This window comes from Polyergus mexicanus, unplaced genomic scaffold (genome assembly GCF_030449975.1).
Source record: "Polyergus mexicanus isolate NDT 795.1 unplaced genomic scaffold, iyPolMexi1.0 SCAF_21, whole genome shotgun sequence".
NCBI classification, from domain to species: Eukaryota; Metazoa; Arthropoda; class Insecta; order Hymenoptera; family Formicidae; genus Polyergus; species Polyergus mexicanus.
In genome coordinates, this window is record NW_027223341.1 from 1,085,326 (window position 1) to 1,229,504 (window position 144,179).

At 40.3% G+C, this 144,179-nt stretch overlaps 3 protein-coding genes across 4 annotated transcripts; 1 reads left to right on the forward strand and 2 right to left on the reverse strand.

Moving 5' to 3' along the window:
• Positions 1 to 35,576: 35,576 nt before the first annotated feature.
• On the reverse strand, positions 35,577 to 36,740 carry LOC138941965 (calaxin). Its single transcript, XM_070311955.1, has 5 exons — positions 36,614 to 36,740; positions 36,345 to 36,505; positions 36,196 to 36,276; positions 35,924 to 36,034; positions 35,577 to 35,765 (listed from the first exon to the last, which is right to left on the reverse strand). Exons 1-5 carry the CDS (start codon positions 36,738 to 36,740, stop codon positions 35,577 to 35,579), a joined length of 669 nt encoding a protein of 222 aa, XP_070168056.1.
• An 18,331-nt stretch (positions 36,741 to 55,071) lies between these two features.
• LOC138941963 (uncharacterized) lies at positions 55,072 to 113,623 on the reverse strand. Of its 2 annotated transcripts, none has more exons than XM_070311952.1 (5): positions 113,510 to 113,623; positions 56,303 to 56,529; positions 56,084 to 56,213; positions 55,720 to 55,926; positions 55,072 to 55,593 (listed from the first exon to the last, which is right to left on the reverse strand). In XM_070311952.1, exons 1-5 carry the CDS (start codon positions 113,603 to 113,605, stop codon positions 55,201 to 55,203), a joined length of 1,053 nt encoding a protein of 350 aa, XP_070168053.1. In that variant the 5' UTR covers positions 113,606 to 113,623; the 3' UTR covers positions 55,072 to 55,200. The 2 variants fall into 2 exon arrangements, with proteins under 2 accessions (XP_070168053.1, XP_070168054.1); XM_070311953.1 differs by lacking the exon at positions 113,510 to 113,623 and adding an exon at positions 56,777 to 56,880.
• Positions 113,624 to 113,701: 78 nt separating this feature from the next.
• Positions 113,702 to 118,159, forward strand: Hasp (Hig-anchoring scaffold protein). Its single transcript, XM_070311946.1, has 5 exons — positions 113,702 to 114,922; positions 115,012 to 115,142; positions 115,227 to 115,467; positions 115,572 to 116,388; positions 116,692 to 118,159. Exons 1-5 carry the CDS (start codon positions 114,133 to 114,135, stop codon positions 117,938 to 117,940), a joined length of 3,228 nt encoding a protein of 1,075 aa, XP_070168047.1. The 5' UTR covers positions 113,702 to 114,132; the 3' UTR covers positions 117,941 to 118,159.
• Positions 118,160 to 144,179: the final 26,020 nt, after the last annotated feature.

The following is a 144,179-nucleotide window of genomic DNA, read 5'->3' on the forward strand; positions in this document are numbered from 1 at the left end:
AGGGGCACTAATCTGTCTGTGAAATTTAAGACGTTCGTAAAATTATCTCGCATTTATTGCTCGAATCGGTTGAATATCAAACGGCAACTTTCTATACTTTTTAGGACGAACTAATTTCAACAACTAAAAACTCTTTTCTTTACACACATCTTTCGCGTAATTTGAGAGCACTATTTACGTTTATGTCTTCAAAGTAATTTGTTTTAATTAATATTGATTCTAATTTGCATGCAAATTTTTAATTACGACGATGGAGCAATTGCTGGTCGCGATGCTAATCCGAATTCGAGGAGAGCGTGTTATCTCAAGTATTTTCAACGCGGTACTAAAATTTCGTGTAGCGTCCTCTCTCCTGCATGAAGATCTCGTGAATCGCGACGGCCTTGCACTCGCAAGATCACGTTCCTTCGTAGTGGGGTCGGGACCTCAGCTTCCCACAGATTACGACGAGGAATGCTCAGCGGGGAATGCCATTACATTCGCGATCGCCAATCTTTATGATTCCATCCAGCCAAAAAGGTTGGGCCAATTTTAAAATCACCCTTCTTTGCGATCTTCACTGATGGCTACGAACAACGCGGAAAGCGAAGATCAATTTAAGATCAAGTTAAAATGCCGTGTAGTTAAACATGAGAGATAAGTTTCAATTCTACTACGAAGTCTTAAAAATTCATTTTAATCTTGCAATAATCATTAATAAAATTGTACATTTATTTTTCATGAAATTGTTGTCTAAATAATTAATTTTTATTTTTTTAAATTAAATTTCTCTCAAAGAAAGATTTCAAATAGACAAATTTTTTTTTTCTTTACCGAGACAGTTCATATCGTTCTCTACCTAGAAGCAAGCAGGGTTACAGGGCACGCGTTATACGACCGACTCTTAATTGGGTTTGCGCCTCGTCGCAGCGTCAAAGTTAATCCGAGGCGCGTTTACGATCACAAAAAACTATTGACTGAAATTGGAGACGCGCCTATTAGTTGGCCGGCATACCTAGTGGCGATAGTCGATAGGATATTGGCGGTAGCCGATCAAAAGCCAGTCAATAGAGTGTATAGTCGAGCTTCTTTATTTTGGTCCCAGTCACCGAACTACTTCGCGGAATGAATTTCCTACTAAAGGATTCGTCTCGGTGATAATCCTTTGGTAGCTACCGGTTATTGCCAAAAATATCAAAGCCCGAACGGTAGACCGATACTTTGGAGCCACCTTGACATAAGATCCTGATCTAATTCCATCAAATTACCTTGCTGTAAAATAATATCTTAAATTTATTTATTAAAGCAAACATATATAAAGAATTGTTATATATTTTTATTTTTGTGCAACCAAAATTTTAAATTTTTATCTATAAACAAAGAATGAAAAAATTTAACAACAATAGAGAGAGAGAGAGAGAGAGAGAGAGAGAGAGAGAGAACTAGAAACTTTTATAAAAATTTCCATCGTTGAAGGAACATATGTTCCATTGGAAAAAAAATACATTAAAAATCGACGATTCCATTTCGACCTCCGATTTGTAAGTTACGATGAAATCTGTGAAGAAAATAAGCGAACCTTTGTGCGTTCTGAAACGCCTTGCTACGCTTTAACGCATCTACCATTTTCCTCGCACATAACTTAGCACGGTGGTAACGCCTATGCCAACTGACTTACGCCGAAAAATTATGATTTCGATTCTTGAAGCAGGTATATGCGTGCGCTTTTTTCCTCTTCTTATTCTATTTTCCTTTTGACCGCGTTTGCGTATAGATCGGCGATTAGTTGTCACATAAAGTACGGGAACGCTTTGTTTGGATCCGCTCTAATTTTCCGAGGGTATCACGCCGTGAAAACACATCGTTTACGTCATATATTTCAGTTCTGGCGGCTGGCGAGAACAATCTGGTGCTTCTACTACTAACTCTTACGAGGTGGAAAATAATCTGCCATAAATAGCGATAACATTTGAAAGAAAAGAAATGGCTCGTTCTAGCGCAATCGGATCGATATTTTTGTGAAAGAACCTTTTATTAATTCTCACGATTTTTTTCGATCTATTTCCTAGCACTATTGTAAATCTCTAATTTTATATCAATATATATTTTAAATCAATTTTCGAAGTGCTAACATCAAAGGCTTTTTATTAATGCAATTTATTTGTAACTACATATGTTGAAAACATTTCGATCATTTTTTGGCGACCATTTCTTAATTAATTAAATGGGCACGCTATTTTCTTTTTCCTATTATGTCCATACACATACTTTTGACATGTCCTTTTTTATCTCGCATTTGGTATATACGTATAATTTATTAATAGATAATGCGATATTTTACCCTCGTTCAAAATTTATTTTGTAAAAAAATTTAGAGAGAAAAATTTATTAGAAATATCGAGGCGATATCTCTAATGCCGTAAAAAAGAATAGCAGGTTGCATCGCGATTCTCTAATTTCGGGCCGATTCATCTCCGGCAGATCTCTCTTTTAGTCTAGGATCGATCGCCGCGAAGATCCTACGGATCCCTTTTATACGGTGAGCCCGCGGATCTCGAGGCGCGGGCATCAAAGGGCTCTCTCTCTCGCAGGGACCTGTCTGTAATTACAGACACAAGGCGTGGCCCCGTGGAAGAACAATAGGGCCGCTCTCCCTTCGTCTCTTTCGGTCTCTTTGCCGACGCGATGGAATCTCCGATCTCCCTGCTTTCGGGCCCTCTGCGATCCCATCTCGCCGTGGAATATCGATCGCGACTATCGATCGTCGATAAAACGATTTTAGGCGCTAAGGAGTTTCCATTTGGACGGCATACATTAAACCAAATGGTACGATCCTTGCACCACCCAGTTCGCCAGGAGATTATTTGTCGGAAACACTGTCTGGGCATTCGCAAAAAGTCTACACGATTTCGCTGTCTTTCGAAACCCAACCCGGCGGCTTTCTCATCTGATAAAAATTATATTGTATTCTCATATAATAAGATAAGAGAATTTTTAAAAGATAACAGATAGAGAAAGAGAAAGATTTTCTAGTATATATATCATAATAAATTATTGGTTATACATAATCTTATTTCTTATTGAGAAAAATTAGAAAATATATTATAATACAAATGAATTTATAAGGAACAATTTTTATATTATTTAAGTAAATTAATTTAAGTAAAGCCGGTGTATAGCGTACGTACCATAATTTAGATACCCATCAAGTGGATCAAAAATTTGAATGAAGGCTGAATGTAATAGACCCCGTCAGGGTGATAATTAATGAACTTGGCCCTTTCTCGACGCCGTCTTCCTTCTTCACCGGTCTGTCCGTTCTGTCTAACACAGCTGCGCTAATCTGTGCAAAAAATTTCATTTAGAGCGAAATGACGTAATGGCATGCCAACATGCCGATAGCCGAATCGGACCGATCTTATTAGGAAGAACGATGCATTGTAAGAATGACAAAAAAATAATTAAATACTCGATATAGCAGTATTAGATTAATAACATAACGACGACCATAAACGGCACACACACGCACACAAAATCACACATTTATAAAATATTAATTTATTAATGTCCTTGAATTTGTTTTTTATTCATCCGGAAAGCGTTTATTAATCTCAACTGTTACAACTACGCTACTATAATCATATTAAATCCACGAAGATAAATTTATTCTCCGAACTCTTCATCTTAACGAATCGTCGAGTCATGTGTAGAAATTGCCGGGTGATGCGAGACGCGAGGTGCGAAAAGATATAATAGTAACAAACAGTACGAGAGAGCCGTTATTCCGACATGAAGACGTTCAGAGTAAAAAAAAAAGAAACATTAAATTGATGCGATGATACGATGCGTGTGCAAGAGAAAAATACCGTCTGTCGTTACCGATTAGATTGGCGGATTAATGAGATTGGATCGATTGACGAAGCATTCAAAGTTTAGGATTATTAATTGAGATAAGTCGAAGAGTCGATTATCTAAATGTTGTACATACAAATAATTAAATAATTAATCTAATTATCTTTATATCTTAAAATGATATTTATCGTAGAAAGAAAAATATATTTATTACAAATTATAACACGTTGTGTTAATGCTCAATTTACTTATTTATAAAAAATAATCTTATAATTATCTTAAAATAATCTTATCTAAATATATTAATTATCTAAAATTATCTTAAAATAAAATAATCTTAAAATAATCTTATATGGAAAGCTCTCGATGTCAGCTACAAGAATACTAAATAAAAAAATGGGGGTTTCCACTTAAGATTTTAAAGTTGACCTTCGCATGATCTTCAAATGATTTTCCAAGGTCAAATCATTGTCACCATCTTATGGCCCCCTTGAAGCCACACAATTTTTGTTTGAAACATTTTTCTCTTCCGGGCTTGGTTTTTGAGATATTCGACTGGATGGATTAAAATGGGCCACCCAGTATATGTATATTATAATTCTTTATACAAAACGGATCAACGGATGATTTACTTACTCAATTAATTTCTTTGCTTCTTGTCTCCATTAACGTCAAATTTACTTGCATATAATTTTAATAAATCGTAAATTTTTCTAAAAAGCTGAAACCTGTTTCTTTAAATATATATATATATATTCACATATCTTCTCTTACTGATATATAGCAAATATAATATATAGCTAACATAATTGAATATACATGCCCAAAGGCATATGATTTTTTTCAAATGCCTTAAATCGATTTTATATACGTCGAATATTACAAGGTTCGAGCAGCGTTCAATCAGTCCTCGTATCTCCGTTAACGTCTAATTTAGTGGCGTCAGGCAAACGACCTGTACGAGCGCGACTTTATGTAGAACGTGAATAGTCGGTCGAATGGTTTGTACAATATTATTTATTCATCTTGTTAACCTCGACGTCACGCGATAGCTCCTGCTTTTCGGTCGTAAAGAGTGCAGCTAGTAGCAGCATCGCCGTTTCCAGACTACGTTCGCCACTAGCAACACCTGCTCCCTCAGATTTTTCGGACAGCCTCCATTAGCTGAGCGAGGGCGAGTCATCGAATGGCGAATTATCGCGATAGTTTTTGCATCGTAAGATCCTCGTGCGCGCAAGCACGTCATACTGTGGATACTCTTATTGATAATACCACCTGTCCCCATTAGCTCAAGTAAATGCTCCGTTAAAGCTTACATAGAGACGCACGCAAATGCGGTCTTTTCTTGCTTGCTGAATCATTCGATCGTTTTCCTCACTTCCACAGCGAATATCGATCATAACTATGTATATTCTCGAGATAGCTCGTTAACTTCGATACACAGATGGATATCGTAAAGGCAGATAGTGCCTCGCATGAAATGCATCAGCTGGTATGTACGCATTGTAATTTTTGCTTTCAAATATTTGTTTATCGAGTTTCTTCCGTGAATGTATTTTTTATTATAAAAAAAAAAAATATATCAAAATTATATGCTTTTAAACATTATCTGCGTTACATATTAATATATTCCATAAAAAACACCTTCGCATACTTCGTCTCCTCTTTTCGATTTTTTAGATTCTTCTCATATTTTTGTATTTCGATAAATAATGTGAAATGCAAATATTTTCGAATCGAATAATGAACATTTTCACAAGATTTTGATTTTTTTGTCGTGCTCCGCGGAGGATCCATCGTCGCTTTTCCTGTGACGTTTACATGTAACGGGATGAAAAAAAAAACAGTGGCACAGAATAATCTGCTTACGTTGGTAGCTTCGTAATAACGGCTAAATAGGATCTTTATATTCTTAGCCGTGAGGCAGAGAGAGAGAGAGAGAGAGAGAGAGTCACTCCTCAAACGAGCGGCATCAGGTAAGAGAAAACAGAATGAACGTGAAAGGTAGAGCTGGTCCATGGTGGAGGAGAGTGGGATACTGCACAGAGGAGAAGGTGAGTAGACGGAGGGGTGGCTAAGGCGTTCGAGGCGAAAAGAAACGAGAGAATGGATTGGCGCGACCAAAGTGAGCCTTATTTTAATTAGTATCAGCTGGTGCGACGTGTACTTAACAACTCGGCGTAGAACAGCTACGAGCGGCTCTCTCTCTCTCTCTCTCTCTCTCTATCTATCTATCTATCTTTCTCCTTCTCCTTTCTATCTCTCTTCTTTTCTCGAGCTGAAATTCCTCGCGAGATGTTTTATTCAGAGACACCGCAGGCTTCTGCCAAGGTAGAAACGAACTGCTGCCCTTCCACGTCATGCTGTTCGAATGCGGCGGCGCTCAAGTAGCCGCTACCGCAATTTGCATACAATCCACACTGATTCGGCTGGACCGCTGAAGGGGGACGGGGGGAGGGCACCCACTTGCCCTCTCATCTCAACGTGCCTGAGCGCCACTACCTCCGGATCTTCCGTCGACCATCTCGACAGATGGATATTTGAGAGATGTGGTATCAGTGTAGTTTTCTCTCTCCCGTAATCAACGTTATCGCAAAATTCTGGATAGTATGTAAAATGTAACGGAGAGAGAGAGAGAGAGAGAGAGAGTTACGTTCCATTGGTAGACCTCAAACTGTCTTCCGTACATTTTTTTTTTTACGTCCGCAAAACATGAGATTGAAAAACAGACGCCGCGCACACAGCTGCAAGTAAGAATGTCAGCTACACGGCGAAAGACGTTTTTGTGCCGCGTGGACATTTTGAAACCCTCTTTCCTGCAACATTATATCCACCAAGCCCACTTAACGAACGCCAAGCGCACTCGAGTGCAACCTGTTGTTTTTACGTTCCGTTCACCATGCGCGCGGCTCTTGTCAACAACCAAAGGACAAAAACGTCAACTATCGCAACAGGTTTCTCTCATGTTTTCGAGGACGTGCCTCCTTGTTTGAGAGACTGTTTCAAGGTTCCACCGTGGTATGAAAAAAAGTTACGATAACGTAGATCTTTAATATTTGATTTATGAATCATGCATGAATGCGAAATGTATATCTTGCAACTTTTTAAAAAATATTTAGATATATTCAATATATCGTATCTGCAGTATATAATTGGTTTTACATCTCTACTACATTTTCTACATCTGTTGTACTACATCTCGATAATTCTTCTACAAAGTGCTTGAGATAACCTCGTGCAAACATATATATAGATCTTATTTTCTCAAATTTTCTCGCGTACTATACTGTGGTCCATAAAAATATTGCCGGCATTCGCAGCGCATATCGGTTTCGAAAGGCACGCTAAAGGCGATTCGCGATACTTGGGCTACTGTTCCGCAATTACGATCACTCACATCTGCTTTATTTCTAAGTCGCGGACCACCGCGCCTCTTCCTCGTCAGTCCCGCGGTAATTCATCGTCCGTCGCCGCATGAAACGGACACTCCATAAGACACGTCCAGCACGATCTAATCAGGCGACGTCAAAACTGACCCGAGCGGCAAGACGGGCGGAAGGGCAGCAGGACGTAAGAGGTGGCGTGCCATTTATGCATTATTCATTTGCGCAGCACCCCGAAGGGGCCACTTGCTCAGAATTGGATTTTGATGAATTTAATCTCGCATTTGCTCAGGGCTCGGAACGGGCGCTGAGTAGGATTAACGAGTCGCTCTGGGTTTCGCTTTTGATAAGGCTTCGCTAGCCGAACGAGCGGCCGACGTTGCGGAGCGCGCGCAACGTTCGGCTCATCTCCTGGCTCTATGGATCCACTTCACGGTGAATGAAGTGGGAAGGATAATGATACGTAATTTGTCTTCCGTTTCTACTACTTTCTACTACCACCGACGGCAGGACGGCTTTCGAGCTTTTCGCGCTCTTTACCGAGATTGGAGAGGTGCGTATCTTGGAAATAATTTTAACCGCTATCCTCATTTCTCATTGCATGTAACGGCTATTATTGGATGATTGCATAAGTTCGTGCCCGATTTTCATAGATGGCATTAAGTTACCGCATGGCGGAGTTCTATTGTTTTCGTGTGGTAATTGTTGCTTACACCGAATAGATGACGTTGTCTTATGTCAATTTAGCGTCAGACATTGTTCGGATAAGTCCATTCGTGCATAAGAGAAATCATTAAAAATGGAGAACGAAAGGTGCATTTGCGGCATGTAATGCTATATGAATTTCGGAAAGGCGTGAGTGTTGGGATTGCACGAAAAAATATTCAAAGCGTTTATTTGGACCGCGCTCCTGCTCTCCGAACGGTCAAAAAGTGCTTTGGCAGATTTCGAAATGGTGATTTCAACATGGAGGATCAACTCCGCTCTGGACGGTCTTCTGGCATCGATGATGACATTGTGCATGCCTTAGTGGAAAGAAACCCAAGGATTACAACTGAGGATATTGCTGAGAGACTGAACATCGATAATTCAACCGCTTTTCGTCATTTAAAAAAGCTTGGATACATTTCCAAGCTTGATACGTGGGTGCCGCATCTCCTGACTGAAAGGAATAAGCTGCAGGAGTTGCAATGGGAAATTCTGCAGCACCCGCCATATTCTCCAGATATTGCGCCTTCAGATTTTTATCTGTTCCGGTCTTTACAGAATAGTTTAAATGGCAAGAATCTCAATTCCGAGGAAGCTGTCGAAAACCACCTTACAAACTTTTTTCAAGAAAAACCAAGTTCTTTCTTCAAAAATGGAATCGACAAGCTTATAGATGGTTGGAAAACCATTGTAGAAAAGAACGGAGACTATATAATTGATTAATAAAAGTGTTATCTCTAAAATATAATCTATTGAAGTTTATATTTAAATCGGGCACGAACTTATGCAATCACCCAATATATACGATAGTAACTTAAAACACACGATAATGCTTACAAATTTTCATATCTGCTCTAATGAAACAGCGATTTTATCAGCCAGTAATATATTAATATCTTTTTCGTAATTTAATTAAAAACGCGTTCCCTCAATATTTCTCTCGTTCCTAAAGTTTACTTATGGCTACAAGTCGAGCGCAGACGTCTCGCTAATTTTCGCCGCAAGAAATAAGATCTTCGCCGTGGTACGGGCGATTCTGCAGGCGAATTCATGAGCACGTGGGTGCGGGTTTTACGATTTATCCGAGCACCATCAGCCGGGCATTTGTTGTCCCATGTAAATGCAACTGTAACGATAGGCCCGCGCGCCGAACGTTATCGAGCGAGCATTTGGCGCAAAAAAAAGGCGCGCCCAACGAATTGTTCGACGGACAAAAAAAGTTGAACGCTTCGACGCGAGGTCGTAATTGGGACAGGTATAAATCTCGTCCGGCGACAATAGTCTTTTTTTTTTTTTTTTTTTTTTTTTAGAGCGCTGTATTTACAATGCATCTCGGTATCTGCAGCTGCCGCGTACGTCTCATTAATTAAGCCTCTCGGTTCCACCTCTCTCGTTCCTCTCCTCGCCTTCTCGTTGTCCTTCGCGGCGCGTGCAAAAGATTCTTTCCCTCTCTTTCTCTCTCTCTCTCTCCACCTACATTGCGACTACTGTTGCGATTTTACCAATACCATCGAAACGCAAGTATAAATTACTTTCGAACGGTCCTTGAATTCCGCTCGCGAATGGGGGTTTTCTAACTCATCCATTTTCGTTTATCTCGAGAAGCAGTCCTTTGAATAAATCTCTTGGAATATATTTAAAATCTATGCGCGCAAAATTACGACACGGTAGACAATTACAATTATAACGGGCTACTATTCGCTTCTTGTCTCGGCGAACAAGTCCGGGTAAGTAGCTCGTGCATATTTCATCTTCCCCATATCTTTTATGAATATTTATCGAAATAACTGTTCGCCGTCTCGCTGACGTCCGATGCGCGCGCTCGTTGAAGAACGCGAAGCCGATTATACTGAAGCGTGCGAATATGAGACCGATCTTTGCGATAATTACTCGTTTCAAATGAAACGCTGTGAATTTTCAAGGGATCGAAGGGATCGGGAGGACGTCGTGAGAAGGAAGGAACAAGAAGAGAAAAACGAGAGAAGGGCAGAGAAGGAGAGGGAAGATTTTATAAAATGGCAATAATTTCATTGCGTTCCACCAGTGGCTCGCTGACAGGGAATAATGATTGGCCTTAAACACCGCAAGTGATAGCCCCGGAGACGCGATAATACCATACTATTAGGGCTCCGTGTACTTTATGTCGACGTTAGCGACATACGCGAAACACTGATTTTATTAGAGAGCATCGTATTTGTCGGTCAGCGAATAAGAAACCGCCATTTCCGTTAATAATAACCGCGAAGAATCCTTCGAAGCTTTTTCACGGGGCTATCTCTTCGTCGATAGTATATCCTCTCCGAATACAAGTTTTCAATATTATCGTTGCTTATTATCCTGCTAAGAATCGCGCCGCATTCTATTTAAGAATGTCGTAAAGCATAATACCCCACAACGGCGATATAAATATAAATATTTGTTAACCGTTGTATTATATTTGCCGACACCGTGGCAAAAGGGCACTTGCCAAGTTCCATATTAGCGGGAAAAAAATTTCTGAGCATTGTGTTCTTTAATTATAAATATTTTTCAAAGAGGATTATAAAATATAATAAGCTTCCACACGATTCTCAAAAATATCCATTCAATAACGAATATTCGCGGCTACAGAATACAAAGTTGCATCCGTATCTATAGCGTGCTGCGAATGCATCGATAACCGATTGGTAAAACGTCTCATATTTTATTCGCGTGTTATGATTATCGATGCGAGAAAATTACGCTACAATTCATCTGGATAATCGCATCTGTCAAAACTAAATCATTTTCGTTCGATCTCGTTTGGCTGGCGTTCTTTGCACAGCTGGACGTGAAGGACCACATGCAAAATCATTGAATATGTTCTCGCATATGTAAAAGATGAATTACACCCGTTATTCATTCCGCGGATGTTTTACGTGATCATCGATTAATATAATTTTATTGAGAGCGCGTAATGTGTGTGTGTGTATTGTTGCTGAACACGACGGCAACTTTCGACGACATCCGATGACCAATTCGTCGAAATTTAGATAAAAATACGACACGAGTGAGCGAAAAGATCAATTTGACCTGAGATTAATGTCTATCGCATTTATTGAATCTAAATTTATTGGAAACGTGTAAGACGATGCGCGCGAGGTACGTAACGCATTACGAATGCACGCGATACGCAAATGTCTAGTATCGCGCGGTTATTTCGCGATATTTAATTCGCTGAAGGATGCGAATATTCCGAAATGTCGAGCTCGGGGTAACCGTGAGGTTAATAAGGAAAAAGCTCGAGCGGTAAGTCGGTATGTCTCGCGAAATGTCAGATAATTGGTGAAAGTGCACGGCGTTTATAGACGTGCAAGCGGAACCTGCGCGAACCCGTGGTTACGTGGCATTATTATTTACGACGTCAATGCGATTTCTTGTAAAGCGAGAGACTCGATAAGCCCATGGCTTTCCTCTCCCTCCCACCTTCCGCGATGGAACGTCAGTTCGAGCCGGCGGTGGTTGGGACGGCAGCTGGCCGATACGCCGCCAAAGTGCTCTCGTTATTGATTTACGTTGATAGCCTCTCTTGAATCTTCACAGTGCAGCTCCTCGCCTTCACCTATATATATATATATTGTATCTCTGCCGCTTCAGTGTAAACAGTGCGTAAAATTTTTGAGCGCGCACACTTGCGACGTATATTTCGCGCAGCTTACAGGTCGGAGCAAATTGCCTGTATATATATGTTAAGGTTTAGGTTTATATTCTTCTCTCCCTTCTCGTATCATCGTAAACCATTATTATTCTTCTATTATATTGTCTTGTATGTTACGCGTGAATCATATATCTGTTGCAAAAATTGTAGGATAAATTTTAAAAATTTATTTTCTCAAATTTGTATACAAATGTATGATAATATATGATGTAAATATTGAGAAAATCTTATAGGAAACGCTTAAAATTAAATTGCAAAATTGTTTGACAAAAAAATAAAGACGCAAAAACTTTCGATCTAATCTTAATAATTGAAAATACAAAACATACGCGAAAAATGTGTTAAGATATTCTAAACTATGTATGTATGCGCAGATATGGGTAAATAATTATGCGCAGCTGCGATTTTAATTGGCAGGCACGTGCTGGAGAAATTAAGAAGTCTGTCGCATTCGTAAGAACGGAATTTAACGTCTTGGGTGTTCGTTGCATAATTTGTATCCCGGTTCACCGATACGTTTTACGCGATGCAATCAGGACGGGAGATGGAGAAGGGGGACGTGACTCTCCTTTTTTTTTTTTCCGTTTTCGGGAAGCAAACACGTCGGCCAAGTTGGTGACGCTCCTCTCGCCGAATTTTTCGAGTTCCAACTAATTACGCGTTGTAAACGCGAGCGTCGGGAAATTTATGTACCTCATTTCGTTTGTATAGGGATGCCTCGCGCGATCTCGGCTTCAGGTGCATCGAGGAGCAATTACGCAACATTTCCGACTGCGAGTTTCAAGGATGAGCGAACGAGAGAGAGAAGGAGCGTCTCGTTACGTCTTCATATCTCATACGCGAATGTCGGACTGGACCCAAATTTCGAAAATTACGCGGCCCGTAGCTGCCAGCTAGCCGATATTTCACGTCCGGGCTTCCCCTTTTTTATAGATTCCGCATAAAAAGAAAAGAAAAATAAAAAACCCGGCTTGTATATCGGGATATTATTTAAATTTATACCCGTTTCGACTTTATTCGCGAGAGGTAATTTTCTACTTGTACTTAATGATGAACGTTAGAAAATTATACCGCGTTTCGAGTCTCGAGCGGCGAGAAATACCATAAGCCGACGACATCTTTAGAGCCGATTCCTCGGGCAGAGTTTAGCGAATCGTAAAATCTCCGCGCTGTTGAATTTATCGAAGGGCGAGGAACGCACCCTCATACATCACGCATCTTTAAATTAGATCACATAATAAATTCTCTTCCCGGAAGGTTGGTAGCAGCATTCTGTATGCATAGGGTAGCCAGTTACCTTGCTGAGTTACTTGTTGTTTGCCGCTGCAGGTTCTCGCTGGAGGCAACGACATACCAATTTTCATTCCAAGCGGTAGGACCCGTCCCTCTCGTATCGCAATGCGCTTAAACCACCACTGTAATCGTTTCGGACAACGATTATTGTACCCTCGAGGATCTATAATTCATCGTCATGTGCACGTAGTGCACCATTAAATTTTTCATCTTTATACGATTAATTATCTTTTTATAAATTAAACATATACATATATATTGTCAGGGAAAAGAAGAAAAGAAGTAAAACTCGCAAAAATACGGAAAAGATTTTTCGTTTGTGCCACACGTGTGTTTACCGATATTATTTCACCTCAAGCACCTTGAATATATACTCGTTCCTACATACAAGCTCATATCGTCTCGAGTTTCACCTGTTCGTACTTCCTCGAGGTAGCCGGCGATTTCCATCTCGTATAAAGCTGCTTCTTCCATTGATTTGTGTTTAATGGCGCCAGCGGGTATACGCGGTGGCACGCCGTTGTTACGAAAGCTGAATACGGCAAGAATAGAAGCCCCGTGATTAGAGACTAAAGTGATAATTTGCGATGCGATTAAGACGTGGAATTACAAACTATGTCGTGCAGTGTATCGCGCGTGACTCATCTGCCATTAAGGTAACGTCCGAATCACGCGAGAGGTGCCGGCTTAATTTGTGAATCGTGTTATCCTTGAAAGCATCTCTGGAATTATTTCTGGAAACATCTGACATCCGTACGCATACTACGCAACATTGTGATTTACGCCATATGGCGTAAATTCATCGCGCAACTTCCGTAGAGAAGTTAGCTTATTATTAGATATTTATAAGCATCATAATACTTTCGTATTGCCATTTTTTTTTTTTTTTATTATTGTTTTCTCTTCGATGGCAATCTATTAATTATCTTTTAAAATAATAAAATTTATATATATATATAAATTTTTATTTATTTATTAAAATTTAAATTATAAAAAATAAAAATTATTAAAGCAACCATTTTTATTATACATTTATAACAATTATTTCCAATAACAACTGCAACTGTTAAACACATAAGTTAGTTTCGATTTTAGACAGAAAAAGAATCCTATATGTTACATCGTAAAATATTTTTCCCTATAAAATGAGACTGACAAATTAGGTGGGATCGTTAGAACTTTGGATCGACCGATGATCGCCCCTAAACGCTGCGAGCAGGCGTTTGGCTTGTTATCTTCGCCGACATTCCACTTATCGTTAGCCCTTAATTCGATCGGTTAGCTACTTTTTATTCCTAGAAGAGAGCGATACTCTCTCTAGACACTAGAGACGAGAAAGGAGCTGCGCTGCACGTGGAAACTTTCACGCGAGCGCGTGCGTGACACGAGACTCTTAGAAGATGGGTCCGCATCAAAGTTTCGCCGCCTCTTTTGCCGGATCGCCACGTATTCTCGTGACATCTGGCACTCGGCAATCTTGTTTGTCCCGTTGAAGTCGGCATAATTGGATGCTGCGCAACGAGCGACAATCGAGCGGCTTTGATTCTATACGTAGGAGATTAAAAAGCGCGCGCTTTAAACATGCCGTCTATCGCAACAATAACGCATAAAGCTATTTTGAATTATGTGCCATATTTTGTGATATACGCTACATTTATGATATGAAAATACACAATTTAATAGCCTTGAAAATGCAATATATTGTTCGCCAAATTTAAAGAAATTCCATGCGCCGATTCTATGCGAAGCATTGTCAATCCTCGAAGAGGATTCGTAGAGGCAATTTACGGTTTATTATGCGGAGTTACACTAACAAGACATCAGGAGAAAAGTAAGGGCACGCGTGTTCGCTGAGGAAACACGTTCACATGAGATTACAGGCGCATTCTGTATTACTCGCATCCGTAAAGTTGCGTCGAGAGGAGCGCTCGTGCATTCCCTTTGGAAGACGCGCAGGAGTACGCGCGCGATTAATTCATCAGGTTATGGGGAACCCTTGTCGTAGGGCTCTCCCGAGGATCCTGTGTAAGTATCTATCGAAAACGAGTTCACGCTGCGCTGCGAATCGTCGACGAACGACTCAGCCGCTCCGAAATTGCTTAACATTTGCTCTCTAGAGAACAGTCAGCGGAAACATTATGGGCACGCAAGCGTCGAAATCTGCCAAAAAGAAATCTTTCCGTTTTGATCCGAGTGGCTGACGCCCTTCGAAGTTTAAGCTTCGTTTACAGGTGCGTCACGCTATCCACCGCGCGATCACGCTATATCACCGCAATATCAGACTCCTCGATGAAACTGAGTCGTCGTCTTGTTTATTGGCTCTGACGCCCGTGACGAGCGTATTTTATTACCGTGTGTAATACTTAAGCAAGGAAGAAGAACGTCGCGTTGGGGTAGCAAGACTTGTGAGAAGAACGTGGACCGGTTAGCCTTCGTCGATTTCTTTATTTTGGTTCTTAGGAAAGATCTGTTACAATTTTCATTATCTCTCCATAAATTATTAATATAATTTACAAAATATCCACATTGTTGTATGTGTATTCTCTAATTTAAAAGAGTAGTCATTTTCTTTCTTCAAGTTCTATTCTTTTTTTTTATTCACATTTTAATTTTCGTCGATGTCTTTATTTTAATTCTTAGGAAAGATCTTCAGTTACATTTTTTATTATCTCTCCATAAATTATTAATATAGTTTACAAAATATGCACATTGTTGTATGTGTATTCTCTAATTTAAAAGAGTAGTCATTTTCTTTCTTTAAGTTCTATTCTTTTTTTTATTCACATTTTAATTTTCGTCGATGTCTTTATTTTAATTCTTAGGAAAGATCTTCAGTTACATTTTTTATTATCTCTCCATAAATTATTAATATAGTTTACAAAATATGCACATTGTTGTATGTGTATTCTCTAATTTAAAAGAGTAGTCATTTTCTTTCTTCAAGTTCTATTCTTTTTTTTATTCACATTTTAATTTTCGTCGATGTCTTTATTTTAATTCTTAGGAAAGATCTTCAGTTGCATTTTTTATTATTTCTTCATAAATTATTAATATAATTTACAAAATATACACATTGTTGTTTTAATTTTCGTCGATTTCTTTATTTTGATTCTTAGGAAAGATCTTCTGTTACATTTTTCATTATCTCTCCATAAATTATTAATATAATTTACAAAATATGCACATTGTTGTATGTGTATTCTCTAATTTAAAAGAGTAGTCATTTTCTTTCTTTAAGTTCTATTTTTTTATATTTTTCATTCACATTTTAATTTTCATCGATTCCTTCATTTTGATTCTTAGGAAAGTTTTTATTATCACTCCATAAATTATTAATATAATTTACAAAATATAAACATTGTTGTGTGTGTATTCTCTTATTTAACAGCGCAATCATTTTCTTTCCTTAAGTTTTATCTTTTTATATACTTTATTCACACTTAAATTTATATTCGCCAATAACATATTTATTCAAAAAATGCATTTTTAACATTTTATAAAATACATATCGTTCTGAGTATGAGTATGAAAAGATCATAAAGCTTCTACAATGTATTCTTTGTCGATTGTGATCGTAATGCAAGAATAGCGTGCAATCGCGCATTCGGTCGAAAGGGATCGAATTGTTAACCGACATAAACTTTTCGCGAATTTAAACTCGGTTCGCTGAACACGAGCGAATACGAGTGGGCAGCAGTCGTTGCTTTGCGGGCGGGTCGGTCGTGGACGTGACTTTACGCAATGCGAGACTCGGCCTACACCGATGATATAACGTGGGAGTGCTCGACCGCAGACGAGTTCCATCGTCTCTTGTCAGTAAAATGAGCAACCGCATTTTACAGTTTCGTCACAATTTTTCTTACATTAGAGAAGTCGCGAAAATTGAAATTGAAAGTATGCTAAGATACAAGATAAAATAGCAGATAAATTTACAAATATAAAAATTACTCGAATCTTAAGTCTACGTTTATCTTTTCTACAAACAATGCAAGTGTGATATATTACTTGATTACGTTTTGATTGAGTAGCGTAACAAGATTATCAAATTTTTTTGAATCTTTTAATAATGAGAAATTAAAGACCCAAGGTTTAATCGATTATTACATTTATTAAAAGGACTCTCTCGTTTAATATATAATATATCACACACGATCAATTCAGCATTTAAATGCAAAAAAATTGCGAATATGAATGCAATAGTGTAATTGTTAGATCTCGGATTGTAAGATCCTTTCTTTGATTTTACGACGATAGTACTGACGAAGTTGGCGGCAATCGGTACTTCTTAATTTTAATTATTTTATATAGTTGCTGCTCCTGCAACTAACGACGATTGATAAGGACGACGAGGCACGTTTGCCAGCATGATTTGTAACGCCGCGACCATGATTTCTCGTTTTCTAATGCCGTCTCCGGGAACGGGAAGATAAATTAACGCCGATACAGGTTACGGATAAACTGAGAACTCGATCGCTGAACAAGAATGGATTGCAGGCGCATGTTCTGCGCGAAAAACGAAGAAACATGGAGTGCGGGTGTAAATGACAGGAATAGGCAAAGCAAAGGAGAGCGCGAAATCGTCTGTAAATCTTTCCGAAACAAAGATTTGCGATCTCTCAGATATGACATAGCGAGAAAGATTTTGAATTGACAATCTAAAAGGGATTGGAAAGCTTTTCGAAAAAAAAAAATAGAGAAAAATAGCAGCTCCACTTGAACAAAATTAAAATTGATGAAGCTACTAATGATTAATGACATAGTTGATAACTCTTTATATACTAACTAGAGAATTACAGCCGAGAGATATTTTTATTTCGGACAACCCTTCATAAGACTGGAAGAGAAATGAGCGAAGCATCGATTAAATGGCCATTTTTCCACCACCGAGTCCATCACGGTGGTCGTCGCCAAGGAACTTGGTACATCCTCGGCGATGCATGACCACCGAGGTCGCGGACCACCAAGGTGCTTCTCTTCCAGCTCGTTGAAATCGATTTGAAGCGATCTGCTAGCAATTGTCACGGATCTCGTGGGAGAACTAATTCGCGCATTACTACGCTTTCGTTGTCGATATCCGTGGTTCCGTTCGACGAGATCGAAGTCAATAAACCTAGCTGATTGTCACGGACCGAGCTTGTGCCACGCCCGTGACAATCGCGATTCTCAGATTAGACTTCTTTAGCATTCTCGTGAATTTTTTTCCCAATTCCGATTGTGCAGATATACTCGGGGAAAATGAATAGAATCATATATTTGTGTATAATTGATTTAAAGAAATGTAGAATAATATTATATATAAATTCGAGGATATCTTTTTAAGCGAAAATTCTTCGATTTGAAAAAAATAACATTTAATCTACGACTATTGTATATTTATATTTGCTTTACGAGATAGTCGGTTACACATTTGAAAATAGAAATATTTGTAATTTAAAAGCCAAAAAAAAAAAAAAAAATACTAAATATACCTACATAGACAGAAACATTTTCCTTAGAACGAGACTGATTCGTTTCGGTCGATGAGATCAGTACCGGTCAACCGAATCGATATTAATGGGTTGCACTCGACTGTGTCCGTGACAATCGCGATTTCCAAGCTTCCTAGCAGCTCCTTCCGCGATATCTAGAGAAGATCCCTCCTTTGCTCGTGAGCTCCACGAGTTAATTGGGGAGTCTAAGAACTACCTTGGCTTCTAAGAACGTCTGACTTGGATACGAATCGTGAACGGAAAGTTCTGGACTCTGATGCTTCGATACAAAAGGTATGATATACTCGTGATAGCGCAATACGAATACAGAATACAATGCAACGGAAGATACACCGTGTAATTTAGCAATTTACACGAATGGCTTATTTCTTTATCTATAATATTTATTGCTATGCGTGGCTTATCCGTTTTTCCGAATGTAAAATAAAAATAAATGTAGAATGTAAATAATAGATTTGACGAATAGTAAATGAAATTGTGGCTCGTCATGAATTTCTAAAATACAGTACTGTCTAAAGTCTGTGTAAAATCAACGCGCGTTCGCGCACAATAACGAAAAACACGAAGCAGCTGTGAAATCTAAAATTATGCAAATTGCAGCCTGTAACCGAGAATTTGGATGGTTCTGTGTGTGCTCCAGATTAATATTAATTTAATTCCTTACTCGCGGCTATAAGAGCAACCGCGTTCATCGTGCGGTCTTTCGGAGAATTCCTCTCTTTTTACGCGAAGACTAATGATTAAGAGAGCATGAGTTGGATGAGTTGTGAATCTTGAGCACGTCTCACGCTCGTTCTATAAGGCACGTTTCGCATGCGCTTGCATGGTCCTTCGTTCTCGAAATCTTTCCTCGGATTTCATTAATCTACTTCAAATGCCGACAATTTTTCTTAAGAATATAATATAATAGTTTTTTTTTTTTTAATAGCAGCAGAGAAGAATTATCGCAAGAATTATTGCAATATAAGAAACTAATCGGTATCAATTAACTTTATGTACGTCAGTTGATTTAAACATATGAAAATTAAATTCACGTTAAGAGTTTTCAATTGTATAAGAAATTGAAAAAAAAAAAGAAGAAACGAAGCTAAACGCAATGTGCGTTCTTTGAAAGATGAAAGATCAAAGTTTCTTGTTCATCGATCGAAAGGAGTGACATTGAGGATTGCTTTTATACATTGACAGCTTCACGAGTCATTGCAAATATTGGGCATGCGAAAGAAAGGCTGCGAGGAACTTGGCTTATGAAATATCGATAAAGCAATTCCTTGAGAGAAAGTAACGAATTATATCATCCTGCACGGAGATTAAATGAACTCGTCACGATTTCCATATACATTCGTAAGCTGCGCCGTGTTGCCTTAGATCCATCGAATCGAATTCATGCGCAATCTCAAACGGCAGGCAATTTTACATTCGTTGAGCAAATTTCTCCCGTGCGGCAAATTATTAGCTATAATTTACCATTATTGAAAAATGATTCAGACGAATGAATGAATTTCACACAATGCCAGATGCACGGAACGAGATCCCCTCTCATATAATCTGCTCAATGTTCCGCCTGTATTCTCGCGAAGCTAGACTCGTCGCTCCTGTATGTAAGCTGCTCGAAATACGTAAGCACTAATCTCAGAAACTTCTTCAAGTTTATAAAAAACAAAATGTACAAGTATATAAAAATTGCAGCGTCCAAATTGATGTACCTAAATTCTCTAACAAGAATAATATCAATGTTTTACGACTTTGCAATCTTCGAGTTTTTTTTTTTTTTTGCTATTAGTCGCCACTAATTGGGCTTGCACATAAAATAGAGCGCGAAGGGCCCTATGATTCTCGCGCGTCTCACAATTTAATCTCATCTGAAATTCGACGCGCATTTTCAACGTTACGTAACTCACACACTCTATTGCATATAACGTTGATATTTTCAAAGTGTTACCCGCGAGCGAAAACTGGAATCGCCCGCGGATAAAGGGGCGCGGACGTGAACGACGGGACGTGAACGTGTATGCGTGCGCGCGGAATCTCATTAGCGAGAAAGTATAAAAGCCCAATGTATACACCGACATGCACGATACACGGCGGCGGCGTGACAGTGCACGTTCGCGGCTCCGACCTCTTGTTGTACGCACCTGCCTGACCCCGGCCTGAACCACGTGCACTCACTCGACACGGAGTCGGTGCAATGTGCAATACGCGCTGCCCACGCGCCTCTACGCAACGCTTATGCAATTCTCGGAATCATCCTCGTACGAGTATGTAAAGGACGTCGTTCTGTGGCTTCGTGTAAAGCGGTCGTAAATGAAATACGTAAAGTCACCTTTCGAGTTGCCCGCGGCTCGAGAATGTCGCTTGTTTGGCTCATATAGACTCACGTGAAAAATAATTAAAATAATTTGTACGTTTTGAACGAAGGAAACTTTGCGTTTAGCTATATATAATAGAATTAAATTTCATTTTTCTAATCAAAGATGGTAGAAAGATTAACATAATATTCTTGAAAAATAAAGAACTTTTATATAAACGTACCATATATATAAAGGTTAAAAGTTAAGTAAAAAGAAAACTATATTCTTTTTACCGTTACCTCTGTTTGTCTTATATAATTATCTCAGAAGCATGTTACGTACGTATAATAAACCATACGAGATAAAAAATTGTCAAATGTATATAAGAATATACATTTGTTTACACACAGGCCATACAGTGACGATTCGCTAGAAATAAATTGCCTCTATGCACATACACAACACAAGCGATGAAACGAGCCGTTCATTCATCACCTCGATGGTTGCTACTCGAGTTACGTCGCCATCTTAATATTTCCGCATTTTTTCTGTAAGCCGATACCGCAAGTCTGCGACGCGTTTCTCTTTTTGCAGTTGTAAAACTGATTTGAATACATAAAGCTGTGTCTGATCATCTCGTGGCAAATGGATTTCAAGACTATAAGCGCGTTTAAGATTACGTAGTATTCGGAACATGTTCCAATTTGAAAAATATATATATTTTTGCACAAATTATTTTTTACGATATCAAATAAAAACAATTTTTATTTAAAATAACGCTCTCGCGAGATTAACCTTTGAAAGATGATAAAAATCTCGAGATGCCGCCAGCACGAAGAAAACGCAACGTTTTATAGTAATTAAAATTTTATGAGAGAAACATGTTTGTCTCGTACAGTGTAAATCTCGATCCTGCCTCATGCATCTCTAGCTATCATCTTTCAGTACGACGAGTAATAATTAAATTTTTCATTGTAATTAAAGGGAGGAACGCATCCACGGATTAGGAAAAGCTTAATTAAAATTTTACGGAGAATAATTCTCACTTGCAGCTACGCGTGACATGCTTGCAAACACGTGGCTGCGAAAATTTCTCTCGAACGATATATGCATAATATTACTTATTAAACTTATTACTTATTAAGTTTCTCATGCAATGGAGAAAGTAGAAAAAATTAATAACATTGTTTTACCATGTATTCACATCGTGAAAAAAATCTGTTTTTGTCATTTATTTAATGAAATAATGATAATGCAATCTTTCGTCTGCTTAACACTTGTATTGACAAGTTTTTACACTTTTCTTTTTCTTCACTTTAATTCCCTGTCCAACATAAAACTTTTAGCCATAATTCGTTATTAGCGGTATTGCGGTACCACAGTATTGTATTTGTACAATAAGCATGGCAACATGAACTATGACTTAGCATAACCAGATTTATCAAAAACGCGATGCATAAATTCAATTTTAAATAGATAACATTGATTAAAAATTTACAATTTGACAAATCTTATCTCAATGCGTTCGAAAATATGTGTGATTGTAGACAAAGATGACTGTCTGATGACGGTCATAAGGAACATACCATGATATCAGAATTTAACTTCAAAATTCTTACTACATTTTTATTTTTTCGCTCCAAAAAGTAACTTATAAGAGATCCTCGCCTATAAGAAATCCTTGAGAGAGATCCTATAAAACCCTAAAATATGCAACCCGACTGACGTGTGAGTATTTCGCAATGCTGTTCTCTTTTCATCTCGTTTTTTCACATACCGGAATTATTAAAGAATATATTACCGCCTAATATAATCTCGTCTATTTATCCGCGATAAAAAGAATTTTATCTTCAAATTTTTATTAAAATTTGTTTTCCATTTTTCAAATTGATTTGAGACAAAAAAAAAAAAAGACAATATGTGCGAAACAATTTACTTTTGATACATGCTTAATACGGCTAAAAATTATTAACAATCATATCGACGACAAATTTTCATCAGATATTATATTTTACTAAACATTATACTTATATATAATGTACCCAAAAAAAAGCTCAAGTATCTTGATTGTTATTTTTTTGCCATATGTGTTATTAATATCATGATATTGAATGTACAATATGTATTCAACGCAACATGGTGCTGTACTTTTGATTTCCGAATCAGGTTTCACCTGGTGCGCCAACCCCCATTGACCCCCCACGTCAACCACGTCGGACGTACCCACGAATAAGCCCGGGATCACGAAAATAAGAGGAAGTATGATTTATAAGTGTAATAAGAGCACGAGATGATACCGTATATTATTGTTGCCAGCAGGTATTATCGCGGGAAGCTAACCTCGACATTGCTCTCAACAAAAACTAAGAAGAGAAGTCAAGACGAAATCGAATTACAAAGAAACACGGAAAGAAAAATACAAAGGATCTTATATTATTTAAATAAAAATATCATATACAAAGACATATATATTAATATGTCCATATTAAACATAAAAAATATCTTTGATTGGCTTCTGCAGCTTAATATCTATTGAAGAAACTTGATTATAAAATCTTATATTTAATAATGATTTACGAATAAGCAGCATCTATTAGGTGTACAACTTTGCTGCCGCCGTTTTTTTTTTCCGAAATTCGAGGCTTTATTGTAAAAAACTGGTTATACATTTTGAAATTGCTCGTTGAATCACTCCCAATGATCGTGCCAATTCTTTTTGACTTTGACTCGAGTCTTCGTTAAGTAATGCCTCCAATTCTGCATCTTCGAAAACCTTCTCTCTTCCACCGCTATGCCGGTCTTGGACGTGAAAATCACCGTTCTTGAAGCGTTGAAACCTCACTCACGACACGTTCTTTCGCTAATAGCGGCTTCACCATAAGTATTTGAGAGCATTCGATGAGCCTCAGCCGCAGATTTCTTCATATTGAAGCAGAAAATTAAAACCTCCCGCAAATGACGAGAATTTGGCTCGTAAACTGACATTTTCAATGGAGAATAACTTTATGACGCGGACACGAATCGACTAATGTTTCTATGGGGTTATGTTGACAGATGCCCAAGTTTATCGCATGAACGTCTATGATTTATTTATTTCGACCACTACTTACCGCTATAAAGCCATCTATAGGAAAACGGCGGAAGCAAAGTTGTACACCTAATATATAAAAAGATATAAAACTCTATTTGCGAACTGTCAGATATGTGACACGAACGGTTACAAATGTTCAACTATAATAAAAGATCTCACGTTTAGACATTTGCCTGATATATATTGTATAATTCATTTTCATCTAGCCACTCGATTGAATGCACTTTATAGCACTTCGTAATAATACTATTCGAGAAAGACGGAAAATTTTCCACTTGATCGAATATATCGAATATATTGATCGATGATAATCGTCAATTGTGAAATAAAGAGAACGCGTTTCTTATTTTCTTTAGATGGCGTAATGTAACGATCCTTGCGAAAGACGAAATAATTTGTCATCATTACGGTAATTATGCGATGTGTGCAATCAAACACACGATCATCATTATCATCAACAGCATCATTTGTATCGGCGCGCATTCCACCGAGAGAAATTGTATTTTAAAGCCAGACACATAAATTGTAATGTACAGAATAACTCACAAAATAATGTGTATGCTTAAAATAATTAAAATGTTTTTACTCATTTCTTTTAATAAATTAATCGCGGATAATAATCATAGGGCTAATATAGATTGAAGCCCCGCTTATGATAAGAAACATCTTATCAAAAATCAGTTTCAAGATGCCAATTAATATTACTGCGTCTCTGATTTTTCAAAATTTATTGAATTGCATTAATATGTTAATCTGTATTAATTACTTTTAATTTAGCGACGTTTAAACAATTTTTTTTTAGAATTAGAATATTATTGTCATCGTTAAAAATGGTTCTGTTTCACAAATATTACTTCGTTTGTATACATCTGGTCGTTTAACGGGACTGCCATGAATTTGTTTCGCGTCCGACAAGCTAATTAGGAGTTCTGTAGCGATATACTACTGAAGGCTAATTAGAGTGGGAGCCTGTCAGAATATATACCTATCAACGTGAAATATGCCCAATACTGAACGCGAGCACGATTCTGCAAGAACTTGATGCACCATGTATTATAACGCTACCCGATTCACGGAAGTCGAGCGCGATCCAATTCAGCTTTAACGATCAGTTTCGCGAAAGATAAGTGGGATCTGACTCGTGCTATTATCGCTCGCTTAATTGACGTATCTGATTGTGTCAATTACACATTCGAGAATGCATTTTCATTCGTGAAAAATATGCGACATTATCGCTAGCTATTTTCAGATATTTTCTCTTGCATTTTATTAAATACAGAAACTAATTATTCCTCTTTTTCTTATTTTAACAGGAACACCCGAGAATTCTCAATTTATTTGCCGATACATCGAAGCAGTAAGATAATTTGTGCGTGTCGAAATTTTTTTAACACCATTACCGGCCATTGAAAGCAGCTGCGTCTCCAGAAGCGTCTCCAGGCAACGATGCATGAAACGTCGAAAGGTTCGCGGGGATCCATAAGTTTGCAATTTTCATTTTTCTTTCGGTACAATCTGTGATCCGGAGTTTTCTTTCGAGATCAGTGTCTCGCGACGACCCGCGTTTCCTTTCCGCTATATTGAGCAATGTTCCGCCTCAAGACAGCCACTTCAATCGCCATTCAACTATTCCATAAATAACCATTATTGTGTCATTTACTATAATAGCCAACTAAATTTTTGGAAGAGTATAGCTAGACGATCATATTTTCGGCATGCTTTTGACCGTTCGAAAATAATGTCCTGTTTGCTTGTCACATGTCATACCTATTTTATTCCAAAGCTTCAGTCTAGCTCTCAAGCCAACGTAACGAATCAGCTTTTTAAAGAATCAAAACGCAGAGGATTTCGGCTAAAGAACGATAGAATGTAGAGGAAAAAAATATTATTTTGACGATTTATAGACTTTATTTTTTATTCAACGTAAAATAAATTCCGTCAAGTTATATATATATATTGTATATATATCTGGGATTTTATCTATAATATCGATATTTTATAGATATTTTATTTTAATTACCGGGCAAATTAAATAAGCGAAAACGCGCAATTGCGATAAGGAACTAACCTTTACGCCACCTTGTGTATCTACAGATGTAAATTTATATACGATAGCAAAAAGCAAAAACTATCTAAACGAGGAAAGGTTCAAAACTTACTAAATCGCACACGGTTATTATTTACACTCTGTTTCAACCGCAACATAAATGTTACACAGTTTTAAACCGGTTTTTACCATGAATTTTTCATCTATTCGTATTAATCATGTATGTGTGTTAATCAATATGACAGTTTTAACAGTCGGCTGTTCGCTAAACGAATCTTTCCCTAGCTCGGTCGATGTATTAGGTCGAATATTAGGTCGGAACGAAATATATCGTTATATCAATATATGCTGATTCGGATCTCCCGTGGAATGCCGTATCAATCCCTCGGCCCCGATTATTTTCGAGCTTGCGAGAAAATTACACGTATTCCTCCCACTCCGTCCGTCGTCGCGGAGGGCACGCACGCCAGGGATCTTCTCTCTCTTCTTGGCGAACCGTACGGTAGGGTACGTGATTACCAGCAGCCTCCATGGCAGCAGACATTGCCCAAGGGTCGGAGGTCGTCCCGCCTCGGCTTACCGAGCAGGCTGCAAGTAATTGCAGCCGACTGCAATCCCGGGAAACCGCATCCTGCTCTCCCGGCTCTCGCAGACGAAAAATTCGACGCTTCGCGTGAATGGGCGCGATGTGTTTCGCGGCAGGATGAGAAAGTCGGGTAGGATCCCCCAGCAGCCGTTGAAACAGGTCTAAAAGCGGATTATCGTGTTCCACGTTTATGCGGATTATACAAGGCGCTCGCATTCGATTTGCGAATACATGCTAAGAAGGGAGATGATTATGCGAGTTACTCTCTATTGGCGTTTTACGTGTTTTAATTATTTTATCGCGACTGATTCGATTAGCGCAAATCGTGTAAGCGCAAAAAAATATTGCACATACAAATTATTAATTTTATATTTTTTTTTTAATTACTCTTAGACATGTAAGTATGCGATGTTTAAGTGAATGTTGCTATTGTGTATATTAATAGGTTTTTTAATGCGCATTATCAACTACTATTATATACATGTTACTTATCTTGTTACACTTAATGAAATGATCATTATTATTATTATTTATATTATTTTTTATTATATTATACATGTAATGAATATTGCATGCATTCCGAAAGTCGACTCCTTCAACTTCTTTTAATCGTATCGTTAAATAAAGCAGACAATCTGGGCAAAGCCTCCAATACTTATCTTTTGAAAATTGATTGGATAATGAAAAATAATGTATGCAAAACGTACATGTATTTTTTAAGAAACTATCCGGAGATAAAGCGCCGGTCAATATATACCAGGCCAGACAAAACATCCGTCGGTTAAGTACGAGACTATCAGCGATTCATCGTTATTCGAGAAATTGAAACGCGCGTAATTTTCAGTAACCACCGGCGGCGCGAACTCGTCACAGCGATGCCCGTTAAATAACGAGCCCTCGATAAGTCCGCTCGATTGATCGGCCGCTGTAATCAAGTAATTCGCGCGATGCGAGGGATCGCTCGGAGGCGAGCCACTCGCTGGCTCGTTGCCGGCGAATACGCGAGTCCCCGGCTCGATTCGACTTAATCGATCCCCTAATGATATCTCCCCTACCGCCGGCCCCGATATCCGGCAACGTGTATACTCTTTGCGTAAGTAATAATAATTATCGGTCATTTCCGTGCCGATGGCTCGGTATGCTCCGAGAAGGTCAGAAGTTAATACAAAACCAACGTCGATCCAAGCACTTTGCCTCATTCAGGACGATTTTCGATAAAACGTTGCTTCATCCTTTCATATACATATCATTCGTTATATCTTCGTCCCTAAATCGCGTATATACGCGATATATTTCTTTAAATCTATTTTAAAATAAATTTTAGTTAATGATGCGCGTGCACCAAATATAAAGGGTGGAGAACATTTGTAAATGTCATCATATTGGATGACTCGTCAAAGAAAATGTTTTCAAAATATATTTTGGGTGTCGATGTACTTACTTAAGCTATTTTCGATTCCAAGAAATTCTGAATTTCGTGCGTCATTTCTCCGAAAGCCGACGATGACGATAGAAATATCTGCGAACGATGTCGCGCATTGTGACATTCGGAGGCTCGTCGAACTTGGAGAATTTGAATTTGGAGACGCGCGACGACACTCGCATAATGCTTTACAAACAACCAGACATCTGCCGCATTAGTCGGCGAAAATACACAACATCCCGGGATGCCTTCCCGTGATGCCAAGATTGAAGCAAACGACGTCGTTACGTTCGTGGAAATTAGAGATTTATCAAAGAAGAAAGGACGTATACGTCATTTTCTAAAAGTAATATTCCAACGATACGAAACGACCGAAGATCTCATAATCTTATAACACGTTATTGGAATAATATCCTTGAATAATATATCTGTCAAGGATATCATTGCGCTTAAATGGTATAATTAAATTTTAATTGATCTGATATATTTCTTACGGACCAAGCTTTCATCGACTTGGAGCGAAATTCGTTTTTTTCAATGTATAGCATTCATCACGCGGCTTATCAGAATTTAAATAAGTCGCGCATGAGAAACTCGTGTAATTTGTATTCCAATTACGAATTATCCTATCGCCAGCGATCTTTAATCGCGGCACTCGTCACAGACCGCATCGTATTCGGAATGATTCTCATCTCGAGCGAATAATAATTAAGCCGCGACGCTCGATTTCGCGAGCAGTAAGCTCAATACATTCCGGAGCGAACGAGAAACAGTTACTTTTGCACAAGCGACGACACCGATAATCCCAACGAGTTATAACGAAGATTGGTCAATCGTGATTGATATGCAAATGGCCCGCATCATTAGCACTCCGAACGTGTGTCGTCAAAGAAAGAGGCATGAAGGAGGTGTGACCAGAAGGGAGAATTCAAAGGGTGCCACGACAACATTCGAACGATGACGAGGAGGAGAAGGAAACCGCGCGACCGGTGGTCATCCGTCATTAAGATGAAAAATTACGCTCTCCTACGATTGTTCCCGTCGTCCACGGTCTCTACGGATCGAAACGGTTGCATCTGCGCGTTTGCGGTCAGCTGTGGGGTCAGTAGGGCCAATTAGACTCCCTCGTGAGAAAGTACCAGGCAAGGAGCGAACGAAATGGAACTCCTTCAGTTCGATGCGACAGTGTTATAAATAGCGCGTGACTGTAAATTCTTGGTACTGGGATTGAGTCGAGGAACTTGGCGTACTCTCACGATTTCCATTTACGCGCCGATCTGGAAGAATGCGTAGAACGAACATTATTTTTCTTTTTAACGATTAAACAAATAACTTTTATCGTTATCTAAAGTATGTGTCTCGGGTGAGTGTGTGTCGAGTATGTTGAGCTAAGAAGAACAAAACCAAAACCAAATTTTAAATGAATCTTGTTTAATCCTTGAATCCTGTCAATTCCTTCAAGCCATGACGCGCAAGGCTACCTTTTTTCTCGCCAAAGCGCTACTTTGAAAATACCTAATTACGGAGTGTCATCGTGATGCGACGTGACTGATTCCGACGTGATGGCCACGTGCGAACGAAGAACGAGATATCGAATAATTTACGTAACTCATTCTAGATCCGAGAACGAAACTCCGGAGCGTAATTATCGCTCCGCTCGTATGCTCCACGGTATGCCATCGCTACGGCTTCATCCCGGATCCGGGAGATAGCCGACGCTCAACGGGAATAATGAACGCACTTCTGGTATTTAGCGTGAAGGATGGAGCATGTCAGCTTGATAAATAAACTCGGTTTCCTGTCGTATTTTATCGCGCGCGTTTTCGATGAAGGGGCAGCGCGTTTGCGGAAGCGAAAACACAGGTGACCGCGATTAAGCGCATTACTCGTGCCGTACCACCATCTCAGCTCCCACGGGAATAATTAGAGACATTCGTTTCCGTGCTACGGACACTGTGGCGAGAGAGTACCGGTATAATTCGGTGATCCGATATTTTTATGTGCCGGGTCGAAAAATAAGGCGAAGTAAGTGTCGGAGCTACGGTATGACGTAAGAGGATTCCTCTCAGCGATCAAGTAACCGTCGTAAAGTCAAAATGTTTCCTATACTCGATCACTTGATTATGCTAATCCTGCACGTTTTAAGCTTTGTGGGCAAACGTTCGACCTACTTCGTGGCGAACCGCGCCGCTTTCCCTGCGCGAGTAACCTGACAGGATAATGGAGCATCCTGCGAGCGTCGGATTACGTCGAAAGAAATGACGGAAAACAAGCCGATACGAGCCGGCAATCGTCCTTCCTCATCTCGTAGCTTGCAGCTGTGAAATAAATTACCACGACGTGACGACGTATCCTCGACTACTTTATAACGACTGATATTACTTTTTTCGTGTCGAGGTATCCCGTTTACTTGGAAAATTTATCCACCGGCCAGCAGACGACGAACCACCGTGTTAGAATCATTTTGAAATTCATTGCGGACAGAGATTGCAAGAGGAAGTTTGAAAAAAGAAAGAAGAGTCTTGCCCCTCCGAAGAAATCAGATCAAAGAAACGATTATTCGGAAGAAGGCCGAACAATAGCCAAAGCCATTGAGCCGTTCGGTTCAATAGACGCCCATAGAATGGATCAATAAACCACTCGATATCTCTCTCGGTGCTTCTATGAAGATGCGAGATCGGCCGAAGAAGCGAAAAAAAAAATTAAGCAGAAATGACCGGATGTGGATAATCCTCGTCGAGTCTGCAGCACGAAGACGCCCCGAGAAAAAGGAGCCCTCCTAGAACGTCATTGAAAAAAAAAAAAAAAAAAGTAGACGATGCACGTTTCGCAGGATCGCGAAGAGAGGAAGAGGGAGCGACGTACACCTTTCTTGAGATCTGGCGGACGCCTAATCCTGTTTTGAAAACTCGGTCTCGCATGACCGTGACAAACTCGACACCTTAAGATAGTTTATGACGATCCCTCGATCTCTCGGCCTGCGAACCGCTATTATCTTACAGCCTGTCCGGGTCTTATGGCCGTTGGGAGAAAGAGAGAGAGAGAGAGAACGATCTCCCTTTCTCCCCTTCTACCTAATATTAATTTCCCATCTCTTTTCAACCATTAATTGGGTCGCTATCTGTTGAAGGTAATCGAGCCCGTCAAGCTGAACTTTGAACGAGTACGCTTTTTGCGCTTTTTACCGCTGAATACCGCTATAAATCTCGTAAGATTTAAGAATATAGTTTACCACACGTTTTTTTGGGGGATTCAGAAAACGTTTCTTTATACCCTTATGTATATTTTTAAAAGTTTCTAAAAGAAATATATTTTCGAAACATTCATCTCTTTAACATTTTGAAGTGAATAGAAGAAGAAATTATTATACATATTAAAAAATATGTATGTAAAGTTAAATGTATCATAAGTAGGTTTATAATTTATTTAATTACATATGAGCGAAAGAATGGATGGCAACCACTGTTCACCTGGGAAGGCGTCGTATTTGTATACATATGAATTTCGGCCACGCGGCTATATCCCTCCGATTTGCGAAGACGTCGCGGAGAAAATTGAATCCGGCTTGAAAGGAGAAACAAACGGCTGGAAGAGCCGGGCCGGTTGATTTAATATCGCCGTCCGTCAAGGCGAGTATGCTTCACGCTCGGTTCACGTAAGACGGACGTCTGCTTTCTTTCCCTCCCCGAAATCTGTCTAGTCGCGTGGCACAACGCGGGCGTTACCCATCGTTTCTCTAAAGAAAAAAGAAAATAAATAAATAAAAAAATAAAAAAAACAAAAAGATCCTATCACACTGCTCGCTGACGTTTCTCCGTTCGGTTCGCTAAGCTGAACTAATTTATGACAGGTGGAAAAAGTTTCGCCAACTTGATCGGTTGAACGGGAATTGGATTAATTACGGCACGATCGCAATGCAGAATTCATATACAGGGTGGCCTCGAACGTTCCAGCTAGACTTTGAGATCTTATAGGAAATTTAATTCTGAATAAAAAGTTTCCTATAAACATGGGTCGAAAAATGCTTCGCTCAAAAATCTCCGATGCAAAGGAAGAGCAAAAGGTGAAAAGAAAATGAAACTTGATAAATTTCTTGAAAAAACGATAAAAATAAAAAATAAAAATCTTTTTCCTTTATGAAAATAAAATAAATTCTTTTAAACTAAAATAGCACGTAATAATAGAAAATGAATAAAGACGTGAAAACACTAACTGTTCTCAAAATGTCTCCCCCCCGAGCTCCAATACACTTTCGGCATCGAGTAATGACCAATTTAGTCGCTTTAATCGATCTAACAATAAGTAACAGAAGCACTTTTTGTACGTTCGAAACTGGTTATATGAAAATCTATGGAACGTACAACAATCATTTTCATCTCTCTTTGAAAGATAATTTAATTTTCTGCAACTTTTGTTTCGGTACTTTTTGTTAAAAGACGCACATTTTCCATGATATTTGGAAAAATGTGTAAAATAATCACGATTTCAGAGGTTTTTCAACGATAACTTCTGAAGAAAGCATTTTTCGATCCATGTTTATAGGAAATTTTTTTGTTTAGAATTAAATTTTTCATAACATCTCAAAGTCTAGGTGGAACGTTCGGGGCCACCCTGTATATCTCCTGGAAGTCACGTTCTCTCGTGATCGAAAAAGTTATTTTTATAGGACGAATGCAGAACATATCTTCAGGATACGATAATGCGAGAAGAAACGCTTATCGAGCCGCAAGTTCTAAAACACGATGTAACGATGTGTTAAAAGTTTGACTCCTTTCACACGCGCGCTTACGAAAACAGATAAATCATCGAATTTGTTAGGGAAATCTTCCTGAATTTATCCGTTGGGTTGGAACGAATCCCGCTGTTTCGACAAGACGCGGTATCGCGTTGGCACGGATGATCTCATGGCGCGATTCTCCGTTTCTCGTAACCACGTCGGATGACACGACGCCGGTACGCTCGCGCATCTGCGCGCTTCATTGAACATTCCGCTCGCGAAACATTGCTCAAGCAAACGGCCCCGGTCTAGAACGTATAACGTATAACGCCGTCGATATTTATGGATGCAATTCGGAAAGCGCACACAATCGGCCACGAGTGCGCGCCCGTCCGTTCCTCGCATTTATCTTTCTCGAACACACGCGCGTATCCCCGGAGTTATCGACACGTGCTTTAATTAAATTTATCGATCTCGCGAAATCGTGCGCCTCCGCGTACAGGCGTGGGATACAGCTAGCTGTAAATCTCAATGTTCGCGGTCGTCGTGCCTCCACAATGTACAACGTTGCTCTATAGGCCCCTTATAGCGCATTGTTTGCAAATAGAACTCGAATGGGAATTAAACTTGCCGTGTAGGTCTGTGTAAATTCGTATCGGCTTGCATCTGCCGCTCTTGAATAAGTGCCTCTTTAAATTCCGACAGAGTCTAATATATTTTGGTTAATACGGACGATTAAATAATTCAATACGTAGGAGGGAGATATAACACCTTTAAGAGTTGAAAAAAAATAAATTTGGTTATATATTTCTTTCTCTTCTCAAGAAAGATCCCCCTCACTTTCCTCTCGTATTAATATTCGGCTGACAAATCCAACCGCTGGGATCTCGGATTAGTCGGCCGGACGTCTCTTCGTGGATTTATCGCTGGAAAAAGACTCGTGAGGCATTTTCATGATCCTGTCGTCGGCTTCTTTGATGCGTGGGCGTGTGCCGCGCAAATCGAATCGTCCAGAATCTCATCGCGTCCCCGTTGTAATCACGGCTATCCCGCGTCTCAGATCCGAGAGCTGATTATAATTTATGTTTCGTTTTCAAGCACGTTACATACATCGCCTCCATCGTTCGCGAATTCGCTTCTGCGGCTTCCATATGCCATCGCTGGCTAGATTACACGGTAATATACTGCCGTCGCAATTTCTGCCTCCGTCAAACACGATAGGCGAAACGAGCCTCGCCTCTTACACGAGACGCGATGAGCCGAGGGACATACGCGAGGAAGATGATACGATTTGTTTGAATTGCCGTATTTTAATATGCAGCCGCGGTTGTTGTAACATTTATGATTAAATTTCGTTGCACGAAGGCTTTCGCTAACAAGAGATATTTTAGCTTTAATAAAATCCCGACTAGCTGCTAATTTAGCAATCGATCACTGTCGTTCTCTGCGCGCCGAAACTCTCTGAATATAATTTATTCGTATCCTATATCCTGAGAATATCGCGGTCTATTAACGAAATCGTTTCTGTACGCCGGATTATTGCGACTATAATTTCCAAAGTAACCAAACATGATAACACCGATTCGATATCCATTCGAGACGACACCGCTTTTGAAATGCGGAATACACATTCCGCGCCCCATTCCATAATACTCCTTTAAAGGAATTTAAGGGACAATCGTTCCCAAAAATCAGATCAGATCGGTGCGCCAGCCCGCCGGCCCCTCTTCGTCGACGAGCGCATACGCGCGCTCGTACGTGAATATTTCGTCGACACGCCGCGAGCGTGTTTTCTCAGCTGGTGCCCCCTAACCATCGACGATTCCCCCCCTCTTCGTTGTCCCCGCCGCCCCCGCGAGCAGATCCTGGAAGATCCTTTCAGGACACGGTCGGCTACCCACAAAGGACCCGGCCTTTCATACGCACGTTATTATACTCTTTACACAATATCGTTTCAGCTCACCTCCCTCCTCCCACATCGCCGAGGAAGAAATACGCGTTGCCATACGCCTCGGTACTGTATATCCTACGCCCACGCATTGTAGCCGGGACCATAGGCAACGAGATACGTCGACCAAGAGCCGACGAAAGCCTCGAGACTTTCTCGTTTAATTTGTTGTTATAGCTGCTTGAGACGCGGATCGGTCCATTCGTCCGTTCGCAGGATCCCTCAAACATTCATTATATATTTTTTTTTTTTTTTTCGTAACACGTACGAGACCGCTCGCGCGATTCGCGGTGATGGTGGGGTTACGGATCGTCTCGCTCTCGCAGGAAAGATCTATATTTGTTTCGTATCCCACAAGCGGTCTCTATTAATCGAGAGATCGCGAAGCAGGTGAACCTCACGCGATCCTTACAAGAGAGGAATACAACTGATTTATCCTTGACAGATCCCCTTTCTCTTTCCCTTCGCACTTTTAGATTCGTATCATCCTCCATCCCGCAATATTTTTACGATATATAACTAATAACGCAGCCGAGATCGTCGATCGATAAGTCATGATAGATAACACGCGGATATATGGATCGATCATCTATTCATGATTATAGTAATAAGATTTATGAGGATCGCGCGAGCTCATCATGGGATCGAGCGATCATGGGAGCGATCGATTCAATTCACCCACCCGCTTGACGATCGTATCAACGGATGCAGACTGATGCGATTAGGATGCGGTATTATCGCGGTCCATTAACGATTGTTTGCGAAGAAAACGAACGAGTCAATTGCCATCGTTCGATGAATCATAAAGGCCGTACGTTACATCGACGATCTAGAAAACTTATTGGAGCGTTGCTCGTTTGGAAGGATCTCTTTCTGTCTGATTTAGCGCGTTTTCCTGTCTATTGCATCAGGATGCACTTTTAGGCTTCTAGCTTGAATAGCTCTTGGCAATATCATTCATACGAACGGTTATTGTATACACGTATTTTTATTATACAATATAAGAGATTACGGATTTGACAAAACGAAGCTCACGATCGATATGTTGTCGAGTATACAATTATACAAACGACACTTGTTTTGTAAAGCGTACGAGTCAAAATTGTCCAAGGCGATCCGTAAATGTGCTCAGAAATGTTCGTCGCGCTTCTCTAGATGGAAACACCGGTCCCATACATTCCAGCAGTAGCGGATTCCTTTCCTTTATAGCCCTGTGAAATTCCTCTTCGGATATTACACCGTCGCGATCAATGTCGACCTTTTTCATGAGCGAATCGATCAAATCCTATGACGTCAATAATTTGTTTATTATTATTTTGTACGTGCGTCATATTTTTATGGAATACGAATCTTTCGTGTCGCTAACAATGTGCTAACAATGTGCACGTTTCCTTGCGACACATTAAAATCCTGCGATATTATCAATATTTTTGATTAATTAACCTTGACACCGTCATCGGCATCTTCGTCTGTTTGTAATTTAATTAGGCAACCGCGCATTGACGGAAATATTTGCTCCTTCTTTAATTTGTTGGTATGCCAAAAATCGTATATCTATGTTTCATAAATATCATAATTAAATAATAATTAAAGTTTGATTCTTACAATTTTTTCCATAATAAATCAACTTCAATTTTATAAAAATATTATGCGGATGCGGACATTAAAATCTAAAGGTTTATATAGAATTATAATTATAGAAAAATGATAGTTACATTAAAAGCAAAGTGTATCCTCTCGTTTAAATTGCCGCGAAGAATTATAGAAAGTCCTTCGATCCATTGCTCCAGATGAATCTATAATCATAATCATTTAATGTAAAATGCAAATTATCAAACATTTACATTACGTTAATTCCTCTAACTTGTAAGACATTTTTCTTGTCAAACATAGCGAAAATTCTATCGATGTACAGGTGTCGAATATTTTCAGTAAAATCCAAACCACAATGCAAAACGTCTCTAAACACCGATCTTGTCATGGGTCCCAAAGTTTGCGTTATTTTCCTGTGTATAACAGCTAACGCTATAATAAGATTTAATTGATAGTAAATTATATAAAGTGTATAAAAATTATATTAAACTAATGAAAAGATTAACACCAAAGTATATAGTATTTGTCTTGCTATATAACCTTCGACTTCTCTCAAATTGAAGTGAGTCTTTCGCGCTAGTTTTTTGAATAGAGCATTATTTCTTCTTCTAAAGACAATTTCCAACGAAGATTTGTTTAACGTGTCAATGGGTAATTCCACCGGCATTTTGCTCTTGTAAATTTATTGTTTAATGAATTTTAATGATCAAAAATGTCAAAACGTATAAAAAAATAAGACTATCAATTTTTAGCTATTTCATTAAATATCAGAGATTTTTAAATTTTTTTATTATTTTATTATAAACATTTTGATTTAATTATATCTATTATTTAAAATTTTATTTTTCATTCAGTGCAATAATATTTAAACGACGAGTGTCTTGTGTAATCTATAATTGAATCACACTAAACTCTATTTTTTTGTCCAATAATTTTATCAATTCAGATTAATTATACGGTATCATATGGTATTAATAACGAGAAGATCGTGGATTCGATTTTCTCATGTGCCAGTTATTTTGCTTTCAATCATTCTGTAATATAAATATCTTAACAAGGGTCTTATTTCTCTTCATAGCAAATCAGTTTACAAATAATTTAAGAGTTTCAGAACGGAGAGATAAATATACTTGTTTTTAGTTTAGATTATTGAAATTTTTCATTAAAAACATAGCATCAAAATAGAAATGCATCTAAACAGAAATAAACATTATCTAAAAATCTTTAACATCTTGTGCTATAAAATACAAAAGCTTTTGCATTTTTTTTTTTATCGTATGTAAAAGGTCTAACTTTTTAGCTTTATTGATTTTGAAGATGATTGATTAAACGACTGTCAGTCCTACGTGTTTAAGATCCATGGCTTACCATCGATGCCAATTTCATCACATTCGAGATGTGTGATGTACAAAGACTTATTGTAAAAAATATGTGTACATAGACATTTTATATGGAATGTTGCCAAAATATTCAACCAATATAAAGGTGATAAAAATGTACAGCTGGTTCTCGCGTAGCCGTGAGAAGAAGAAGAAGAAGAAGAAGAAGAAAAAGCCGTAAGGTCGCCTATCCGAAAAACATAAGCGAATGAATTTCGTCGCGATAACCGACGATGAGTCGTGAATGCTCAGCACGAATTCGTTTCACGGGAGCCGTTCGACCGGCATAAAAGACGGCAATAAAGCCCCGCCTAAGTATATCTAATGACATCATTTGGTTGGCGAACGTAATAAACTGGCACAAAGCTACAGGGATTTCGTCGAGAATGTAAAAACGCGGGAACGGCTTAAAACGACAGAGAAAGGATAAGTCCGTATGGGTTCGCGCATGTTTTGCGAGCCGCGTGAGAGGACATGGGAAGGTTGATGAGAGAGGGAGGAGGGTAGATGTCTGGAATTTCGTGCGAGACCAGAGGTCCCTCGGGGAACAAAAAGGAAGGGAATACCCACCTCCAATCCTTTCTGTTGCCGCACGTGAACGCTCGCGTCGTTTTAAGAGAAATACGAGAGACTCGGGGGCCCTGGTGGCGCGCTTCAGGGTGCATTGTTTGATCGGCCGGGAAAGCAAATCCCCCATTGGCAAACGAAATGCGACTGATCCCCTCGAGATCATCGAGCTTTACCTCGTAAATAATGGCTGGAGATTTTTACGTAAGGTCGCGTAAAACGCTGTGATTTCTTTCTTCAGTGAGAAATCACGAAAGGAATGCAGGCTCTCTCCTTTTCTTTTTACGTGTAAAATTTTTCTAATATTTTTTTATTGTTTCTCGCGAGCGGCTTAAAGACGATCGGTCAGACGGCGAGAACAAAATGTCCTTGTTTCGAAAACATTATCCATAATACGTGTAAATTGGAGAATCTTCTCGAACCCACGTCATTGTGTTAAATCTAATAGAGTCCGATACATCACCACTCGCTCGATTGCCGAGTCAAAAATTTCATCGTAAATCGACTCCATCCGCAAAAAATTGTCCCGATACACTTTCGCGTATTCATCCTGGGCAACGAACTCGAGATATATCACCAGAGCGCACGTCGCGCATTCGAAGAAGAACGCCCTTTTTTACCCCCGGTTCCTATAATCACGAGCTCATTAGTCCCCGCCGGCGGATAATTTACGAGCTGGACGTTGCTCGCGCGGCCGATCGCAGAGGGACCGCGCATTGTTTCGCTTAAGTAGGCAACGAGCCCGCGAGAACGGCGAGGGATCGCTTTCGCGAAAGGCACTGTAATATCGCGATCGAGAGAGAAGGATAGAGTGAGAGAGCAAAAGATGAAAGGCGCGCGAGAAGCGAGAAGAAGCACCTTGCGTTCCTATAGCACAGTCGAGCTTGGAACGACTGTAATCTTGGGCTATCTAACGTTGTAAATGTAGCGAGGTGATGATTTGCGACCTCCCCGCAGCTTCGTGGGGAGGATTCGCGTGTATAGGGGTACGCTCGGATCTTTCGGATTCAATTTCGCGGGGCGTCAGCCACTGACGCGACGTCCGCCCACCTTCCGTGAGGACGTTGATGTACGACACGGCAGACCGCGGTAGACTCCGGGACCCCTCTAGAAATTTTCAGACGCCGAATCGGTCACGGTGTAAAATAGCGACGCGATAGAATACATGCTTTTCGAACAGACGTGTTCGCAAAAACTTTGCAATGTTTATTTTTTAAGAAATAAATCATGTATAAATTGAATCAAAAAATTGTTTTTATAATTAACAACCTTTTCTTTCTTCATTTAATCTTTCTCCTGCTCATGTAAAATAAAAATATTTAATTTTATACAATTATAATTTCAAGTTTATATTATATTGTGATGTTTTTAAAGAAAATAAAAGAATAATGTAGATAAAATGATATGTCTAGTTAAAGTTATGGATTATGATAGTGAGAATCGAGTATACGTTTGACATTCACCATACTTGAAAATACCCGCATGAGTATCATCCATTGTCGAGAGAGAAAAGTTTCTTTGGATTTAATAAATTTTGTTGTAACCAAAGAAATATAATGCTTGAAATAGTCCAATCATACTAATGTTTGAGGTGACAAATATGATTGTATGATTTTCAAACAATATATTTATTTATTTCAAATAAAATATTTTCCGAATGAATTTTATTTTTTCTTCAACTTAAACAATTATATTATTCTTTCAAACAATATTCTTCTTTTATTTAAAAGAGATTCATTATATTGCTTTTAACAATTTAAATAAATCTTAAAACAAATTAGATAAAGTTAAATAGCATGTTACCGCATCTTTCTGAAAAATTTCTCTTTACATTATTACTTTTTTCATTTAAAAGATATTTGAAATAATTGTACTTGATGTGAAAGCTTAATGAAATAATTTATATATTTAAATCAAAATGTTTTTTTTTTTTTTTTTTTTTTTTTTTTAATATGTTATTGCCATACCAACGTCGTTTATGGCAAATTCAACCAGGCCGATATACCACGAACTTACACGCTGGACTTTCGTTCCTCGCACGAGTAGCGAGGATATTCATAGCTCGGCGCGAACAAGCTCTCCTTCTACGTCATTTACAAACGGCAAGCGGTCCATCATAAATTTAGCGCGCTATCGCCTGCTGCGATCGTATTTATCTAACAAATAATTATTCCCGATTATCTCGCGGGTGATGCATGCCTCGGCAAACAGAGATCAAAGATACGGCGCCCGACATCCCGTGGGCCTTTGTTTAACGCTTAACCAGCCGAAAGGTACCGGTCAACAATTTCGTTTTATTTACGACGTAGTGGTGATGGTGGTGCTGGTGGCGGCTAACCTGGTCCGAACTTTAATTCAAGAGCGGGGATGAGCGTGGGTGCGAGGGTTGAGCGCCTATTACCACGGTTGCCTCGGGGGGGTAGCCTATCCCGATGTCCGCTGCAATCAAATTTTAGAGTTATTGCCATGTGACTCCACGTGGGCCAGCTCGGAGCAACATAAACCGTGGAGGCCTCGAGGAATGAACTTTCTTGTAACATTTTGTGTCACGGATTATGAGACTCGTATCGCGACAGTACAAGTTCGCGAAGCTTTAGAAATATTACATGAAATGAGATGCAACGATTGTAACCAATTGTTAAAAAAAAAAAAAAAAAAAAAAGTTCAAATATTTTATGATTCCATTGACATATTCAATCTTCACCGTCGTTTATATTGTCATTTTCATCAAGCACCTTTAAAACTATAATTATGGGCAGGACCGGCCGCGATGGGACATGAGGATGTCCTATAATGGTAGCCTCAATGGACTAGATTGAAGAAGAAAACGAGACGAGCTATCCAGAAAATTTGAACGAATGTGAACGATCGAGCGGAGTGTCTGAGAAAAACCTATACTAGTTTAGCGACGACGGGAGCGGGGTTTAACGTCTCGTGGACACGGAATCGTTATGTAACAACATCGGAGTGAGTTGTACGACAAATGTCGAAGAGGGACTCGAACTAAGTGAACCGTGAATCGATGGGATCAACGGGCAGAGCGAACCGTGGGGATTTCCTATCCATGCCTTGTGCCACTATTGTCGATGGGACACCTTGGACGTCATGCCGCGGCTTTGTGCAACTGTGAGACTCACGAGCAGCGATGGACCAAACATCCGAGCTTTTCGGAAAATTGAATACGTGGGTGGCAGAGTCACTCCCTGGCTGAGACCTGAAATCCATTCTAATCAAGCAGCCAGAATATGACCGGACGGATTTGTATAAGATGATGATTAAGCAAAAACGTGATGGTATTTGTATTCCGCGCGTCACTAAATATTGATAAATCCATTTTTACAAAGTAATGAGAAAATATTGCCATAAAAAAAAATAAGTATATATATATAGAAATAATTATATAAAATTTTTCAAGTGTAATTTTAACAAAGTATTATGTTTTCTTTAAAAATTACATCCTCTTATATTATACAATATGTATAACGAAACCAAATGTGTCAGCAGATTTTCCAAATGTTTTCGAAACGAAAATAAGCCCAACTATATATATACTTGATAAATAGCAAACGATTTCCGGTTTATATTTTTATCCCGCAAGAATTTGTCCAATCCTTTTTATAAATGAGAGGAAGATACCGACAAATAGGGTGTTAGATGCTTGTTATCCGCATCTCGGGGGGGAACGAGATGTTTAATCGTCACTCCAGCGTATGGGTCGTTCGTATCACCCCCTATCGACGCAGCATGGCTGAAAAATAACATCGGCTTTATCACCGCACGCATGACTCGACGTAACGCAAACGTGTTTCTTAAACGGTGGTAGGCGTCGACGTGTTGTGTATCTAGTTGAGGAGCATGTCGGTGAGCGCGTCGGGGGATCTGAGGATCGAATGGATAAATTGCCTAAGTCAAGGAGAAAAATGAGAAAATTATTTTGGATCTTTTAAGCGCATTCGTGTTCGTTCTCGCGTTAACTATCCTGTTGCCACTCTGTTCTGCCTGCGGTTATTTATACATTGAGACTAGGTATCAAAAAAAAAAAAAAAGGAATATTTGATTTTTTCTTATCTTAATTCATATATTTAGCTATGCATATTTATAATATATCTTTTTTATAATATAAAAATGATAAATATAATATAATGAGAAAACTCTCGGGCGTTTTCTCTAGACTAGATATCTTTGATAATCTTGTGAAACTAGCATCCAGCAGATGTTCTTCTTCGAAGGAAATATTTAGCATACAAATGAAAGGAACACGTTTCTAATTTTTAGTCTGGCCTATACCCGATCCGCATATCCGAATGCCACAATGCCGTTCTATTTCCTTGACACGCGTACAATCGCGTCATAGTAATCCTGTTAGAAGACGCTTCGCTGGTCAGAGGACACCCCGCTGAGAGGGTAAAGAGAGGGTGTTTCCTCGATCGTATCCAATCGATATCACGATCTACGCTCGTCCCGATTTTTCGCAAAATAAATTTCGCTTTTCTGCAAACTTAAATCTAACATTGCGGCTATTGCTAATCTATTTTTAAACATTTATTTTTATAAATGAAATTATTTGAAAATTGAATTACATTTTAATTGGAGATATATGATTATTTAATCCGTGTGATTTAACATATTATCCGATATTTTAAGAATGTTATTTATAGAGAGACGTCTCTCTCTCTCAGTATTTATTGTATTTAACATAAAATCACTGATACACTTTCAATGTAATTCACGTATTGTGATTACGTACAGATTTTTTTTTCTTTTTTTTTTTATAAGCGTCTGGCAAGGAATTTCTATCTCTCGGATGAATTCTGTATCGCGTAATCCTTCCGTAATAAATTACACTTTAGAGAAGATTTTCGTGCAGAAATCGATTGAGAGTCGCATTAAGTCCCTTACACTCCGTATCGTGGAATTCGCTTGTAAGCAAGATTTAGGGATTTGTCCCATGGTCAGAAAAATATGATAAGCCTTTCGTTTTTTGGCGTCTCCTCTTCTTCCTCGATCTCCTTGCGATCCCCAGCCTGTCGTCGTGTTTATGAAACGTAAAACCGTGAAAAAGCTCTTAAAGAGAATTTTGAACTTAACCGCGAACATCATGGCAAGGTAGATCGAACGCAATGGGGGGGGGGCAACGCGGAATTTATCCTACGACTCGCGTCCGCCCGAAGGGCATTTAATTTTACGAAACACAATATTTTTAATCCACTTTTTTTTTTTACCGTATATCAAGCACACATTCGAGCCAATTGAGGAAATTCAATATACAATCGATGGTATCGTGTTCCGGCCGTATTTGTATTATTTTCAGCTCGCGAGAAAGGATTACCGTGAATGGCTGAATTTTTTAATCCCAACAGCAGCGGCGGCGAGCTGTGCGCGCGTAACACGATAGGCTCGATAGATCGAGATTTATCGATCTTAAATTACCGATACACCATCGAAACTAGGTCGCACGCTCACATGTGGATCTTCTTCTGCCGCGAGCGAGCGTTCCGGGAGGAATCCGAGAGCGGCCTTATTGAGGATTATCGCCGTTGAACGTCGATTGATGACGAAGGAAGGCCGGTCGCAAAGAATTCTTTTTAAGACCAACGTGAGCTCATCAGAGCAGATCTCCTTTCTCGTTCCCTCTTTCTTTCTCTCGATTAAACTCTTGCTTCGTAAGCTGCAACTCGGGTGTAATCCTTGTCGGATTTTACATTTTATGAAATAATGCTTTTATCGTAGAAACGGGAAGCAAACGAAGATATGTGAAAAATGTTAATATGCGAGTGATCGTAAAACTGGTCAATTCGTCGTAATGATTTTTCACCCAAAACCGCGGCCTTCAGAATTCGATAATTCGTATAATTGCGACTTTGTACCAGAACCTTCAAATTAATGATTATTTCGCGATGGTTACCTGCCAAGAATGAATCGATGTCCGGATCGCCAACCTTCGCCACCGAGACTATTTATCAAACAGATACATGACCGAGTCCTTAATTAAACCTATGCATATGGAATAATTAGAAATACCTCCGCGCCTCTGCTTGCCCATGCTAGACAAACGATTTGTCTTAAACCAGTGTTAACGAGCGTCGACAAATTAAATATTGCAGAAATTCATTTGCATACTTAATCACCGCGATGCTGTTAAGCATCTTTAGCACTCTGTGCACAATAAAACGAACATTATTAAATATTTCGACCATATTATATCTAAATATCCAACTAATTTCTATATAACCTTGCGTGTATTCATCTTCTATATAAAATATTTTCTTCCTTAAGTTTTATATAACAAATATGTGTCACTATAATATCTCTCAAGTAGCCAGAGAAATCGAGCTATAAAATTTCTACCTGAACCACAGTGTAAAATTAGCAGGACGTTATCGAGCGATCGTTTAATTGACGGCTGAAGCAAGTGTTAATTTGATGGTGCTAAGCAGATGTCGGTCGATACGCATCTTTAATTTCGTCCCTACCCATCGGTAATTGCTTCGACGAGATAAGCTCGCTACTCACAGGTCCTATATCTTGAGCTTGCTGTTTGCTTTGTTAATGTGTTGTTAGTCGATGCCGAACATTGTTCCAATATTGCCTTGCAATGTCCAAAGTATATATCATCATAGTATATATCATTATCAAGATAGAATAAAACGGTAAAGAGTGTGCAAAAAGTGAAAGTATAAAACACTGTTATAAACAATATTTATTACTATTAGTAAAACTGCCATTTATTAATGTGTTTTTAAAATCGATCTGTTTAAGTATGAACAATTAATTTTTTTTTTTTTTTTGATTAACAAACCTTCTTCATCGATAGAAAGTGTCAATAGATACAAAAGATAAAGAATTGTCATTTTTCTCCTCGCGATTGCGTATAAATCAAAAACTTTCTTCAAGAAACATTGCGCTTCGTATTAAAAATCGTGGCGTCATTGTATAAAAATTTATTCAACTGTACCTAATAATTTGCGGAGGATGCTACCGCGCGGATTTTAACCGAAGGAAAAAATATATCAAAAGCGAGCGTTCTCGTTTGGTAGCAAAGCCTTTCCTCCGCGAGGTACCAACCTCGTTTCTTTTTTTTTCTTTTTTTTTTATATTTATGTGTACCGGCGATCACTGTCTCTGGCCCAATCTCTCTCACGGTGAGAGCGGTGCCATTGATCGCCTCGATCGCAGCCAGCGCCTTCGGGATCGCAGTATGTTACCCGCCATAGTATGGACCGGTGCCATCTCGATAATTTAAAATTAATGTTTTTGATACGGGACAGACCAATGTGATCTTGATTATTTTGAGGCACGATCGGTCTCGCTGCGAGAGCGCCGCAGGACGGACCGCAGCGGCGCTCACCGTATTTTTTTTGCGCAGATAAATAAAAAATAAAATACATGAGAAATTTCTCTTTTGCTCGAAATAAATTGTATATATGATTTAATTTTTTGCAACAGTCCTGAGTTCAAGCCCTTAATAGAATTAACTATTTCTGTTTATACAAAAAAAAATCGTAGAAACTTTATATATACATGCAGATATTTTTTAAATTTGGATGTAGTACCATAATGCAATTTTATTGACCGTATTAAACAATAATAACCTTCAATCTCGTAGTACATGACCTCTCGACAATGGATTTTATTCTGAAGCGAGTTGTGAATTATCAGCATTGTCTTGCGCACGTCGAAGGAATCTCTCGAACGAGAATTACGCTAATGCAATTGGCAAGAAACGCACGTATCTTACACGTGAGATACGTTCACGCAACGCCGTGAAACTTGATCGATTTCTGATCGATGAGATTAATCTTGAATTACTCTTTCTTGCATTATTTCTTCTTGATCATAGTAATAGCGCAACGAGATAATACCATTTATATTTCTAGTTTTCTTGCTCTCTTTGTTCAAGACGTATCTCCAGTAAATAATAAAATATCGATTGCTATAACATGCATATAATACGTAACGTGATTCGGATTTTTATTAATATTTGCGAAACTTTTATATACTTTGCATAGAATCAGCTGTTCACACAACTGATATTTTTATTTATTTTATTTTTTTTTTTTTTTTAATAAACTAGTATTTAAAATTAAAAAATAAAATACGCAAAGATAACAATAATAGTTTCTTCATTTTCACCTTGCGGGTCGACCGTCGTTTACACAGAGTTGGGATACAAAAATAAAAAAAAATAACCAAAGTGGAGATGTTCTCTCTCCCTATGGAATTATTCAAGAGCAGATATCCTATTGAAGATCTTCGGGCCCATTGTGGGAACTAAGTGACGGAACAATAAGCATCATTCTTACGAAAATTCTCTCGCTAGCCACGCGATGGTCACGATGTTTGTCCCGAAACTTTTTCAATTTCGACAAACTGCGTATTATTTGAAAGGAAATCCGATAATATTTTCAAATCGCATCCGGCTACCTTTGGATAATATTTTCTCGTCGCCATTCAGTTATCTGCGATGAGAAAGATGAAAGTATAAACACTGCTGTTTGATAATAAATGAACGTATAAAACTGCGCGTTTATTTATACAAAAAGTGTCGAAGTTAAATGAAAAGAATTTAAAAAAAATCGTCGCATGCTATACAATGAGAATTGTACAAAGTGTAAATAGGTAAAGAGAAAGGAAGGTCTCTTTTAAATGAAATAATGTTTGCTGCCATGGCAGAATCGCAAAGAGACGTTTATAAATCACAGAGATGTCTTGACTTCGTTGACTTATGCTTGTTCAGTCTCGCCTTCTCGCAATCTGTTCAAGATGAAATCAATAATTACAGATCCGTTATTACAATCCCTCGTTATATGCCAACCAGAGAGGTGGTACATGAATTTTTATTTTTATTTACGATCATAATTCTTGAACTTTTTCAAATGTCACATTTGATCTTAAGTATCATTATAATATTAGCAAATTACATTATATTATATATTTCTTTTACAACTATTACATTTTTCATAGAAAAAATATATTTCTTTTTATTTTAATTAAATTCTAAATACAAAATATTATGAGATTTTACACTTACAGCTTCTTCTCCTTTAGCAATGCTCACCATTTCGAGACGAAACGTTGAAAGTACATTAGAGTCGCTAATATTCTCCCGAGATGTAAACGAAGGAAAGAGAGAAGGTTATTTCTATTCTATGGAGAACTGGTTCTACCATTGGCAAGAGGTAAGCGCGCGCCGCGCGTGCCACTCGCGTGTGTCACGTGTCCCGGAGGTAACAGGTAAGAGGTAACAGGTAAGCGGCGAGGTCTAAAACCGCAGGTATAGAAACGCTCTCCCAAGAGCGATCACACAAACAAAGCTTCAACGGGCATAAATTAGTCGACGCTATCAAATGTTTCTCTATCTAACGCAATCGATTTAATTAATATTGATTAACGAATTATTATCGTTTCGTATCAATAATCTCATACGTTACGCGCATATATGAGATTTGCATTATTAAGGAGCTGTATGAATAATATAAATGCAGAATTCCTCGTTCTTCCTTTCTCCGTGTTATGAGATCCTGCATATTCTACGGTTCGCGGAATCGAGAGGATGCACCTTATTATTCCACGTAGGCCAGCCTCTATATACCTACATGCGTGCCGCACCGTGGAGAGTTACATACCGCGCTAAAGAATGCTAATTTTATGCGAATTCGCGATCTCGTGTCGCGATTATACCTTCATCTATACCAGGGCGCTGTGGTTCGCGTGCCTTGCAATATTGCGCAATAAAATCAGCTGACAAATATAAGAGAATACGTTGCGTGTCGATGAACAACGCTTCAAGTTCCGACAGGATGTGGTGAGCACGTTACAAGCCATCCGAAGATGAGAATGTTCTATCCTGAGATGAACGCCATCATAGCTCTTCATTAAAAGGCCCGCCGAGCAATGCGCGTAACGCGATGTTGGTGAATAGGAACGCGTGTCAAAAGTCACACCAAAGCGTCAATGAATTGAAAAAAAGTATTTATTTCACTTTGTCCAATAGATCTCGAACTCAATCCGACACATATCTGTGTTTCACATTGGCAATAAATTGACTCGCGATATCCGAGAATAATAAAAGACACTTCTTTTTGCATTTTTAATCGAACGTATCGCGAGATGAACGATATTCAGTCAGATTATTGGCTTCTAAGAATGCATCCTTTAATTATGAATATGCATGAGATTTTGAAAGAAAAACAAGTCGAGATGCTTCCTTTATGGTGCATCTCCCGCGGCTTCTACAGCAGTTTTTTTTTGTGTGTTTCTCTTTCTTATAATAATAGTACTCTAAATAGAAGAGGAAAGAGATAAAAAGAGATAGGGGCGCGATGAGGCTTAAATATATATCGGATCATTTATATCTTATGAGGAGCTATATATAAAAAGACTAGCGGGGGGGAATATTTTGCATGGAAAGTGTCCGAAAACACATAGGAATTAATTATTTAGATCGTCATAAATAGTAAACTAACAATTTTTTATGGGCACGCCTTGTCAATTCCTTTGACACCTTGATGACCGCACTTTTATATACGGAAGCATGTAGTCGCGAAAGAAAATAATTTTTGATACTTTTCTGACGCTTTGCGACGAATAGTTTTAAGATGCTATTAGTTTCAAGAGATAACAAAGGTCGATCTCGATCGTTGTTTCTGACGTTGAAGGACTATACTTTACAGAGATCGGTACTCGGTGACTGATGAGCGAGCAAGCCGCGACAAGCGACATAAATTTTATAACGCCTCTTTCCGAAAAATAAAACCAAATCAATAAAATATCGGCTATTCCATCATGGACATATTAGGTATACAACTTTGCTTCCGCCGTTTTTTTTCCGAAATTCGAGGCTTTATTGTAAAAAACTGGTTATACATTTTGAAATTGCTCGTTGAGTCACTCCCAATGATCGTGCCAATTCTTTTTGACTTTGACTCGAGTCTTCGTTAAGTAATGCCTCCAATTCTGCATCTTCGAAAACCTTCTCTCTTCCACCGCTATGCCGGTCTTGGACGTGAAAATCACCGTTCTTGAAGCGTTGAAACCACTCACGACACGTTCTTTCGCTAATAGCGGCTTCACCATAAGTATTTGAGAGCATTCGATGAGCCTCAGCCGCAGATTTCTTCATATTGAAGCAGAAAATTAAAACCTCCCGCAAATGACGAGAATTTGGCTCGTAAATTGACATTTTCAATCGAGAATAACTTTATGACGCGGACACGAATCGACTAATGTTTCTATGGGATTATGTTGACAGATGCCCAAGTTTATCGCATGAACGTCTATGATCTATTTATTTCGACCACTACTTACCGCTAAAGCCATCTATAGGAAAACGGCGGAAGCAAAGTTGTACACCTAATACACGAAGAAGCGCGATGATGGCGACTTCGTGGTCGATGCTCCCTCACGGAAGGAATCAATCTAAAGTACACAATTCGCGTCAGCGTAGCCAGTATAATGTTCTTTACGGACCCGATAATTACATTAGCCGTTGCTAATGTCTTCGTGACGTAGTACTCCACCCTTCGATGACCTCCGATCTTGGAGTTAATGCATATTCTCGACGGCGTCTCGCACATTGCTCGTATCCCTCGAGTCGATCAATTTAATTACAGCTTATCATATACGGTGGCACAAGACCGGCGTAGAATGCATAATGCGGCCGCTCGCTCCTCCCCCACTGCACGATGCAAATTTATCCTTAATATCGTTAATTATAGGCCGCCGTTGAAACATTTTCGTTATCGACACTTTGAATCGGCTATTTTGGACCCAAATCAAAAATGACAGCCGTAACGTCTGCGCCCTCGGACAGATCTTCCCTTGCTCGACCATTTTCTACTTGCGTGTTAAACCGAGTTCATTTGACATACGATCGATCGTACATTTCCATACGTGGAAGCATGCGAGATGAGATCATGCCGGAGCTTTTTAGAAACGTTTCCCAAAATCCGTTCCTATATCGTTAATTATAGATCATCGCGGTGTAAAGACGCTTACCTAATTATCGAAACGTCATATCTTCACGGAGGATCGAATAAAGCAGCAAGGGCTATATAAAAAAAAAATATATATATATATATATATTTTTATATAGCCCTTGCTGCTTTATTCCATTGTCATTGAATTATTCTGCATCGAGGGAAACAAGTTGAGATTCTATTCTGGAAAAGAAATCATCCTAGAGATTTATATATTTAATTCATAATTATTAATTTATATATTATTTTAATGTTAGTGCATACAAAAGGATAAAATCTTGTACGATATATACGCAATACTCTGAAAATAATTTATAAGTCAATTTTAAAATAAAGTAAACTAAACTGTGTTAGATACGGACGGATGCAATAACATTGAAAAATCGTTAAAAATAATACTCTCTTTTTTCTTGGTTCTATAAACCATTAAAAGGAATTAATAAAACATTTTTATTGAAAAATTTTCTCTTCGTCATTAAAAAGAATCTGATACCATTTCTCTCTTGCCTTCTGCTCCCTGCTAAAACTATCGTGTTGCTAAACAAACGCCGCGATTCCTTTCTGTCTCTTTTTCAACGGCATTCTCTGCCGCAGGGGCATGACTGCGAGAAGCGTGTCATTACGAGAGCATAAAAGAAATCGTCGATAAGGAAGGTGTTGAAAACGAGATCGAGATACGCAAACTGTCTTAAACCGTACAGCATCCGAGGTGTTAAAGCGGCTCACATATGAACACCGGATACTAAACGGTAGGCGTACGCAACGCGAGATTTTCTTTATCGGCCTTGCATAAATCATCGGCTAGCTTTACGATTCTTGACCGTACTGTATGATTCTACAAGATCGGATTTCTAACGACGAGATGATATCGCATACAAAATACCGCGATCAAAAAGAAATAATATATCCCATTATATTTAAACGTGATAGCAATTTCTTATGTCAATAATTCAGAGAGATCGTGTTGAATTTTATAAAAAAAAATGTAATGTATAATTATATATATATATATACGGTAGAATACGTATGAAGAAGGAAAATTGAAATTTTCAGCTGACGTTTAGAAGCTTGGATCGATTCCTTCGGATCCTAGATCTCGATCTGCTTCACATTCAAGCCAAGATTCTCACGCAATACGCGCGTCGCCTAATTTTAACAAAGGAACTCGTAGCCGCGGGCGATTTTTTGCGCGGGCCACGAAGCGTGGAATTAACCGGTGCTTCCCCCTTTTCTAAAACCAACACGTAATTATCTCACCGGCGGTTGCGCTCGGCGATTCTTCTTGTGCCCTGGACCTTTTTCCGCCGACAGGTTCGGCAAGCGACGATACCCGATATTTACATGGCAGGTGATATCAATTATCGCCCGTGAGCCGTCGGTGCCCCGGAGCTGAAATTGCAGCCGAATCCAAATCTTGAATGGTTCCTCGCCAATTTGCCCGATTCGCGCCTTGGTCTTTTTTTTTTTTTTTTTTTTTTGCATGCCTCTCTAGTATAGTTTGAGCGATGTATCATAACCAACGGTTGGAAGAACCTAAGATTCGCAAAGTTCTAAGTTACCTGACAAAGTAAACGATAAAAGAAAAATTTTGCATGATTCTCGAAAATATCGAACAACGAGTACAATTCTTGACAATGTAATAAATCTTCAAATGCGTTTGTAGATTAGTAGAAACGTTGTAGAACACAATTGTTATATATATATATATATATATATATAAACTAGAATCATTTTATAAAATATATTATATATGCATTTATTTGTTCGCCTTCTAATTCTCGTGTAAAAAATGTTCAGAAATTATTTCAACGGCAACATATCGATCAAAGCTTCTTCTTCTCTTTCATATATGAACAAAATCGCGACTCCCACGCGAACGCGCCAATGTCAATGCGAGGATAGAGTGAGGACGATTGATTTGTCTCGTTTTCTTCGAGACTGAGGCGTAACGTTCCATTGCGGCTGAAGCAAACGGTGACTCGATAAGTACCGTGATGATCCCCCGGGGCAAAAACAAATAATAACTCGGTCACGAGAGGCCCTCGGTTATCTATAACGTCCGGCTGAGAAACCCGTCTCTCTCTCTCTCTCTCTCTCGTTTTATTTGCAGGCGACTATCGCAATTTTGAAAATGGTTGTCTCATCACGAAGAGAGGGAGAGCCCGGGTCTGGAACGTCGATTACAGGGCGCGCCGCACACGCACCTTCGTACTTCGGTGTTGGTTTTCGAGCCTTTTGTGTTAAAAAGACACGCGTAATCATCCTCTCCCCTGCATTCCCCCCTCCCCACCCTCTCTTTCGAGCCGATGCTTTCGCGAGCACGCAGAATCGGGAGGAGGGAGACGAGGGAGAACGCCTATAATCTGTCCCCCTTTCGCTCGCCCCGTGCCGCTTCCGATCGCCCTTAGGGCCTCCCAGCCCGCAACGAAACGACTGGCCGACTTTTTGCCACGTCCGGAACTTAGCGTACGCAGTGATCGTGCGTATACTTCGACAACAGGTGTCAGGATTTTAGCCGGCTTTCGAGATCGCGCGCGAAATTGCAGACTCGCGCGATCTTCTCGCGCCGCAGCCGACCGGTCCGGTTCGCGTGACTTTGCACGCGCCGCGATTACGCGCTCGTGTTCCCCGCCGCCCCTTATTGCGCGCGGTTTGTTGCGGCAGAGGCGCAATTCATCCGCGACGATATATGACGGCTTCATTCGAGGGACGGCGGTGGTTCCGCGATTCAAAGGGCGCCTAAAGAAAATAATCGTTTGCCGAACAGGAGGCGGTAACCTTAGAGAGATAACGAAGATCTATCAAAATTATTGATGAAGAGTAATTTTTCTGTCGCGCAATTTTTAAATGTACTTTTGTACATTATGCGATATTTTACATTAGAGTATAATAATTCTCATCTATCCTTTCATCATCGCTCTCGATGCAATTTAAGTATCTATGAAAAATATCGTGGATAAAGAATAATTTAGTGTCCTTAGGTGAGAAAAAAATTTTTCGGTCACATTTTACGCAACGACGCAACGCTAAACGCGTGGTTTACCTAATGATTTATAGGATTTGTCATTGCGTGACCGCGCGGTGCGGAAAGGGGCTCGTTATTAACACGATGCACCGACAAAAGAATGCACGCGCGCGCGTGCACCTGTGCACCATCACCGCGGAAATTGCGGGTGCTTCTTCGGCCCCTCAAGTATGTTTTTAAAAGACGCGATCCGTTTTTGCGCCCCAGATCGATTTGTCCCCAGAAAGTTGTCCTCCGCGTGCGGACACGTTGTGTGCGCATCCGCGAATCAAAAATGGGCTCGTTTCGTCTACAGCAGAACGAAAGAGCAAGCGGGAGAGCCGCAGGAAGAGATTCGATGAGACAAAAAGGTTGAAGCGCTCCGACTACAAATTCGTATCTCAGCAAAGTGGCAGCTGTGCCAACGATTCGTGGCCATATCAGCCTTTGAATCACGATAATAAAGATATATTATTGATCGATTCACATTTATTATTCTTTATACACGTTTTTCTATAAAATTCGCTTTTTATAGCTTAGGATTATATTTTCAACACTTCAAATGTAAGTGTAAACTAATCATTAAAATATAATTATATCGTCGTTTATCTATCAAATTAATTTATCTGTCAATACAAGCTCATTTTTTTTTTTTTTTTTTATCATATAAAAGAATTAACGAGCGCTTGTAAATATAATTTTTGCCTCGGATTATTTCTCTGTATTAATGCATCGCGATAAAGCTTCGAGAAATAATATTATAAAAGCGATAAATATATAAAATACACGACTGTACGACTTACGATTATATCGCGACGAAGGACGAGGCAAAGAGAGGCAAACGATGTCCTTCCTGTCCCGTTTCACTTGACATTTTCGCGCCTGCTTAATAAGATCGAAAAGAGAAACGAATGGAAGAAGAGCAGAGCGACGATCGGGCAGTCATTAAGATGAATCGCGGAGCTAATCGCTGTCACTGATGGGACTGTCTCGCGGAGTCAGCCGGCGAATGGCCCGGCTGACACGTCAACAAGTAAAACACATTTTAAGCCGAAGAGTACTCTGCCAAGAGTGCACTTAAGGACAGATGCAGTTTACACGTTGCTACTGTGTGCGCGGATGCGCTCACTGGGAGACGAGTGATGGAGGAATGGATTTCTGACGGAAATGGATTCATTAAAATAAAATAATGTATGAGATTACGCGAATTCTACGTTAACATAGCGAGCGAGTGCCATGAAAGCTAGGAGATATAGTCTTCACCCCGACGGGCGCTAATTACGAGCTTCAAGATTACCTGCTTCCTAGTAACGAAGGTCTGCCTTTCAAGGGCAAGGATCGTATAATCTAGAAGAATCGTTCTCATAAACGGGTGGATTGACGGGTGATTGATGAAGGCTCACGGTGCCAAAGCACCGCCTACACGATTTTTATAATTAAAGACCGGGATACTAATAGTTATTTTACCAGCTCTGTCTCACCAACGTACAAACGAGAACTTATCAACCCTTTTGAGATAAAGGAAAATGGAATATTGAATTAAATTAATTTTATATTTTAATTAAAAATTTTAATTAATTCTCTCCAATGTGACTTTGTCGGGACGATCAAAGGTAACACTTAAATATATTAAAAAATAAACGTTTCTCACTTACAGATAATATTTCTTCTTAAACGAATGTAAAAAAATCGCATTTTCGTATATAAGACAGAAATTAGCGCGTTGAAAAATTATTTCTTTAGAATCGGCAAGAGGAATTTCTCCCCAAGATTCAACAGGATCAAAAATCAGGTTAACAATCTTTATCGCGTTCATTCCCGTATAATCGTTGCGTTTAAACGTTTAGAATATAGGATACTTTTTCGATAAGCGAAAGAAAACGAGATAATATTTCCGAGCGTATAGTCACATCTGATATATCACGTATGAGTCACCGTATATATGCTTAACGACTTTGCTTACAAACTAGTATTATATATTTATGGAAAATTTAAATGTGATAAATTTGTATAATTTATAAGAACATTAATTATATGTAGCAAAAATATTAGCTATATTAATCGGGCAATATGTTCTTTTTTTTTTTTTTTTTTTTTTAATATAAAATAAAATATTTTCAAGTCTACGATAAATCTAACTAGCAGGAGTAATTATCAAAATTTTATACATTATTCTGGCAATTTTACTGTATAACTATATTACGACTGTTTCTTAGTTATGGAGATTGGCTTTGGTATAGTACTTTTCACATGGGCGTATTTCGGATTTTTCGTTAGTTTCGGGATCGAACCTGGTGATACCTTGTTACATAATACATTTAACTTTGAAATCGAATAATCCATTTTTGTGGATCCTAATTTTTTAGGAGTTACATTGTACGCCATTCCACCAGTACTTTTACGTCTGTCCGCTAAAGTATCCTCTTTTTCCACTACATGCAATTTAGAAGGTACCAATGGTCCAGAGAAGGTTGTCAGCGATCTGCGAATTTTGGTGGGTCCTTTCTTCGTTATTGTTGATGTACGATTAAAATTAAGAAGACCGCTTGAAAGCGATTGCTGTGGTTGTTTGGTCAATTGTTGGGATGTTTGCTATATTGAATGATTTAATTATATTATATACAAATAATATTTCTTCATACATATACACATGCGTGTATGTTACAAAATATTATTCTCGCGTACACGCGCGCACGTGGCATATGTAGTAAAAGTTACCTTTTTTATGTCATCGATCTTTAGCGTAATGATTACAGCAGATTCTCGTATTTCTTCCAATGATTGCATAAAATTGTCATTTAATGAGCTAGATAATGAATTCTCGAAAACGTCTTCCTGTATATCATTATTTATTTTTTGATCTTCTTTGCAAAAAGTGTCAGATCTACCAATAGCGCAGATCATGGGATTTGATCGTGAAATAAACTACGGATAAATGACGAGTAAAGCTATAGCGATAGCAAACTAAGTAATTAAATGATCAGTCAATATCAGGTCTATATATTATAATCGGTTTTCGAATAATAATGAGCGATGAAGAAAAATTGAAGAAATAATATAATAATTCAAAATTGCATGTTACCTTCTTTTCGCTCTGCAATATATTCAAAGTATTCTCCTCTTCCTTTTTAATAGCTTTTAATGACATGTCAGAAAGAGGAAAGCCAGAATCCGTTATGGCAAACTGAGATCCATCTTCAGTCGGCTCGGATCTAAATAAATATATTATTAATATACGAAATATATATAATTATAAAACAATATAAAATAATATCTTTTTTACGCCAAGTTCCAAAACAACCTGCATGCATCCTCATTGTTTTCAATGCCGTTGATCTTCGAAGTGATTCGATCAACCGGTGAAACGTTGATTTCCTTATTCGATGTCATAAAATTTGTCACGGAGTCATCGTCATCGTCATTGTCATTCTTACTCTCCTTTACCCCAAGTGCGCGAAGCACGTGATGTACGGTAAACGTTATTTGTTCATTGGTCAAGGGCACGATAACATTTTGCGGTTTATTGTTCTGGAACATGCATATACATATAACGATAATAGATAATATTCTAAAATTTTACCACATGTATGCATTATATTTATGCCTCTCGCGTTACATATGTACGCATATATAAAACTAATTTTACAGCTTTACACATATTAATATTTTTATCTCTCCGCAAGTATCTTTTATTTTCGTTTAAAATAATATAATATATTTTGTATTCTATAATAATATATTTTTTTTCTAATCAAGCCAAATACTTTTTACATACGATTAATGGTAAATGTTTCATGTATCGCATAACTAATTGCGAGAAATCTTCAGCGAAACGTAACACACTCATTCTAGACGACAGTTCTAGATGACACAACAACAACGAAGAATTTCAAACGACTGATCGATCGACCGATTTCGCAGCGACCTTTGTGCTTGGTGTTTACAGTACAGCTGTACAGTGCCGTACCAACAAGTTCCCTTTTGTCCCTTTCGATATTTTCGATGTTAAATGTATAATATTTTAGAAAAAAAAAATCAACGATATAAAAATCTGTACATTCGCTCATATTTTTCCCAAGTTTCGATTAATCTTTCGTTATTTAACAAATAGTTGGAGAAACTTTTATCCGAATTAAAGGAAATCTAATTTTTTCTTTATTCACGATACGCATGTAATAACATTCGCATAGAAATCTAAATCGACAGACGGGCGTTTGTAGCACCATTCGGAAAGATCATAGATTCGTTAGTCCGTTATTGCGAATATATATAATAGTTGCGGAAATAATCGTTTTCTCCATAAGATTGTGTCTGCTCCCACGAGTCATTTTCGAAGAGCAGTTTCTGAATCGGCCACTCCTCCGCTCTGCCAATTATTCCCTGCCACACGTCGGGCACTGATGGAGCAGCCCGCGAGAGAAGAGGCGTAGGGACATGATAAATCTCCCCTCGGGGGAAAAACTAGCCGCCCAAAAATATATGCACGCCGGAGATGGATGGGTGGAGTGCAAGGGCGGTGCCCGGTGCACGCAGGGAGAGAGTTTCGTCTCAGTTTGTTTCTCGAAACTCCTTTTCTCCTCGTACTATCTCGGCTCCTTTTCCCCTTATCGTGGTGTCTTTTTTGTTGTAAATTTTTTGGCGATCGAACGATTAAGGGAAGGCGGCGCTCGTCAGTCAACTCGGTGGACGAATCTTCGGCAGATACGCGCGTCCGTCGCCCCACACGGGGGATCCCCGCTTTAAAAATAAAACTTTATCGCGTACGATAATTCGACAACGCGTTCGAAACTGCGCCAGCTGCTCGCTCAACACCGTGAGCGCGTGCGGCGATTCTCCAGCTGATGAGTGAAAAATGAGGATTAATCAAAGTTGTCACAATTATCGAAAGAATTATTAAGTTTATGCAAAGTATTTATTATTTTCTCTTATAAAGAAATTTCGTAAAAAGTGCAATCTCAGGCTCGTTATAAATTTCAATTAGAAAAAAAGGAATTGCGTGTGATTTTAATTAAGTAGAAATATATATGCGAGTATATGTCCCAATTTTGATGTTAAAAATAAACTTTTTAGAAAATATAATATAGATAAATAATGTGTTATACGTGTTAGAGTTGAAAACGCAGCTTGTATAAAGACGATGTTTGAATATAACCGCGCTACGGCGGCTCGGTCCTAGCAAAATATATATTCCCCTTTCTCCGTATTTCATCGTTGCCCCTGGTAACACTAATTTCGACGTGTCCTTACAAATGAAAGGCTTCGCTGCGTCTGCATCGTACCGCGCGTAGCACCTTCCCAAATATTTATCATTTCCTACCGACGCCGGATGTCCTTAAACGCCCGAGAGAATACGACACCCTGAAGGTGCAGAGCGATCTCTCCTTCGCTATCGCGGACCGCTAATGCATGTGCAGTCATTGCACAGAGTACGAGATACGCCGGCGGTCGTTTGAAGTCCGAACATGTTTGAACAGCGGTCATTGTCTTGTCTTCAGTTTCTTCGTTTTCTGCTGTTCGTCAGTGCCGCTACTGCGGCTGTGAAAGCAGCTCGTTTCAGATAAGAGAAGAGAGTTGAGAACGTCTCGCGAAAAGCATTTTTTACGACTTTAACGATAAAAGACTTCGTACATTATATGCGTATACTATATAAATCGAATCACTATACATTTAATATGCAGATTTTTCGATAGTAAATAAATAAATGGATATCTTTTATGCTACGGCAATTTTACTAATCTTATGATCAAGGGAAGAAAAAATTTCTGTTATATTATTATATTAACAAATACAATGTGAAATATCATAATCGTGTAAAAAAATGTCAAAAATTATTGAAAATAGCTTAGACGCACCACCGTAAAATCGCTTAATTCGACCGAACACAAAGCACGCCTTATTTAGTGACCTAATATTTGACTTTCGCCACATTGGACCACGAGTTCTCCACAGTTCGACTGCCGCCGTTTGTTTGCAGTCTGTCTTCGTTTCGGCTCGCGCCAGGTTGATTTAGGATTTAAGGATTTCCGCGTTTGTTATTCCAAGATCACGTGGATAAATATACTTGAGATGATTCCTCTATTTAGGCAACCGCGGGTGGGCTTGCTTCAGTTGCTCCGGTTACTGCTAGTTGCGAATTCGCGCAATTATGAATTCACCAAGCAAAATGGATGAATGAAATATAATTTTTATCCGACACGCATATACATTAAAAATAAGAATGCAAACAATATTTGTATAGCGAAGAAAAGGTCGAGTTTAATTTATCTCAGAAATAAAAAGATAGAAAATTATTTTTGTAATAGGTCTGATAATATTATTATGTTTATTATGTTTAAGAAAAAAATTAAAATCTATATTATAAACTAGATCTGAGATTAGGCTCAATTCCGACGATATAAATAGCTTGATGCGCGAACAAAGAATTCGATCCTTCTAGCTTGATGGTTTCGAGTTAGAGATACGCGGTCATGAGAAAAAAAGAGGACTCGCGGAAGTTCATCGAGAGAACCGGTGGTATCCTCTGTTTGGATAGTCTTTAACTGACCATTACACCTGAATGGGCCGCCTCAAAATGGAAAAGGGCAGCCTGGTCCTTGATCCGACCGGCCTACTTCCTGTGAAACCCGAATGAGTAGATCCTGGGGACCAACGGTCAATGGTAATAATGACGAATGTTCTCTCCCGTGATCCTCCCGACGAGACGTGCGCCGTTTCTGCGCTTCTCTCTCTCTCTGATTGGTCTTACCTGATCTCCTTTTAAGCCTATTCGTTTTGTCTGTGATTCTCCGAGAACACTCGAAGAATCAACAAGCGGAGCGAGAATCTCGGATCGCGTGCTTGTAAGAAATCGCGGTCTAGATTCTGACCGCGAGACGCGATCGACTTTTTGATCTTCCAGGAACAAACCTATGTTGTTCCTGTGTTACGAAGGATAGTCGCGTCACAGAAACCTGGCTATGACGTATAATAGCATTACATATGGCTGATGCATTCGGCCACACGCATTTATCTATTATTTTTATATGATACCGAGAGGGTCTTTCTATTGAAAACTCCACAATGGGAATATCGCTGACCCGAAAAAAGGACGCAAAACAGGACACTTAAGCGCTTTTTGTACATACAACCGGTCACGTTTTCGAACGAGAACTGCAATTTCGAATGATGAGCATCCGTTATGGCGTGTAGATTGTCGTTATTATCGCTTACGACCGAAGATGCAATGTATCGAGAGCAAGTGATCTTTGAAACCACAAACCACACTCGGCTTGTAAATATTAGAGTGTCCAACATCAGCTGCAGTTCTAAATGTGCAAAGGGATAAAAAATATTAACGTCAATTTTGCTTAAATTGTATAAGCATACATTTTTTTTTTATTTATATCTAAAAAAATTTTTAAAGGCATACATGTAGAGAGTAAATATACATATGTTTTTATACAGGGTGAATTACATTTATATCGAGACACCTAAAAAATAAAGCAAGATAGAAAGAAATGTTTTACAACAAAAGTTGTTCGGTTCTAAGGGAGTCATAAGATGATGTCGTTGGTTTGGGTGGAGGCGCTTGGGAGATTTCAATATCAATCTTCTTTTTCTAAACGAAAACACCCCAATTTTTTTACACAAATCGATCCCTTGAAATATTCCGCATAAAAAGTTACAGGGATATGATGGCCAAAAGTTTAATAATTTACGAGATATTTTCTACTTTATTTTATTACTTTACTTCGACATAATTTTACATAAACTATAAAATGTCTCGTAAAATTATTTATTTTGCAATAATGTTACCTTAATATTTTAAGATCAAAGAATGAGAGACATCAATTGGTATGAAGAAAATAAAACAAGATTGACATTGAAATCTTCGAAGCGCCTCCCATCCAAGATCAAACTAATGGCACCATCTTACGACCCCCTTAGAACCGAACAACTTTTGTCCGAAACATTTCCTTCTATCTTGCTTTATTTTTTAGATATTTAGGTGTCTCAATATAAATGCCCCACCCTGTATATACCAAGGGTAACATTGTTAGTATGACGAAAGTTTTTTGCACTCATTATATCAGACAAAATAATAATGCCGGATTAAATTCAAGGGGAACGATAGTTTTCGCAAATCTGCTCGCAGGTACGAAACATTGCTACGTATCCCTCGTCGCGATCGATTTCTATCAATTGCCATCCATCACTTTCGGCAGCAAGCTGCAATCCGATGTATCGCCTCTGCTCTGCTTTCGTCGTCCGGGAAGTTGGTCGGTGAGCCTTAAAGGAGACAGTTCGTGACATAACACGTTTCGTGAAGGGCGCGCATTCAGGGCGCGACGAAAACGCGAAGGCTGCATTCGGATAAAAGTAGCACCTTTACCGTCCTCGTATACGAATCCCCGTCCCTTTTTCCGCGAATACGTCGGCGAATACTGACCTGCTCCTCTTGTACAACACCGCCCGGGCATTGTCACCCCCCCCCCTCCCACCCTTCCCTTTTCATTCGCTCGAGGGTTGCTACCAAGGAATTGTGCTAACACGAAGAAACTCGCAACGTGGTGGGGATGGGAGTCGTGTGGCCGCACGCGTGTTTACTTAGGATCATCCTCAATGGCCACTGGGATAATTCCCGGATTCCCAAATCCCCGCGGCGGGCCCGATACGGATTAGAGGCTGTGCGTAAATCGCCGGGAAAAACGTGCACAGGACAAGGAAAGCGTGGCTTTGAATACAACGAGAATTTTTCCAGATCCGTTGTCTGTAAAGTGCAACAATATTCGCAAACGCGACATACATACGCATACATACATACAGAGGACATGACATCGAGCGGATCGTTTGTCGTCACGCGTCACGATTTTCGTAATTAAGTGTAAGATTTGAGCTAATCGACTTCCGCCAATAAATCAGCTGTATCGAGCCAAGCCAAGCCGGTAACCCGATAACCGTACCGCCCTGCGCAGTTCCTGTTTGTTGTCGATCCCGTTGGCTCGGTGTCCTCTTACAATCTCCACTTGCCGTCCAGAAGTTTGCCGGTTAGTTGGAAACGAGTCTCTTCCACCGCTGTGGAAAGTCCCGCTTGTGTAGTTTCTCCCGTTTCGCTCGGAAAGTGCGCCAACTGTCGCCAGAAAAGAAACACTGTCCAGACTCATCATCACCGGCGGTGGTTCATTAAAAATGTTGGAGCAGCACTTGCGGCTTGGTCCACCTGATTTCCTGTCGCACTCCGATCGATGGGTCAACATCGCACGACGAACGCGTCGTCGAGACGATTACGAGACTTACGTTCGCGCTGAAAGATATTGACTTGGCAATAATACTTACCGTCCGCAATTTGCATATCTCGACAACGTTTCTATATATTAAAAAATAGATTTATCACGGAATTTATTAAGAAAATATAGTATATAAGATTTTCCGTTGCAGTATAAATTGCCATTAGATCATAGTCACAATTGCCTAATTGAACGTATTGTAATTAAAATGCCTCATTTGGCGTGTACACAGCCAATTTCGAAGTAAATCGTGATACGATAAAATCCTTTTCATTCCGAATGATTTGCTCGAATACGGGCGCATGCCATCTCTACATAAATGCGCAATGCTCGTATCTTTTACGAGACATTGCGCGCCGTTCCCGTTTATAGCAAATCGAGCAATAAAATGGAATCGCCCTTGTATCTCGGTATATCGCACGAATATGTGCGTGGAAATTGCCATTGTCTAAATTGAATCGTAATTATATACATTTTAACATAATCAGAAATTTTACATTGATATTTCATATGCTCGAAATTATTTTTAGAAAATGTACAAATTACGCTGAGGCTGAAAAAAAGGATAATGATGAATTGAAAAATTTAATCGCATTAAATTTAAAAAATGTCGATCACGCAAAAGTACGATATAATTTAATAATATATTTAAAAGCCTATATAAAAGATTATTTAATTGATTATATTATTATCTCGATGTCATTAGAATATTAAATTACATCTGACGTAGAAGATATTTATCGTTAAAAAAATTACACGCATGCTTTCAGCGAGCGATAAGAAAACAATATAATAATATAAAAATTTATATATATATAATTTAAATTTACAAGGAAACGCGACCTTTAAACCAAACGATTTTGTCGTCTCGTTCGCATTGTAAGCTCGATTGTGCTTGAGGCAGTGTCGCAATTATCGTCCGTTCGCACTCTGTTATCGCGCGCATAATTTTGGAAAACAATGTCGTAGACTGCACTGCACGCGCTCGTTTCGTTCCATTCTCGCCGCACGTGTTCGCCACGACCAAAGTCTCGTGTGTCTTCCTTCCAGAAAATAATATGTCCATTTAACTTCTTACGGTCCACGGTGTCCCGTATCCAAGCTGGAAGGGAAGTGGGTGTCAGGGGGTGTGCCCGACTCTCTGGGAGAGCGCGATCTTGGAGAAAAGCGTAATAAAAACTCTCTCAATGGAGAAGAAGGGAGAGAGAGAGAGAGAGAGAGAGAGAGAGAGAGAAAGAGGGGAGAGCACAAACCACGCGCGAAGGGTAGAAAAACGTTTCGCTTATTTTCGAATCGCCCGCGACGATTCGTGGGCGTGAATGGGCGTGAAATTCTTCGGCGAAATACGTGCTATACATTCTATGAAGCGCCGAGTTTATTTACGTAAATACCATAGAAATTCGCAGAAAGCAGAGCAGAAACGTGTTGCGAGAGTAAAAATTTATCCTCCAGTTCGACTTAAAACAAAGCGATTTACATAACGATCTTAGAGATATTTATCGTCTTTTGTATACGGTCGGCGCGATATACAATATTTTCCGAAATTTTTGACACGTTCGCGTTACACGAAAATACACGGCTTCGAGTATCTGGTAATCGTACACTCTACGCATGATGTACACTTTTACGCATCGGACTGAAAGAGAGAAGAAAAAAAAAAAAATCGTACCGGGCAAAAGGACACGGTCTCCGCGTTTCACGTGGCTTAACTGCTAAGGGTAGTTAGACGAGTCGAGAATGCATTCAAGGTCCGGAAGTGGGCGGAACTGCAGCCTGCGCTTCGGCATTGTACACAAGGACTCGATTTTTCCTCGCTCATCGGTCGTTCCATATTATACAGAGGACAGAAAGGAGAAAGCGAGAGAGAAGGAGAGAGCTCGACGAAGCGCCGAAAGCAGCAAAAGGACATCCGATATCTATAATGCCGCAATAACAAGCGCCGCGTTATCCTCGAAAAATTCGACAGCTCCTTCTGCGAATCGGACAGATGGAAGAAAATCTCTCTGCGGAATATCTTATGCGAGGAACGTTATCACGATAATAATATCAACGTCATCTCGTGCAATCTTTCAGTTTAATAGTAATTTAATTTTCTTTGAATCGATAAAAATTAATTGCATTTTTGTATATAAATTGATTCGGGAAGACGACGGTCCGTTAAATCAAAATTTTCTACTCAAAGTGGTGCCTGTTAATCGGGTTTCCTTGCTTATTACGACAAAATGCATAACTTAGTTTATCGAATAGTCAATGAAAGGCGTCGGGGTAATTGCGATACGCGAAAACCAATTTCTCCTTCGGGTACGGGTAAGCTACCGTGTTACCGAGTGGTAGAAAAAAATATTGCAAACAACCTTGATGTTATATTCAACCTCCGTAAAAAGCCAATTTGGGATACAATAGACGTCTGCCGAGGGAAGGCAGATCATCTGCCGTTCGATATACGCGCGGAGGAGGTTCTCTATCTGCAAGGAGCGCGATCGGGGCTTGATTAAAAATGAAATTGCGCCAGCGCGATTTCAAGGTGGAAGATTAGACCGTGCTTCTTATTTGATTTGCAATTCGATATTTTTTTTTAGCTTCTTTTTAAGATTCAAACACGACGGATGCGGCCTCGAACCGATGATTTCGTAGAACTATGACGATCTTGTGGTTTGACTGCGCGGCATCTCGAAATGGCTTCGGCAATAATGATTTCGAATCTCCAATATAATATAATAGGCAGTCGACACTTTGCGTTTTTATCCTGCAATTAAATATAATTTGAAAAATTTAATTATATTGTATATAATGAAGGAAATGTCGCGTTATAAAAATAAATTAATATTTTGCAGGAAGAAAAAAGAGATAGTTAATATCTGTAATGTAGAAAAATGTATGTAAAGAGAGAATGTGTCCTTTGACAAACGCGTATATTGTGACACAAGTATTGTCGCGATGACAAAATAAGGCCGGCCACACTCATTTTTGATGCCCGATTGGCAACGAGCCAGATAATCTACGAAGCTCATTTCGAACCCGTTTCTTTACGCCGTTGCTCTAGTGAATTGGTTTCCCGCTGGGTGCCCCATCGCCGGAATCCTCGCGGCGATTTAGAACCGACATTCGCAGAAAGGATTTGCTCTAATTCGCGCACGGAGTCTTCCCGAGTGCGTCGTTGTCGGTTGCCGGGATAATGCCAGAGAAGTCCGGTTGGAGATAAGTCTATCGTTTTAACAACGGCTCGAATTCTTTCATGTGCCTTTCACCTTGTAGCCGGATTCGCCGGAACCAGATCATTCTCATCCGATCCTCGACTGAATAAGATTTGGCGCAAACTGATATCTCGAGAAACCTCCAAAAAATATATTATTTTAAGATGTATAAATTTTTTTATATTCGACGATTAAAAAGAATATACATATATATATATATATATTTAATTTTGATAAATATACATTTTTAAGAAAAAAAAATGCTATCGCAATTTTTGTATATTAATTAGCCAGCTAACGAATAAAAAAAATGTTATTCTCGATAAATATCGAAAAAAATTATTTTTTGCTTGTCGCGGATATCAAAAATCAGCGAGATCGTTCGGTTCTGCGGTAACACAAATTCGGAAAACTATAATTACTGCAGCGCCTTCAAAGACTAATTACTCAGAGCACACACGCCTTCCCGAAGGCGTTCGCGGTCGTCACCTACGGTGCCAGCTTGCCATTAGACATGATGATTAGAAGGCGCTTTTCTCCAATTAGTTTATTTCCAGTTGACCAGTTGGCCTGTCATTAAGAACTCTAGCAGAATTAGCGGCTGCAACGCGTGTCGAATCCATCGAAGGCATCGGTGCACCGATTCCGCGTCCCTTTTTCGGCAAAGGGGTGGAGTTGTGGCAAAGTTTCGACGAGATTAGCCGGAATGACTGGACTGCGTGACTCGGACGCCATATGTCCCCTATGAAATCTTAACGGCAAGGTGTTTGCAGGCCGAAAATAATTAACGGAATCAGGCGTGAAGTCGTCATAGAGTAAGGATAGCAAGGGGTGCGGTCCCAATTTGCGAAATGGACTTTCAATCTCGCCGACTTAGGTTGCTGCAGGAGATTTTCGGATTCTTTCTCTCGTTGTCCAGATGTCGCGGTCGAAACCGAAAGTATAACCAATACGGCGGCTTTTCTTCTTCTACTAACAAGCTAGCGATGAAAAAATTTTAATTACAATTAATTGTAAAAATATAATAACAATGAGAAAAGTTTATTAAAAAATTGGAAATCAAAATAAATGAAAAGAAATAGAAATGTCTGATAAATACGAAATAAAATTTATATAAGATTTTAGAGAAGTAGAAAAGACTCGGAAATCAATCTCTGCTTCCGCCAATTCTGATTATCTATAATAGAATTTTGAATCTTACAACATCTGGACGCGAGAGTCGAAAGGAAATAATAGTTCGAGAAATACAAAGAAACTGGAAAAGAAACCGTTGAACGGCGAATTGATTGCGAACCATTCTTTCGATGCCACCAACAGCGCTAATCTGCTCATTACACCTTTGACATCACACAATCCAACGTAACATCCTTATCTTCTGCTTCCGCCATTGCCGAGCAATCCCATTCATTTAGCCAAGTCCTTGGAAGTCATCGCGACGATCGTGAAATCTCGATGCCCGCCGCCGGGCTCGCCCCTTCGGCAGCGCGGGCTTCCGGTTCGCGCCAGATAATGATAGGTCTCGAATCTGAAAACCGTGGTTCCGAACGGAGAAAAGACCCTCCGAACTTCTATTATGCCACTATTTCACCGCGAAAAATTTGACCTGCGAACATGAAGTAGATCGGGGGCAAATTACGTGCCCCCGCAGGGATACATGCACCTGCTTCTCCCACAAGAAAAGAGGATGCTCCCGTGGATTCCACGTTTCTTTATTCGTGAGAGGGAGATTACTCGAGTGTTCATCAATGGCTCGATGCATCTAGCAAAGTAGGACACACGCACATTTCCTCTTAAATATATACATATATATATGTATATATTAGAAAATATATAATATTTTTCTAGCCATTTTTTTTCTAGTATATTATTAATAATTTGCAAAACAAAATATGAATTAAAGTAATATTTTATTAATTTATGGAAAAATTATTATGATTACTTATAATACACACACACACACACACACACATATCATATTTTTTTTTAAATAGCATCATCTTTGCCAGAACATTTATGTACAATTGACCGATGCGCCTAAAAATCGTTTCGCTCGTTTTTATTAGATCCTTTGAAAAAGCCAGGTTTTATTGCCGAAAATCGATGATTTGTTCCCGACGAGCACAGCGGGGCGGCAAACGGTCTCGAGGCGAGCGAATCTCATGTCGGTCGACGATTTACACACGCCCACGTAACGAATCTATTAATTATTTATGGACTTGCAAAATTTATTTGCAGCACGCCGCGGGGAACCGCGCTGCCCTATGCCCTCGAGGCCCTCCTTTCAGTATACGCGCTTAACATAATGGCGATTTCTACGTGCTCTTATAAGCTCCAGAAGGCATTTTTCGCCTCCATCGTGCGTTATACTCTTCTTAAAGCAGGATACGCGTCACGTTAAAATGGCAAGTCGGTTTCATAAATAATTTTTCGTCGCGTATCTTATCCTCGTGTTATACGGAGACGATATGAATTTAAACGTATAATTCTAATTCTCGATATTTTTATTATAAAAGAAAAATGCGTCTTCTTTTTTAAACGTAATTTTTAAGCATACGAAGAAAAATGTAGTCGTTGAGAATACGAAGAATAAAGCAATTAAGTCGGTAACGAAAGAACGATGAAAGGAGATAGTATTTAAAAGTAATTCTTACTCGGGAAGCCAACACCGCAAACAGCAGCGAATTCTTCAAGAGAGATTTCGGCACGACAAACGATCACACGCCCATTTGACGAAAAAGTCCGCTCGTCGAGTGCAGCGGCAGCGAAACATAAGATGCACTTTTTCTTGCCAGCGCGATGCTCCACCTTGGCATTTATGGTGCGACACGCCAATTGCCGCGGCAGATGTCTGACGTGGCGGCGACATTCCGTCTCAGTATGTGACAATTTGACGTCTACGGAATTTCGAAATTACTTAGTTAGAGAGCAGCACCGTTACAGGAATTTATCGCAACGCATACCATTATCAATGTCATAATGTGCACAGTTCAGAAATCCAAGTAATATGGAGGATGTTGCGCATCTTCAATTTTGCAGATAAAACGCTAGCAAAAATATATTTAATGTATAGTAAAGTCGGATAAAACTTTGGATATAGAAAATTATAAATCCTTCGCTTCGCTTGACAGCATAAGAATATACCAGGTATATAAATATGAAACCGGAATTTTTATATAGAAAATACACGTTTATTGTATGAAAATGATACAAAATATTTTATTCAAAGTATTGCCCATTGCTAGCTATACATTTTTCCCATCTCTCTGACAATTTGTGGATGCCACGCCAAAAAAACTGTTGCTCCTTTCAGGCAAACCAGTCATCGAGCCATTTTCGTACATTTTCGTAAGAAGTGAAGCGCTGCTCGGCAAGTACGTGTCCCATCGATGCAAATAAGTAGTAATCGGATGGAGCCAAGTCTGGTGAGTAAGCCGCATGCGAAAGTATTTCCCAACTAAACGCCTCAATCGTTTCCTTGATCGGTTTTGCTGTGCGCGATGGTGCATTATCATGAAGCAAAATCACTTTGTGTTGCCTTTTTTGATATTCTGGTCGTTTTTCACGCAAAGCTTGATTCAAATCGAGTTGTTGTTGCGTTTGAGCGTCATCCTCATCCAACAATGTTTGCAATTCGCTGTCTTCAAACTTTTTCGGTGGTCTTGCACGTTCTTCGTTTCTCACGTCAAAATCGCCACTTTTGAATTTTTTAAACCACTCGAAGCACTGTGATTTTCCAAGAGCATGCTCACCGTAAGCTTCGACAAGCATTCGATGCGATTCTGCAGCAGTTTTCTTCAAATGGTAACAGAAAATCAAGGCTGTCCGCAAATCGTAGTTTCCAGGCACAAAATTCGACATGTTCAACGCTATTAAAAACTATGCTGTTGTATGAAACTTGTATCGTTGCGAGTTGAAAATCTTTATCAGATGTCAAAAGAAGAAAATGGCGCCAATGACGCGGTTTGACGGTAACTACATTGACAGCTAGGGCCAGCTATGGGCAAATTCCGGTTTTATATTTATATACCTGATATTCCCGGCTGGATCTAAAGAATCGCATATTAATATTCTTTCGAGGAAATCCTTCCGCAAGCTATAATTAATTAAACATTAACGAATACGCAATAATTTATCTCTGACGTCTTCCATAAAAATGTCGGCGTAACCTCGCAACAGCGAAATTTCTTGGAAAACGTGGTTGACCGTCGACGCTAAGATCACCATGCTTCTTCCCGCCACGACAAAAAATCACTTCTAATCTTTTTATAAACCCTCATTCGATGGCTTGTCATTACATGTATATCAATCGATTATATTAATGTTCAAAAAAATTTTTCATCATCCACTTGACTATATAAAAATAACCAAATAATTAAAAAAAATCATCAAACAAGAGTATCATTAAACAAAAGATATAGGTTTGCAAGATTAGCCGTATGACTTGTCACGCAAAACCACGAATCGGTTCCAGAAACGGCTATGCATTTGCATAATAACTAAATGGCGCGTCGTACCTTGTTTGTCGGCACGCGTACATCTACGTGTTTCAATTACGGAATAATTGTATCTGTCCAGCGCTGCGAGGAGCGTTAGTTAGTTCTCGAACGACGTCCCAAAGTGTTGCCCTTGATGAGTCTCCAGCCGAACGGAGTGAAGGCAAACAGTTCAGACCCGTCGAAAGGCAACCGGTCAGACTTCGAGGTACTTCGGGCCTTTTCCGACTATCCGACAAGGCTCGCGCGATCGAATCGCATTTTTAAAATACATCATACCGTTCGAATTCGATATTAGTACTTTAAAGGAAGAAGGAACTTATTAATCTTCCATAAATATTCGCAAATTGTAGTTCTAACAAATCATTACATAACAGATCCCGGAAAAATATTATTCTAGTTTTTCTAATAATGATAAAACTGTCGTATAATCAATGTCTGATAGATACTCTTATCACTCGAGGCTGTTATCGAAAAATATTCGTTTTTACACCATTTCATTTCTTACTAAAATACTTTCCGTATCGTGGCTGCACGAGGTATCGAATATGGTCAGACTTGAGCGTTCGTTAGAGATACGATGGTCATGATAGAAAAAAAAGTTTCTATCTTACGCTCTTATCTCCCGCCTCGGGACAACGCGACTCGAGGAAACGTAAAACGAACCAACTAAGGGAGGATGAGGGGAAAAGTTGGAATTAGGTTGGATCGCGCGCGCAGGTGCCGTCATGCAGGTCAGGATCAGATTAACCCCGACTAGCTTACCCCTCAGCGTGGGAGTGCTGGCAGCTCCGGGTAATAATAGGATAACCGCGACTAGTAAAATATACGAGGGGCGAGGTGCGTTACTCCAGATAGATCTCACTTTGTTACAAACATGGTTTCATCGAGCTGTTGAATTATCTTCATGTACCTAACGAGATCCTTCGTACCTCTTAACCGATCCGTTTACACCCTCTTCGAATTCGGTTTCGTTGGAAAAGCGATGATTCCAGTATCTAATTGGTATTTATATTTTTCCATCGAACCTCTACAAATCTTCTTCAAACGCTACTAAAGCGTAATTTCAAATTCGCTTAACTCCACCGATAATGTTATATTTAGTACATATTGTTTGCTCAAACCCCTTGTTGCAGTAACGCCATAATAACCTGCGTATGTAACGTTATAATAAGAGCTTCGCCGAGGAGTGATCGGCCTGCACTTTCATAGATCGATCTCTTAATTTTATCTTTTCATCATTGCGTATATCTAGTGTGATCGCTCTCTCCTTTCTTATCTCGACTTACCTCGTTCTTTTAATGACACCCATCAGCCAGATCTTCCACAAGACGCGCGTAAGACGGCTTTAATCTCATCTCCGTTAAAAAACGCTGATAAACCGTATCAATCTACGACGTAGCAATATACCAGATAACAAAAGTCGGATCTTACAATTGTACCATTTTCGTCTCACGAGTCCCGCGAGTTAACGTCAATCCGGTCCAATCTCGATTTCGTCTCCAAATGCCGATCGTATACAATCGAATCTACGGGCGTGTAAAACGAATGATCACCGAGAAGGCATCGAGAGCGCCTACCGTGCTCTCAACCTCGGGCGACATCGTAACGATTACGCGTGTAATTTCAAGGATATTTATCCTACATCAACATTCCACGCGATCGTACGCGCGTGTTGCGTAGCCCGCGGCCCGAGACAATTCCGCGCGCACACCTGCGCGCTTTAACTCGGATTTCTAAATAAGTTACGTCTCTAGATGCGCTAGGTGATCCGTCTTCATTCTCGAACTCGTAGACGGGACAAGATAAACGGTACAGGATTTGCGAAAATTGACATTTTATCGAGAAATAAGAAAAATGTACAACTAGATTTCTCGTCTAGATACATGTGCGCGGGGGAAATATACAGGGTGTTAAAAAAAAAAACATTCGATATTTATATGGTAGATAGGACACACCATACCGGGTAAAAAAATCTTAGTAAACGTAGGTGGAAAACTCAACCGTTTTCGAGATACGTATGATACCTGTATAATACGCGTGTACTGTGTAAAGTTATTATCGGTTATTATAGCGAGCGACAAAATACAGCTGGCATACGTGTATCACCTCGGCAACAATTCCCAGTTCAGATAGGGATTAATTTTTATTTACATGCTTCGCGCGTAACTTTTTCAGAGCGGACGAGAAATCAGCGACTGGAAGTTAAATTGACTCCGCCGTACCACCGACCCACCGGTCGATAAGGGTCCCCTCGTCGTTACACGCGTAATTTGAAAGTTATTTATCCACAACCCGGTGTGTGCTCCCGAGACTCGCTGCAACGGACTAACGGCGAGCCTTCCGCGGCTCAATTAAATTCGTCGAAGCGGGGGACGCGCACGACGAATGATAATGTACTCGCGGGACCGTGACCAAAGTCGATATCACAAAGAGCGTTATCCCGAGGATGGGCCGCGCGTTACAATAAGATCGAATTAATTGGGACGCGGCCAGGGGGCCAAGGGGTCCGTGGATTTATTTATTATGAGCTAGGACCGCGGAGGAGCCGCCGCCGCCGCCGAGACCCCCGCCGGGTCGTACGATTAATTTCATTTTATTCGGCACGAAAAAAACCATCGTTCTCGACTGGTCCTAGAACACGCCTCGGTCCTAAAGTGTTCATTTGCTCCTGCCCCCACCCCCATCCCCCTCCCGCGCCGCTTTTCGACGTATAAACTACATCAATGAATGATGATATTAATCATATTGGTGCTTGGATAATGACGTGAATAATGTAGTTTAGGTCCTTTACGAGAGAGAATTTTCACTTGCTACGAAATATATTCTTAGAAATGCAAATATATGCGATACGTCAAAATCAAGATTTCTCTTAGAGCGGTGACAGAATATCCCGATTACTTTTCACACGCTGAATCGAAAGAAAAATGGTTATATTCTCCGATAGGGACATTACTCTCGGCGATGCGAGCGATGTATTTGGTAATTCAAGGTAGCTATATATATGCAGACGAGTTCACAGGCGGATATCCAACATGCTGGACGCGAGAACTTGAATCGTGAGGCAATCTGTACACCTGTTGCCTAGATCCGTGATTTATTTCGAAGATCTCCTCTCTCCTTGTATCTCGCACCACACGCGCTTCTCTACGCATTGTGCGTGGGCTTGCGACCGGAATATTTTTCTCATACGTGGGACAAAACACGCGACGTGAAATATTCTCGTACACGACGATGCATCAATTCGAGAGGACGCTGCACTCTGAGGGGGGGGGGGGGAGCCTCGGGAGCAGGTACACAAGAGGAAAATAAAAGATCCCAGCTTCGTGGATGGTCTCCCCTTCGATTCGATACGATCATAGATCTTCGTTAGTCCAATGCATAAGATGGCACGCGTATTGTATTGTTATTTACATTTTGCGTAATCAAAAAGATTACAGCTTCGATAAAAATTAAATAATAATAATGACAATAATGCTGAAACATTCTATACAGCTCATTCGATTTGACAGATAATTATTATTATTTTTTTTTCTTTTTTTTTTTACAACGCGCTTTGTTTTTATCCCTTTAATTTTTATCATAAATATATCTACGTTACCGTGAACTCAATACGAAGGCGCGTCACGACGACAATTTGGTCGTTAAAATATGTAAGAGTACTGATCGAGCAGGCAACCAGCCCCCATGCCTCGCTTTCGCAACAATCACGCCAAGCTATACCGCCGTTTAAGAGCGGACGAGCAGATAATCTGTTTAAAATTCGAGCTTACAACGAGAGAGCACAACCGCCTTCGATCGGGGGCTCCGATCGCGGGAGCGTTTTCTCGCCGTATCGAGTACCCGCGGCGGCTCAAACACCCATCCAAGTGCTCTTAATCGACCGTAAATAATTGCATTTATCACACCTATCATTGCGAGCGTCGTGCGCGAACAAGCGGGCCCTTCTCGAAATCTGCTTTCACTCCCGGAGAAAATTGGCACGTTGCCAATCTCGGACATCGATCCGGAGTCCGCGCCGCTTCTCGAAGTTTGATTTATCGCGAGATGCGCGTTGCATCACTCGCGCGAGGGGCACTCCTCGCACCTGCCTGTGATACATACGAGGTTGCGTATATCACGCCTGGTAATTATGATCGATGCAGGGAATAAAATTAAGGGCACGTGTGGGGGCGCGTGGTACGTCGGCTCGTTAGATCCCTGAAAATCGTTGGCTTAATATCGGATATAGAGAAACGTAATTATAAAAATATGTATGCGGTCAAGAGTATCATTAAAGAGGAGAGAATAGTGATGAAAGCGCGTCTCTGACTTTTAATCAAGTCAGGAACAATGAAAAGTCTCTATTTATCGAGATACATCTTAAAGATCACTTAAAAATCGCAATAATTTTCTAACAAAAATAAATTCCAAAAAAAAAAATGAAAAAATCTTTGCGAATTCTAAATCTCGATCGAGTCGCTGAAAAAAATGTGTGAATGTTCGCGCGATATTATGTACCGCAGTCAACGACGCCGAATCATCGTAAACAACGGGAAGAGAGACTTTTGAGCGAGGATGAGGGCAGTAGAAACGAGAGCCCGAATCTTCCGCGGCTTCGTGATTGTCCTGCGGGACGTAAAGTATAAACCACCCGCAACATAAAGCCGAAGGAGTTATTGTAGAGCGTCACCTCCGCACCTGGATACCTCTTGCGCGCCGAAGACCAACGACCACAAGCCGGGAATTTGCCAGCTGTCTTCTCTCTTTCTCTCCCCCATTCCCTAGCACTCTCCTCCTCCTCTCGCGCATTTTTATTCCATCATTCGGTTCCATCTTCCTCCGGCTTACTCCGGTATCGGTTATCTCCGATCCTTTATACTTCTTATCCTCCTACTCTTCATATGTCCTTCCCTTTTTTTATCGTACGCTTTGCTCTTTCCTCCCACGGCTATTTACTGTTCGATTCGTTCGGTCTCTCTTTAGCTCCTTATTAAAATCGTTATCGATCCTCGTTTTTCTTACCGGTTCTTGTAGGTTATGGGAAACACCACAAGCCAGACGTTTATGGCGGTGGAACTCGCGATGCACAAGGTACTCAATCGCGGATTTCATACAACTTAATCGTCAACACCCTCGCATTCCTTCCACCGGATTCTCTCTTTTCCGTTGTACCATAAACACGATCGCTCTTCGTGGAATTTCAAAGGACACGCTTCTGGTTACGGGATACTGAACAGCGGCTCTTACATATTGAAAACGCCGAATCTTGACGTCGTTGCATGATATCGCCCGGGATTAATTAATTATTGTCACCTCATCAGGATTACTTTTCTCTTAACGCAACACGATCCTCGCTTAATTTCCCCGAGGAAGCACGAACCCGATAATTACGTAGATTTTTGCTCGAGCCTGCTCGGTTGGGGTATAAGTAAGATGCTCGAAGGAAGATATACCCGGACGTTATTCAACCGGCTAGCGTTGCTCTTATCTATATGACCGTGCGATACATATTGTGGTGGTCCCATATTCGCTGTTCAGCGTGGCGGAGGGCCAGCGCGATGCAGATATGGTTTATATACCGGGCTTCATTGTGGCACGCCTTTGCGCCCCCTCTCGCAACATGTAGATCCACAGATACCCTCTCATGGAGTTGCTCCGCGCCTTACTAATGCTCCAGTTTATAAGGGTTATCTCTCGTCGGGATCCTTGATGGGGGCGTAGAGGGAGAAGGAGAAGGAAGTCGCTCGAAGAGATCGTCGGAAATCACCGGGTTGGCGTAGTAGGAGAAAGAAATTGCGAGAGTAGAACGAGATGACGGAGAAACTACGAGAAAGAAATAGATTCGCGAAGAAACTGAGAAGATTGGGAAGCCGCAGAGGAATAGAAAGAAAAGAGGATATATAGAGGTAAGAGAAGATCGCGGACGAAAGAGGAAAATAAGAGATACTACGAAGAGAAGTGAAGAGGAGAAAAGAACCCGGTAGACAGTTTCGTAGAAAGACGATAAAAGAATACGACGGAGAACTATAAGGAAGAAGAATCTCATCGGGATCCTCGAGGAGATTTTAGAAAAGATGAGCGGGAAACGTTGGAGGACAGAAATTGCTAAAAATTCCAGAGAGACCGCGAAATGAGAAGGGAAGGTCACGGAGGGTCCATGAGAACGGGAGGATGAACTAATGTAAGAAGAGAGACGAAGTATGGCGGCCTTCCTCCCGAGGCGCCTTCAGATTTGCGGTCACGACTCTACAACGCTGAATAAAGCGGAAGCGGATTCGCGTTGCAGCGATGCTAACTTGGAAAAAAACGTATCGACAGGTGTACGATCGTACAATAAATCGCGATTTATAAGAGACTATTCGCGATTTCTACTTCTTGTCACGAACAAGAAGTTAACCCGCAAAACGCTTCAATGGACATATTTCTTTCTATCACGATTACGGCTATTACAAGATGCTATTCTTCGATTATCGCGAATGCGACACGTGTCCACGAGTGTATGTGAGCAAGATTCTAACGTCTTCGCATTTTATTTTTATTTCTATTCCGATCATGTCGGATTCTCGCAGAAGAAATCATCATAACTCATACACAGCTCTTGCTCTTATCCAAAGATATTTGCATAATTGCATCGATAAGATTTACCTAGAGAGATACAGATGTTTAAAAGCAATAATTAAAGACGTAATAACAATCATCCCAAATTATGACATCTCGCTGTCAAGATGCACGAATATTCGAGGATTAATGACACTCGTGAAAACGTGATATGAGGATGGATCGGAAAGTCGGGAGAAAGTCAGGATACACCGTTCAGCATCATCTTTACCAATGTACGTCGAATCTCACTCATCGTTGCCTTTCAAAAATTTACATCGTGCCGCGATAATAATTCAGCAGTTGCACGGAGAGAACCAGCGCGGCGCGTCATGGGAGCAACAACGTGTAATTTCAATTTGCCGAACGGACAAATCAGTCGTCGCTGGTGAACGTATTGCTGATTACGACGCGCCGGTAACTCATCGGATCCCCGAATTACACGTCCCGGATGAATGATATCGCGTACGCTGCACGAGATGGATTCTCGATCCACTTAATGGTAATTAGACTTTAAAGATTGAGCCGTGCCGCTTTTGGTTTATTAACTCCATGTTTCTGCATTCGCTTCTTCTTCATTTTTAATGTTCTTTACTAATTTCGGTTGTTTCGTATTAAAGTAGAAAGAAAGCTTCAATCTATCTTGCGATGAGAACTTTTTATGAAATCTTATTGAGAAAAAAAGAAAGAGAGAAACAAAATACAATACATTCCGCGTGTGAAAAACAAATTCAATTTGTTTCAAAGTAATGCAACTTCATTTCTTCTCAATCAACAATAATATAATCGTACGCTCTCGCCGTATCCGTTTAAACATCCGTAATTCTTGCGCAATTACCAACAGATATTTTTTCGTGGCTCCGTGTCCCCCCGGCCATCGAAAGCAACCCGTAGAGATTTCCAAGGACAAGGATCCTCCTCTCATTCGGTAGGACTACACGACGGTCGCGACGGAACGACGGCAACTGGTGCCCTTTTAATTACACCTCGATCTAATTTATTGCGAAATCCGCACCGGTGGCAATGCGATCAGATAAAACCCACGGCCATAAACCACGGCGTCATATAAAACTCTTTTTATTCCTAACCGGCTGTGGATCGAGCTCTTGTGCCCGGTACTTTCCGTCTATCCTCCTTCTCGCCCTTCCTCTGTCTCTCTCTCCTCCACGATATCCTTTGCCATACGTGGGATACGTAGGAGCTACGTGATCGACCTTCCTTATTCCACGTTCGTTCCCTCTACTTCCCTTTCCTTCACTCTCCTTCTTGTCTTTCTTTTCGTTTTCTTCCCTCCGCGAGTTCCCCTCTCGAGCATCGGTCTCGTGGCATACCATCGGAGAGAGATACACCGGACTATCTCTCTTCGGCTTTCAGACGTGCGTCCTGCCTGCGGCCGCCCACGCGCCGACCCGACGCCCTCTCATACCATTCCATAAGGTTCTCCCACTGCCACGTGGAGCATGGGTTCTCCCGCGCATGGGAGACGTATGGTACATTCACGCACGGTCTCTCGTCGATGGTTACGAGCACAGTAGCCAACGGGTGTGCGAGAAACGCTTAACGAATCGACATGCGATAAACAAAGCGGCTCTCCGGATGTATCCGCTTGTTTGAGAAGATGTAGGACGGGATAAACAATGGGGAATAAAATCGATGCGGTAAAACGAGGGATTGTCGCGCGAGCGAGAGGATTTTTTTTTTTTCCGGGGAACTTTATGCCCCTTAGTCATTCATAGATATCTTCTCGTGGACATCCCTTTAACATCGCAAAACAAAATCGCGCATCGCTCGCCGCGCGGCGCGTCCTCTCGTACACACTCGGTACCACACGTAGAGAGAGTGATGGATTACCCCGAAGCTCTTTCTTCCGTCTGAGAATGAAGCTCTCGTCGGCGCGCTTTGAATTTTTTCCTTTTATCTCTTCGCCGGCTTTTTAAGAGACGCCGAAGAGCTTATAATCGCGTCGAGGATCATGCGGGCAGCGCGCTTTCATATATGGCGGATCGCTAAAAGAACATCGGCTAAGAATTGACCAGGTGGCCAGGTGGGAGGACTTGATTGGACCAGTAAGCAAGCTCGTATTAATAATTCAAAGACTCTATAGGCTCTGCCTCACTAGCGAAGCGCTCATGGTTGCGCGCGTGTCTTGATTTACAAGTGCGTTTATGGGGTAGGCGGCAGATGTACTTTCGGTCTCGATCTTCCTCCTTTCTCTCTCTCTCTTTTTTTCTTTTTTTTTTTTTTTGCGATACGGCAGTGTTACGGCTCGTACATCGCGTATTTTAAGGAAGCTTCGTTAGGCCGTCTGCCGTTTATGGAGATCCTAATGATTCGAGAGCCCTTCCCGCCTAGTGGCACAACTGAAATTTAAATCAGCGCCTGAAACACGACGCACGAATGGCTCTCTTAGATGTTACGAAACGATCGCCGATCCTTTAACAACTTGGAATTTTATTGAAATCCGATCGAGACCAAACAATTTTGTTTTGTATCGTTTCAACTCGCAGAATAGGGGACGCCTTGCTCGTGGACACCGTACGAATATTTAAATTTCAGTTTTTTTTATCTCGAACAGATCTCTGAAATCTATATGCAATGCATAGTATATTTTTTTTATTACGAGCAAAAAGTAAATATAACATTTAATGAACTCGAGATTAAAATAACAAGAGCTCGTGAAATTTTTAACAATAATACAAAATCTTTGCTATATTTGAATAAGATATTTTTCGAGTGTATTGACATAACTTATCCGCTCTGCCGTCAGCGCGGACCCCCACGATAATGCTGGAGGGTTAATATCCGCGCTGTCCATCCGGTCTAAAACATCCGGGTGAGTAATCGGTGCGCTTTATTAAAGTGGATCGCAGCGAGCATGGATGTGGGCCCGTATAAGCGCGCAGCTGTATTCTGGACAAACGAACGATCCGTATTTGTCAGACTAAATTAGCCGCGGATACCGAGATAACGAATTGAACGATGCTCGACTTGTGCATAATAAAGCAACAGCGGGATCTTAATCGTTCCAGTTTAATCAATCGGCTATGGAACCTATATACTTGGACAAATAAGTTAACGTGCACATTTTAGCGAAAAAGTAAACAACGTAAAAATAATATAATCTCCAAGTGAAAATATATCCGTTATATTGAAAAATTTTTCACATCTTTTAGATATTATTAAAAGACAAGCCACGCACACATTTTCTTCACAAAATCAAAGCGGATGACTTCTTGCTATTTTCTGGCTATTTTCGAGATTGATTTTCGCGTATGCTAGAAGAGCCTCTACCGAGGAGCTATTAGAGTCCATTGAAACGGGCCACTTCACGATAATCAACGTCGCGAGTATCTTGAGTTCGTTTACTTGTGCCCGAACCGTAGTCGAGCAAAAAACATAGCCAGCAATTAAATTCATTTGTCAATTATTTGACGAATCTCCGTCCCATCCCGTCCCAGCCCGTTTCGTGCCAAGCCGCTTCGCTTTACGACACTCACATATTTTTGTATGCGATCTGTCTAATTGCCGGCCGACGAAGAAGCCCCCTCGTGATCCATGTGTGGCCCCGTCATCGCAAAAACTTTAGATATGTCATCGCGCAATTATCCCACCAGCTGGACGAAGGTGGTTCCAGGTGGTAGCAACCACGTTTTATCCGTCTCGATGGCATCCTTCGTTGAAACCATTGCGTGAGATTCGACTTTTTCGGTCATGGATCGGGGCTCAATTAAACTTGTGTTATGGCGGAATGCTCTTTCCCAGCCGATACCATTATATTGCTTTCTCGATATCTGCGTTCCTCTCGATGACTAAGAACCGCTGATAGCAAATGATCGCGTGGAAATTAGCAATTCGATATTTATGCGTTCCATTCTCGATACGCAAAATCTTGCTTTAAGAAAATTTCTTAAATTTTTTTTTTCTTAATCATTTTCTTCAATTTGCGCGTATATAATAAAATTTTATTAACGTTATTTTCTGCGAACAATTTTACAGAGGAAAAGGTTTCTTTAAATTTAATATATCTATTTATTTGACTTATATCTGTTTCGTTACAAAAACATAATTTTATATGAAATATTATCATGTTGAATGAAAATTTAATAGTCTCGTCGCATTAAACACTTCACTATACTTGTATTCAAGTTTCCGTCATAAGCGTATGGTATATGAATAAGGGCTGCGAATTATGGCTAATAATATTTAATAACTATTCATTTGTGATCTCCGTAGAGGAGAATTCTGATAATGAACTAATTTTTGAAAAATCGAACACATAAATGTCCGATATTCACTGATTCGGACAGAAATTTCGAATAAGTGAAGTTAAGTTTTTCTACATCCTATGACCCTAAGATGCAAAGATTTGATTAGACAGATGCAATAATATGCAATTTAACTTTATTTAACTTGTTCTAAGCTTAATTTATTATAAAATTGTTTAAAGCAACATAATAAATCTTTTAAATAAAACAAGAATGTTATTTAACATAAAACAATAATATTGTTTGAAAGAATAATATAATTTTTTAAATTGAAGAAAAAGCAAAATTCATTTAAAAAATATTTTATTCCTTTATATTTCCATTATATTTCTTTAGTTTCAATAAAGTTTATTACATCCAAAGAAACTCTTATCTCTCTCTCTCTCTCTCTCTCTCTCTCTCTGTTATCATACCAAACATTTTAATTCAGATCGATCTCTATAATAATTGAATTAGTGACGTATAGACATTTTATCAATATATGTATATATATATATAAAAAAATGCATGACTCGTAACCTTTTTTTCTCGATAATAATTTGCATTACTCTGCGCTTACAAGCGCGTTCTCGATCATCAATTTACAAGACGGGGTAACGAGAACATGATTTTTTTTAAATCTTTTAGCGTAATCCAATGCCGTCGATTTCTTCTGGTACAATCGTAACTCTCAATATCACGTTTCTCTGCCATCGAGGAGGGCGTGTTACCGGTTTTAAAACCCTATAAAAGCTGTTCTCTCTCGCCGTCAGACAAGAAACGCCATGAATCTTAAAGAGACCTAGTTCGAGGCCTGAACCAGACGATCGAGCATGCCCGATCGCACTCGCGATTAATCGCGCTTAACAGACGATGACGCATCGATCGTGCTAAGCCGCGGATGCCGCTCGGCTTATTAACTCATCGAGAGGAACAAGAAGGAAGTCGGCTAGTAAGCTTTAACGACGATAAGCTTATGAGCGATTAAAGCAGTCAATTTGACGCCATGCGGAAGGATGAATATTTTTATAATTCTCTTAGGATTTAATATAAGATTGCCTGTTATATAATTCTCACTTTATTTCACGCTCACTCTCCAGAAAAAAACTTCAAAAATATTATACTATTAAACATTTTATTCTATTATTTATTCATCTGATCGCAATTTTATTATAATAAAATCTAAAGATAAGAAAAGGATGAATTTTATTTTCAATTTACAAAATGCTTGATATACTTCGTGTCTATTATTTATTCGTCTGATTGCAATTTTATTATCTCGTTATCCTTTTTATAATAATAATAAAAAAAAAGATTAAAAAAAAATGGATTTTATCTTTAATTCACAAAACGCTTATCAGGATGACATTCCGCTAATACAGCATATACCAGATATATAAATATGAAACCGGAATTTTTGTATAGAAAATACACGTTTATTGTATGAAAATGATAAAAAATATTTTATTCCAAGTATTGCCCATTGCTAGCTATACATTTTTCCCATCTCTCTGACAATTTGTGGATGCCACGCCAAAAAAACTGTTGCTCCCTTGAGGCACACCAGTCATCGAGCCATTTTTGTACATTTTCGTAAGCAGTGAAGCTCGGCAAGTGCGTGTCCCATCGATGCAAATAAGTAGTAATCGGATGGAGCCAAGTCTGGTGAGTAAGCCGCATGCGAAAGTATTTCCCAACTAAACGCCTCAATCGTTTCCTTGACCGGTTTTGCTGTGCGCGATGGTGCATTATCACGAAGCAAAATCACTTTGCGTTGCCTTTTTTGATATTCTGATCGTTTTTCACGCAAAGCCTGATTCAAATCGAGTTGTTGTTGCGTTTGAGCGTCATCCTCATCCAACAATGTTTGCGATTCGCTGTCTTCAAACTTTTTCGGTGGTCTTGCACGTTCTTCGTTTCTCCCGTCAAAATCGCCACTTTTGAATTTTTTAAACCACTCGAAGCACTGTGATTTACCAAGAGCATGCTCACCGTAAGCTTCGACAAGCATTCGATGCGATTCTGCAGCAGTTTTCTTCAAATGGTAACAGAAAATCAAGGCTGTCCGCAAATCGTAGTTTCCAGGCACAAAATTCGGCATGTTCAACGCTATTAAAAACTATGCTGTTGTATGAAACTTGTATCGTTGCGAGTTGAAAATCTTTATCAGATGTCAAAAGAAGAAAATGGCGCCAATGACGCGGTTTAACGGTAACTACATTGACAGCTAGGGCCAGCTATGGGCAAATTCCGGTTTCATATTTATATACCTGGTGTCTCTACTCAGCTACACGTTATCGTATTCTTCGTTCTCGCGGGAATCGTTGCGCGACGCCGCGCATCAATTGCAACGAGGAATGCCGCTCCAAAGTCTACACCTGGTTTTGCGGAGAGCATCGATGTATCGCGCATCAGGATACACTACCACGTTCGTCCGTATAGTCATGGGAACGTTAACCGATCCGGTAAAGGGACTCCGCGCGGAAACGAGAGTCACGCTCGTGATCTCGTCGTTATCGCTCGCTAAAAGTGGTCCCTCGGATCCATCCAATCGACGACCTGAAACCGTGAGCGGTAGTTATTAACTCGTTTCACGAGACTTTTAAAAGTTGTTGAGCGCCGCAAGTTACGGCCAACCGGGAGCGCTAAATTCGCGCAGATTTATGTTATCGTCTCGCGATAGGTTTAATTAAGAATTGAATTTCTGCAGAGCGACAACGGCTCGCGGCCGTCCGACGCACCGAATTTATAGATCCATGAAACAAAGTCCTAAATCGTGCGCCCATATATAAACGCAAGTTTCTACCGTAATATTATTTTTACGATGCATTAAGCTTCGACGTGGAGCCCTGTTCTCTTTCTCTCCTTCTCTCTAGCGCCATGGACATGGCTAAAAATAAATCTTCGAGTATCCAGTAAACAACGCGTATGTCACCTAAAAGACCACTTTGACGCGAAACGGATCGTGCGCGGTGAATCGTTCGGTCGCGAGGATCGAATCGCGCACAATCCTCTATATACTCTGTACGGTTTATTTTCATTTCAGGTACATGTCAGGGAATAGCGATCGATGCTCGCAACAAAGTAACGAGGAATCTATCGTGAGAAACGATACGATATCATTCCTCGCCATAGGACTCGCGGCTACGCGAGACTCCCACGGTTCGCTGAGCTTGGGGAAAAAAAAAAAAAAAAAAAAAAAACGCTGGTGTAACCCAGTCCCCTGATCTCATCGCGAACGAATTTTTGCCGCAGCGAGAACCAATAATTGCATACGGGATTGTGCCAGTAGCCGCCGCGAAGTACCGGGGCGTACGTGTCGGAGATGCGATTCCACCGGCGCAAGGGAGAAGAGAGAAGAACTAACGGAAGAAAAAGCTAACTGCGGGGTGGATGGGACGAGGGATAGATCGAGGGGGAGAGAGAGAGAGAGAGAGCGGGAGGGGGGGGGGGGAGAGGGAGAAGAAGGAGAGATACATAAGCGAACGGTTGAAAGCACTTGAGTTCTTGCACGGTGAGGTGCGAGGGGCAATTTGCGGTGCGCTGCGAATGTTTCATTACTGAGGGAAGAGCTCACCGCTCCAGCTACCGAATTTCGAATGAGCTACCGGCTACAGGCCGAGAGAAACTCCCTCTCGCTCGCGCGCGCGCGCGCGCGCGTCTGTCAGTCGCTGAAGACTCGTAATTGAAATCCGCTGCCTCGGGAGCCGCGTCGACCGCAAATCGCGCAAGCAAACACTTTTGTCTCGGACCGTCCGCAATTTGCATCGTTACATTGTGCGTGTCCGCGTAACACGCGCATGCGCGAGACGCGTCCGTTACGCGCGGTTTCGAAAGAAGAACATTTACGATTTCATAGTGTGAAAGAATATCCCGTTAAAATTTGCGCGTAATACGCGTCTGGCGTGTTTCCGAGATACTTTAGGATATTGCATGTGTAACAATTTTGTATATAATTGCGAAAGTTGAAATTTATGAGAGAGAAAACAGATGTCATTTTGTCCCATCGAATAAATTATTTATTGCGTTGCAATAAATATGGAGGATTTGATTGGGGGCATAGATTGCGGCTTAAGAACACCGCCAATAATTTTCAGGTTGATCCCAAGATCATTCCCCCCAACATTGCCCCGTTCTTGAGAAATATTGAACACTTTTTTATGAGGAGATTAGGCTGCGAGTTCATGGAACCAAAAGTCTTTGTTAATCTCCGGGTGCCGTGATAAACCGCTCCGGGAGAAGAGCTGAAATTTGGTTGAATCTCGATGGCATCGTCCTCACGCAGTCACACGCGAGGATTTCGAGGCGTAAATTTCATCTATCTAATCTGTAAAATCCAAGCTCCCTGCGTCTTTTCTCAACATCTTGTCGACACTCGCGTGCGTGTTTACGTGTACAAGGAAAAGAATTGTCGCTCGACGATGTCATATTTTTCTGTCAACTTTAGGACGAAATATTTCCCACGATGGGATTTACTCATTTATCTGCTTTATGCAACAAGGGATGTTTCATATCGAGTATCATATAATGTATCATGCTATCGTATCTCTGATACGAGCCTCGGAGAACACATTTTAAATTTCGAAAGCTTTGATGTGTCTCTTCGTATTAAATTACTTAAGGATTAATTATAAATTATTATTAGAGAGCTTTTGTTTATTTTTGTAAAATGGGTTATTAGATAAATATTACATTCAAATTAAAATAATAATTTAATACTATTGCCTTATTAATCGATAATTTATATTCAATGGGACAAAATAAAATTTGTTTCTCTCTCATATGTTTCAACTTTGGCAATCTTTAATATTAACTTTCCGTTTCTGTAATTAATTTTGCTTCAACTTATTAAGTGTTACATATTAAGTTATTAAAATATTTTTTATATAAGGAGCATTTATATAAAATTACATAAAATAAGTATACATTTCAGGTTGTGCGTAAAAATATATCATTTTCCTGCGCGTGCTTAATCGAGATTTAAAAAAAATTAATGTTACACTGTAGTATTATTGTATATAAATATGTTTTTATACAATTACAGGGAGATGTTTATTATCTTTGAAGAAAAAGAATTCGAGCGCGAGAGCTTTAATCACGCGAGATATCATTTCTGCGGGCGACTACGGGCTGTCGGAAAGAATCGAGAGAATTAAAGTTGATGAAAGATCTCCCCAACGGCGATTTATTCACATAGGGTGATGCGATGATACCCTAGAGCCCGACATCTTCTCTGTTGAAATATCGTGACTTATGAGACGGAGCGGTTCCGCGCTCTTCGCGTTGAATTCGTAATTCGTAAATTATTGCATCGTCGACTTTTTCTAAAGAGACCATTACTTAACGACGTCCGGTTAAATATCGCCGCGATTACGAGAGGCGGTTGCGCATCGAGGATTTAAGCGACTTCGCTTCCGTCATTAGAAAGCATCTATTCCGCCGACCACGTGCTTAATCTTCGCAGATGTTGACGCACAAGTTCGGAATAATGGAGAATCGAAAGTGCAATTGCCAAGCGTGTGAATAATGGATCTCTCTCGCATGGTAAATGGCATTAAACAAAGCTAAAAGGATAAGAAAGAGACAAGATAAATTTATTCTTAGAGAGTTGAGAATTTTATCAAACGCAAATTTCTTCAATCGGCCATGACACTTAATATGCACATGCGAGGCTTTCATTTATTATATACCAACTTATTGTGAAGATATAAGGAGCCGTATAAAGAGCGCCGGTTGGTTTGCCTCTCGTACTGTCAGCGAGAAGGCTATTGTCAACGACAGATGGACATCCAATGGGCAACACGTGTTGCATACAGCGACGCATACGATATACCTACGTGCTTCCCGCACGAGAAAAAGAAGACTCGGCGATGCGCACCGTGGTCCTTTTGTCTTAAGAAGGACCGGGCGGAGCGCGTCATTGAAGAATGCGTGTGCAACATCTGCACTTCTTTTGACGTCTCCAAGAGACGCTCGAAATGGATATTTGCCGGAAGGTTCGAGCCACGAGCCTCATCTTCTTTCAACCCACTAGAATCTCGCACAAAATGCATCTAAAGAATACGTAAAGCGAAATGTAAAGCGTAAACTTTTGTGTTTCCTTAATACTTTCCCTCCCCACCCCCCACCCCCCCCTCGCCAAGTCTTTTCGAATAGCGAAAGACTTTCGTGATGCTCTTAACTCATCGTGACCTAAATAGACTTAAATAGATTCCCTTTCTTTAAAAGATATTTTTCTCGCATACGAAAATATAAAAGGAATATGAGATTCTTAGCGCCTTAATATGCGCCACAAGTGCGGTTTTTCTCAACGGCGCACACAAAAGGCCATATGCTAAAATCCCCAATCCATTTTCTTATACGAAAACAGTTCGCCTCTAAGCGCGTCTTGTTTCCAGCGAAAAGCCGACACCCTTTTACAGCGATCTCCGCCATTTTCATTCAAAATACGTCTCTTTGAGGAGCCTTCTAAGCCGACGCTCTCCGTGCGCCGTGACTGATGCGTCTCGCAACGTTGTTCTCTTGCCCCTTTAACGACACGCAACCGTCCAAATCCAGGCGTATACGAGAAAAGGGATTCCTCTCGAACGTGACCTGTCTCCCCGATACACGCCGGGCTGGCGCATTTAAATTTGAGATGGACGCGCATTCGTGAGCAGCATAAACGCGGATAGTATCCGTTACACAGCTCGATCCACGATATTCCCCAAATATCCCTCGGTCGGTTCCCCGAAGCTGAGAGTGGACCCGCCTTGCGAGAGTAAGGGCCCGTGCGCGCGCCGCTTCGTCACCGCTATCAGTCTCTCCCAGGACAGTGTTAAGTTACAGACATTACAGACGAGACCTACGAGATAAACGCCACTTAGGGGACGAATGCTCGCCCAGGGGACGCGATAAAAATGTATCTTTACAGTCTCGAGATTTTTTTCCTGGACCATGGATTTCGACTCCACCTGCCCGCGGTCGGTCCTGCGTGCAGAAGAACGGTACTAAGTGCTACGATTATCCCTGCGTTCCTCACTCCTCGCACCAGGACCTAATCTCAGCACGTCTCAAGCTCGGAGCCTGATCGCTTAGAGCTCGGGTCCGGCGAAATGGGATCCATCGGCGTCGCGCTCGTTAAGCTCGATAATCCTGATAATGGTATTGGTCCCGCGTATAAGATACTTCATACGCTTGACGCGATACGTCCGTTTTACAAATCGCCCGCTACAACTCGCGGATATGTCCCAATTTATTAGTCGGCGAGTCGATATGAATTATAGCGGTCCACCGGGATTTTAATTGGAAGCAGATGGAGGAGAAGAGTGCCCACGCGTGTTGACACTACGCGTAACGTAATCGAAAATAATTGTGTCCACTTGTTCTTGTAATTAAAAAACCGCGGAGATTTATTCTATGCTCTTTTCACTTTATTTCATACCATTCGGTATTCTTGTAATACAAATTGCAAAAACAATCATCTCTAGCTCGCTCAAACCTTTTTTATTAATAAATTTAAAAACGGAAATGTATAATATACAATAACGAAATTAATATTCTATAGATATTTTTTTAACATAAATATATGCAAAATAAATAAACAAAACAATACGCGACAATGACATTATTGAAAAATATCGCGTATTAACTGTTTTCATCCCTTTAAAAATCCTCATTACAATGAATCGATTAAAGACAATAAATAGTCGATTTGTTTTTTTTTTTTTTTTTTCATAACACGATTTATATAAAATTTAACTATAATGCGAACTATGTAAACAAGATAAAATTAATCATTAAATATTGCAAAGTGAATGTATTGGAACGCACACACACACATACAGAATTCTGCAGAGCTTCCTTTAATATCTTCCATTATAAGCTAACCTCGTTACTTATTTGGCTTACAGAAAGATTGGCGACTTCCACGACAATTCTCGTAGAAAAGCATTTTAACCTTCTTTAACGACTTTTGCACAGAATGATGGAACTGCTTTTCATCAATCAAGCCATTCGTATCCACTTATAGTCCTACTTTATTTCCTCTTTTGCTACTTAACTTATTTTCCGCTGGCAACGTCATAAAGAGCGGTACAACGACCTTTCAAAGAAACATGTTGTCATTTTCATCAGGCACTTGACACTCGGAGAGATCTCGCGCCACATCCCGAATAAGATCACTTCCAATAATGCAGAGAAATATATTTAGAGATATAAAATAAATCCTTAATAAAATTGTCTTTTGATAATATATATATATATATATATATATATATATGCGAAAAAGCTTATTATCTTAATTTTGTAATCATCTCTAAATATACAAAAAAACACCAGCTGTTCTTTATAGCAAACACGTGTCTCACGATGTTGATGACAGATCACAGTCGAGTCTTGCAGAGCGCGTCAAGTCGATAATGGCTTCGCAGTCCTCGAGTGTCCGGAAACTTTCGAGCATTAACAACTTGAAAAGTTCTCGAAGCACTTGAGATAATTTTGCGAGTCTTTTCTTTGTTCCTGCCAAGACCTCCTCTTTCCCGAGAAGCGAGGAAAGATACCGACGGTATCTGCGAAATGTCTCATTCAAGTGCTTCGTTGTTCCGCATGCTTCAAGATTGCCTCGACACGCTTGGAATACGAACTTACCCTCGAGAGCCGTGAACGTGATGAAGAACGCGAGAGTAAGAAAGGACGTAGAAATATCGATATCCCAAGATTCCACCCACGTAGAGGAACTTCCTGTTTTTCACGAGGGATGGTTATCGGTTTCTCAAAATCCTTCCCTAAACTAACACCTAGCGTACGAAAAGGGACATCTTTGGCGACGCTCTATCTCATCCTACGCATCTACCCTAACTCGCAACGCACTTTTCGTTCTGGTCGTTCTCGCGATCTGCCACGATCTACCTGATGTACATGCTATTTTGTAACGAAGGAATTACCTTATCTCACGACATCCCCTCTGTCGAGAGAGGCCTCGCTTCATCACGGACACCTTCACCGAGGATTATCGATTCTTTCACCCGAGGCGAATGATGGAATCTCAGTTATGTTCCCGCATCCTCAATTTTACATCGAATCTCTCGCTTCGTCGGAACGTCCGTACATACAAAATTAAACAACGCGAGCGTTCTTGTTAATATAACTATAAAAAATTATAAGATCCTTTTGCAAAACTTTATTGTTCATAGATATTTTCCTAGCGTGTGAGATGCATAATCTTGAAACTGATATTAGTCTCCATTTAGAAGATAAAGACAAATTTCTCACAGAGCATTCTATTAATATAAATCACCTCTTTGCGATATGGCTGACACAATAGAAAGATCAACGAGACGCGTGAACTTTAATACCGCAATTATTCAGTCACCCACGTGGGAGAACGGCGTTATTTTCCCTTCTACATTCTCTACTTTACACATCAGAAATTTCCTATTTTCTAATAAATATCTGATGAGATTATCTAAATTATTTATGTTCTCACGTTTGTATTAAAATATTGTATATAAAAAATTCGCATCCGTGCTCTACGCGCTAAAATATTTTAACTGATCAATCGGTTACATTTATCTGGTAAGAAAAATGTCTTTCCATCCTTCCGATATAAAGTTTGTTACGATTGCAATAAACGTCTTCGAAGCTATCGTCCAGCGCGCCTGGCGCTAGTTTCTCTTCCCCCATTTTCGTACATAGGAGACGGATATCGGATCGGAGACGAAGTGAGATCCTCGTGAGATCCATGTCCGTGTCGGTATCTCGACACGGTGGACTAATGCCGATAGGCCCGAAGACGACCGAGATACATCCCCAGTCGGGGGGAGGCAGCCGCGCGAGACGAGAGAGAGAAAGGTAGAAGGAGAGACACCCACGCAGGTGGGACCACACACGACGGTCCCGTCATTTGTTGGACGCTGCATGGGCATGTCGTGTTCCACGGACACGCGGTACATAGCATTGTACACTTCTTGGCTATGTCCCGCGGCGTGTCGTATCGCCAGCGGGCCGGTGCAACTTTATGACCCAAGTCGATTGCGTGCGATTCGAATAGACCGACTCGTAAAATCTCGTGGCCACGCGGCCACAAAGCGACCGATGGTCCATCCGATTGAAGGCGCTAATCACGATCGAGTACCGAAAGATACGCTTACGATTTCTGACCCTTTTAACGCGGCATTATCGTTAAATGCGATTTAACAATGATGCTACTAAAGTAGCATCTACCGAGGCAATGAAAGGTAATGAAAGAGTATAAAATAAATATCGGTAAATAATATGCATGATTAAATATTAATTGCATGAAAAGCGCAAATGTTTGAAATACAATACTTTATTTTTTCTTATATATATATTTCAATCTATATAATATTCATACAAAAGAGACTATTCAAAGTAAGACAAACTCGGCTCAACTTTTCAAAGCATGTTAACAAAACTTATTTAACTTATTAATTTGTTACTCGCGTGCATGTGCGTATATAAAAAGAGATATAGAGAGTAGTTTTAAAACATCTAGATGACTTTAGAAAATAACGATATCTATTTAATTATTTTTAAGAATCACGGAAAGATAATTTTCGCCTATTCTCGCTTCTTTCTCTTCCGATGAAGGACATCGAGTCGATGGAATGTTTCTCGCATCAGCAGCTCGTGTTGTCCTTCCTCATGGTCCGACAGTCGTTCAAATTATAATTCCTCGCTCCGGAGGAGAGAGGGAGAGAGAGAGAGCGATGGGCCGCGGGGATAGGTAGTGAGAACTCTCTTCTGCGGTTCCAGGAGAGGAGGACAAAATAGTCGCTACTTGATGGCGACTTAAAGGTGATTTTGAATGGTGCCTAACGACTTCGAGCCGCGTCATGGGGCCCCGTATGCGACTGCCGCGCCAAATAATACGGAGTCACGCTGGGCAACGTGTCCCGATGTCACGATGGTGAACGGCTACGGTGAAGATAATGTCCTCCCACACGGCCGTCAGTTCGCTATTCCGTGCTTCTTAACCTCTCACCCCACCCGGGAGGGGGGGGGGAGGGGGTGGTGGTGTCGTCTTTTTTCTTAAATCTCGCGGCATCTCGCATAATGAAGCCCGCCGGACCCCCGCGCGCGGGATGCGCGGCGGAGAACTTTATTGCGAATTAATGTTTCTTTTTTTTTTCCGGTTTCTTTCGACGGTATGCGATCTACCTGGGTCGCGATTCAAATGTCACATAGAGCCGGACTCGATTAATCGTACACCGATGCGCGTGTCCACGCCTTCGCGTGATAAATCGATTGTTATCTACCTGCGAACGGTGGGAGGACGTGTTTCATTAATTAAATTCACCGATAAGCGCTAACATTACTTAACTCGCCGGCTCGCGTACTCCATTAAAATTTGTGTGGCAAACGTTCTTTCAGTGGGAATTAAATATCGAAAGACATAGAGCGGAGCCGGTTTCCAGATGCTACTACAAGGCAACGCGTTACTTTATTATGTGCAATAAATCATGCTTCGGTCGTACAGCTTGTTTCGCCACCCACTTAATAAACGAGTTAATCAATTCTGTTTCGACAGCTAAGTTATCTTAACGGTTTATCGTTAACATTGATCAGCAATAATACAATCAACTTATAATTTAAACCAAAAAAAAAATATTAATATTAAGCATAATAAATATGTTTACAATAAATCTTTACAAGAGTTGCAGCGATCATCAACATATTCTCATCATACATATGGGATATGTCTCGCGGTAAACCGACTCGGCGATTCAGTTGTTTTAGGATCGCGGGATTCGGAGATGGTTGACTGACAAGAAAAGGGCCCGAAGGTAGGCTCGGCAAAGATGACTACGGATGAAAGTTTGTTTTTATTCGAGAGAAGAATCTTTTCATCCGCGTGCGATTCTTCTTTGACGGATAGTCGCCTCGCGCTCTTTCCCTCTATCTCTCTTTCCCTTTCCCATCCCGTGGTAGAAAATAATGATGTCTCCGGACATGACGACAAAGTCAAGGACTGCTTTAATGTCTCGGCACGTCCAATCGGACGCACAACGGACTCTGAGAAAATAATCGCGCTTTCCAGTATTTACGAGTATCCCGCGGAATATCGTGCGCCATCTCCCAAAGTAAAGCCCGCGCAGCTCTGTCGAGCACGAAAGTTTATTTTTCGACGTGAAGTCAAGAGGGCTTACGCGACGTGATCCCTCCGCACCGACGTGACATTTTGATCCCTGAAGACCGATGATATAGCCATATCCTTTAAGAATACACGTCGCAATTTTTTCTCAAACGTTATAAAATTACTTACAAGAACTATACAATTATTTTTGTTCACCTTTTATAAATTATTCCGTAAACAATATTAGATCTACACAACAATTGTTATATTTAAAATAAAATAAAATTATCTAATTAAAAGATACAAAAATTTGTAAATAATATTTGCCGCCAAATGTTAGCCGAAAAAAATTTTTTTTCTTAACTCCTTATTTTTCACGGTAAATTATTCAAAAACGGTTTCTGTTTGACATCTATTGTAGTTTAAGCCCGCTACGAGAGATGGACACATATATATATATATATATTTTTTTTTTATAGTAACTTGATTCTATTGAGCGTTCAAAAACCTAGAGTCGGTGGTTTCGTACAAATTATGATAAAATAATTCGGTGAGTCGTCTGCGGATCACTATGCCAAAGAAATATAAAGAAGGAATCTTTCCCAAATCACTGCAAGGATAGGGCTGCCCCAATATTGGTCCAACTTATGGACAACTGTGTGAATCTAATTATCTACGGTTTGGATACAGCAATATCTTTATTAACGTAATGTCTTTTTTAAGCGATGAATTACAATAGAGAAGAAAGAAAATTTTTAAGATGACCGTAGAAGCGATTTGCAACGCGTATCTCGCAACTGACTTCGTCGTGATTTCCAAAAAGTGTCGTGTTTAATTGCGAGAAAGACTATTGGTAAAATAAAATCCACTAGAAAGGAGTATAAATAAGGCGAAACTTTCTAAAAAGTTTGTACACCAATGAAAGTTTTTTTACAGTCACTTCTTCGATAAATATCCATCGCATAAAATTCATACTTATTCATTTATTGCTTGATTAGTTATATTTCGCAAAATTTCCCTCATTTTAATAGCAAAATATATATATATATGTATGTGTATGTGTGTATATTTTAATTTATAAAACGATATTATCACGTCGAATTCCGTAACTATAGAAGAAAAAGCGAGAGTGTAACGAGAAGAAATAAACGATATATGGTGCACAAAGAGAGGTGCATACGCGGCTCTGCCACCTGTCCCATAGTAGTCTAAGAATAGAGCAATGCAGTATAGAGGAGTAATGCAGCAGAGGAGCAACATCGTCGGCAAGATGCTGCGTGCTTACCGGTTCATACGCCGCTTCTCTTCCTTCTTTTCTTATTCTTACGCTCCATTCCCGGAGGCGAGAGAGCCGGCTCTTCCAGCGTTCGCCCGCGTGTCGGATGGCTTTCTTCAGGGCGCGCGCGGTTAATGAGAGAAAACGTCAGAAAATAATCGCTACCATCTCGCGCCAACTCGCCCAACACCGGCCTTCGAACAGGGCGCCTTCGAACGTCGCAGCAGCCATCATTCCGCTGTCATCGGTATAAATGATTGAAATGTACCATGTGCCTCGCGCAAACTTTCCAGATATCTCCGCACGATGGGGATGGGTGGATTTTATAAAAATATATATAAGAAGGGATTTAAAAGAGAGAGAGAGAGTTATCAATAATAATATAAATATCTCTTTCTTAAATTATCTTCTTTCTTTATCGAAGAAATTTATTATAGTTTCATTTATTTTCATCTTTCGTTCTTTAGGCATAAACGCGACTCCGCGATATGAAAAGACACGCGCTCATGATCGATCCTGATCCGCTGGTATACCGACAATCTTTTAAATCCCTTCGGCTTTGAGGATTTGCTATTTTTACGAGCTATAATTTTAACGAATCGCTAATCCCACGGAATGACGACTATTTTTCAAAAGTGTCCTCTTTTTTCTCGCTCGCCGCGAATCCTTCCACTGCCACGAGCACGGGATCCTGGTCGCGAATTTCGGCGTCGTATATTTCTTATGGCCCTATATATTCGGCGGACGACCGGTATTTAAGTCTTTGTAATCCAGCGAAGTTTTGCGGGGGAGCCAAGCGGTGAGTCATGGCAGGTGCTGCTGTCTGAAGAACCAAGGGAAGACGAAGCGAGGACCGCGTTCCTCTCGCTTCCAACGAGCGCAACTTTCCCCTTCTTTCAAACTTTTCATCCGTTTAATGATCCAGTATGAGCACCGCGACAACGAAGAATTTTGCGTCGTTTATCGTCAATATTAGAGAGTCGCGGCTCTTTTTGTTTCGAACGCGATTACTATTGTACATCGCAAACAATAATGACAATATAATTATAAATTTTTAAATTGTTGAGGATTCCTTTTTTTATTTTCTTTCGTATCATAAATATTCTTTTTCTATATAAAAAAAAATAAAAAAATATATATATATATATATATTAAAAAATTAAGTTGGTGGTCTTTATCTCCAAAAAACAAATATTGTAATATACTTTTCTCATATTATACACGTTTCGAGAATCACGAAAAAAAAAAAAAAAAAAAAAAGATTTCCATCATCTTGAAATCGACTATACATATCGAATAAATTTTTACAGCTGATTCGGATTATGCGGGCGTTCAAACGAGAGAAACAATAAAACGCAAAACGTCAAGTGATAGCGGATGACCGATTTCGCGCGATCCTGCGATTCATGATGACTCGGATGTCGCATTTGAAATTTTTCATGCTCTTTGCACGCCTACGTCGCGATGCCCGTCTAAGGGCGAGCATATAAATTACGCTCTCGTGAGTGGAGCCATACCGTGACAGCAGACAAAATACTCCGGTCCCCGCGTGGTTCCTAGATCTACCGGTGATATCTTCACTAAACGAGTTGCCACCCAAGGTGTTAGTCACCTCGAGATGGCACAACTAGATAAACGACACATTATCTCCGTCGCATTAGATATTTTATAGTCGAGAAATGCATCTTGAAAAATATAAAGAGAGAGATAGGAAATGTGAGATTCTAGCAAATGGGTGATAATGATGTTACGAGTGTCATCGAGAGGAAGGACGAGACGTCGAAATATAGAAATCAAAAATTTCTCCGGGGAAATTCAAAACATACATAATAGAACTCTGGCAAAACATAAATCTGTGGTTAATATTCGTAATAATTGTTTATGGTTTGTAATAACAGGATAAAATTTATCGTCAATTCGATAATAATCGCGGCAGCGAATGGACTCCTCGCTCCGAATATGCGTATGGATTTACACATTACCGGTTACCGTCATACTAAAATAACTGTCGTCGAAATATGCATACGGGTACATTTAGGATTCTACTTATGTACGATGATGGTCGTTGTAAATATATAATTTTTTATATCAGCTAAAATTATACGATCGATCGCGAACATACAATCAGTTCCTCGTGCAATCAGTTTCGACAATAGCCGGTAACATCGCACGAAGAAAAGCGCTTTTAAAAACGAGCGTATCGCACAATAGTGTCTGGTAGCCGTGAAGACAGAGAGATGGGGAACGCACTTTCAGAAGCAACGGGGAACACAGGTGCGTTCCCCGACGTGCTGCTCGTGCCACAATCGTATGCACACATCCCACTGTGATTGTTTCGAGAACGGGAGAACGAGGGATATAAAGTACGTGCAGAGCGGGAAAAGAAAAATGAAAGATATGACGAGCGCGTTTGTGATCAAATATACAATGTCGTATGCGCATGATAAAATTATTTTCATTTTCTTGCATAGAATTTTTTATTTTCTTCGCAATTTGTTATATCTATATATATATTGTATATTGACGTCGTACAGATATAAATATAAAAGATGCAATCGCAATCGCTCGTTTCTGCACTCGTGCAGAAATTGCAATTGCAATTGCACGCTCGTGCCGCGACTCTTCCGAGAAGAGGGAGTGGAATAAAAGGTAAACGACTGGCAAAAGTAGGAAACGAAGATCGACGAGAAGGTAGAGAATTGGAGAAGTTACGGAGATCTGTAAGCGGCGTGTTCCATCGGGAGAGACTCTCTGTCTGCTCACCTTCGGCGAAGGTAGAGGTACAGATGTAGCCTTGGATGCCAGCATCTCGCGGCGGGAGCGAGAGAAAGAGAGAAAATCTCGGAGAGCACCTTACGAGAACTTACGAGCACGCGGTGAATGCCGTGCTCGAGAAGGATTCCGTAACCTTTAGCACAGCGGGCGCGCCTTGCGCTCCTCGATTACGATCGATCGAGACGCATCACGAATATCGTGTACGCGAAGAAGTGGGAAGGTCTTGTTGCAAGATCGAGGTAACGTTGTTTCTTATCGCGCTTCAAGAACGCCGACGGAACCTTATTCTACAATTATCACTCTGTATTTTTGTCTTATCTTCCAATTGTTTTTTAATAATATCAAGAAACATTATCGCAATCAATTCTTTGATATTTTTAATTTCTCGCACGTACGTGAATGAAGGGAAGCTACGTTCTCTCTACCGGATCGACGTTATTAATCTCACCGCGAATAAAATGCCGCATAGAGAAGAACGTGGCCGTCGGTCTGATAAAAAGAATGCGCTTTGAGAATTCCTCGAGCGCTAACGCGCGCGCGCGCACCCCCGCGCGCACAGAAGGGCTGCAAAAAATCGCTGAATCCACGAAGGAGGGCGGAAGAAACGGAGCGAAAACGAGCGAGAGGAGATGGCCTCGGGTGACCGTAAGCGGGGAACAATGAGGGAACCATTCGTGACAGCCTCCGGAGGAACGCGCGCGCGTGATGTATGCCCGGTCAGAACCCCGCAACCAGATGAAGTCTGATTGCACTCCCGCGCACTCTGCATGCCCATTACAACTACTGTTAAGCGGCAGCTGTTTCACGATGCGCGTCTTAACTCGAGGTGACCGCACCGCGGCGCGCACGGATGATGAACAGATAGAGAAGATATTTAAGAAGATTTACGAGCTCCCGGTAATATCTCGTGGCCACGAACCATGGCAATATCATCCTCGTATCGCACGGAGGCTCGAGCAGTATGTGTATACCGTCGCTCGAAACGCGATGTCAAACTAAACGGAGAGACTAGGATAAACGTATTTTTCCCGCGATTTTTCAAGCGGTCCGTATCGAGTTTCGGATGCATCGTTACGTCGGATTTATCGCGGAATATTTACAACCTCTCTGGCGTTACCTCGGCGAGTTAAAAGCTTGCCGCGATTGCGCTCTATCATCGTCCCACGAGATTCCAACCACGAGAATCTCGGGCGCGTTCATCCATCCTCGGTAAAGGGCGTCGGCTCGCGCGCTGCAAAGCATAGACGAGACGTAATCTAAGCCACGCGAGAGCTCCCCGTTGCCCCCCCGCAACCGGGGCTCGTCTCTCATTATCTCGAAGAGAGAGACCGGCCGAGTGGGGCCTTAAATCAACGTTCCTCGCGACAATTAACTCGGCCGTATGAGTGAACAGGAATGGCATCTCGAGAGCGAGTCACGCGCCCCATCACCTGCCAGAGCGTGATCTCTCTCATACAGGCGAGGACCGCTGTTGTCCTAGCGACTGTGCATATCGAGTCGCTACATCCGCAAGACTTATGCGATCTTACTTCACCGAATGAACATCGAGAATGCTTCGAGCCGCGATTGGCCGGCATAAACTCGCTTACCGTCTTTGTCGCGCGCGTCCGTCAGACTTCAGGACGAGGACAAAAAGCGCCTGGAGAGGCCGGTGTTGCGTTTTCAGCTCGTCAAGATGCACGCTGCATTTAACATTAATCAACGCGCAGAGTAAATGATTACGCCGATGGCACTCACGGAACCGTCAGCGCTGGCCAGATGATTGGCAGACCTACGACCGGTGACGGATGAGGGTTTAGCGATCTTTCTCGTCTACTTAAAGCTCGTCCTCTGAGAGATGGTCACGTGGATGTTGTCGGTCCAAGGTGGCCCAGATTTCTCAACCGGCTACGCGATGGCTGGACATTTACATAAAATGAATGAACGTTGCTCGAACATTGAGTATTTTCTCGAAATAGCACGCACAAATGTCCGTGGACAGCAAGTTGGAAGGAATTTAACAACGTTGCGCATCACGCGAGAAAATAATTTTTGACTCGCATAATGAGGCGAATTACGATTCAACGGGTTTTCCTCTCTCTCTCTCTTTTTTATTACATGTACCATAACACGATAGAGCGTAGCTCGCTACCTTCACATGCACCTGTAATAACATCGATGGGTTTATAGCGACGACCTATGACCGCGCCCGCGTTTCAGATACAGACGAGGGATGCATCGAAGGCAGCCGTCGTGGTGGTACGTCGATTATCCAGTCATTTTCCCAGGCAACCTTCGCAGGCGTCCAGCCTCGTTCGAGCGTTACATTGAGAGCATGCACGTGTGCTAGTGGGTGTATGCCGGAGCTATTACATTCGGAGACTCGGGTAGACGGCGAGTGCCATGGGGAATGGAGGGAAGCCCTTAGAGTGGACTATAAAAGAAAGGGGTGGGTAGAGTATATTTACTCTCCTTTCTTCTCCCTCCATTATCTCACTCCCCCCCCCCATCTTCTTCACAGTATTGAGCGAGAGACGACGGACAGAGAGAGAGAGAGAGAATGAGAGAGAATCTGGAGACAGGAGAAAGAGCCGGGGCATCCCATTGGCGTAAACCAAACGTTACTCAAGTTCTCGATATTACGTTTGTAAATAAATTGTTAAATACATTATATTTTTTTTTCTTACGTGAAATATAAACGATTGCTGTAATCAATGTAATGTTTAAAAATATGTATAAGAAATTCAGCGGTATAATCTGAAGAGATATGACTTACAGCGGAGAAAAAAAATGTTGAAGCTAATCCGGCACGTAATTTAATTAAGCACTGCGAAATAAATTAAAATGATTTACCGTTTATCTGATGCATCTGCTGATGCAACGAGAGGAGGCCTCTTTTTTTTTTTTTAGGAGCCACTCGCCAGTGTTGAGAAGAGGCCTGAGGTCTTCCGCGATAAATCGCTTATTATTGTTCCCGACTTAGCAGAGACAAGTCAATTATTAGAATAATTAATATTCTTCCTTGTCGCGCGAATCTCGAAATACTCGAGATAAATATAAAAAGTTGGAAAACATTATAATAAACAAACCAACACTGAAGACTCGGTGATTTTCAGGGGAAGCGCATTTCTAATGAGAACAATTAATTAGAAAGATTTCAGTTTTATATAATAAGCGATAAACGAGAAAGAAATACGAAAAGATATACGTTTATACATGAAAAAGATATCTCTTTGTTTGACAAATCCTTCGGGATGCGTCATTCGTTTGTAGCCCGCGGAAAGAATGTGATGCGATTAATAACGCGAGGCATAAGCAAGTAAGTCTTGTGATTTATATGCAAACGAAAGCCATTTTTTACGATATGATCGTAGTTTTCGACGTGATCGCCGTCATCGCGACACATAGCGACAACACATGGCCTCTCACGGTGACGAGGTATCGAATTTCGCATGCGACGAGGGACGGGACGGGAAGCGGGGAAAGGGAAGAAACGGGCATCCATCGCGAAAGAAGATTTACGTAACGGCGCATGACCGAATGCGCGTTGTCAGTCTTCGTGCATCCGGACGTTCACGTGTGGAGCCGCGGTTTTGGGCACCTGCTCGTGGGCCGTGACCCCTTATGCGCGCACGAAGAAAGAGGGAATGAACGCGCCGAGAGAAAAAGAGTTTCGCGGGGCACGGGGAGAGAGAGAGAGAGAGAGAGAAGACAGGCCCAGCATCCTTCGCTGATTGACGAGCACCGGAGTCACTGAGATGTGCCCGAGAGACGGAGCAATAAAGCACGTGCGCGCATAAACGCGAGAGAACGATCTCGGTGATGGAGAAGGGGGGAGAAGAAGGGGGGCAGAGAGAGAGAGAGAGAGAGAAGCGAAACACCTGCCTGTGTTCCGTTCGTGGACACGCTCGAAGGGAGCGGTCTTCGTGCGGGGCATCTCTCGCCCGTTGATACATATTCATTCTCTCGAGCGGAACAGATCGGCGGAGCTCTTCTATTGATGACGATTTGTATTATAGATTAATAAAGATGGTACTCATCCCACCGTAGTCTCAGCGCACCGATGTACCAAATATCGACACGTTACGTAAGATTCTCTTTCGCAAATTTCTATTATATTTTCATACTCTTCTTCCGTACTCTTCTCACGCTGACTGCTTGACGTGTCCCACAAAATTAAATACGTATGCATTTCGATGCATTATCGCGGAGCGAATAAAATAAATTAACTACTCCGATCGAGTTGTCTTCGCGCCATTTGTTGGTCGCATTAAAAATTCATCGCTTCAAAGTAGTTTTCGCGTTCCTGTTTAATAAAAAATCCATAACCGCGCGATATTCCGTGCTTGTACAGTTAATAAGTAAATAAATAAAGTAATGTGACTTCTACGTGCGATTACTCGCACAAATTCAAATGTAACGAGTGGAAGCGCAGTGCGTCGTACATTATAAATAAATACCCCTCAATCTCTTGACATAAACGAGTTCGCCGTATATGGGATATATTAAAATTCATGGCTGTTATAAAAAAGAAATCGTCCATGCGAATTGATTCTTTCTATATACGCGTGTGAAATTGTTTATAAAAGGAGTAAATTGCACTAACTTTAGATTCGGAGATGACATACGAAAAAACGAGTTTTTTTTTTCGGCTAATTGTTTTATAATCGTTTCTCCTTGACGAGGACTTTATATTAGATACGCGTTGACAATCGCGCGTGAAGCCTGGAGGTTACCAATCGCGGTCGTGTCGTGATTGCGAGGGGGAAAAAAAAAAAAAAAAAAAAAAAAAAAAATGGAATAAGACAAGAAAGTCACGCAACGCGATGCAGGTGTTCGCGATGATTCGGAAGAGAGAGGCACGCGCAACGAGATTCATAGCGCGTGCGCGTGAAAGTTGCTCGCTCGGCTTCTGGATCAGGTCGATTGCCCTCTCGAATCCCTCCACCCCCCCCCCGCCTCCCTCATACTCCCCACGGCAATCGGAGCACCGAGCGACGCCGTTTAATTAGAATTAATGCGGTTGCCCATCATACTTTTGCGGGTATCACCCGGTGTGTCGGGCAAAAACTGGCGTTTAACTGACGAGATTTGGCCAGCGATCGGTTTTTTTTTCACGATCGAGAAGTTTCGTGTAAATAAAAAGTGGCCGCATGCAAAGAGGTCAATATTAAAGGCAATCGAGATAAGAGAATTTTATTTCACGAATTTTCATCTCCTATAAATATCCCATTTATGCAAGGCTTAATTTATTATCGTTTGCATATCAAGCGTCGTCACCACCTGAACCCGCTCGAAACACTTGCCGAAACATCTGTAACCCTACGTCGCGTTAATCGATATATACCAGAAGGGAAGGTATCCCTACCACGGCTGTTTTGCCAGACGGATCGTTAGAAGTCCGCGTATCCGGCGACGTCCGGCGAAAAGCAAACGAATAAAAGCAACGCGAGTAAAGTGTAATAAAAGACCTGAAAAAGCGAAATCTCGTTATATCGGAGGGTTAATTCGAAACGATGTATTATATTAATCTCGGCGTTAGTCAGCTTATTTGCTCGCCCTCGTCTGGCGGAACAGTCGTAGATTAAACAAAAGGGCTGACGATCTCTCCCGCGGCAAAACCGAGACAAATACGAGAACTACGCGCTCTCCCTACACGTAGGTGAGATAACGAAGGAAAATTTTTCGCTTTCTCCTTTTCATGGGAAGGGTGGAGAGGAAGGGAGAAGGGGGAAGAGAGGGGAATGTGAATTCGATTCTTTCCTACTCGTTACAATGGCGATTCGCTATAATTCCTCCGCGCGAGGTCGGATGAATAATGATCTGCCAGTGATACAAATCGTTGCGATTCACCTGCAGCCGATTCGGCGATTCGGTTCTGGTTCCAATTAAAAGAACACAGGTACAGATCAGCGGGTGGACCCGTCCTTCGACGGCACCCTGTGCGAGGGATCGACCGCTACGTGTATTCCGAATGGACCTGTTCGATTTTTCGATCTTGCATTATTGGTCACGGTCCTCTCGCGAAAAAAAAAAAAAGAATGAGATCGGTCTACGTGCGACTGCGACGTAGCATAATTACCAGGCGCATTGACGTGTACATCGTAATTAGCGCCGACCGGCCACTTAACCGGCAGCCATAGCTAATTTGTAGCCATTTGCAACGCGCGAGTCTCTCTCATTTGCGGCTAATAATGTCACTCGGGAGAAAATTAAATGCCGAAACGCGTTTATTGATGCCATGTAACGCATCGCGACGTCTCGAGTCGATAATGAGTTGTTAATTACAGCGAACAATAAATTTCCGATTAATCGTATCGTAATCATGTAAATAATAACAGAGACAATGCAGTTATAGGATATGCGAGAATCTTATTGAAATGTAATCAAATATTAAAAATACAAGATAAGGAAGATGCAAAAATATTTCATTTCGTTGCGAACAATTTTACATATAGTTTTTATCGAAATTCTGTTATTTCAGTACAGAGTATCAGGATGACAAATCACACATTTTTAGGAAAAAAAGCCTCTCCTTCCTATCGTTTTATAAAACAAATGTCGCGAGAGCGTAGATTATTTTACAATCGAGAACAGAGTTTGGCCTATACTAGAAACGAGAAGTAAGCGCTTTTCCACGTGGGCAGATAAAGAAGAAAAAGACTCGTTACAATTCCTCGCACCTCGCAACTCGCTACGATCGCCCTCCTATACGAGAACAAACCTTTGCCGACACTCATCGTACCGGTTCACCTACAATTCTCACCGCGGGCAAAAAATCCTTAATCAACGTTCATCTTATATTCAGAGAACTATCGAACAACAAAAGGCAGAGTATCTCTAAAATTTACGTATATGATATTTGCACGAATACCGTCTTTTTATTAAGAGGAAATTTCATATTAGCTTAAATAGACTTCGCGTCATATGACAGGGCTTCCGTAGAAGGAGAAAAGAAGGAGAAAAAGAAAGAATCGAGAAAGAGGATTCGAGCCTATTTCGGGCTGATGTGACGGCAGGTACGTGTTCGACGGCCGCGATCATAAATCCTCGACGCTGTCGATGGGTAGAGGTAGTTTCGCAGTTTCATAAGGGTGTATATACACGTATATAAAGAAACACGTTTACGGGAAATGTCCTATCGTACGACGACGGCGGGCAGGTGCACCGGCCATATAAGGTTAAAAGGCTATACAGAGGTGACTCTCCGCTTCGAAGCACGCGGACGCGTGCGATTCGCTCGTGCGTGCCTCTCGCCCAACTTCTACGCGAGGAGTTATTACGTACGCCTACGCGTCCGGGTCCGGCCGCGGGAAACATTGCGACGAGGGCACGACGAGGGCACGACGACGGCGAGAAAGAGGAGAGGAGAATGTTGTTTTTTTAACGCGTATCTACGGAAATTGAAGAATCGAGAGAGCCCCGGCGACTAGCCGTTAAGCTGTAAATCTTGAGCGGGCGACATAAATCGCTGGCGAATTTTTTCAATAGAGAATCGCGCGCGCGCGCACATTCGTCAGGTCTACTCAAATTCATCAGCCTGATGAGGCTGAATTAGGCTCAATTCGGTTTTTCTCCGCGATATTAACGTCGTATCGGCGACGACGGTAAGAGCAGCGAGCGCGACAAAAAGTTAAATTACCGTACTTACAAACGAAACGCGCCGAAACAAGCGACAAGGGGCACCTACCTTCTTCTCCTAAAAAACACACTTCGGCCACATGATCAAAGGATCCTTTTCGATTCTCATGCGAGAACGTAATTTGCTGTAGTTTCCCTCTCCGCCCAATACAATCGAAATATCCCAAAGTTTCTTTCATCGAATCATTTGTTCGAGATATCAATCTTAACACATCAGATACGGTTAAAAAAGTTGTACGATTATAGTATATATTGTATATATGAGTATTCTGATAATTTGTCAATAATAAACATATATTTCTTTTCTCGACATATTTAGGTCTAATCGAATCATATGTATATGTATGCGTCGTATGTGAATAATTATTTATTATTAATTATTTCTATCGAACGTTTTCAATCACTTGTAGCGGATTAAGCGTCGATATCGACATAATGCTCTTGTTTAATCACAATATTTTAACATAATTACACGTAAATTCGCAGTGGATTCGCCGGACACGTTATATGACGGCGACAAGCGAACCGGTTTCAATGAGGTGACGTTAATTAACGGCCGGTTATTTCAAATTGTTCGACGCAGCGACGCGTAGCTTGAAAACATCGCGGAACATGGACCGACAAAATTTCAATTTAACGGAGCGTAATCGTCCACGATCGCATACGTTAACTGCGTGCCTGACAAGCGAGGATCGTTAACACGGCGACGTTTAATAACCGCTGCCATTAATTATCATCTCGCCGCACGGAATATCATCGACGAGCTGAATCCATCTTTCTTTTATAAATGATTTCGAAAATCCGGCTTCGCTACAATTAATTATTCTTATAAAATAAATTGATATTTCGTTTTTTAAAGGAGTTCACGAAGAAGGTTGCGAAACTTCGTGCTAGCTAGCATTAGATAAGGTTTTGAACCGCACGTGTTGGCCGGAAGCGGAAACGCGTTATGGGAAAGACGAAAGCCACAAGTGGCATGGGACGTTGTAAGTCTAATGATGCGCATATAAATGCGGGATGTGTGCAAAGTCGGAGATGACACATGTAGATAACCGGGAAGTGGGAGAGATGTGACCGGTGTCTAATATTAGTATCGTAAGCCTTATTAGCATCATAAAAGAATTATTGGACGACGCTTTTCGTTAAACTTCATTATTGACGATCGTATCGTAAAGAATTCTCGATGTGATCGAGATGCCTCTGATCTTTCGCATTTTTCATTTACGAAACTTCTAATCAATTTACGTTCAATAGACTCGCGCAACATTTAACGCTATTTTACAATGTTTCAGCGATATACACGGTGTGTGATCCATCCTTGTAGAAAATTCTTCGCGCGGATATAAAATATATGACTTTGCGCACAAACTTCGATGAAGAATCGCCGCTATTAATCTCTAGCGATATAAATCTCTATCTACGATTCTTTCGCGGGAGCAATAAAAAGAACATGTTTTATTATCGCGCTTCTTCTTTGTACGATGCGCTTGCTACCGAGCGCGTTTATTTGACGGATGCACCTACGCTCCTGACAGCGCAGCTTCCTTTCAACAGCTCGGTACGTGCCTTAAGCTGCATTCGACGGACCCGGACCTCTTACGAAGCGCACCGACTTCGTCCAATTCAGAAGCAATTGAATTTACAATTCCGGCTATTACGAGAGTGTCGGGAAAAAGATTACGGACGATACTGCGGCGGGGCTATGCGTGCCGCATCTGCATCCATGCATAGAGAGATCGTAAACGCATGCATAAATGCATATATGCGTCTCCGTACGTTGCATCGCGCGTACGCGATGCTGTAACCTGTCTGTAACGCGATGGCTTCTGCGATTAAGGCCTCTAGCTCGAAGTATAGAAAAATAGCAGTCCGCCGTGTTCGGAAACCGCCATTTGATGCAACGACTCGACAAGAACGGGCCTTAGCAGGCATATGAATACATATTTGCGGCCCCTTTAATGATTTATTATTACGGTGACAGTTGAGATGAAACATAACACGCTGCTTAGGGAGTCAAGTAGATTCGCACGTGCTATGCTTTCGAAATGCCTCTTCTATCTTCTATCGATACTTTAGGAGAGTGCATCTTAACTAGAGCGTGAATAAATCTATAAACCTATATATATACATTTATTCTAACATTTTTATTATTTCTCATCATCACATTTTTCGCTATTTCTTCTTTATTATATATATTCTTAACTTACAAATCGTAAATTTAATGATGCATCAAATGAAAATATGCTCAACAATATTACAAAAATTAATCTCGTTCCGACACATAATATATTATAACTTCCTCATTAACAATTCGATAACTTCTCCGAAAGAGAGAGAAAGAGAGAAAAATGAGAATCAATATTTCTCGTTGGACTGGCCGAAATTTATAAAGCCTATATACGGTTGAACGCAACGAGATCGTTGCGAGCGATAACAACATGTAACGGCGGGTGAAAGTTTTGCCTTTTGACACGCTGATTGCAGGTTTTCTTTCACGTCACGTGCTTTTTGACGTTCCCGGCCACAAAATTCGCGAGAATACGGGCCGCCCGTCCGGCCTCCCACCTTCGCCGCCCGAAGAATTGGAGCACCGTGAAGTGCACGATGATAGTAATTATGCACACCGCCGCATAAAATACGGATTTGCACAGAGCCACCTGAAACCAGGCTGTATGTTGCGCGTACAATTATTAAGCCGTCACACAACGCGGGTGGACGGTTTTTACTGCGCGTCTTAGGCTTTCGCTGCTACTTTTTCTTGGCATCCCCTTTAGGGCAAGTCCCCCCGGGACTTGCAGGGAGGTAACGCGTGTTCTTAAATCGAAAGATATAATCCTCCCCGTTTCGTCCTGCGTACCGATAATCTACCAAGAATATATCATTCCTTTACAATCAAAGGAAAAAGAAATCCATCTGACAACTAATCGTGCGATTAATCGTGAGCTTGTAGAAAATGCCATTTTCCTAAGCTGTCGAAGAAAAACGATTTTAATCGAGCAGAAAAGTAGACGCCAATCTTTGTTTATTATTATTATTATTATTATTACACGCAGCGGTATTCGGTCGCGAATGATCCGCTCGATAGTAATCGCGATGCGGAAGAGAGTCTCACGCGTGGCATCGAAAAGAGTTTCCCGTCTCCTTCCGGTCTTCATCGAGTTCCGCATCATTGTCTCCATAATTAGCCATTCAGATTTACTTTCTTGCGCGAACGCGTGCACGGATGTGACGTCGTCAATGGCACGTGAACGACGAACGTCGACTGGCAAGAGGCAGGCTGTCACGCAAAGGAAGCCTACCAGTATAATAGATATATAGTCGCTGCGAATGATGAACACTTGCGAGAGATTAAGACCTGATAACGACATGATCGCATCTGAAAAAAACCTTTTTCTCAATCTGCAGGCAAGCTTTTATATCTATAAATGATAGATAAGAAAAGTGTCGTAACTTTATTACTAATTAATATAATTAAATAATATAACTTGAAAAATTTTACACCTATACATATAGTCGCAATAAAAAGATATCGATCGTGATATTTTTTATTTAATTTTTAAACTTAAGTCCCTTCGTAATAATAAAATTTAATGAATGCGCATACACTTTGTGTTTCTTATAAAGAGACGATAAAATTCCTAGGCCATAAAATTTTCATCTTGTATGTAACAAGTTGCGTTTGTGCATTACTCTCGCATCCGAATCGTAAAATGAGCATAATATCTCCAGCATCCGCGACGCGGCGAGCTATTAACAGAGCGCGAAAATATCGTTGATATGTTCGTGGAAAAAAAAATCTCAATTATTTATTTACTGCCCGTAATAAAGGTACAAAGCCGACTTCTCGATTCGGACCAGAATTTCGGTGCCCTTTTTGGATTATATATACCGGATCCTCGACTCGTACGTGAGATAAGACGGCGACGAACGACGCCCGTCTCGCGAGGTTTACGCGAGCACGCGATAGCGATTGATAAATCGCCAATTATGAACTTGTTAATGGAAATCGGCATCATTAAAGATACACGTAAAACTCACGCGTTATCCGGCGGTCCGCGAAAGACCACGGCGTATTCGCGAGCGTATTCCATCGGTTTACAGCCGGATGTAAAGCGACTTGGGGATACGATTTCCTCGAGCGATCGTAAAGACCGGAATTTCATTAAATGCGCGCCAGTGTATATAAGTAATAATAGTAGTAATGTTGGAAGGGGGACCGACGCGGCCTCGATACCTCGATCTAAGATAATGCGACGATTTTGACGCCATCTGAGAAAGTTAAACGGCGCGTAATATCAAGAGGCTAAAACAGAATTACAGCTTTTTATGGCACTTACGAGATAACTTCATGAACCCAGAATTCTCTGATATGGACGACGTTTCGCCGTTATTTGCAAATTTTTAATGATATTATATATATTTACGTAAATTATTAATTATTAATATCATTCGTAACATTGAAAGTCAGTTAATTAGTGAAAAATAACGTGAAGATTAAAATTGACATTAATACGCAAAAAAGTTGCTCTGATCAATAAAATCGATCTCTCCAGGTTGCAGCAAGCTGGGAGAGCGCTGAAGCGCCCGTAAATAGGCGCCAAATGGAGAAACGATCATCAAATATTTATGAATACGCTGGCTAACAGCTCCGGGTCATGCAATCGTGCAGATAACATTCTGGGAACATTCGAGGGAAGCACCTGTATCGATTTAAGTGCCTAAAACTCTCGGGAGAGTCTTCTGCGTAGTGGATCCGAATCCGGGCAGCAATGTGCATCCGGCGAAAAGCATTTCATTGATTCTCTTCTCCTTTTTTCACTTGGAACGAATTTTACGACGCCGATACCAACGGGACGATACGTAAAGGAGAGAACCTTTCGTACTGTTTAAATATTTAATGAACGGCTTTTAATTCCAAGATATGTGTTATATATTCAAAACCTTTATCGAGACAATTTTTAGCTTGAAATAAAATATTTCGCATTATAAATGTTTTTATACGGGACATAAAAAATTAATCTATTACAATCAGCGAGTTCAAGCTTTATTAAGAATGAAGCGAAATTAGAGAGCGTGATATCTGCACCTCTGTAACGCAGGCTTTTAAATGTTCTTAATAACGTGTACTCTTTCCCTCGACTTGAATATCCTGCGATATTTCTTTCTGAAAAATACACGAGTTTGATTATTATTTCCTGACATGTTACAATACATTAATTAGGATTAGCGATAAGAAGAGAGAGAAAAATTTCAACATTTAATTTTAAATTGTCAATCATTAAAGAGGTAATAGCATACTAAACGAAACGTGATGAGCTAATGCGACTTGCGAATAAAGATGCCGAATATGCGGTGGAATTAACGAGCGCAAAAAGCAAACGCAATTTTATTGCAGTTTTACCATTGTACCGTTAAAATGCCCGTATATTTCGCACACGCGATCAGTATTCGAAAAAAAAAAAGAAAAAAAAAGAACAATTCACATCTTGCGGAGAATTGTTATCTTGACATTCAGAATTCTTGAATCGCAGAATTATGTATATTGCACGACGATAAAACATATTAATCCTTTTTATTGCTCGTGCGAAAGAGACGTAGATAGAAACTTATCGCTGGGATTAACAGTGACGATTCTGCTGTAGAAGTTTGCGATAAAGTCGTACATTTTACATTCATTTCAAAAATATTATATTATATAATCGGGTATCGAAATATTTCAAATTGTGTCAAGCTTTACGTATTAAACATAATAAATTGAGCAAAGATTCTGTAAAAGAAGAATTCGAAATATGCGCTTCTTGATTATATTGAAAATTCTTTACGATACTTCATCAATGAATAAAACTTGAAGACGTGTTGTCCAATAATTGTTAATGCTTGCGATCCGTCAAATGCAGCTTAAAACATGTACCGAGCTATCGAGAGTGAAACTTTGCCGAGCGTAGGTGCATCTGTCAAACGAACGCGCTCAGCTGACCAGCGTATTCGCTCATAAAAGAAGCGTCAGCGGCGAACGCTGCGCAGCGGCGCATAAAGATCCAATGAGTAAGTGACGACGTGGATGCCTCCACATTGCTCGAGAGTGCTCGAGATCGTTCATCCGAAGTGGATGCTGGCAGTTAAAAGAAAGTTTAAGTGCCAATCGGCGACGGAAGATTGCACCGGGACATTTATCGGGCGATAAGAAGTAATCTTTCGACAGGATAAAAACGTACATAATCTCGTTGACTAGTTTATACGTTTATGTCTACGATTTTGATGGAATAATTTAAAATATGTTATACTTTAATCAATAGTAACATAGATAAATATATACATCTAAAAAAAAATCAGCTTTTATAAATAATTTCAATAATTAATAAAAGCATAAAGCAAAGGAAAAATCTAAAAGTGACGGAGTAATCAATTATTGAAACAGTAGTTGCTTGTTTGAAATTTTACTTTGTCGTATGATGAATGTGTAGAAACTCCCTAGGACGGGCAATCATCGGCTATAAGCCGAAACGTCCGGTCGCAAAACTCTCCGCATACCGCTGGAGGCGTCTGCTTCTTAAATCAATTTCATTCTGTAATTTCGCCTCTTCTAGACCAACGCCAACTGGCGTCATTTGCTTCGTGATTGAGTGCAAAAGATTGCAACCGGATTATGCGCGAGCCGACGAGTATGTATGCGCGCGATCAGAGTCCGGAGGTTCTCGTCGGTCCCGGGGAACGACCGTAAACCATTATTCCGCAGCGTCATGTGGACGGTGCGCAAATCGCAAAGGAACCTTCGAGAGGCTGAAGAGAGAATAATGGATTCGCGAGACTGGGGATAATGGTCGCGTAACGAGCTGTAGAATGAGCAGAAACGCGTATCTTTTGCCGAGAGTTGAGAGTTTTCTTTTTCTGTTTTTTCTGTTTTTTTTTTCCCCGTACTTTTCCACATCCGGCGGGAATAAAGTTAATTGAAAAAAAGTGAAACATTCTGCGAATTTACGGCTGTACTTCTTGGAGCTTCTTAAACTCTCCGAAGAAGAGAAACTTTGCCAGTCATGTTTTCTCGTATTCTCGACTCTTGCTCAATCCTTAAAAAAAAAAAATTAATAGAATAAAAAAAGATTGTGTAAAGAATCGAATGCTTTTCGGAGAGAAAGTAAAGTGAAAAAAACCATGCAATGTCATGTAACGTAGTCACGCAACTGTAAACCGACACTTTAATAGTCAGTCGGTTCTTGTTTCTAAAGCTGGCGAGGCGTGTGCCGCCCACCGAGGACGAAAAGAGACATCCTTCGAAGAAACTCAACAACAGGATCTCTCGAGTGATATGTATATGTTGCACCGTTAAAAAAAATCCTTCCGGTATTACTCTGATTTATGTACCTTTGACTAAAAATCTCTTCTACAAGAAAGATAATATATTACGAGAGTTTTGATGACGTTAGAAAGTAAAGCGGTATTTTTTTATCAATTAGTCGCACGACGATTGAGACTCACTGCTTTCCTTCATTCCTTACAGCCGCGAAGAGGCGCCACGAGGATGTCTTTAAGCGAGCTGTCCTCTTGTCTTCCAGCCACTCCTATTTTCAGCTACCGAGTTACTGCCACTCTGTCAATCCGGTCTGATGCCGCAGAAATGGCCCTGACACTGAATGACTCCAGAACCAGTCTTATTAAAAACCCAGTTGACATTTTATCGCAACGACATAAGTACACACAAAAAAAAAAAAAAAAAAAAATATTCTAGTCAATTCAAAAAAATTGTAATGGTTTCATGGCTTCATGGTACAAATATATGTTTTATACATTAATTAAGTAACTGCAATACACACGCATATCACACTTTTAATATTCAAATCTTCTCTGAACGGACTGTTTTTTTTTTTTTTTTTTTTCCCCACTCAAATGGAAGCTACCCGAAAACGTCTTATTTGAATATGAAGATATTCTACAGACACGATGCAAGAACGATGAAGCGCGATTGATTATGAGATTGAATCAAGGATCACCTATAGTGTCGTCGAGGCATTGAACCATACCGATTGATCGCTATCATTATGAAAACAATGGTAGACATAGGCTTACCCTAACGATGATGCTTGACTTAGAGATCGAGGATTATCTTGGTAGCGTGACGACTAACAAGTACAGGCCGGAGATAGGCTCGACGTTGTCCGATGAAAACCGATCCCCCCGGCTACTACCCACGCTCATACGTGACGCGCGCGCATTTTTCACTCGTTCGCTACTCGACACTAAGATAGGCAAACAGCAATCTTTTGTCATGCAGATCGTTGTGGCGCCAAACGTTAAATTGAAAATTGCAAATTTTTTCCGTGGCACGTCTCGTCCTCGTAACCTCGTGAACCTCGTGAAATCATGAGGTCATCGCGGTCAACGATCTCAGACAACATTTAAGCAGGCAAAGTGCATTTGTTGCGTGTTACACGAAAAAATAGAAGCGATGTCAAGCCGAATGCTTTTAGAGAGACAATTCGTATCCGCTGCTTGTATCGTGTTCGAGGAACTTAGGATTGGCTCGCAAGTACACTCGCTTGCTCGCGTGTACAGTTGTACACCTCGGTAAGTGCTATGATTCGTTTTAACACCTATCCCTCCTGTAATTTTTACGACACCGTGTCATTTTTGCGACGCTGCGATTTTGCACAGTCCAGCCTCTCTTTCGAATATCGTCTTTCTTGCCTCTTATGCACGCTTTTCGAGGAATTTTTTAGCAATCTATATCGAAACGAGAATGAAGAACATGCGATTTTTTTTAAATAGTCGTTGGTTACGATAATCGAAACTTTACTGTTAGAGGTTAACGGTAGAAGCTTTGAAAATGATTAACGATTTCTTTGACTGTAACGATTGAGAATCGAATAAAATCAATTTTATAATATAACATTTCAAAGAGTAATTTGCTGCATAGCGTCATAAATATAACTCCACATTCATTTTTAAAATTAAAATTTGATGAAAAAAATAAGGCAAATGTTCGCTTACAACTGCCCTTATCTTGAAAACCATCACGAAGAAACGAGTGCCCAGGGTGGCTGCGCAGCTTTTCATCGTTTTTATCACCCCGTTTCTCTTCGCCATCTGCTGGAAGCTGGGAGAATCAAGAGATGTATTGAACAGGCAGGATGCGCGCGGCGAGATGCGCGAATATTCGCGAATTCCCGTCAACGGGGGACCGCAGTTCGTACGATAAAGAAAAAAGCTTCCAGGATAGAACGAGAGAAAGCGAGGTGGAGCCAGTAGGAGCGGAAGAGCACTCCGGCAAGAGAGACCGACGAAGATAGTCCTTAATCCACCCGGACGTCGAAGAGCCGAGCTCGATTAATAATCGCGCTCGTTAGAGAAACAACATCGAGCCCGGTCGTAACGCGAGATGACTTCTGCGGTGCTCTGAGCGGGACTTGTGGTGCACTTCGATGGGTGATCGTGCGCACCTGAGGGATCACGGCATTGGCTCTTCGCAGATCTCCGTGTGAGATGGTCAGTTAGGATAGTTGAGCGGTCATGTAAACGTCCCACTGTGTCCAGGTATCGTCGTGTTGTCTGACTGTTAGCGTATCCTCCAGTGAATCTTCCAGTGGAATCTAGAAGTCTTTTCCTCAATCAGAATGAGACCAAGCGCGATTGTTCTGTTACTTTTACTGTGCGCTCAGTTTCTCACATCGGAATCGAAGCTTCGACAACAGGCAGCTGTAGACGATGACGACGATGACGACGATGATGACTGGGATGATGACGACGATGATGATGACGACGACGAAGGCTATCAGTCGAGACCCGAAGTGGACGATGACGGCCGGATCTATAAGAATCCGCGAAACTCACCCTCTGCCATGTGCCCGAGGGACGAGGAGCAGGCGGAGTTGATAAATCAAAAGTGTCTGCGAAAATGCTCGACCGACGAGGATTGCAAGAGCAAGAAGAAGAAATGCAGATGCGACGGAGCCTGCGGAATGTCGTGCATCAAGCCCGAGCGTGAATGCCCGGTGTTGACCGAAATTGATCACGGCGTAATGACTGTCTCCGGAAGATTCTTCGGGGATAGAGTCCATTACGCCTGCGATACTGTTTACTTTATGGTCGGTCTATCCGAGAGAACTTGTCGCGCCGACGGTCACTGGACCGGGACCACTCCGTCCTGCAAGAGGGACCCCAACTCCTTCTGCTCGCAGCCGCCGAAAATTCAGAACGCACACCACAACGCTCTATCGGAACAGACGACCTTCGACCTTGATAATACGGTGCAATATTTCTGCAATCACGGATACATGGCAACGGGAGTGAAGCGAGCAAAATGTCTAATGATAGAGAAGATTGCTAATTGGTTCGGGCCGGATATCACTTGCAAGCCTCAAAGCTGTGGAACACCCCCAGACGTTCCTAATGGATGGTACTCTGGTAAGTTCAAATAATTACGATTAATTATTATATTCAATGTTACGATCCGCGGTAGAGACTTATATTTATCAGCTGATATTGCTTTTAAGGGGAATGTTACACGTATGATTGTCGCGTGTCGTATCATTGCTCGGAGGGTTATGAATTAGTTGGCAAAGCGGAAAAATTGTGTCTGGCGGATGGTACATGGATCCCGAAGGAATTGCCGCAATGCGTTCAAGTAAGAAATTAAGAATCAAGCGTTAAAATCGAAATATATCTCTCGAAAACGTGCCTGAACGTGCTCAATACATATTTCGTATAGGTCACGTCCGTACAATGTCCAAAGCCGGATAATCCAGTCAACGGCAAGGCTGTCTACACCTCCTACGCGTATAATTCCATCGTATCGTACGAATGCAAGTACGGTTATACCGTTGTAGGCGCAGCGACTAGACGTTGCGGTGCTGACAGAAAATGGACTGGAAAGACGCCTACTTGCCAGGAAATCAATTGTGGCTTACCTGGCGTGCTCTATAACGGTTGGATCGAAAACATTGAAGCCGGTGTGTTTTATATAAAATTAAACGGATAATATAAACTAAAATGTAAGTAGGTAGTATTACAAATATTTTCTTTTTTTTTTTTTGTGAAATTATCACCATCATAGGCACAGGTATGGGCGCCAGCATAATTTTCCGCTGTAAGGATCACATGAAACTTGAGGGCAATACTTCTTCCGTCTGTCAAAAAGACGGCAAGTGGCGTTATCCTCTACCGCAATGCTTAGCGCCGTGCGTCGTCCCACAGATTGAATACGGTCATGTCACTGTAGCCAGCCGCGACAGAAATCACATTAACAATGTTACGGTGGTGGAACACGGCGAGAGACTTTTGGTTAGCTGCATTCAGAATTACGAATTCGCCGCCAACAGCACGCCGGTGTTATGCAACAACGGTACTTGGTCGATAGTGCCCAATTGCTCGCCGGCCCGTTGCAAGCAGATGCCGAAGATTCCGAAGAACGGGATGGTGATAGCGCCGAAGACGGACCATGGCATGAAAGCGGTCTTCAGATGCAAGGATGGCTTCGAGTTGATTGGCGGCGGTCCATCGAACGCTTCCAAGTCTGTGGAGTGTCGCTACGGCAATTGGATCGGCGATATACCGTATTGCAATCAAGTCTTTTGCCCATTTCCCGGCTTCATCGAGAATGGCAAGGTTTTCTTGGTGGGCAATATGGGAGTTTACGATTATAGACCATATGTCAGGAAGATTGTCAACAACAAGCAAATTATGTACGACTGCGACAAAGGTTACGTTCTCGACGAAGGACCAGCCGGCGCGACTTGCATAGGCGGTTCATGGAGTCCCAAGGAGTTACCTAAGTGCATTCTTGGACAACATCCTAGACTCAGATGGAGCAGACGACGTAGATCAGTGGACGACGATGCTTCTCCGAATTACAACGTTACTTTGAAGTTACAGTGAGTTAGAGTAAATTATATAATAATAAAAACTTATACAAATTTGTTAAATGTTAATACGCGTAAAGTAAACGAGGAAATTTATTTATACTTATAAAAATTGATTAATTAATTTAAAAAATTATTTCATTTATTTTCAAAGGTCTTTTTACATTATTTCTCTGAAATGATTTCCCTAAATATAATTTTCATTTTAATTGTTGATACAATTATTTTAAAAATTAACACATCAAAAAAATTATATATAAAGAAATAATGTAAGAACATCGTTAAATTAATAAAAATTGAATATTAATGTTTCAGAAAATTCATTGATTTCTTCCGTAAAGTGGGCAAGAAGCTTCTACATATGGAGATGAATCGAAGTCGCGAACACGCCAAGCATAAGTCGGAAATGAAGCCAGCATCCGATGTCAACTATCGAAACAATACCAATACATCCGATCCATCGGCTTGGAAAACGCATGCAAATCACGGTAATAGATCCCGTCTGCGAGAGGAGAGAATGATCGAGTTTCTCAAGATGGTATATAGAAAACTGCAGCGCATGGACGCCAGACAACCAAATAACTCCAGCAACAATACCATGCACGATTTGCTGAACGCAATGAGCAAAAATTTCTTTCACGTGGATCTCGCGGAATCGCGACGAAACAACAGCAGGGCTCGTTCGGACTTCGAAATACGCAATCAGAGAGAGTTTATTAAATTGAAGCGGGAATTCGAACGAATTATGCGATTCTACAACAAGTCCATACGCTGGAACGAGAAGCAGATCCGAAAGGATGCGAAGAGAAAAGGTTTGTCACACGCGGAGAAGCGAAGGGACAAGAAGAAGCACAGGAAGAATTATTACAAGGGCTTCTACGAGTTCGTCAACAGTTATGTAACCGAGAAGTTGTCGATGTTGGAGGCGCGAAACGCAACCGAAGAGCTAATCAAGAAGATGAATATCGACAAGTTCACCGTGAGAAACGGCACGACTTTCACGGTCGGCGAGATGTACGCGTTTTTCAAACATATCATACAGAATCGATTGAACTCGACGGAAGAGAGCGTAGTCGTAGAAACCAGCACGACACCGGTGCCGAAAGAGGTCGAGTCATACGATAATCAATCATCGACAATTCCGAGTAATGACACCGCTGTGCTGGACAACGAGATTCCGGCCAAAGAAGGGACGCCGAAGCACCGTAGTAAGCGGATACGAAATGCCTCGGAAGATGCTGGCTCGCCGCGACAAAAGAGGAAGCTTCTGTCCATAAAGCTGGCCAGCAGCGATCAAAAGAATTCAAGAAAGTCTGCCGATGATGCCAAATCGAAACAATTCACTTTCGACGAGCTGCAGGCGCAACAGCAGAGCCGCTCGAAACGATTCCTGCCGCTTTCCGAGCTGGATAATCAAATTTTTCTCAAGAACTTGTATCTCAACGCTTACGAAGACGAGTATCGAGCAAACGTGAAGCGATCCCTCGATCGGATGAACTACACAACGGGCTGGCTCTCTTCGAAGAGGCGTAAGGGGAACCTCGGCGAGTACGAGATCAAGTGAGGAAATAATGTGTTGTGATATTAACGGAATTTACTAAGTTATTTACAGATATCAATCGATTTTAGGCGAGTGTACACTATATATACGATAGTTATAATCGTTGTCCCTCGTCGATACGCATTGTAACGTGTATCGCGCTTTTTTGAAAAATAAATCTTTTCCATGCAAGCGTCCGTAATCCACACATTTGACCGCAAAAATCCTATAAATCGTCAATAAACGTGATAAAAGATTCAGGTTTTATTGTACATTTTTTATTATATAATCGCGCGTGCGTAGAACTGTGCACGCAAATTATTTAAACGAAAGAATAAAGTTAATAAAAATCAGATCGAATACACTCCGCGTTGCGCAAGCTTTAAGTAGTGCGAACACCAGTTTCGATTCTCGCAACACTTGGATATAATGAGACATTACGTCACAGCGATATCATTAAATTCTTTCCAAAAATTATTTATCTTACGTGCACCGGTTCTTCATAAAATTACTCGGCAATCCGATCTCAAAGGCGCGGGCACGATCATAAACATTGGCAATTGCCGCGCGATATCTCACGATCAGGTTCGTACCGTGACGGTGATTATGCCGTAACACGTTGGGGCAATTAAGCCTAAAAATAAGCGGAGCCCGAAATGGGATCAAGGGGCGCGGCCGAGGCGAGTAACTCGCCGCGTTAGCGCGCGGCGACGCGCGCACAGCTTCCAGCTGTCAATAACGATGGTATCATTAATTACGGGCCAATTATAATTCGTGAATGCTCGCGAAACCGTGTTCGATGCTATCGACGACGCGTCGCTCGTTAACATGTCCCACCGTGTGTACGTATCGCTCTTCTCAGAATCCCCATTAAATAAATTAATCGCTACCTCCCAGCACATTTGTCACCAGGAAAATCGCGCACCGGGAACGATATTTATGATAATACGTTGTCCGGAATACGTTGTGCGGTTGTCAAAACGAAGAGATTATATTCAAATTCCGTCTCGCGCGATTTCAAACCGGATCATCGTAGATTTTTAACAAAATTATTGGCGTTGACTAATGACAGACTTTAAAATATCGTCGAGATAATATTCTTCCAGTTGGCAATGTAAAAATTATTTCGCCCTAAAGACACCCCTCCCGCGCGTACGTAACAGGACATGGGATAATAACCCGTGAGAATTTTTATAGGTGGGCTTTGATGAATATTTGTGAACAACGAATGCATTTGAATTTTAAATGTATCGCGTCAACTCGCTGAGAAGATACGCCTAATAAGGTACTGTCGGAACCGGCGAAAATCGATACATCGGAGGGGGCATTGTTCCCGGCGTCCGTAAATGGCCAACCACTAAAGCGCCTGCGCTCAACGAAAAGAGCGAGAGAGAAATAAAAGTATCGGGCAACACGCACGACTAATTCACTTAGGCTTTCCTGGCATTATTCCAGCTCATACGGCGATGATTACGCGGTCAGTTGACGCGGTACTAAACGTGCTAAACGCAAGAGAGCTCATGGTAAACGGCTGCCAGCTAGTTCGACTTGGCAGTCTTCATTAGAACCTTCTCACGTGCAATCTTTGGTATATAGAAACAGCTCGTCGTTAGAGCTCTTGAAAGTACGTTAATGACGAATAATGGAAAAGCACGTGCGTGGCAACAGATCGCGAAAATCTCTACGCGAAGCGCCGTAATGAGATCGTTACAAAAAAAAAAAAAAAAAAAAAAAAAATACGAAGAGGACCCGGGTAACAATTACGGGATACATTCGATTATTCGACGCCATCGGGTAGTACTCGCTGCTAATTAACTCTTTTAGTGGAATACAACGGACACGAAACGCGCTAATTGCAATCAATGACAATAATTCAGGACGAAGTAGCACGATCTGAACAAAAGCCTCGCTCTCATAGTTCCGGCAACCGCTATCGATCATCCACTTCGGACACTCAGCTCCTTTCGACTTGAACTTTTTGATAGTCTCGCGTTCCGCCCCCGCCGAATGGCTCGTGAATTGTCGTGTCGTAGCCGGTAGACCGCGACAATGCGAATGAAGTCGGGCTCAGTGGCAGAGGAGGCCCCGAGTAACCGGCGATAATCTCATTGAAAGAAGAGTTAAGCGGCGTCGGGCTTCCTGCCAATTCAACTTGCCAAGTGTCGCCTTAGACGCAGTCAATGCCGCTGCGAAATTGCTCTCTGGCTAAGGCTCAATGAAACCTACCGGTATTTCGCTCGAGGATTTGCCTAGATAACCGCGCTCGGATAGGCGTAGCAAAAACCCTATTGTTCACCACCACGAGTTTATGAATGAAGCTAGCCCGTGCCTGACCGCGTTGCTCGAATAGATTAGAGAAACTTGGGAAAAGGGTTTGCCGCGCGCCTTTCAATTGTATACCGGATGGACAATTGACCGGTAGGTCGGTCAGTTGGCTTCCTACAAGTAGCGTTCCTCGAACTTCCTGTATTATAAAGCTGCTATTTTATGAGAAGTTCCCTCTGTCCAGTTCTGGGCAAAATATAAAAAAAAAAAAAAAAAACCGTTCTCGTTATTTCGAAATTTGTTACGGAATCTATATTCACTTCTGTCAATAAAGTACAATGCTCTCTCTATAAAAGTTATAAATATTATATAACATGAATAACTTTGAAAGTAATTTCATGAAAAAATAATTTTATAATTTCATATATAATTTTTTAGGAGAATTATATTATATCTTATCATAATTAGTATCTTTATTGTTTTTCCATACAATAGATTACTGCCACATATTTTGATTTCATCAACATTTATTTTCTTAAGCTAACACTTGCTGTTATCAGCAACAAGTTTCACCGACGCTTCTTGTATACATTTTAAATTTCACGAAAAATTTCATAAATTTATGATAAACGAATGCATTTTAGCTCGAGCACATTTTATCTGCAATGTTCTTTGAGGCGTTCCCTCCTTAATGCGATTTAATTTCCAACTCTGCGAAATATAAAATGTTATAAATGTAATAATAAATATTCCGGCAAATCTCTACCGTGATCAATTATTAAATCCATCATTCTCACACAAAGAATGCCTCTCTCGCCAGTTTTTTCGTCTCTCAATGTTGCGTTCAATTTAATTTTATCGGTGCGATCTTACTTGAAGTATATAATCGTACTCGATTATAACCGCAAAAGATCGACACCATATCCTCGATCCGACGATAATTACAAATGCGAGTCGCGTGGACCATGCTCGCACTGACATTGATTAGAGCGACAGAGAAAACAAGCCGCTAAGTAGTCTTCAGGAATTTGTCACTTGACCGGTGTATGAATCGCATTATTATAATTAAACGTCGGGGGCCGGCAAAGGCCTTAAAGCGGCCCTGGTCTAAGGTTCTCGCAGCCTTTATCGTTGCCGGTTATCCGCATTACACGTTCCGCCGAGCGTCATTTGCGCCATGCTCCCGACGGCATAGGAAATTAGCCAGCTGACACGAGGAAAGCTCGAGATTACGACATCTTCCTGGCGGTCGTCGTGCATCGATGAGGACGTCCGTGTCCCATGAGACGTCCGTCGATCTCCTATTCGACTCGGCTCTCGCCTTCCAGAGGAAAGGATTTGCCTGCTCACCTCGCTCGCTAGGTGGCCACTTCTTTGCCACTTAGCTTCTTTCTAGCGGAAATCTCGTTTCCCGTGCCGCTCTATAATCAACCGTGCGTCTTGCTCATTAGCACGTCTTTTTGGCGGCTCGCGGATTTCAATGAAGCTGGACGCGCGAGTGCCGTGCACGCGAATCGCATTCGTAATCACCGTCGGGTCGAGCTTAAGAAACTTTTTGCCACGAGCGGTGTGGAAACGGCTTAAGCAGGTGCCGCAGCCATAATCGAGCGCGATCACACGCTTCGGGTGAGATCGCGCCGACGAAATTAAATCGGATGCGAGACGGCTTGGTCGAGAAAGGAAAAAACACGCGCGTGTTGCGAGCAGTGTGAGAATGATGGATTAATAATTGGCCCGCGGTAGAAATTTCGCGGAAATTAAAAATTAAAGAGCACCACAAATGAGGCGCTTGTATCCAAAGATATTTCTGATTTGGTAAAATTTAAAATGTAGAGAAATTTCTTGTTAATAAGTTTTTAGCAAGTTTTGACTTAAACAAATAACTTGATCAAAATCGAATTGTACAATATATTCCAATGCATGTAAATTTATTAATTTTGTGCAGCAAGAAATAGATATTGATTATGTTAAATTATATATATATATCTCAATTAATCCTTTTGTAAAAATATCTGTGTACCATACGTGTGTTTGGAGGAATTTAATAAAATGAAACTTGTTGCATTATCTGTCGATCCGTTAAGTTCGCCACGGCATATACGGACTGACTTTTATGGTAAACCAATTAAAACAGCCGTCCGAAAAGCGCATACAGCCGAACTGAATCTAAATTGTGCAATAAACGGGAAGAAAGTGGCAGATAATAATAAAAAATGGACATCTCGAAGTTTCGTTTCTGTCTTGGCGCAGATTTATCGAAGCATCGCCAAATATGGATTTCGCATCTTGCTACGCCGGCTCTGTATGCGGAGAGTAATACGGCTGTGCCACAGACTGCAGATTTCGCGCCTTATACCCACCCATCCGTTTAAGGTATCGTGCTTACGGTTCGATTACACGCTGATTAATCTCAATAACGAGAATTTCGATTCGACAAAATGCCACGAAGAAAGAAGAAACAAACGCTTCCCGCATTACTTCCACGTTACGAGGTCACCGTTAATGACAAAATGAAATTAACGCAGAAAGGCTTCGTATTCGTTATACTACGAGTAATTAAACATTTTCTCTCAGCGTATCTTTTCATTAACGCGTCTCGAAAATACATGGACGATAGTCGTTCGTAATAATTTCATAAACAACGAATATGCATCTTATGATTGGCTTTATTTCACGGTTTATATCAATTTGTTTATTTAATTTTGTCGAAAACGTTTATATTGAATATAAACCGTCAAATTTTTCGTTGCCAAAGGAACTTGAAGAGTTCGGTTTACAAAAGCGAGATGCTCGTTAAAAAGATTCACCAATAATTGACACTATTTCGGGCGACGGGATGACCGTGTGCGCACGCACGATGTCACCGAATAATCGATCAAGATACGATCCGTGTATACTCGTTTAACCAAATAATGACTGCCTGTCGCGTTGTATAAAAGCACAGGATCGGAGGTCTGGCATCATTGGGGGAAAAGATACTCTCGAGTGACGAGCGAAAACGGAGTTAATCAAATGCACGCTGCGTGACGCACGAAAGCGAACGAGCGATCCGCTTTAAATTGACATATACGTGCCCGCTTTCCCGTCACACATCACGGCCGAAATTGAATCTCTTTGGCCGCTGTGAAAATTTTTCCTCTGGTCTTTTATTTGAACTTAATACGTGTTTGCCATCTTCTGTTATTTTAAATAAATGTATTGTTTGTATTTATTTCTCTTTTTTTTTCCTTGTCTTTCATAATAAAGAAATTTACCTAGATTCCGGTTTCGTTCACACACACACATACACACAGTGACTTATTCAACCGTATTACACGGCAGGATTACATGCAAAAGTTACGTTGTAATTCCCGGTCTTCTAAAATAATAAAATAGATCTGGATCTTTTCTCTTCGGCTTAATCCGTCCACTCGGCGAGCGGATAAATCTCTTCTCTCGGCTGGATGAATTTCTCATGGTTCCTCGCATGGATGACGGGATTTGAAGATGAATTAAAGCCTATCGCACGAGGCGCGATTTCAATTCGAGACGCGTTTTACTCGTCGAAAACGAGCCTGGCCGGTGGTCTCCGCTCGCATCTCGCGCGCAGTGAGCACCGCTTATTGTGAACTGCTTCTCGAATCCACTTTCGCTCTTTCTCGCTCGCACTCTCACCACGTCGGTCCATCTAAGCGTGTTGGATCTTTTTATAACCGGATTTATAGGTGATATACAGGTGGTACGACTAAACGTATACGTAGGGGTGAAAAGATCGGGACGTTGTAAGTTTCGAGATACGAATTGCCTCGAAATATTGTGCTCTACGAATGAACTCTACGACATGAACGAACGGTGATGGTGCCCAGATGAGATTCGCATTCGAATCAAACCTATCAGTATTCGCACACGCAGAAAGTACGACGTTCTATTTGAACGACATTTAACGTCAAAAATGTAATGATATATCGTTTGCATAATTTATCGTTTGAATGCATCGATATTACATTTCATTCATTTATAGATGATTACAAATAGCATTTTCTATTAATGATAAGTTGGATTTAAATCCAACTATAATCACCCCCAAATCAGTTGGAGTTTATAACGTAAAAATGAAAGTTTCATCGTCAAATTTTTCGAATGAAAAGATAATCGTACAGATAAATGTGTGAATCTCGTTTCTAAGAAAGGTTCTCCTAGGTGCTAGTGAGGAAAAAAACGCACATGTCTGCGGCGGATCCTGCGGCCTTAATTCGAATTAGATTGGATCCAATTTATACTCAATTAACTGAGAAAGACGGTATCTCTTCTCCAGACAGAAAGAGAGAGAGATTATTCCGCTCCGAGCTCTCGATTATTTAATTCGGATTCGAAGAGATTCCATAAAAATTGGTCACGCTAGATTCAAAATCGATCCACCTTCGTCATTTTGATAAGTACCACCCACCTTTCAAAGAGATAGGTACCATTTGGAATGGAAAACGTCTCGATTTCATTTCCACGAAGATCGGAGATGGGGGCGCATTTTGACTGATATTACGAGCGTGCAAAAGGCGGCTAAAACGACCGCGGACGAGTTTCTAATTCAGAAATGAGCCGGCCGATTCTTTTTAATTGAAGGATATAACGATGTCCTTGTGTTGGGCTGTGCTTGATGGTGAAGTCGCGATGAACTCTAAGCCATCGACCGACAACGCGATCCCCTGTCCTCCTCTCGTCGGTCTATTGCGCGAGGGAGGCTGAAAGGACGCGTTGTTTTAGACAGAGCGAATGCGGCTCGTCATCGTTCTCGACGCTCTTCATCAACGAATAATGATGAGTCTTATACGTTGAGACAGCGCGGCGATGAATAGCTCGCTTGTGAGATTTTATGATCGTTGAAGATTTTTGTTACGGGCTCTCGTCGGTTGCTATAAATATCGCGCGATTTTGGACACGGCGCGAGGGCGATGGCTGGATCCCGACCGGAAATGCTCGTAATCGATCGTAAAGATGACCGCAAGCTCTGTGCAGTCACAATATTTTCATAATAAAAATGATAATGAGATGAAAAGGATATTATTTAAGAGAATTTTCATCCATTTTATATATCGTTTATAGAAGATTGCAAAAACTTAATTAATAGTATAATTTTTATTTACGTGAGAAAAAAATCTTTTCTTCTCATTAATGTCACAGTACACACATTGGCATAAACGATGACATATCTGGTTTTCATTTTAACCATATTATGTGAAATTTCAGCTGTCGGCAAGATGTTCACGAATAGAGTAGAAGAAATATTTCTGATAAAAATTCTGCCAAGAACATGGTAGCGTAAAATATACATATTTCCCGCAAAGATGGGCGTAGCAAAAGGAATAAGAGAAAAGGGGACGCAAGAAAGAAAAAGGACTTTGGCATTTAAACGCGCGAGATAAATGCGACGTTAAGAGGATTAAACATTTAATTTATTATTTAAATATACTGGATTTCGAAGAAGAAAAAGAAACGCTCGTATGGCGAAGATTTCGTTCTCGACTTTCGTTGCGATATCTTAGCAAATGCGAAGTTCGATTATTCTCACTACGTATCAGATCTTTGAATCTGCGGCACGATACGTTATCATTGTTAAGCAAAATACAAAACGTTAGGTTGAACTCTCACGAGGAATAATGAATTCTAGTGAAAGGGAGAGAAAGAGAAGCGCGTTCTACATGAAAAAATGATCTCCGTCTCGCGGAGAAAACACGTAAATGCTAGCCGTTCGTTCTCTTGTGAGTGCGAGGGAATAAATTTTCTAAAGAAATACACACTGGTATACATATATAGATAACAGAAAGGGGAGAACGTTGCGCGGAGGAGAATGCGAGATAGATGCGTACCGACAACGAAGACGGTCGAGCACCGGCTCGACTTCGGGGATACATTATTGATGGTGGCGCACGCCAAGAATGGTGACTAGATGGTAATTTTCCACGGGACGAAAAAGGGCTACGGTATTCCATGCGCTCGGTTCCTGCAGGATTAACGTCGTGGAGGACGTCGTGACGCGATAGGAATGTCGGTTTAGCTCGCGGCACCGAAGCTGTAACTCCACGTTAAATCGATGGGACGGGGGGGGGGGGGGGGGCAGTTTGACAGCTCGATGACAAGCGTCGTTGTGAAATATTGTAAGAATACGATTTTAATATCAATCGTTCGTTTCTACGCGATGAAAAGTAAAACAATTTGTAAAGCAATTTGGAGATAAAAAAAAAAAAAAAAAAAAAAAAAAAGTGGAAAGAGCGTTTTTACATCTCTAGCAAAGAGAACCTATTCAGATTTATGAGCGATCCTTGGAAAGAGTAATCCAACCAGCTACCGAACAACGCGTATTAAAATAAAATTCCTCGTTTAAGCGGTAGATTACATTCGAAGAATCCAATGATCCAATCGATCACCGTATCTGGGAATGCTGTAATACGTGATTAACACTAGATACCTACCTTTAAAAAGGAGTGCCTTTATGTAAAGCCACGAAAGAGTTTCCTCGGAGAGTCGCACGATCGCTCGGCTAGTTCGATCAAAGTCGAAGCAAGACCGGGAGCAATCCTTCGGCGACGCACGAGAGATATCCATCTACAATGATGCTAAGGACCGAAGGACCGGGCATTTGTAATCCCGCGAGTGAGACCGGGGATCGTGGAAGGGACCGAGCAACCCAATTTATATATTGCATCCCAGGGACGTCGCCGATTAATCCTGAAGGAGTCGCGGGACCACCCAAGTGAAACTAACACTCCTTCTCGCCCTGTGCTGCCTTGACACCGGTCGCGCGTCGTAAACGTCGTTTCGTTCTGCTTTAACACTGTGGCTTAACTAAACGTAGTAGGACGCAGCTGCCCGCTTCTCTTCTCCATTCTAGATCGATGCTAATTGTCCGGAGAACGACGTCGCGTCATAAAGCGATGAAGGTCGGGAGACCGACGCTTTCTGATCCAAGAAATTTCGTAGATGGTAGAAATCGAGCTATAAAGCCGTTTCTCACTTTATTTCCATTTTTAGAGAAAAAAGAAATGAACGATTAAAATAACGCAGAATATACAATGACAATTTTCGCGTGAAATTAATATAGATAAAAGATAATGACTTATATATTGAATTGATTGGCTACAAGTAATCAGGAAAGATATTCATTTACCATATAAAAATTTAAGGAAAAAAAATTCTGCTGTAACATACAATATGTACTTTATTAGCCCGATTCCTACCATCGAATGTGAAATTTTTGCGGATCAAGAAGTGAAGTGTCAAACGTATATTTGCTACAAAAACAAAAATTAGAAGAGAATTAAAATATATAATTCTTTTCGAAAAGATACGTCTACGAAAAAATTACTCGTTTCCTTAATTACGCGTTCTCTAACGAGGTAATGAAAAAACGCGACAGACAATGGCGAGCGATTCTTCCACCTCCTCGTGCTAGTAGTAGATCCCAGCAGCCTCGAATACGAGCGAGGTACCTAAATCACACCCAATGTCAACGGGTCAACAATGCCCGTCACGCGCATCCATCTTATTAACGAATGTTAATCATGTCCTCGGCAACGCGTCGTCCGGGTATTACCTTCGCGACCACCTCGGTTGAGCATTGTTCGGTCGAGCTTAACCGAACGAAATGCAACCCACCCCCTCGGTTGTCTCGTAATAAGATACTCGCCATCTTCGTATGTAAATGCCGGCCATTCATTACGTTTCTGGCTGAATGATTGGACCTTTTGTGGGAATCCTTTCACGACAAAGCCGTATCATCGCTTAGGACGCCCGTGGACAAGACGGGAAATAATATTTGCGAAGTTCTAACTGGGGATCCCGCAAGGAAAAAAAAGGATCGAAGGACGATGTATGGACAATGTAGGACAAGGTATGTCAATCGCGCGAATTAAGGTCAGATTCATCGAAGCGATTACGCTCGCTTGAAAATTTTCATTCAATTTTCATTAGCCTGTGACAACAAACGAGTTTTATAATCTTAACGAACTGCACCGTCTTTGTTGTCCGTTATGAAAACAATATTTATACGCATCGAGCTAAATCTAACAAAGGCTCCGAGTATTTTTTTTTTTTTTTTTATGTATATATAAAAATAATATAGATTATGTTAAAGGTAAAAATAATTCTTCGAGCGACGTTGCGCAAGTAAAACGCAAGCGATCGATTTATGCTGTCGAGTGGCTGATGATGTGAACACTATGGTAAAGTAGCAAATGTATAAAAAAAAGTGTACTCAAAGTGTTTCTAAGCTATTTCGTATTAAAATATTAGGTGTACAAATAAGTTTCCGCCGTTTGACAAAAGTTGGCGCCACCAGTAAGTTATGGTTAAAATTGTCAGATGTAAAACGTCCTTATCGTAAGATTGGACATCAGTCAATAACATAACCTTAAAATATTAGTGATATTTTATCAGTATAATATATTCTTTTGTGTGCGAAAATGTCGAGTTTTGAGCCGAATAAGCGTCATTTGCGGCAACTTTTGATTTACTTCTTCAATTTGAAGAAATCTGCAGCCGAGGCGTATCGATTGCTCGTAGAAGCATATGGTGAGGCTGCCTTAAGTGAGAGAAGTTGTCGTGAGTGGTTTCAAAAGTTTAAGAACGGTGAATTTGACATCGAAGACAAAGAACGTAGCGGAAGGCCGAAAGTGTACGAAGACGCGGAATTGGAAGCATTATTGGATCAAGATTCGTGCCAAACGCAAGAAGAACTTGCACTTACATTGGGAGTGACTCAAAACATTAAGTTCCGTTCTTTCACAATAAATGCCCAATTTTTGATAAAAAACGGCGGAAACTTATTTCTACACCTAATACAAGCCGTTTTAACTGTCACGAAAGTGTGTTATTATGTAAATATTCTCGTACTCTAAAAGAGCAAATGGAAAAATGCAGGGACATATGACGGAAGTAGAAAAACGCATTACGATTGAAATCTAATAAAATTTTTTTATAAATTCGCATTTGCATCTACGTTTATATGCCAAAATCCCGCAATATTTGAACAGGTTTGATGGAAAGTTGAAAGGGTGAAATTTTTTCCAATCGATTCAATATATTTTACTATAATTTAATAATCGATAAATTGTTGATAAATCATCGATAAAATACACGATGACCGCTTGCTTTCTCGCATTCTTGAAATTATTATATTACAAGATGCGTGATGTGACTTTTTCCTAATTGTAAAGTATGATTGCGCGTGGGAGGACGTAGAAATATCGTTTATAAATTATCGAAACTTATACACGATATAAGGATAAATATTTACTAAATTAATGACCATTTTCTCACATCCTTCAAATCGTTCCCGTCATTATAAGATGCGTTACTTTCTTCCAATTGTAAGATATGATTGCGTAGGATGGCAGAATGGGAGGAACTATTGTTTATAAATCATTGAAAAACACACACACACACTTTCTTTTCTACACAATATAAAGATAAGTACTTATTACAATAATAAAAAAATTTCGTTTTTTCTCACGTACGAATATAAATTCGCGCGTCAGCGAGCGAAAAAGTGCAAACGAGTTTCGTGAGAGTTCGAGAAGAATTTGTTCGGGACACGCGAGCGTTTGTCTTCGGGGCGTCGTTCGCGCGAGATCTTTCGGTACTCAAGGGAGTAGGTAGATATTTGGCTTGACTCGAACGCACCCACGTTCCTCCGTCTGGAGGAGCAAATGGTTCTAGAGACGTTTTATGTTTTATGCGAGTTGTGCAGCTGCCCGTTACCGACACCCCCGCAACTCAATATTCAAATTAGCAGACGGGACTCTCTCCCTCTCTCATCCGCCCCCCCCCCCACGTGCGTCTGCGTAATGAGAAAAAAGACATGGGTCCCGCGAAATATTATTACAATATAATAATTATAACGTTATCCATACAATTTAACTCGAAATAAATCATGCCGATTGCAATCTTTCCATATTCTGATTAGACTGTATTTTGAAATCGTTCATCGTTATCTCATTCCGTACCAACGGTATCTTATTAGTAGAGCAGATGGGCAATCTTCGAACTACTCTGAGCGCATTATATTCATACGTTCGTTCGCTCGTGACGGAATTTTCTCGTGTGCGTAGGTAACGAGAGTCCCCGTACGTAAAAGAAGGAGTAGCGCAAGTGGTGTCCTTTACTCGGATAGATGCTTTCGCATAATTATCTTCAAGGAAAAATCATTGTGCGCCATATGCCGTACGTGAAGAGAGTAAACAGCAACGCGGATAGGCAAGTATGCGCTCACGTCGGCTTCGAGGTACATTAAACCGTACCTTACGCTATCATACGCAAGCGACAGCTGCTATGCGAAGCTCGCTATCACCGCATCTCCACGCTTCTTCTCGAGAGTCTGGAAGAAAGTCATCCGTCCATAGAAAATTGCGTTCACACGAGCGCATTGAAAATCTGCAACAAAAATATAACGGAATTTATTCGTCTTCGATTCACGATTAGATTCTTCGCGAACTTCATGAAATCTGCTTTAAAGTAAAATCTGGAAAATAAAGAAATAAATAAAGATTTAAATATCTTCGGTCGATCTCTTCATTAAAGTAGCCTATTTATTGACTAAAAATACTAGTAATTTTTGTAATATTCAGTGAAGAGAGATCGACCGACGATATTTAAATCTTTCACACGCGACTACCAGCTGATGGAACGTATACCAGATTTAACTAATATGAACGGATCGTCTCCGATATGAATGCACCCGCATGAGAGAGAGAGAGGACTATTATAAAAATCTCACGCGAGTACACAACGCCCCCATAACGCGACCTATGAAACACCTGGCGGAGATCAAAGTTCACTCGCGATATATCCGATATTGTTAACGTTACGTATTTGTACTTATGTGAGAGATTTATAAATAAATGTTAAATTAAATTAAAAAATTAAATGACTTTATAAAAAAACAACAAGTTGAGATCAAGCACAAGTTGAAACAACCTGACCGCGTCAGCTAAGGCGGAGAAGGTACGATCGATCTACTCAATCGTTTGGATCAAAATTTTTTAAATTAAAATTTAAATTAACTATTGAATTAAAATTTAATAAGGAGTAATAAATTTTTTATTCTAGACGACTGTAATAAAACAGAATCTTTCTAGAATTTTTCATCGTATAATTAAAAACCATTTCCCCCTTCTCTTATTTCTAATTCATCGAAAGCAATTTAATGTATTTATATATTTACATTCCAGATTTATTTCATGTTGAATTGTTACGATATATATTAAGAATCTCAGTCTAACGGAAAAAAAAAAATATCTTATTAACTCGTCGATCTTTGAGGATCTCTCTTTGAATCGATCTCGAACGTAGTGCGCACTGAGTGATTGAGAATGAGATAGCAAAAAATGAACGGCGCGAAGAAGCCTTCGGCGCCGCATTCCGACTCATACCAAAGTGTATATCGTAAGAAAATAAGATATACGAAGCAGATAGCCGTGGTTTCAAAGTTGTTAAACTTACCCTAACTTTGACACAGCAGATAACGATTATCGCGTACGGTAATAGCAAAATAATCGCGGCGTCGTCGCTCTGACGAAAAGGGTAGCGCGAGTTGCTTTCCTTCCCCTAAGTGCGCGTTGGTCAAAAAAAATTTCTAATAATAATGAGACGAATATCAACGACATACAAGTGTGAATGCGGTAAGATTTCATATCGAATATCGTTAATCTATTTGTTCCAGAAAATTATTTTGTATTTCAACGCGGCTGATTTAATTAGCGTTTTATTTCTTGTAACATCGCGAAGGAAGCACTCGAGGAGATGCGGAGACTTTTTTTTTTTTTTTTTTTCAAATACGAGAAGCGTTTAGCGTTTAATAAAGCAAAAGATGTTCCTTTTATCTGAAATTTTATGCGTGCGCGTATATAGCTGATTATCGGCGTCGTTCCCGAATCGGCAATTTTAATAGCCTTTTGACGCTGATGAAATCTGACACCGGCAGGAAGATCACTTGGAACTGATTGAGCAAAGGAGGGACGCGCGCGCCGGTACGATGTCGATAAACTCCCGACAAATGCACTTAATCACCTGCGTCTGCGTCACGGCTGGCTTTCGTTGCATGCATGCGAAAGACGGGTACATCTTCTGCATCGTGTCGCAATTACCGGCTGGCGCGTGCATCGAGTCGATAAGTGTATAATTTTGCTCTCACATTGTTGGATCCCTTAAGACACCTTCGATTCATCTTTTCATGCTGACGAGGATCGTATATACAAGTGACGCACGCACACACACACACATATATATATATATATATATATATATATTATTTTTTATATGCATATATAACATTTTTAATATAATTTATTTTAAATCAAAAACAAATATATCATCGTCTTTGATTATTATTTTTAATGACTATTGGATTGTTAGTAATTGCGAGTAAAAATGACTCGTCGTTTCGCCGTACATTGCACACCGGGAACAACCTTCTGAGCATTCGTCGAGATCGAGAATGCACGGCAGCACCGCGATCTTCGATCCGCCGTGCGGTTGCGTGAGCGTCAGAGAACGCCGCCCCGACGCAATATTCTTGCTCACGAGAGCCATTAAAGAGATTAAGTCCGGCAGCCGGATTACACGCGACACAGCGGCCTTAATAGAGACGTAAAAGTGTGCCTCGGTAAAAGGTGGCTGCGCACGCAGCGGTGCCGCGAAAAAAACCTACTCCCAATCCCACCTGAATGGGAAATTGATTGCAGACTGGGTGGCTGGCGTGAAGACCGGACGCAGGGAATTTTGTGCATATACATGTCGGTAATGATTCGGGCGAATTCGTAATTAGCGCCTTAATTGACCGTAATCCGGCGTGTAATGATCGCGCGCTCTCTCGTCACGGAATTTCCGGCCAAATTTTTTCCAGGATGATGAAGTAATTTTACGTCGCGTTATGTCGCCGAAAACATTCGTCGAACGGCGATCTTCCGTAAACAAATTTTCTGATGCGAGAGAAATTAAAAAAGAAATTAAATCCTACGTAATTATAACTGTTGTCGTAAATATTTTCCGTTTAATAATATATTAAGACGATTTATACGCTAAAACTATGCGCTATAATAATCATCGTCGAGGGCCGTGACATAATGACGGACTTTTAGTCGCCGGTCTGTCAACCCTTGTTAATCCCGGTAACACGGAACAACGGAAGAAGCAGAAGCGACAGAGAAAGTCTGCGACGAGCAGAAGCAACTTCTCGATAGTGATAGGGTTCCTTACCCTTTTTGCGTTATTAAAAATAATGATGACATATATTAGTTTTAACGAAGAAAACTAGCGATTTTTTGCCATCGTCTTTACGCGCCCGATCATTTGTTTCCGGCCAAGTAAACGCTGCGCCGAAACAATGGATGCTCGCCTTTTACCGGCGAACGTGAGGAAAGAAAAAGGGTGGCGTCGACGAGAGGCGCGGGAACGCACACGAGAGAGCGGCAATAAAAAGGAAATGAAAGCAGACGAGAGGGCAAACCGGGAGGTGGTGGTACTTGGTCCTCTTCTTTGCGCAGGCAAAACCGTCGTCGAGATTCCGCGCATGTCGTAATTTCAATTTCAAATTATCCAATTCCAAAGTCCACTCTCTACACCCGCTTGGCGAACGTTTGCCTTGCCGATAAAAGGAGAACGCGAACACGTAAACGTTATGCTAACTATATTTTATTCTAGGTAGTTGTATTAGATTATTTTCACGACATTCTTCCTTTATATATCGAGTTATCTCTCTGATAAATTGTTTTCCATCTTTAAAGATATTTTTGAAATTATTAACTGTAATAAAAACTACCCAAAATATTTGTCATTAAAATATTTGTAATATAATTTTTTCTTAAATTACATCTAGCTTTTAGAATTAAATTCTAATGTCTCGCATTCTCGATCAAATGAAGGAACATCAATAACTATTGATATATAATCTTCAACACTATATGAGCTTATCATCAGACATCGGGAGCTTTCCAAAACACTAGAATAAAGTATTTTTTCATTAAGTACTTTTTGAGTTATTTTATATTTTAATCTGACATATTTTGATATAAAAAATAAAATATTTCGTAAAATATTGGTTTTTCAGATATTTGCCTGAGGAGATTAAAATGAGACACCCTGTATATATATACATATATATTGATAAAAGAATTTTTCCGCATTGTTATACAAGTCAAGCACACGTGCACGTATTTTCATTATCATCAGACATCGGGAGCTTTCCAAAACACTAGAATAAAGTATTTTTTCATTAAGTATTTTTTGAGTTATTTTATATTTTAATCTGACATATTTTGATATAAAAAATAAAATATTTCGTAAAATATTGGTTTTTCAGATATTTGCCTGAGGAGATTAAAATGAGACACCCTGTATATATATACATATATATTGATAAAAGAATTTTTCCGCATTGTTATACAAGTCAAGCACACGTGCACGTATTTTCATTATCATCAGACATCGGGAGCTTTCCAAAACACTAGAATAAAGTATTTTTTCATTAAGTATTTTTTGAGTTATTTTATATTTTAATCTGACATATTTTGATATAAAAAATAAAATATTTCGTAAAATATTGGTTTTTCAGATATTTGCCTGAGGAGATTAAAATGAGACACCCTGTATATATATACATATATATTGATAAAAGAATTTTTCCGCATTGTTATACAAGTCAAGCACACGTGCACGTATTTTATTGGCGTTAATAAATTTCGCGGCGGCGAAGGCGGTTGGGAAATTGTGCGGGCCGCTCGTTAACACGTGAAAATTTACCGCGATAATCCGTAAGCCGTCGGGATGATAACGACGATGCGTCAGTAAAAAAAAATGACAAATTGTTCCCGCGTATCGTCAATCAAAGTCATTCTCATTCGAACGTTATACGAGCATCTGATTGGCATTAATAAATATCACCGCGCGCACCGAAAACTGCAGCATGAAAATTTATGACGGTGATTTCGCGCATTATTCATAGTAATCCTCGTGAAAAACGGTTATCGCGAGAGAAATATTCGCATTTTCCCGTCTCGTCGATATCATTCCGTTTGTGGTTTCGCGGATTTTTCGACGCGAAATCAAATTCTCGGATGTTATTAAAGGGTCTTTCCAGCTTGACGCTCTGAAAATAAGACGATTCTTGGCAAATTTTTTTAAAGAAAAGTATAAAACATATTAATTCTAAACCTTGCACATTTATTAAATAACAATTCAAATATATTCTGAATTTTTTTCAAACAAAAATATTTGTTCGTTTCGGAGTTCTAGTAATCCAACCAAGGTGTCTGGGGGGAAAAAAAAAAAAAAAATGTTCACGGTGAACATGATTCTAGCCGTTATAGTCATCTGAAATTTAAAAAACCAAAAAGATTCTTAATCTAATTAAATCGATATTTGCGAAATTCGAATTTTGCGACTTACAAAACTAACCAATTTTTTAGTGAAATATAATTTTTCAATATTTATTAAATTCTATTTCACGCCATAGCCATACTCATACAGATTAAGAATGTTTTTAATTTTTTTATTTCAGGTGACTAGAACGGCTGGAATCATGTTTGCCACGAACATTTTTTTTTTTTCCACCCTGGTTGGGCAACTATAACTCCGAAACAAATAAATATTTTTGTTTGAAAAAAAAAAAATTCAAGATATACTCGAAATGTTATTTAATAAACGTGCAAAATTTAGAATTGATATGTTTTACACTTTTCTTAAAAAGAAATTCCCCAAAATCGCCTTATTTTCAAAGTGTCAAACTAAGAAGATCCTTTAAATCATATGAAGCAAATAAAAAAATCTATCACATTTTGCCTTAATTGTTCAAGTTGTGTCGGGATATATATATTTTTGCGTAAACATTTAAAACCAGAGTGTAAATTTTCATGTCACAGAGATTTTTCTCAAATACTCTCACGAATAGACGTCCCTCGTTCAATCGATTTCGCGAAATGCAATAAAATGAAATATTCGTTCGCGTGATTTAGGAGATAACCGAAGGACGTTAAGATAATTCAGCAATTGCCGCGTATCGAAGGATAGGAAAGAGAAAGAGGAGGATTCGCGTCGTTCGCAAATCAACGAAGTATATAATTAATAGCGTATGATCTTTTATAGAAAGTCTTCGTGTCGTACTTTAGCTGGACTATTCATAAAATTGAAAAACATTATTTAGCCTACAAGACAGTATTGACCTATGATACGATGATTATTAATCACGCTTTAAACGCAGATTAAATTGCGATATATATATCGCTGCGAATGTATGGAATTGCCTCGTTAATTTAAACTCAAGGAAACTTAGCGACATTCGAAAGGGAATTGACGCGCAGTGGGTGTCTCGCAAAAGTAATGAGCGTACGAGTATCTTATTGCAATTTTGTATCTTTACAAAATTATATATGAAAGATCAGCAACGAAATAAAAGCGTAAAAAGGATTTAAAGATAAAAATCTTAATTCGCAATCGAGGGAAAAAAAACGAGTAGAGTCGCACTGCGAATATTTCGGCGATTAGCGATTACTCCGCCCACGCTACGTAAATGACTTTAAACCCGGCAATATCTTGTCGTCCCAAGACAAGGTGTTTGAAATTACTGGAGAAATAGAAGGTAAAACTGCATATTTAAATATTTTTCTCGGATATTATAAAGTAACATCAGGAGATATGAAGTCTGTGTACGTTGTATTTGTTGTAGAGCAGACGTGGAAAAAGTATTTGTTTACATTTACGGGTACACGGTCGTGGATATTTCATCAATAATATGTTTCGCAGGGCTCCGCCCGTCCCCTTGCCCTCCTACCCCGAAAAAAAATCTAACCCAACCCAACCCAATTTTATATTTAAAATTGGAAATAGGTTTGGATCAGGTTAGAATTTTTTTAGGGTGAGGGCGCAGAAAAAGGGACGAAGGCCCTCCCTTGATCACGCGTAAATGTCATAAACAGTTTTCTTCAATGAAAAAATAACAAATTATATAGCATACACTTTAATGTCAAACTTCAATTTGTTATATCTTCTAAATCAACGCCGTCTCTTATTTATTTCTTAGAAATTACTCAGAAGAACTTCCCCTACAACGTATTTAAATGGCGATAAAATCGAAGGTGTGTTACCTTTTATGCAGTTTTACCAAATAGAAAAAAAGAGTGTAAAAATTCCAGTAATATATTTTTCCTGAAATTCAACGGCAAATTTTGTAATTTTCAAAGACTTAAATTAAGATGATTTACGGTCAATTTACGGTGCTGTATGATATGTCATCAGAAGTACTGGGACAAAATAAACTATAAATACATTGTTCTACGCCCGACATCGTACACAATCATATATCACATATATGTTTCCCTTATAATAAATTCTGTTCGCTCGCAAATTCATTTTCTGCGAATAATGGACCGTCTATAATATAGGTAAACCGAAAAGGTTATGGGATGGATAATACCGTTACGGTAGTAGTTCTTTGAAAAAGTTCGAAACACTCGTCGTCGACCCTTTAAGCGGCCCTTAACTTTCTCGAATTTACGCGTCAATTTCTAAATTCCCTAATGACTCTTAAAATATCGGGGAAATGAAAAGAATGGTAATCAAGAGTAACCAAACGCCATAAGTTTTCATCCTTTCCGTGTAGAATTAAAATAAAAATGCATATTCTGCGCAGGAATTGAAATTAAAAAACGACTCTTTTATCACTTTCTTATAGTACAATTCTCAATAATATATTCGTGAAGAAATTCTGTCAGAAAGTTAGCTTCAACCTGGAGAAAAGCTTATATACACACTAAATAAATAAAGATAAACATTACATTACTCTTTTGAAATTATGAAAAAATTATCTTTATATTGTTACTTCAAAATGTATTGCAATTTTAATTATATATTAATTTTATTAATGGTTTTTCGTTTAATATAAAAATTGCGAAATGTTAAGATTTAATTCTCAAAAACACTCTAGATGAATAAATATTTTCAACATTATTCTGGATCTTAGCAAGTTTATTCAGATTCTTACTTTTTATATTTCGATTAACGATGAAAAAATTCCACGAAGAAAATAGCCTCATAAAATAAATGAATACGCGCGATTTTCCAAGACAGCCGCACTCGCACACTCTAACAAGTAGATCCTGTCGCGATCTTCCAAAAGATTGTCTTGTCTCATATACTGATCACGATCTGCTGCATTTATAACCAGAAATATGGCCAAAAAGACATTAAAAGGTTCGCAAACATCTAATATTTTCTGCGTAATAAAGAGAGAAAAAGGGAAACAGAGACGTTTTTTTTTCTTGAAATGGTGGGATATGATTGGTTCAAGTTACGTGAAAAAAAGTAAAAAGCCAAAAAAAACCTCGTTTAAAAGATGCTGTTTTTTAAATAGATCTGTCCTATCGAAATAGCGCAAAGCTTGACGGAAAGAGATACTCGCTTACGAATATATATTCGTATTTTATTAGAAATGTTAGCAAACAATTCGTAGTGTATATATATTTATATATTATCGTATCGAAAGCTTATCGTGTCGAATAACGTAGAGAATTGTAAGATACTTCTTTGAAAAGGAGAAATTTACCTTAAAGAGTTCGCAAGAGAATCGTATCCGGAAAGAAAGCTTCGCATAAAACCAAACTACTGACCGCTCCCACACCGATGTTTGAATGAGATCACGTGTGCACCAGTCAGGATACAAAGACATTTCTCTTGCCTGCGGAAACCGTAGAAAATCACGAAACCCGGCCGAATCACGAGCGGATCGCATCTGTTAACGACCAAAGTGGTGAATTCACCGAAAAAAAAAAAGTTGAGCTTGAAAGAAATTTAAACCGACTCTCTTCGCGATCTATCTTAAGGCAGTACTCCTGTTTATATGTGGTAAAATCACCGTTTCCAAGGTGCGCGGAAATCGGCTGAATGTCGATACAAAGCCCGTGACGGTCCCGGGCATCTTCTCCCCCTTTCAAGCAGCACCGAGCCTAATCAGATCGGTCGTCATCTGCCATTTTGAGCATTTCCTACCGATGCCGTGAAAATAAAAAGAAGGATTTTCGAAATCGTGTTGTACTAAACTGACGAAAAAAATTCGTTCTTCGAAGATCCGAAGCGAAAGTCGATGTGACAAAAATCGAGAAATTCCGTCGTTTTCAATCGCTGTATTAAATTCATCCTCGCGATCTCCCATATACGTGTGTATAAATAAAATTTTATTTTATGAAATGATGCATCACCCACATATGCACACGTACGTAAAAATATTCATACGAATAAATGTCCATTCGCGCATTCGCATCAGTCGCTTCTCTTTGGAAATTTTAATGAAATTCAACAGGCGGTTATTTTTAACTGTACGCGCCGGCCGTGCAGCTGGTCCTTCTTAACGAAGGCACATTGTAAAACGCGAGACAGTGCGCAGCTTCGTAGGCGGAGAAATCCGCAAAAGCCGCATCGGTCTCCGTGAAATCTTCGATTCGTTGCGGCGACGTACATCTATGCGGTCCTTTGCGCGCGCGACACGAGGATATGCCTTAAGTAGCCCGACAAGTATTGACTCGCGGCTGGGTATCTCGACACAGAGGACCGACGTGCGAAAATTATGGATCACTGGTCGAAACTTATGCCGTCGACTCGTCGACGATTTGACTCGCTCAACCCGCGACTCTTTACCTGCATCGAGCGCACTTTTGCGCAACCGTTTCTCAGAGTAGAATATTCAGCAGAACAGTAGCGGGTTTTCCTACCGCTGACAGTGAATGACGCACGTAGATACGTGAAATTTTATGATAATTGGGATAAACCTACGATATATCTTCTCGCTCTAGAAACTAACACGTGCTAAATTAAACCAAGTAAGTCGACTACATGAGAAAGTGTAATTTTTTTACGGAAATAAGCTCAGAATAATAACGATATAAAGTAAGGAAATTGACAAATAAGAGGCGCAAACTTTTTCATTATTTAATCTCATTAACAAATTATGACATCAAATATGGACATTTTGTGTTAATTTGACATATTGCTGTTGTGTTAATACAACTCAAATTTCACATTATTAAAACAACTGAAAAAAAAGTGTAAAAATAACACAATGTGCAAATATATTTAATTTTACACAATAGGATATGTTTCGTATTGGTATTAGTAACAGAATTTATCTGTTAAAATTTACAGAAAAAGATGTTGATTTTGTTCTAGAATAGGACTGAGAGTGACTACAGACTGTCGATAATATTTTTCCAAGTCAATTTTATCATTAAAAATATGTTGATTTTACACAAAATTGATCTCAAATTATTTTGAGATTTCTGTATTTATTTTGTGTCGAAATATTAACATATAGTATTAGTGTCACCATTTAGTATGCCTATATTATATTAAATTAACACAAAAATTTGTGTCAATCATTTGAGACGTGTGATATCTGTTAAATGTAAAACAAATTTTTCAACTGTATATATATATTCAGTTTTAATACTTGCAACATTTCTGTATATATACAATTTTAATGTAACTAACATAAGTTTCATTAATCCCTCCCCCCGTTAAATTTTCCTAATATTTGTGTAAAATGGAGAGAAAATGCGTATTCAACAGAATTATTGTAATATATTTGATAAGCCCTCTTTCAGCTGTAACCGCGAATTATTCACTGCACGCCCCTCGATTTCATGCCATCGCTCGAATGAATATTCTTGAGGCATCTCGATGCCTCAAGATCCTCAAGAACTCTGTCACGGTGGTGAGTGCCCGGTCGCAGGCCTCACTAGCAGGCCCATAATAAAACACCCCGTATGGGCATGCCGACATACGGACAATCGGCTATTGTACAACGTGGCAGTGAAAAGCAGCCGCTTCAATTAACTTTTCGTGTACTTTGCAACGTGCGAATCCAACGAGCGCTCCGCCCATCGAGGCACCGGGATTGTGCTGCGAAAAAAGTTTTTTCCCAAACCTTTTTCAGAAATTGAAGATTTAGAGATCGTGAAAGTATAGCAGAATTTTGAAAAATGTTATATCTCTTTCGATTCTGATGTTTTTGACATCATATTCTACAATTTAAAAAAAAAAAAGGGAAAAAAAAAGAATATACAATCATTTTTTGCATTCTTTTAAAAACAATGCTCATAGTTTTAACCTACTTTTGTTAAGAAAAAAGAGAAAGTTGTTTTCCAAAGAAATTTGCAACTGTTAGCCATTAGTCATTCGAGAAATTCTGCGCGGCGAATCTTTCTTGTAATCTTCGGTCGCATTTTTCACTCACAAAGGTCAAAATTTTAACGGTAAGAGCGGAGGGGATGCCACACTCTCTCTCTCTTTCTCTCTCTTCATAGGCCACGCGGCGCCTCCTATGTCGAGATTTGCCGACACAAAGATGCACACAAAAGATAGTTACACAGGACTACTCCTTTCACAGAAAACCTCTTTGAACTCCCCGCTTTTAACCGCCTTTCCAAAAGCATTCACTTTTCACGACAGTGAAAATGACAGTGATGCCACAAGTTTCTGCGACTCTCTCTCTCTCTCTCTCTCTGCTCTAGAAACGCTCTAGAGACCGGTTTGCGCGCACGATTGTTTTAACAAATATCTGTGTTTTCGATGGAAAATCAATTAAACCGCGTTTTCATGGAAAGTTCGTCGGCGCAGCTCCGGCATTCTCCGATGTTGATTTTCGCATATATACGTCAAATCCATTGCGCCTGCTACTGAAACTCACTTAATTCGCGTCAGAACAGATGAGATCGATGTTTGCTTTTCGAAAACCTGAACAGCCGTGGTAAGCTTTTCATATAAAAATAATGTGGAAATGAAACATTTTTGTTGGGCACTCGACTTTTGGAAAGAAAGTCTCTCGCTTCCCGTCATTAAATATCTAAAGGCGCGATAATTCGCACGTGTTTGATATAAATTTCGGTGTAGAGTAAAAAGGAACGGAAGTGGACTATGTGTCACAGTGCGAACGATAATCGTGAAATTATAATGAGAAAGTTGACATTTCATTTAGAAAAGCGAACGAGTAATTGGTGCATTTCTGTTGCCGATAAATAAGTTCGAGCGTCTATTAAGCGCCTCGCGTAAGAGGACGAGAGATGAAAGCTCCAAGTTATGATCCATCGGTTCTGGAAAGCCATCTGCTAACGTTAACACGTACCAGAAGCTGGCGGTGCGACGTAAGAACTCGTCTCATCGTTACCACTTTGGATGCATCTGGATCGCATAAAAGGAGCAAAGGCACCGTGCCGAAAATTGCTGTAGGAAGGTTTCTATCATCGAAAGGGTGTCGACGTTAACGCTACGCGCAGGAACCAGCGATCGCGTTTGTTTAGTCTAGCCCTTTTATTTAATGAAAACTCGTGGAACGTTCAGTCAACGTTATTACACCTCTGATAAAACCTTTAAAGTAAAAAGATTCTCACAATTTAATTTAAAAAGTTTTATAAGATACGCGTATGTTACTAACAAGAATGATGTATATCAACTCTTTTAGTTTCAAATAATTTTTCCTCATTTTTCTTTCAAGCCCAATCTACAGACGTTTGCCGACAGACAAAAAGCAAAAACCCGTTTATTTTCCTTATTTTTCATGAGAAATATTTTCATAGTCACGCTATTGAAACGAAGAAAGGCAAAGTCTCGAGCAGCAACTCTTTGCGTGAGAAATCGCAAATGCAGAAACAAATCGAATAGAAAAACGTAGTATGCAAACATGTATTAGAAATTATATACATATTGTATGTTTAAAATATTCAATGTTCTTCGAAAAAAATTAATACGCACGTACGTTGGTACGCAGAAATGCTAATAACGCTACTTGCTTTCTTCGGAGGATTCAACTCTTAACTGTTATTTCGACAGGAAAATCTCTCCCGGCATAAATATATTTTTCATTTGAAATCGGCCTTTCGTGATCATGAAATGATTTCAGATATGCGTGAGTCACGTAAGAATCTTTTCCTCTATCGATCAGTAAACGCGAGGTCGTGCTCGGCCGAGGAAAGTACACAATGGAGTGCGAAATGCGTGCCGATCGCACAAACGGATGAGGAAAGGCTCTTGGGAACGGATGGACGATAGCTTCCTGCAAGCTGGCGTAATATGCGGAAATTAAAATTAGCCGATGAAAAATAGCGACTCGTCGCTCGACGATCCGTTAATTGAGGATCCGTCCCGCAACCGGAGAAACTTGAGGAAAGGAACCGCCCCGATATATCTGATTGTGCCCGGCTCAGAGAAAGCACTTTACCATTTTCTACGGAACACTTCGCGCACAAATCTGTCTGATTTTTAATCGCAAACTCTTCGCGTTATCGCGAGAGATGCGACTCGCAGACGATCGTTATTACGCACTCGCGTATAATTTTTACGCAAAAAGGGAACCACTTTGCGATTTTCCGTCGTCCCGTCCATCATTAATTGCGCGAGCTTCTCGAAACAACATATAACGATGGTAAAGACGATAAATTTTAGCTACTCGTAATTACGAGACGGCGATTATGGGCTGGAGTAATTTGTGCGCGGATAGGGATCACTTTACGATTTTCCACGGTTGATCGATACAATTTTGATCCGCATCAGAGAGAAGAGATCAAATTACTTACATTACACGATATTTTAATGAGATATATTAGGCACAGAATATCTCAGGTCAGTTCCCGCCCTAACCGAGCCTCCGAGTTGCTTTAAATTATAATTAAAGAAAATAATATCCCCTATTAACTTCTCATTTTTATACGAAGTCTTCCTCTATATTGTCTCTTTCTGATTTATAAAATAAACAAATAAATCGAGTTATACGAAATGAAATATATACATCAACAGCAATTTAAATATTTTACTCTTTTGTTTTATTCATCAAATACACATCTGTGTTGCCAAAAATTTTGAAATTTATGATAGAGATATATACAGGGTGTCCCATTTTAAAGGACCCACTCAAATATCTCAGAAACACTGCGTTAAATCGAAAATGTTGTATTCAGTTTTCGATCATTTTCTTAAAAACAATTTTTTTTTT

Bases quoted from the DNA above. Each gene is read 5' to 3' on its own strand.
- Hasp (XM_070311946.1), top strand. From the start codon at position 114,133: ATGAGACCAAGCGCGATTGTTCTGTTACTTTTACTGTGCGCTCAGTTT. The intron at 114,923-115,011 runs GTAAGTTCAAAT...ATTGCTTTTAAG, and splicing joins TCCTAATGGATGGTACTCTG to GGGAATGTTACACGTATGAT. The intron at 116,389-116,691 runs GTGAGTTAGAGT...TTAATGTTTCAG, and splicing joins AACGTTACTTTGAAGTTACA to AAAATTCATTGATTTCTTCC.
- LOC138941965 (XM_070311955.1), bottom strand. From the start codon at position 36,740: ATGCCGGTGGAATTACCCATTGACACGTTAAACAAATCTTCGTTGGAA. The intron at 36,277-36,344 runs GTTAGAGGAATT...TTATGATTATAG, and splicing joins ACAAGAAAAATGTCTTACAA to ATTCATCTGGAGCAATGGAT. The intron at 35,766-35,923 runs GTTAATTAATCA...TTGACGTCATAG, and splicing joins ATGCCGATGACGGTGTCAAG to GATTTGATCGATTCGCTCAT.
- LOC138941963 (XM_070311952.1), bottom strand. From the start codon at position 113,605: ATGGCGAAGAGAAACGGGGTGATAAAAACGATGAAAAGCTGCGCAGCC. The intron at 56,530-113,509 runs GTAAGCGAACAT...TGCATGTTCCAG, and splicing joins TTTTCAAGATAAGGGCAGTT to AACAATAAACCGCAAAATGT. The intron at 56,214-56,302 runs GTTGTTTTGGAA...ATATTTATTTAG, and splicing joins AACAATGAGGATGCATGCAG to ATCCGAGCCGACTGAAGATG.